This window comes from Coffea arabica, chromosome 9c, assembly GCF_036785885.1.
Source record: "Coffea arabica cultivar ET-39 chromosome 9c, Coffea Arabica ET-39 HiFi, whole genome shotgun sequence".
NCBI classification, from domain to species: Eukaryota; Viridiplantae; Streptophyta; class Magnoliopsida; order Gentianales; family Rubiaceae; genus Coffea; species Coffea arabica.
The window spans coordinates 12,326,004-12,470,182 of NC_092326.1; the positions used below are offsets into that span (position 1 = coordinate 12,326,004).

The window sequence follows — 144,179 nt, forward strand, 5'->3', positions numbered from 1 at the left end:
ATTGGGCCTTTCGAGTGATCTCTTTTAATTTTGAGCACTCTTATTGTACAATTCAAATCACCAATATAGTGTACGTAAAGATTTTAGAAAGTATGCACTTGTGAATTTTCAGGCTAGAGGTTGAAAAAATTCCAATTTAGTCTTATTTCTTAAAATTTATCATGAAATCTCCAATAAGCAAAATTAAAGAATGAAATGTACATGAATATACACAAAACAATAATTGTCCAAAACTCTATTGCTGAAAAAAAATTAAAACAAAATTTCTTGTTCAATTATAATACAAATGAGAAGAGAAAAACTTCTAAAGAGCTCCACATATACACTTTTTGTCTCCTTTTCTTTTGGGACAAAAATATATTAACAAATCAAACAAACAAAATTTTCCTTTGCTTTGAAAAACAATTATGAAGTCTCTTAAAGGCTTTAGCCTAGAGTTTCCAAATAGATCCTTCATGTTTTCATTGTAAGGCCTGCCCAAGAATCAAGTAATACTTTCCAAACTTTATCGGATCAAAATTGTTATCAGATATAGAAAAATATTCTCACCTTATTGAAATATTTTTATGAATGCAGGGGGATGGGGAAAAATAAAAGAAAAAATACCCTAAATTAGTAAGTAAGACTATAAAATCGGTATGCATGTCCTATGGAAAAACCCTTTTATGCCAAGAATAGGCCTAGCATGAAAATGCAATCCTCTAGGGTAGGCACTATACAATACCTGATGAATCCGATCAACTGATTGAGTGAAAAATGATTTGAAAAATTTGGCCAATTGGAGTGAGAAGAGACATTCGTCCTAAAATGAGGACGAAATCCGAATGGATTGCCTGCTTTGATCAACACATAAAATAATGTGTAAAAGAGATTGCAATGTCTCGATTAATTTATTCAGTGCACCTTAGACTTAAACCCTAAAAAGGAAAAAAACGGATCAAATGGATAGGATGAAATTCATGATTTATTCAAAATCGACCGAATTGCACTAAAAATAGGTAGACTGGTCAATTGAAATGAACGAAATTTAATTTATTCAAAATTGACCGAATCACCCTAAAAAAGGGTAAATTGGTCAAACGAAATTGATGATTTATTCAAAATTGACTTAAATAGTCCTAAAAGTGAAGAAATAGGAAAAAATAGATTGGATGAATTTGATGAATCAAATGGTCCAATGAAATTGATGGTTTATTCCAAAAATTGATTGAATTGTCTACCCATTGGTAATTTTCAAAAATGCATTGCGATGCATTAGTCTATGAGCCTCCTAAAATCAAGATTTGGTCTCAATATATTTATCGTCTCAACAATGAGGAATTATTTGTGAATTACTTCGAGTTAATGTCCTTTACGCAAGGGATGTTTACCAATTATGTTAAAATGGCCAAAAGATGACTGTTAGATGCTCATATTCTAAAGATCGCTCTATGAAAATGATCAGATCCTACCTTACCTCGTGCACTAGCCCTTCGGACAGTACAGGAAATATAAACGTGCAAGTCTCTTTCGATTAAGTATCCGAGACACAAGGTGGTTTATTCCTAACGTGAGATCCCCTAAATGGCATTCCCTCTAGGGTTTATGCATGATGCCAATTTATCAAAGCGACTAAATATGCAGTACACCAATGAAACGTGTCCTAAAGGAACCCCTTTTTGTATGCCGGGGTGAGACTAAAATGAAATGTATTCATGCTGTAAATGCGAAGCAATGAATTTAAACGTGTCACATCGAATAGGGTAGGCTCCTAGAGAGTACCATGCCAAGACTCTTATTTTCTAGGGTTTAAGAATGCAATGGAGACAAAAAATAAGAAAAGTTAGTTCAATCAGATAAATACACATAACACCTTTGTAGCGAAACAATACAAAGAGATAAAGCAATAAAAGGAATAGAGGGGTTGGATCCCTCCCCTCGTGAATAGTGTCCCTAGTAGGGTAAGGCAGACTCTACCCCAGGTAAACTACCATGGATGCATGAGGTATTGGCTCACTAATGCATCTAGACTCGACAGGTTTTAGGTCCCTGAGCCTTCAAACTTGGAAACCAAGGGTCATCAATCCCAAGGTTTTTTGTCGGTGGCTCGAGCAATTCCCCAGACACTGCTACGCACACGTCATGTCACGGCTACATGTCTGAATGAATCTATCAAAAATCCTGAACTTTCGACTAAAAGCTAAAGGCTATTAACCCACAGCTTAAAGCGGAAGATTGAGTGACCCCTCGGATCATGCTACGCACACGTCGTGTCGCGATCACACGTCCAAGTGGGTCGCCTAATCCTAATAGGGTGGAGTGGCGTGACAAGCCACTAAAAGAAAAATAAAGGAGGGATAAATAATAAAGCGTATGCACGTATGCTAGTGCTCGTTTAGAGAGGAGGGATCGAGAACCAACGTGAGGCTCTAGGGTAATTCCCCCATACCCAAATGCAATGCAAAGCGCGGGAACACATAAATAAACCATCCATCCATCACATTAATCATACGCAAATGGGTAAGGGAGTGAGTTGATACGCGCGAAATGCAAAAATCGTAAAAAGGAAAAATGTAACCCTAAACATCCAAATGCGATATATGAAAAGATTAAAAGAAGAAAAAGGTTGACTAAATCAAATTTGCTCGGACTCTCTAAGTCCCCAGTGGAGTCGCCAACTGTCGCGCCCCATTTTTTAATAAGAAAAATAAAAGAAGAGTTTAGAAAAATGGCTTTTGATTCAATTTTTTTATTGAAAAATGAATGTTTGATTTAAAAAGAAAATGAAAAACATGGGTCTAAATGGGACTTGAAAATGCAACGATTTGATCCAAAATATAGTTTAAAAAGGGTTTTTTGAATGAAAAATGGAGTCGCCACTTGGTATAGAGTTAAGGTGTATCAAGTCACCTAAAAAATGAATTTTTAAAGAAAAAAAGTAGAAAACCCTTTTTAAACAACTCCAAGTCTACGAAAATCAGAGAAAAAGATTCGGGAGTCACATTTGAAGAAAGGGAAGGTAAGGATAAGAATCCAAGACACCCTTTCAACCTAGCCAAGGCTAGTTGCGCAATTTAGTCAAAGATTTTCTTATTTTAACCTAAAGATTTATCACATTTGGATGTACCATATGAATGCAAACCCTAGACCTAAGAGGGTATCGGGGTCAAAATTTCTCTTCAAAACTCAATTTGTGCCAATCACATTAATTGTGATGCCCAATGTGGACTCTTTGGAGAGGTCACGAATAATGCAAAAATATAAGACTCTAAGAAAAGAAAAGGAAAATAAAATAATTATACAAATATAAGAGACCTAAAGGAATGCATCATGTCGGGTGCAAGGAACTCATGTTCGTGACTCAATTTTCCCTTTAACAGAGGGAATACGAGCGTGCTAAGGCTAGAAAGCCAAACTCGTCCATATCTCATACTCAAGGGGTGTTTTCCTATCTAATCAAGCAAATGCACTACCCTAATTCTATTTCTTAAATGAAATGCAAGTCTAATGTTATGTTTCCATACAAAGGGGCAAGGAATATATATATAAGAGAAAATATGGGGAAGTGATATACATATATAAGGAAAGTGTCATGCAACATGGTAAAAAAGGCCCTAGAAAGTAAAGATATGCATGAGATGAAGTGATTTTATCACACAATCATGATCTAACGCGTAGAAAGATTTCTAAGGGTCTAGCATTGGACTAGCCATTTACTAACGCTCATTCACAAGCATTGGATTTGTGAGAGCTCGAGGGGAAGACCATGACTAGCATTGGACTAGCCACGGTAACGTGCATTCCATCCACATAATCGGGTATAATACTAAAAGCAAATAGACATGCAAAACACATAGTTTCACCTAGCACGTAGCACATAAGCATGCTTATCTAGATGTAAGGCCCTAGGAAAGCGAGTAACACATAACACATAGGCATGCATAAGCACATAGCAAAATGAAGCAAATAAACCCCTAATTATTACACTTGGGAGGCCCTACTACAATCTAAGGGGGGAAGAAATAAATAAAATAATACCCTAACTATTACAACATTGCCATTCAAGTGCCTTTCAAATGATCAAAATTGAACTAAAAATGAATATACAAAACTAAAGTCAATAAAACGAATAAATAAATAAATAACAGAAATAATGAAAGGAAAACATTCAAGAGACATGCAATTAAACACGTAAAGTCACATAGGGCATGTAGGGTCAAATAGAGTATGAATAAAGGATAGGGTGTACCTCCCTTGAATTGGCACCCTAGTGAAGCGAATTTACTTATTTACCCTCCAAAAACAAAGAAAGGGTCAAGGCATCACTTTAGTTAACAAATAATCACAAAAGATAAACATGATATTGAATCAATTGAATCATGTACATAACCCACATTTAAGAAGTTAAAAGAAGAAGGGACTTAATTGCAAAAATTAACAAAGTTTTAGGGGCCAAAATTAACGAGAAATGAAGTTTAGGGGTCTATTTGCAATTAAGTTAAGGATCCAATTGAAAGAAATTAAAAGTTTTTCGGGCCATAGTATCATTAAATAGAAATTAAGGGGTTAAAGGCAACTTTTCTTTTTGATTTGCATGCAAACTACGTAAAAGAAACTTTCCTTAATAGCATTTCGCATGCAATTTCTTTCTACAACTTCATTTCGGATCACTTGAATGCAATCTCCTTTCCATCCCAGAACAACTAATCTCAACCAAACATCAAAGCCTTATTCCAAGTAACAAAACACAAAATTTTAACATCCCAAACAAGCAACAGAATGCAATCACAGAAATGCAAACCTCTTAGCAGCTTATGGAACCAGCATAATGAAAACAGCAGGTGAGCAAAATAATAACAAACAGCAACATTTTCTTTGTACACTTGGAGAAATGGACACTAATATGATGAAGCAATTACAAACCAAATGGCAAGCTTCAATGCTAACAAATGCAAATGAGTGTGGAGCTTTTCAATTGCTCTGTAACAGCTTTATAAGCTGCGGATTTCATGAGCTGCAAACCGTGATGCAGCAAAAATGAAAAATGGTCCCAACTAACATGGAACTCGCGATTTCATGCAGCAAAAGAGAATAAAGCCCTTAATAGACTTAAGACACTTAGGAAGTCACTAGTAGAATGCAAACAAGGAAAAGAAGAAGGACCGCAATGTGGACATGCAAGTAATCAAAGGAGCAATGGGGGAAATACATCAGCCAATGGAAATGCAAACTAGCAAATTTTTGTTGTCTTTAATTGTCTTCAAGAAACGTAGTTCCACGGCAAACCATATCAGTAATTCTGCCCATCAAATACATACTAAATCATTATCTAATGCAACAAACAGCAAGAACCGACTCCAAAAATCCTTGTTTCTTTTCCTCTCTCCAAACACAAGCTAGCCAGAATCCACCTCACACGTATATAGAAAGATGCACAAAATCTCATTTTTTTTATTCAAGACTTTGTTTAGGCATTTTATCAAACACTAAATGGGCATGGAAATTTCAGCAATTCCCTACTCAAATGAGGTCTCGGTTGGCGCAAAATTATTCAATCAACAAGAGATTTCGGTCCAATTCAGCATATAAGGCACATTCAATCCAACATTGTGAGCAATCAACATAATTGCACGGCAGACATGCTTTGAGATTTTCCAATGTTTATACTAAAATGGTACTGAAATTCAAAGCGGGAAGACAGCTTACAATGCTTTCTTTGTGAAATTCGCAGGTGGCAATGGCGAGTTGCGGTGGCGGTGGTAAATTTCGGTAGCAGCAGCGGTGACAGCAACTCCTTGCCGATTAGACGATGCTTGGTCTTTCCTTTGCTCTGAAACTTTTCGCAGCCTTGCTCCTCCGCTCTTCTCCACCGCTGCGGCTTCCTCCCTGAACAGGTTCCCCATCTGGGCTAGTGACATCGACGGCCTTGGTATGGCCATCACCACTTTGCTCCGCCTCAAACCCGACGGCTTCCCTCTTGCTTGTCCGCTGTCTCCTTTCCTTATCCTCTGTTTTGTTCAGCCCCCCAAACCTCTCCCCGTCGATTGTTCTTTTTCTTTCTTCCCCAGTTCACCGAAACCCTCCGTTTCTTTTTGCTTTCTTTTCTTTTGTTGCTTTTGTTGCCGATCGAAACCCTAGCCGCCATAGCTCCCCTCTATTTTCTTCCTCTATTTTTTTTCTTCTTCCCCTTTTCCCTAGCCCTCTCTTCCAGATTTTTCCTTTTTTTTGTTCCGCCCTCATCTTTCTCTTCTGTTTCTGTTTTTCTCTTTCTCAGCCGCCCAGCCCCTCAGACGACTTTGGTCTTTTTTCCCGTTTCCCCCTAGCCGGCCCTCAACTCTGTCCGAAAACCTAGCCGCCCAAAACCTCTCCGCCTCCAACCCTCGGCTCCTCCTCTTTTGTTATTTCTTTTTCCATTAAATATTGGCCTCCAAGTGTCTAACACCTAATCCTTAGGTGCTTAGTTGGCCAATGCATAAAAGGGACACTTGTCCTAATACATGCCTCCCCACTTGTCATTTTTTACTTTTTCTTTTTTCTTCTTTTTTCTGAAATTTAGTATGAAGACAAAATAAATAATAAAATAAAATAGAACAAAATAAAATAAAATAAAAACCCTAAAACTGAAACAAATAAAGCTAAAATTAATTAAACAAATAAAATAAAAAAAACAAAAATTTGGTGTCTACAGAGTGATCAAGTGTACCTTCGCCTCCATCAAAGTCAACAATGCAATTAGACAATCAAATCATCGATTTTAAGTATAACAAAGCCACATAGTAACAATCAAGTGAGTAGTACACTCACCAAGCAAGCAAAGATAATTTTCACACTTGTTCACCTGACGAGCGTCTCGGACCACCGTCACGCCCTAAAGCATTCAAATAAGTACAATGAGACTCAATTACAAGTCATGAATCAAAGCTACAAGTCATTAATGCAAACCAAGGAAACTTGCAAATAAAATAAGAAACACTTGGCACTAAGGGTTTAAGTAACCCTAAGGTCTCTTGTTATCCTTAAAACAACCCAAGCCCAATCTCACACAAGAACTTCCAATTGGACGGCATTTCCCCTTAATGTTCTAAGTTCCAACTTACACACCTTCACCCTTACTTTGCAAATACAATCACCAAAATCATTTCAAGTTTTAAACCTCTCAATACACCTTGTTAGAGTCATAAAACCCTATAATCAAAGCCAATACAAGTGCTATATAAAATCCCTAGAAAAGCCCCAAATTCAAACCCTAATTCTGAAATTTTCCATCAAATGCGGAAATTTTCCACAAACAACCACAATCTACGCACTATCGGTTCATTCTAGACCATTCCAAGCTATCATCCATGGCCCAATACTATTAAACATATTAAAACAGGAAAATCATGAATAAATATAAAAATTCACCAAACTCTACCAAAAGTCATGAAATAACTTCTAAAACCACCTCTTTAACTCACAAAAGCCACTAATTTAACATCATCAAGAACAAAAGAGAGGTTCCTCAGCTACTCACCTTGTAACTCAAGAGAAGGAACAACTAAGCACCACTTTCTTCCAAACCACTTCCAATAATAACCTCACAAACACTAAACTAAGGGTTTTTATGGAGAAATTGGAAGTTTAAACGATTGATTTGCTAGATTGAGCAAGATTGGAGCAAGAAATTTTGAGAGCTTTTCCTTTCTTTCTTCCTTATGAGGGCCGGCCAAGAGCTTGCAAATTTGGGTAATTTTTGGGTCAATTTTTGTTTTAATTGATAAAGTAGTGAATAGTGGTCAAAGGTAAGAATTACTCTCCAAGTGACACTTGTCACCACCATTAATGCATGGCTATCCTCTTGTCCCTCTCACACCAATCCATCTAGTCACCTCTCATTATCTCTTAACACCTGCCAAATTAAACCCAGTATATGAAACTTAACCTAATTGGCCAAATTTTACCAAACTTCCGGCATTAGTGGGTCCCACGCCCGGTATCCACTTCTAAAATCTCATGAACTAACTTATACTAGAAAAATGATTTAAAAACCCTATTTACTCATAAAAATGATTTAGAAACTTTTTCCCTAATAAAGAAATTACAGAAAACATGCGATTAAATAAAATAAAGGGTAAAAAATAAAAAAGCCCCCTGTGGTAAACCTAATACACAGAAAAGTCCCCCATGGTTTCAAAATATACAACACGACCCCTCATACTTTGAACTAAATTGTAAAGGTGACGGAATCCGTTAAACTTAACGGAAATAGACAAAATGGCCAAAATGCCCTGATATAATTAAGCAAAAGACAGCTCAAAAAAATCATTTGTTTCATTCTCTAAATAGAGAGAATTGAGGGTTAAGGGGTAGAATAGGTATATTTGATAAAAATTAGGTAAAAAATTTTTTTTTAGGTTCCAATAAGTCATTTCCGTTAAATTTAACGGATTCCGCCACCTTTACAATTTAGTTCAAAGCATGAGGTGTCGTGTTGTATATTTTGAACCATAGGGCGCTTTTCTGTGTATTAGGCTTTACCACAAGGGGTTTTTTTATTTTTTACCCTAAAATAAAACCCTAGAAAATAAAAAAATTTACGGGTTCTCACAACGTCGATGACACTTTCATTGTCAATGTATACCATTTTCACCATGTAGTTGCATATGATGACCTCTATCATGATGGCCTCGTGGTTATTAGAGGCCAGGGGTACTGCATCTTCCGGCCCATAGATGATCTCCTCATACATTTTCAATCATTTGCTCGAGCTCTCTCCACTGGGAGGAGGATGATTGTGCCGCCGAGCAGCATGACTATCTTCTCCAACTGGTCCTCCTGCAATGGTATTAATCACCTCGGCCAAATTCTGACCTTCCAGCTCGGGAGTTCGGCCACGAGGCCGCTAAGGTCGGTCACGGGAGTAGCCCAGGCGCTCTTGTTTGTGCCTCCCCTGCCTCTGGTTCAGTTTGTTCGTCACGTATGAATTGTCCGAGGTGGCCTCGTATAATCAACTTTTCAGTGTCTTTCTTGAGGTAACGGCAATCCTCCGTATCGTGTCCCACATCACGATGATACGCACAGTACAAACCCTGGTCCCGCCTGCTTTTGTCCCCAGCCAAGGGTCGGAGAGGCTGGGAGAGCCCTTCTTGTTCCATCACAGCGAGAACCTGGGCTCGAGACACTGTGAAGGAAGTTCAGGGCTTATCTCCTCCCATGGGCCGACTCCTAGGCAAGCGGTCGTAGGCATTCTTTCGTCCCTGGCCGTGCTGCGTGTCTCCCTGGTCGGTATTCCTTCTGCGTTTATCGCCCCTCAGCCTTTCCTGCACGCTCTTCAGGCGATTGGCCTCCTCAGCATTGGCTTTCTCGTGAGCTCGGTCCAGCATCTCCTAAACTGACTTGAGAGGTCTCTTCGCGAGCTCGGTATATAGCTTCTGCTTACGCAGCCCGTTGATGAAGGTGGTCATGACCACCTTGTCATCCCGATCACGAATCTGGAGGGATTCGTTGTTGAAACGTACCATGTACTCGCGTAGTGACTCCTCGGGCCTTTGCCGGATGGTCATCAGGTGGGCAGTGCTTTTGGAGAAGGCTCGTGACGAAACAAACTGTGCTGAGAACAGTCGCGCGAGCTGGGTGAAGGACCGGATTGATCTCGAGGGAAGTCCTTAGAACCATTGACGCGCCTTTCCCTCCAGGAACATTGGAAAGGTCTTGCATCTGATCGCATCCGCGATCGTTTGCAGGCATATTTACGTCATGAATGCGAACAGGTGATCCTCCGGATCCGTAGTTGCATCGTAAGATTTCATACTCGGTATTTTGAACTTCGCAGGCAATGAGTAGTCCTCAATATCGGGCACGAAGAGGGAAGCAATGTTCCCAATGTACCTATTTGCCTCAGGGTCCAACAGTAGGTCTAGCTCGTCCTGTATCTGGTGATGCTCTTTCCGTGGGGAGAGCTCTCCCCTTGAGAACTTTCGAAAAGGCTCCGGGTGCTTAGTTCGGGAGTACTTGGGGGAAGACTCCACAACCTCAATCTGTTCATGCATGAGCTCCCTACGCGCCCGCTTCTGCCGGGAATTAGGACTCCCTGTTCGGGATTCTGACAGCCCAACCCCTTCCACCCCTTGGACCTTAGGCTCCTAGTCATGATGACCTCCCGTCTGCCCTTTGAGATAGTTCATGATTGCCTCGAAGGTAGGTAGGTTTTTCGCCACTGTCTGAACCAGCTGCTCAGGAAGGATTTGTGAGAGCCCCGTCCTCTCATCTCTAGGAGTCGAACCCTGAGGGGGCTTTTGGGGGCCCCTTCGTTCAGTCCCTTTGGATCCGGCAGCGTTCCTCTGAGACCTAGTCCTTGGCATGATTCACAAGAGAAGAATTACGTGATTCCCATAGACGGCACCAATTGATGCGACTGCCTAAGACGCGATCCGAATTGAGCTACTGCGAGCCGAGTTGGCTGAGAACGATCGAGCTGAGGAGAGAAAACGAGCGGGCTATCCTACAAAGAAAAGCGACGGTGGGGCTGAAGTCCCCGGAGTAGCTCCGACGATCAAGTCAGTAGAGTTTATGAGTAGGGTAACAGTATAGAGTACTGTAGATGGCGTACCTTATGTCATCGTGTGGTGCTATATTTATAGGTTCGTGGATAGTAGTTTTCATATAGGAGTCGGAGTCCCCTACAGTTCGGAGTCTCTCTAGGGTTTCGTATGATAACCCCGAAAGGCTCGATGGCCGCGGCACATGAGGCCCACCACATGGAGAGGCGTCGGCCCCAGCTGAGCTGGCCTTCCCTTTTCCTGAGCTGGCGTGTCCAAGCTATCGGATCCCTACTGCCGAGCTCGTACGTGGCACAGCCGAGCTAACGCGTGTCACCCGTGTATTGGCCCCACTATAGCTTTCATCCCCATTTCATCACTCAGATTATGAGCAATTTGACTGCGAGTTGGTTCTCATTGTTGATCAATGGGAAGCCGTATGGGTTTTCCAAGCGTCTAAAGGTCTCAAACAAGGTGACCCGCTCTCCCCTTTCTTGTTTATTTTAGTTTCGGAGGGGCTTAGTAGAGTTCTCAATTGTCTGGTCCTGGATGGATCGATAACTGGTTATGGGTTGCCGTGAGGATGTTTGGGCGTCTCTTATTTGAGTTTTGTGGACGACATGGTCATATTTACCAGGGCGAAAAGGAAGTTTCTTAGGGGTTTGATCGATTTTCTGGCTCTATATGAGCAGGGCTCAGGACGAAAAGTGAATTTGATGAAAAGCTACTTTGTCCTCTCCATAAGGTGCCCGCAAGCTAGGTCACAGTGTGTCTCCACCATTACAGGCATGCATCGTAAAGGTCTCCCGATCAACTACTTGGGTTGTAAGTGTGAGAACCCGTAAAATTTTTCTTAATTTATACCATTTAATTCTATTTCTTTTCATGCATTTTCCTTATTTTATTTTACTACATTAATTTTTTGGACACTTTATAAATGAATATAGTTTTTCCAACCATTTTTCTAGTATAAGTTAGTTCGGGTTAAATTTGAAGTGCGTTATGGACGTGGGACCCGCTAGTGCGATAAAATTTTGGTGATTAAGTGATTTTTGTGCTAAGTATTATTATTTTACAAGGTGCTAGGAGACAATTGAAAGTTAGCTAGATAAATTACCATTGGTAGACAAAAGGATAAGCTTAAAACCCTAAAAGGAGCCAAGTGTCACTATGCTATTAGAAGTTGGAATTTTGACCAAGATTGGTAACTTTACTAAAATCAGATTTTTGACCAAAAGTCATTCATTTTCTTGTCTCCTTTGGCCAAAATTAGTGAGAGAGAAACCAAGAGAGTTCTTCATCTTCCACTTCAATTGCTTGCCCAAATCTTGAGTTTCAACCGATTAATTTGCAAACTACTCCATAAAACTTACTTTCCAAGTAGTTTCCAAGGTGTTTGTGGAGTTATTTTTGGAGGACAAAACTTAAGCTACCATCTTTCATAGGGAGATAAGGTATTTTGTCAAGAACCTCTTCTTTACTTCAATTAATTCCTAGTTAGTGGTTTAAAGTTGTAGTTTTGGTAGTTTATGAGCATATTTCATGGTTGGAAGTAGTATTATGGAAATTCCGGGTTAGGGTTTTGAATGACCCTGTTCTGTTCGGTTTTATTTGAGCATGTTAGAGGCCGAATCAAGCTTAGGTTAAAACATTAAAGTTGTACCCAATGGTGTTAACTAGCTGCCTGTAAAGTTTTAGCTCAATCGGAGCAATGTAGCATATGAAAAGACCAAAATACCCCTGCTTCCCTGTTTCTGTTCGAAACTGATAATCAGCTTATGTAATTGGTTAGTTTGACCAGGAATATTATCGAATTGGTTGATGATGTCTTCTTAAGAATTATAGCCTTGTATCTTATATTTCAAATGGCTTTGGAATTACCTGAATTGGAGTTGTGTGTGCTGAGATATGAGTGAATAAAGCAGGACTGCTAGTTGATTTCCTCAGTGAATTTTGAACTGGAAAATCTGGAATTATTTTGGTAAATTTGACCTAGTTAGGGTGAGAACTGGACTAAGTGGTCTTCATCAAAATTGTAGCCCTCTGTCTTAGCTTCAAAACGGTATAAATTACATCACAATCCGATAAGCGTAGCTTCAGATGTGTCCGTTACGTAAAACCCGTCAAATCTATCTTTTGTTAAACTTCATTTCCGCACATGTTGTTAGCTTGATTTTTGTACTTATATGATGTTGAGCCTATGGAATGGCTATTGAAATGAGATGATATTGTGTGTGACTTTGGGATTGATTGAGGAAAACAATGAAACCATAAATGGCTGGAAAAATAGGTAAATACAAAGGGCGTGCTGCCCAAATTTTCGCTCGAGGGCTAAGTTTCTATTTGAATTTGTATATTTTCGTTTGGCAAATACTATGACCGTTTTCCATCTTAAAACATGATCCTTCTTCAATTGGAAACTCCAAATGTTTACTTACGCTTACCAAATAAAAAGGAGTGGTTTAGGGTTTTCTTGGGTATTTTGTCCTCCCTTTTTCATGGATTTCATTAAGACATTTAGTCTATAATATCTACTTAGATATGAGATGATTTTGAACCATATAAACGATCCCGAAAATAGTATTTCTTAACCTACCTAGCTGGATTCCGACTTGCCTTTGGTTCAACTGTTTCCATTGGAAAATTTTATAACCTTTTGAGTTGGGTTTTACGTTTGGACTATGAAACCCTAGTTATTTTTGTCCACGGGTCCAAATGTCCTCGTTTCACTTTAAAGTCTTTTTATACGTTCCACTCATCATTTGTCGAGTTTCTTTGATTTCACCTAATTGGTTGCGCTAGATGAGCTGTAATATTCTTTCTCGTTTAATCTTAGGTTTTCTCGGTGACTGAGGATAATATCCGGAAGGATATTTTGCACGTTGTTTTGCCTACATATGTGAGTGTTCCTTATTTGTTATATTCTCCTTGATTTCATGACTTGTTGTTGTTGTTTGAAAATGTGTTAAGTATTTTCAACGATTTCCAAAACAAATTTTCTAGACGAGCGTGTACTTTATCGCGCTCGACCTAAATGAAATGTGAAATTTTAAATGATTTAATGATTAATACATTAGTTGTGCATGATGTAAGCCTTTTGGCTGAATTGGGCCCTGCCCTTCGTTACTGATCGACTCGAGCCAGAAGCGGACTCGGTCGGGCGATATGGTGACCCTGGGTGTGAACGTTGGTATACTCGAGTATTACCTTGTAGGTTGGTGGAGCCTGGCCAACGTCCAGGAGGGGGTGAATGAAATGAACAAACGAATGAACGAGGGGTTTTACTTACAAAATTTCATTTTCAAACGATCGGAGGAATAAAGGGAAAGGTCAGGAGAACGAAGGAACGAACGAACAAATGGCTCCTTGTGAGCCCGTATCCTTTTAATGTATGTGTTAATATCGCTTTCCATGGTAAATGTCTCTTGAATTATTGATGCTTTATGTTTAATGTATTGGATTGATTATTTGATTATGTGTTCGGAACCTCACTGAGCTTTTAGCTCATCCCTTTAGTTTTGTTTTCCTTAACAAGGGAAGGCACGCAAGGATGAGAGATTGGTATAGACTAGCTTGGTCTAGCTCTTTGTTTTTGGTAATGGTTCTCGCCTTAGTGCTTGGCACGGGCTGGTTGTAGGGTGAATTGAGAACCTTTGTATATTCGATGGTTGTATTTCCCTTTGAGATAGCAATGTATATAAGTTTCGCTTAAGTTTTGGATTTTGTTATGCTATTCCTATGGATGTATTCCGGATTTGATTGAAGTTAACGACTGAGTCCCGGTGAGAGCTGGGCAGGCGGTCCGCCGAACCCTTTGGTTCGCCTTAGGGGGAGGTGGGGCTGTCACAGTAAGCTATTCAGGGGAAGGACAAAAGCAGTATATTTTCAACCGCTTGTGGATAAGATTAACAAGCGTCTCGCAGGGTGGCAGGGTAGGCTTTTGCCCATTGGCGGAAGAATGTTACTGATTAAACATGTTCTAGCTACCATCCCGTTAAATACCATGGCTGCTCTTGACCCTGCGAAACAGGTTTTGAACAAGTTGAAGAAACTAATGTCTAGATTTTTTTTGGGTGCTTCGGACAAGATACGTAAGCGGCACTAGTTTTCATGGGATAAACTGTGCTGCTCAGTGGAAGAAAATGGCCTTGGGTTTCGAAGACTTGAGGATGTTTGCTTGGCCTTTGATTGTAAACTTTGGTTGAGATTTCGGTCTCAATCTTCCCTCTAGGCTGAGTTTATAGCCTCTAAATACATCAATGGCACCGACCATGCCTCTCTTGTGAGCAGTTAGCAGGTGGACTCTTGAATATGGAAGAGAATGTTGCGTGCAAGACCAATAGTGGGGGATAACTCCCATATGTTGGTTCGTGATGGTTTGTTGTCATTCTGGTTTGAGAATTGGCTTGACGATGGCCCTCTTGTTGTTTCCTCATCGCCCATCCCTTCACCTGATGCTCGCATTTCAGATCTTTTCCATAATGGTGCTTGCCAAATCAAGACACTATTGCCGTTTATCTCTGCGGCCCAAGAGACTAATATAAGATGGCTTTCCCTATGCACTGGCATGAAGGACAAGCTAGAATGGACTCACAGTGGCATCGGGAGGCTTCTTAATATCATCTGCTTATAATCTCATTCGGCATAAGAAACTGATAATGAGTTCATGGTGTTTCATTTGGAGCTCTCACAACCCGCCAAGAATATTGATCTTCATGTGGCGGCTTTTGAATTCTGCGATACCATTGTCTGACGTCCTTCAAAGGTTAGGTTTCATTTGCCCTCAAAATGCTCTTTTTGTGCAAGCTAATGATCTCTGGTCATTCTTTGGACATCTACTGGACATTCCGACATTCTGAGCACACAAAGCGACAGGTCTTTCTTCTACCACTTCTGCGATGGGCTATCTGCTGCGTGTCTTGCCATCTATCATTTGTTGGGAAATTTGGAAAGCTAGAAAGCTCCAGTTTTATGAGGGAGTAGTTGTCTCGACTGTTATGCTCCGTCGTCGTGTCATCACTGAAGTACAAGCAATATGCTTGCTTGGACTTTGGCATATAAGAAGGACTCCGATGCTAAGCTCCTTACCATAGGCTTGGTTCCTTTTCTCACACCAAGGAGACACTGGTTGGTCAAGACCCTTACTTGGTAGGTGCCACCATTTCCTTTTACTAAGTTGAACGTAGACAGGTCCTCGCTTGGGAGCACTCAGGTGGAGGGGATGTGCTACGAGACAACTCAAGTCATGTAATTACAGCTTTTTCCATATATTGTGGTCAGTGCACTAACCTAGAGGCTGAAGCGTAGCTCTTTTGGAAGGGCTTACTGTGTGCATTTCGCTTGGTCAATCCCATGTTTTAGTGGAGATGGATTCCAAGGTGCTACTAGAGGTGATTCAAAGGAGGGCCAAGTGTCCATGGCGGATTGATAGTGTTGTCCGCCAAATCTGGTCTGCCTCCCATTTTGGACAATTCCTTTTCTCCCATGGTTACAGAGAAGTCAACTTAGCTGCGGATGCTCTTGCTTGGATCACCAGTACCAGCCACGTCTCTACTTCCTACCGTTCCAACAACCTGCCATGCCTTGTTTAAGGGATAGTAAATCTCGATAGGGTTCTTTTTCCTTATCTGCGTGTTTTTGAGCTTTGTACTCCTCAAGCTTTCCAAGTTTAATAAAATTTTATTATTAAAAGAAAAAAAGAGTGCCAATATATTTTTCTCATAAAAAGTGGAAAACAGTGACGCTTTCATTTTACATTTCATATTTTTCTAAATGCAGTAATTTTTTTATGTTTCAGTAAATCTCGGTGGCAGGACAATTCTCCTTCAAACACACCTTGTAGAAATATTGGTATATGAGTTGCAAAAAAGGCAATTGCACTACATTGGCATGTCATTGAACTATTTTTTGTGTGCTTCGTGCAAAGAAAAAAAAACAGCTCAACCACGATGCTATATTAAATTACATCTAGTACTTTATACTTTAATGAGGAGGGGCTCAAGGCTGCTCAAACTTCTAGTGCTCAAGTCATGCAAATACCCAGTGGTCCAATTACAAGAGCGCGTGCTAGGAGAATTCAAGAATCACTTCAAGCTCTTGTTTGCACGATTCAAGAACGAGTTGGTGATGACTTGAGGTCCATTGAAGGGTTACATAATGGAGAAACTACTCTATACACTTTCCTTCAAACGGAAGACCCAAGTGAAGACTAGTCCACAGAGTTCTAGATTGCTAAGTGCTAGATTGCTAATTAGGGTTTTCGTTACCATTATTAGTTGTTTGTTAGCATTAATAATTTCGGTCAATTTCCATTTCACTTTGGCCGAATTTTAGAGTCTTAATTTAGCCAATTAGTTGTTAGATATTTTACCCTTAATGAAGGGCAAGGTCGTCCATTGGACATTCTAGGGTTTGAGTCATGTAAGGCTATATATAGCCTAGGTTTTCATTCATTAAGGTCAATTCAGATTTTATAAAATATTCGTGAGTTTATTCACTCTCTCTTGCTTCAAGAGAATTTCCTTTGAATACTTGAGAATTAATCTCAAGTTGTTCATCGAACTTATCAATCAAGTAGTCTCCTTGGTTGTGGCATTCTTCTAAATATACTTTGGTTCACTAAACTGGCTAGTCTTGGGTTAAGGATTCTCCTTAGTTCAAGGCTTGTGATTATAGCAGGGTCAAAGTTCCGCAAATCCACTCAACTTGGTGTTCGTCTAGATCCGTCTCACATCAGTTGGTATCCAGAGCTAGTCGACGACATCAAGTATATCCCGTTGAGTTGTTCGTAAGCTTTCTAGTAAATTTTATCTTGCAAAACTGGTCGTGTTTATCTTGGTGTCAAGTCCGATTGTTATTACAAAAAAAAAATTTTCTCTCCGCCTTTGTTTGTTCTTGTTGCGTCGTTCTTTGATTTCTTTTGCTTCGCATACACTTCATGCATTACCTGGTTGTGTGATTCTGACTTGAAGCCTGCTTTCAAGTGTAACCGAGCTGTGTTTGAATATTAAAAAAACAAAACAAAACAATTTCTGCGACGGCTAGGGTTTCACTTGCAACTAGGGTTTTCCTTGGGCGCAAGTTTCGTGTCAAATTTGTTCCAGCTTTTAGTTGTTACCCAAGTTGTTTTCATTAATCTCCTAAACTGATTTTTGTGGTTAAACTTGTTTGGGGGTTGGAATCTTGAGGAGGGACTGCAATAATCTAGGGTTCTTGAGTTTCTTGAACTAATCTTGAAGTCTCGAATTTTTTATAGTTATTGGGGGATTGAAGGAGAACTTTGGTTTAACATTACATTCTAGAATTTTACCCACAAACAGCCGAGTAATTGTGTGTTCTTAGAGTCAAAAAAAAAGAAAAAAAAGGAACAAAGAAAGAGGAATTGCGCGGGTGACAAGAAAGAAAAGGAAATTGTGTTCTTTATTGCCAAGACCTGAATTGCTACACTTTGTTTCTTGAATTTAAGCCGCAAAAACAGAAATCTAAGGCAAAGGAAGGGTTTAAAAATTCTGACCAACTTCTTCTTGAAAATCTTCAGCGCCTTGAGTCTTGATTATTTGTGTCACCTTTTGAGTTTTTTGATCATCTTGATTCTTGAAGACCTGTACCTCTCTTCGCACAAATAGCTTCTTGTACGCTCTTGCATCCATACAGGGCCTCCTTGGTTTAGGAATAAAATTCTGGGGAGTTTCTTGGGCAAGCCGCTTGGGAAGTTCTTGTGTAACATCGCTTACATTACCTTGTGACGCCATTGTCTAGGACCAACAGTCCAATCTGTCCGCGTGTGGTGCGAAGGGGAGGGGCCGAATTACTTGTTCTTTGAGGACGGAGTAAGGAATAAAATTGGGGGCAAGGACAGGGTAGTATAGCCGAGTTTTATGTAGGGTTTGTTAGAAGCAGAATTCTGGAATTTTTAGATAACAGTTTCGGTTGGACTAGGAAGCTACCAAAATCTGTTTTGCACTTGGGTGACCAGCCGACTTTAGGAAAGGAATAAGGAGAAGGAGATCTGGAACATTTTTTGGAAATAACCCTGATCTGGTTAGCCGACTTTAAGGAATTTTCCAAATAAATCCAACACCTAACTTGATTCCCAAAAAATCAATTAGGAAATTAATTAAAACACTTGGGAAACTCCCTCATTGTGCGTGGACAATTTTTTTTGCCTCGTTCCACTCCTTGTCAAAATTCATTACTTGAGTTTTCCGTTTCTACTTTTGTTCCTTGTTCTTTTGATACAATTGGGAGCTATTTGATTCAAGTTTGATTGGATTTCCTTGAGAAATTTCTGATTTCTTCAAAGGGAACAACCAAGTGGCTTGAGGAGTGAAGTGGTAAGAGCATTAGAGTGACATAACACTTGAGTGAAAACACCAGAGGAGTGAAACACTTAAGGGAGCAAGTGAGACATTTTCTACTAACAATTTGTCAAGTTTTGCAGGTTTCACCATGTCTCAGGAAAATGAACTTACCATTGCTCAGCTATCACTTAAAATGGATGCTATGTGGAAGGAAATGCAGAGGAGACTGGACCAAAGACTGGAAACGATCCATGAGTAGATTGATCACCTAAGTTCATCTAGGAAATCTAAGGGAAAATCCGCCCTGGAGGAATCTAGTGACTCCAATGCCGATTCGGACCGTGAGATCTACCGGCAAGGGAGACCGAAGAGAAACACAAGAGCAATTGGTGATGCAATCAAAGGGATTAAGATGAAGATACCTCCGTTCCAAGGCAAATCAGATCCGGATACATACCTTGAATGGGAGAGTCAAGTGGAACTAGTATTCGACTGTAATGACTACACCGATGCACAAAAATTGAGACTTGCGTAGTCGAATTCACCGACTATGCCATAGTTTGGTGGGAACAAGTGGTTACAAGCAGGAGAAGGTGTGGTGAACTTCCTATAACCACTTGGACTGAGCTCAAGAGGCTTATGAAGAGGCAATTTGTACCAAGTCACTACCATAGAGACTTGTACCAAAAACTCCAAACCTTGACTCAAGGTCAACGCTCAGTTGAGGACTACTACAAGGACATGGAAATCTCCATGTTGAGAGCTGATATTCAAGAAGATAGAGAGGCTACAATGGCAAGGTTTCTCAATGGTCTGAGGGTTGAAATAGCCGACCAACTGGAGCTTCAATACTATGTGGAGATAGAAGATATGGTGGAAAAGGCTATCAAGATTGAGCAAAGGCTCAAGAGGAGGGGTGCAACCAGAAATTATAACCCTCCTCCACAAACATTTACTCGACCATTCCAGCTTAGAAGGGAAGAGCGAGGTTCGAATGCTTGGAACACTACAAGGCCGAAGCACGATCAAGGACCAAGCTCGCGGCCGCCTTTTGCAAAAACCGACTCCAAGGTTGTGCCAAAGTCGACGATTGAACCTTCAAAACCTAGGAATCGTGACACCAAATGTTGGAGGTGTCAAGGAATTGGACATATTGCAAGCCAATGTCCAAATCCAAGGACCATGCTTGTCCTACCAAATGGGGACATTGTCACCGATGATGAAGAGGAGGATTACAACGACATGCCTCCCTTGGTTGAAGAGGAAGATGAGATAGAGGAAGTTCCAACTCAAGACAAAGTTGGATTGGTAGCAAGAAGGGCACTAGCTACTCAAGCTAGTAAAGATGAGCTTCAACGTGACAACATCTTTTACACTAGGTGCCATGTGACCAACAAGGTATGCAGCTTGGTGATCGATCCCGGAAGTTGCACTAATGTTGCTAGTGCATTGATGGTGGAGAAACTAAACTTGCCAACTAGTGACCACCCCCGTCCCTACAAGCTTCAGTGGTTAAACAACAGTGGGGAGGTACGTGTGCACAAATAAGTTTTGGTTACTTTTCGCATTGGTAGGTATGAAGATGATGTTATGTGCGATGTAGTACCAATGCAAGCTGCACATATACTCTTAGGGCGTCCTTGGCAATTTGACAAAAGAATCACCTTTGATGGTTTCTTGAATAAATACTCTTTCATGCATAATTGTAAAAAGATTACACTTGCACCTCTTACACCTCAACAAGTGCATGAGGATCAAGTTAGTCTACAAAAAGAGTATGATTCACATGTTACCACCAAGAAGGACAAAGCTAAGAAATTGGTATTGACCGACCCTTCTTCAAGCAAGTTGGATCATTCTCATTCGGCCTTAGAGCCCACACAGGAAAGAAAATCCGGCATGCTTGCCAAGGTGAAGGACGTGAGACAGGCCTTGCATTCTAATCAGGTTTTATTTATTTTATTTTGCAAGGGTTCCTTATTCACTAATGCTCCTGATGCTTCTTTGCCTAGTATTATTACTAACCTTTTACAGGAGTACCAAGACGTCTTTCTTGAGGATATACCTACTGGTTTGCCTCCATTAAGAGGAATTGAACATCAAATTGATTTCATTCCTGGATCTTCCCTTCCAAACAAGGCACCATATAGGACCAATCCTGAGGAAACCAAGGAGCAACAACGACAAGTGGAGGAGTTGCTTAGTAAGGGTTGGATTCAAGAGAGTCTAAGCCCTTGTGCTGTACCAGTTCTACTTGTTCCAAAGAAAGATGGTGGGTGGAGAATGTGCACTGATTGTAGGGCAATTAATGCCATCACGGTAAAGTACCGCCATCCTATACCTCGTTTGGATGACATGCTTGATGAATTACATGGTGCTATCATTTTTACTAAGATTGATTTGAAAAGTGGTTACCATCAAATACGCATGAAGGAAGGAGATGAATGGAAAACTGCATTTAAAACAAAACATGGACTTTTTGAGTGGTTGGTCATGCCTTTTGGGCTAACCAATGCGCCAAGTACTTTTATGAGACTCATGAACCATGTTTTACGCTCCTTCATTGGTAAATTTGTGGTTGTCTACTTTGATGACATTTTGATCTATAGTAAGACTCTAGATGAGCATGTTGTGCATTTACAAATGGTCCTCGATGCACTTCGCAAGGCAAGCCTCTACGCTAACCTTAAGAAGTGTACATTTTGCACAAACCAATTGGTTTTCCTAGGCTATGTTGTTAGTGAGCAGGGAATTCATGTTGATCAAGAAAAGGTGAAGGCTATTAATGAATGGCCAACCCCTACCAATGTAAGTGAGGTGAGAAGTTTTCATGGCTTGGCAAGCTTCTATAGGCGTTTTGTCAAGGATTTTAGCACAATTGCTGCACCACTTACATCAATTATCAAGAAAGATGTGCAATTTCATTGGGGAGAGGAACAAGCTAAATCTTTCCAATTATTTAAACACAAGCTCACACATGCACCTGTTCTTAGTTTACCTAATTTTGACAAAGCTTTTGAAGTAGAGTGTGATGCTTCTGGTATAGGTATTGGAGCTGTTCTACTCCAAGAGGGTCGCCCGGTTGCCTACTTTAGCGAGAAGTTGAATGGAGCTGCTCTCAACTACTCCACCTATGATAAGGAACTAATGGCCTTGGTATGGGCTCTCCAAACATGGCAACATTACCTACGCCCTCGTGAGTTTGTCTTGCACACCGACCATGAGTCGCTCAAGCATATCAAATCCCAAGACAAGTTGAGTAAGCGACATGCACGATGGATTACATTCATTGACAGTTTTACCTTTGTGATCAAATACAAGGCAGGTAAGACGAATGTAGTGGCTGATGCACTCTCGAGAAGGCATACCCTTATCACTACATTAGATGCTAAGTTGCTTGGGTTTGAATTCCTTAAAGAATTTTATGCAACTGACTCAGATTTTGGTGAGATTTTTAACTCTTTGCCACGACACTCTCGTGAGCATTATTTCATCTCTCAGGGGTTCTTATACTACAAAGACAAGCTTTGCATTCCCAAGAGCTCCATGCGCACGCTCCTAGTAAGGGAAGCTCATGGAGGTGGTTTAATGGGGCATTTTGGCATTGCCAAGACCTTGATGATTCTCCAAGAGCATTTCTTCTGGCCCCGCATGAGGAGTGACGTGGAAAGGCACATTGAAAGGTGTGTGACTTGTCACCAAGCTAAATCAAAGGTACACCCTTATGGTCTCTATACACCTTTGCCTATTCCACATGCACCATGGGTTGATCTGTCGATGAATTTTGTGCTTGGTCTACCTAGGACTAGAAAAGGACATGATTCAATCTATGTGGTAGTTGACCGCTTCTCCAAAATGGCTCATTTTATTCCTTGTCTTAAAACAGATGATGCTAAGCATGTTGCAGATTTATTCTTTCGTGAGATAGTTAGATTACATGGCATGCCACGCACTATTGTTTCAGATAGGGACGCCAAATTCCTTAGCTATTTTTGAAAAACTTTGTGGTGTAAACTAGGTACTAAATTGCTATTTTCTACTTCTAATCACCCACAAACTGATGGTCAAACCGAAGTGGTTAATAGGACTTTATCTACCCTATTACGCGCAATTATTAAAAAGAACATTAAATTTTGGGAAGACTGCTTACCACATGTGGAATTTGCATACAATCGCACTGTTCATTCTACTACCCATTATTCGCCGTTTGAAATTGTGTATGGCTTTAACCCTCTCACACCTTTGGATTTAACTCCTTTACCTGTTCATGAGAGAGTTAACTTGGATGGTAAGAATAAAGCTGCATATGTACGTGAGTTACACACTAAGGTGAGAGCCAACATCGAGAAGCGTACACTTCAATACATCCAAAGTGCCAACAGGGGGCGCCGCCAGATGGTCTTTGAGCCTGGCGATTGGGTATGGATACACATGCGCAAAGAGAGGTTCCCAGTCCAACGGCGTAGTAAGCTACTTCCACGGGGAGATGGTCCATTCCAAGTCTTTGAGTGTATAAATGACAATGCCTACAAACTTGAACTTCCAGGTGAGTATGGGGTACATGCTACTTTTAATGTATCTGATTTGAGTCCTTTTCATGCAGACGATGAGTTTGATTTGAGGACAAATCGCTTTCAAGAGGAGGGGACTAATGAGGAGGGGCTCAAGACTGCTCAAACTTCTAGTGCTCAAGTCATGCAAATACCCAGTGGTCCAATTACAAGAGCGCGTGCTAGGAGAATTCAAGAATCACTTCAAGCTCTTGTTTGCACGATTCAAGAACGAGTTGGTGATGACTTGAGGTCCATTGAAGGGTTACATAATGGAGAAACTACTCTATACACTTTCCTTCAAATGGAAGACCCAAGTGAAGACTAGTCCACAGAGTTCTAGATTGCTAAGTGCTAGATTGCTAATTAGGGTTTTCGTTACCATTATTAGTTGTTTGTTAGCATTAATAATTTCGGTCAATTTCCATTTCACTTTGGCCGAATTTTAGAGTCTTAATTTAGCCAATTAGTTGTTAGATATTTTACCCTTAATGAAGGGCAAGGTCGTCCATTGGACATTCTAGGGTTTGAGTCATGTAAGGCTATATATAGCCTAGGTTTTCATTCATTAAGGTCAATTCAGATTTTATAAAATATTCGTGAGTTTATTCACTCTCTCTTGCTTCAAGAGAATTTCCTTTGAATACTTGAGAATTAATCTCAAGTTGTTCATCGAACTTATCAATCAAGTAGTCTCCTTGGTTGTGGCATTCTTCTAAATATACTTTGGTTCACTAAACTGGCTAGTCTTGGGTTAAGGATTCTCCTTAGTTCGTGGCTTGTGATTTTAGCAGGGTCAAAGTTCCGCAAATCCACTCAACTTGGTGTTCGTTTAGATCCGTCTCACATTATACTTTTTCCTATATTAGTCATGTATCACTCTTCTAATGCTTTTGTTCATTGCCATGTTTATGCTTATTCAGGTGTCAATGCGATGTTGATTTGATTGATGAAAGTGGAGCAATAACAGTTCGAGTGTTTGGTGATCTTGCTGAAAAAATTCTTACTTTTGATGCTTTAAAAGCAATGAAGCATTACAATCAGGTTTTTTCCAACTCTAAAAAGTGGTCTCAATTTGCATAGCTTGACATCCATATGTAGGTTTTCATAACAATACAAACTAAGTACTCTGGCCAAACATGTTTATTTTCATCCTTCAAGAATGAATGTTGACATGTGAGGAAGCGCTGAGCTTCCCCAGACCGAGCTAACCTGCTGAGCTCGGTGTGCTGATGAGCAGAGCGTGTCCAAACCCTGCAAAACAAACAAGAAAATAACTCTGGGGTGACTAGCAGGGGAGCCCCGAGGTTGTCCCCGGGGGCACTCCGACGGTCAAGTTAGACTTCCTCTGTATGGAATTCACGGGAAGTAAAACAGTCGGGAGCAATTTTCTAATAATGAGCGTACCTTGTGCCGTTGGTGTGCGTTATCATTTATACCTACTCGAGAGTCCGACCTCCGTACATTTCGGGATCTGCCTGAAATAGTGTCAATCCCGCGTTGAGAGGGATTCTCCCCACCCTCTGCGGGATTGTTCTCTGGAAGCCTTTGAAACCCTAGCGGCGGTGTGCCCCAGGGCAGTTCTCATGGGCCTGGGGTCCAAGCTCGGCTCTAGTCTTCCTGGGCTGCCACGTGCCTAGGCTTGGGACGGGCCTCTGCACTAGCCCCCTAGATTAGGTAGGACCTCCAAACAGACCTAATCTACGTCCCCTGCTACATGGGAGACCGGTGTCGCCCTGCTCTGCCATGGTCACCTCCGGTACAGTGCTAGCTCCTGAAAAGCTGCGCTCGCGTCCTTTCAACTGTCGCGTCTCTTTGGTTCCCGTATTGCTTTTAAATGCGTTCACATGGGGGTGGTTCAATTTCAAGCAGCCGTTTTTCCCCCATTTTACTCCCTATAAATAAGGGTTACCAGATTTCTTCCGACTCTATTTGCCATTTTCCTTACTTCGCGTATTTTCTTACTCCTGAAAATTCCAGCGGCAAGACTTTCGGCCCGCAGTGCCTAGATTCCGGCGGTTCCTTCATCTTTTCCCATTCCATTTACCAGTAAGTTCTTTTCCTTCCTCCTTCGCTCTCTTTTTCCCCTTGGCACCCTTTGCTTTTTATGTCGGATCAATCCGGCGTCACTTCCACAGTATCTCGGGTCCCTGTCCATCGTAGAACCCTTAAGATCCTTATCTCCTCTTTGTCTTCATTTTCATCTTCCCCTCCTCCTCTTTCTTCTTCATCTTCATCTTCATCTTCGCCTCCTCCTCTTTCCTCTTTTTCTACTTCTAATCCTAACTTCCACATCCCTAACCTGCTCGAGCCCATAATCATTATGAGCTCTCCATCTGCCCATTCTCCTCCTGCCCATATCCTGGAGGAGGTGGCCGACCTCGATGCTCTCCTCGACCAGCAGGCCATCTCCGTTCCTTCCCCCAAGTCCCTGCATGACTCCCCTGGCGGAGCCCAGGGAGGGGTAGGTGAGGATAGGGATTCCTTCGAGGGGATCCCTGCTCCTGAGCAGGGGGATGATCCTGAATTCGACTACGGTCAACCTGACCAGCAAGAGGTCACCCACTCGCCCGAGGAGGTCACCGAACTGGTCAGGTCTTTTCCATTCCTCTGACTTTCGAACCGAGGGCTGCCAGTCCCAACGACCGAGCCAGCCGACCTCCCTCCGGCTTCGTAGCCATCTATATGGAACAGCTGGTCGCGGGGCTCTGACTCCCCATTCCTCCAACCTTAGCCGAGATCCTGAGCTATTGGGGGTTCAGAATCACCCAGGTCCATCCCAACTCTATCAGGATCATCATTGGATTCCTGATCTACTGCCAAATCTGCTCCATCCCTTGTTCTCTTTCTCTCTTCCGAGCCTCTTACACCCTTAAGCTCTCCCTTCGTGGGTGATACTACTTCTCCCGCCGAACTACTAATAAAGTCCGGAGTGGGAAGGGTACCCAAAATCTTTTCTTTGGGGTCCCTTCTTCCATAAAGAACTGGAAGGGGGGTTTCTTTTTTGTTAAATCTGCATATTTTCCTCATAATATATGGAAGGTCGGGGAGATCAACTCCGACCCCTATCCGGGGGACTTGGACTTCGAAACCCTCAGCCAGTTGGGTGAGCTCTGCGGTGAAGCTCTACGCGGCCAGGTTCTCTACCGAGAAGATATCTGCGGCCAAACTGATGGGGACGTTGTCCGGGTCCCCTGGAGGAGTGGTGCCCTTCCCCATCAACTATGACACCTATAATGCCGCCTCTGTGCTCCCGTTGTCCGTTGCCTTCTTTTTTTTTCACTAACTTGTTTTTACTAATCTGGTGGTGTTTGCTGCAGTGAGAAGGCTTTCCAAGCTTTTGGGCACGCCCTCCGACATGGCATCCCCCACTCCGCAGCCAGAGGCTGCCAAGAAGGCCTCTGAGGCATCTCTGACTCCTGGGGGCAGTTCGGCTCCCCAGAAGGAAGCATCCCACTCTTCGTCCCCCACCAAGTAGGTCGCCAGCAAGAAGAAAGCGACCAGGCAGAAGAGGGGCCGAGAGGATGAGCCCTCCCAGTCTGAGAAGAGGCTCGCGCCAACTCCAACACAACCCCCTCTCCTGCTAACGTCGGGGGGCGCCCCCCAGGCAGGTCCAATCCACCTGGGGGTTGGCTCCGCGGAGGAGCACACACGGGAGACGCCACCCCCCAGCCTGTGGCATTTTCACCATGTGGCCCCCGTGAAGCCAGGTCCGGCCCCTTCCATGCATGACCCCCAGCGCTTCTACTCGTCGTGGGGACTCTCCATCAACGACCGAGCACAGTTTCTTGAGGTGGCTCGCGAGTTGGTAGCGGGCTCGATCCTCCCGTGTGACAAGAGATGGATGGAGCTGGCCAGTCTGTTCGAGCTCCAGGATATGTACTACACCGCCCAAGCCTAAGTAAGCTCCCTACCCCTTAGGCCACTTGTGTCTCTGCTTTCCGGTTAAATCCTGTAGTACGCTAATTTCCCTTTCCATTCCTCAAGCCAATGCCGCTGGGACTGCCCTGGCGACCCACTTCTCCGAATTGTCTCCCGACTTGGGGAAATTACAGAAAAAGAATCGGGAGACTGAGCAGAGGCTTGCCCACACCCTTAAGGAGACAGACTCCCTAAAGGCCAAGTTGGGCAAAATCGAGAAGGAGCTGGAAACGGCTCAAGTCCAGCTCGCCTCCACCAGGTCAGAGTTGGACCAAGAGAGGGGGGCGTGGAGAAGTTGAGGGCGAACCACGCCATTGAGCTATCCGGCACCGTCAGCCGGGAGCGTGGGAAGGCTGTTCGGGAGCTCAACTCCTTCGAACAGTTTGCCGAAGACGTCGCCCTCCTCAACCAACCCATCTTTCAGGTCGGCTTCACGCGAGCCTTGGACCAGGTGAAGGGATTCAGCCTTCCTGGCTTCGATTTGGTCGCATTCAAGGACTACAATCCTGCCGCCGAGGAGAAGGTAGACTATCTCTTCGACGGGTATTCCAAAGGACATGCTCTAAAGGATCTGGTGGGCAGGAGCGACGTGGGAGCCGAGCTCGCGAAGATTCCCTTGGAAGAGGGTGAGGCTCCCGGCAGGGCTTCCGGGAAGAAACCAGTGGCTTAGGGGTTAGAGGCCAAGCTGTGCTTTTCTTCTCTTTTTTTAATTTGTTTTTAATAGCTCGGTAGGCTTTGCAGTAGGTAGGTTTCGAGTGTACATATGAAATGGTATTGAATGAAACTATCTAATTTTGGCTTCCAATTTTCGCTTGCCCCAAACTCTAACAATCGAAGCGGCATGCCGACCTCTTGGGTCAAACATCAAATTGATCCACCAAAGCGGCGTGCCGACCTCTCGGGTTGAGCATCTATCAAGCTTTAAGCTAACAACCAAATTGTCAAGGACAACAAACCTGGGCACTATCAAACTAAATTACCAAACCGAATTCTAACAGCCGAAACGGTGTGTCGACCTCCTGGGCCGAACATCAGACCTTAAAGCTTTAAGCTATGCCGACCTCCTGGGTCGAACGTCCAACTCTCAAACTTTAAAGGCATTTCATCCATTCATTGCCCCCGTTTGTCATAGTGTAGAATTAACAAGCAAATAGCGTGATAGTTCAAGGTAAACGGCATTGATGAACTTTGTAGTGAAGGTTCGAAGTTGAACAGTTATTTAGTTTGACCCGAAAGTGGATTCCGAAGAACAGACAGTAAGATATATTGGGCCAATCTAACCTATGAACAATCGCAAGTTCGAAAAGTGCCAAGTGCGGGGTACCTCTACTCCATCTAATTTCGCAAGCTTACAGTACCCAACTCAGCTCGTCTCCAGGACTTTGTACGGCCCCTCCCAGTTCGGATCGAGTTTGTTGGAACTATGAGCTCGGCTGACTGAGTTCTTTCTTAATACGAGGTCTCCCGGCTGGTACTGCGTATTCCTCACTTTCGCGTTATGATAGCGGGCAAGTTGACTTTTGTACTTAGCCATCCGTATCGCCGTTTCCTTGCATTTGACTTCCAGCATGTCCAAGTTACACCTCAATTTTTCTTCATTGGTTGCCGCAACGAAGTTCTGTGTCCGAGGCGATGGGAAGCCGATTTCTGTTGGTACCACCGCTTCTGCCCCATAAGTCAGGGAGAAAGGGGTTTCATGTGTGGCTGTCCTCGGCGTAGTCCGGTAAGCCCAGAGGACACTAGGAAATTCCTCTAACCAATTAGACTGGGCCAGTTCCAACCTAGTTTTCAGTCCCTGTAGAACGGTTCGATTAACGTTCTCCACTTGGCCGTTGGCCTGGGGATGACCGACCGAAGTGAAGTATTGGCTGATCCCGAGCTCCACGCACCAGCTCCTGAAGGGGTTTTCAGCGAACTATCGCCCATTGTCAGATATCAAGACGTGCGGAATCCTGAAGCGGCAAACTATGTTTTTCCAGAAAAATTTCGGAACTACTTTTCCGGAGATAGTGGCCAGAGGTTCCGCTTCCATCCACTTTGTGAAGTAGTCGATGGCCACCACGAGGTGTTCGTATCTCCCGGGAATTCGGAGAAAAGGCCCCAGAAGGTCTATTCCCCACTGGGCAAAAGGCCAAGGACTGTGGATGGGGACCATCTCCTAAGTTGGCTGGTGACATAGCGGGGCGTGCACCTGACAAACTCGGCATTACTGAACTAGCGCCGCGGCATCCCGAAACACTGAGGGCCAATAGTGGCCTAGGAGCAGGCACTTTTTGGCTAACACCGGAGATCCTACATGCGCCGCGCATAAGCCTTCATGAATCTCTCGGAGGACATAATCACCTTCCTCGGGAGTTACGCACTTTAGGCAGGGAGACAAATACGATCTCCTGTAGAGGGTCCCCACAGAATAGGCATACTTGGTAACTCTGAGTTAAAGTCGGCAGGTCTCGGTTTTGTCCTCGGGGAGAACTCCCGAGCTGAGGAAGTCCGCGAGGGGAGTCATTCATGAGGTCGGGCTGTCTATAGCCAAGACTTGGGCCTGGTCGATGCTTTTTTGCTTGACTACCTCCACCAAAACCTCCTTGTTCAGGTGAGCAAACGAGGAGGACGACAATTTTGACAGAGCGTCCGCGCGCTTGTTCTGTGATCTCGGCATCTACTTGATTTCAAAAACATCAAACAGGGTTATCGCCTCTCGTACCTTAGCCAAGTATTTTTTCATGATGTCCTCCTTGGCCTCGTACTCCCCGCGAACTTAGTGGACTACGAGCTGGGAGTCACTCTGGATTTTGATCGCAGTTGAACCCATCTGGTGGGCTATCCGCAATCCGGTCAATAGGGTCTCGTACTCCGCCTCATTGTTAGACACCGGGAAGTCAAATTTGAGGGCGTAGGTCAGTTCTTCCCCGGTGGACGAAGTGAGCAGCAGGCCAGCTCCGCTCCCTTCCTTGCTCGAGGCCCCGTCCACAAACAGCACCCACGGCTCTTCTGGCCGTACCTCCTCAGGCAAAGAGCTTGACTCGGCCACGAACAAACTGGCCGCTTTAGCAAGGAAGTCCGCCAGGGCCTGAGCTTTGATAGCGGTGCGAGGCTGATGGCCGATGTCATACTCGGCCAGTTCGACGGCCCATTTGGTCATCCTGTCCGAGACCTCAGGTTTTGTGAGTATCTGTTGTAAGGGCTGATCAGTCATGACAACAATGCTGTGGGTCTGGAAGTAAGGTCGGAGTTTCCGGGCGGCGTGCACCAGGGCAAAAACCAATTTTTCTGCCGGTGTGTACCGCGTTTTCGGCCCTTGTAAAGCACGGCTGACATAATATATTAGTCTCTGATCCCCCTTGTTTTCTCGCACCAAAATCGCGCTAACAGCCTCATTGCAAGCGGACAAGTATAGGAACAGGGCTTCTCCCTGCTCCGGAGAGGTCAAAATGGACAGCTCAACCAGGTATGCTTTTAGGTCGGTGAAGGCTTTCTGGCATTTCTCAGTCCATTGAAAGTTTTTAGGCGCTTTCAGGATTCGAAAGAATGGTAGCCCCTTCACCGCGGAACGCGAGAGGAATCTATTCAGGGCGGCCATCCTTCCCGTGAGCCGCTGGACCTCCCTTATATTCCTCGGATGGGCCATATCCATGATGGCCTGGAGCTTAACCGGGTTGGCCCGGATTCTCTCTCGGGAGACCAAGAAACCTAGGAACCTTCCAGACATAACCCTGAAGGTGCATTTCTTCGGGTTCAGCCGTATCCGACTCTCTCACAGGATGTTCAAGATTTCCCTCAGGTCGGGAATGAGCTACCGGTCAGTTTAGCTCTTGACGAGCATATCGTCCACGTAGACCTCCATACTCCTGCCGATCTGATTTTGGAACAATTTGTTGACTAGGCGCTGGTAGGTAGCTCTAGCGTTTTTTAGCCCAAACGGCATTGTTCGGTAGCAGTAAGTCCCCTCCTTAGTGATGAAGGAAGTCTTTTTCCGATCTTTTTCAGCCATCTTTATCTGGTGGTATCTCTTGAAAGCATCCAGGAAACACAAAACGTTAAAACCCACAGTAGAATCTACTAACCTGTCAATTCTCGGCAAGGGAAAGCAGTCCTTTAGGCAGGCTTTTATTGAGGTCTGTGAAGTCCGCGCACATCCTCCAAGATTGGTCCTCCTTCTTCACCAAGACCGGGTTGGATAGCCAGGTCGGGTAATATACCTCCAGGATGATCTTGGATTCCAGCAGCTTGCCAACCTCCTTCTTGATCACCTCATTCCTCTCTGGAGCAAAACTCCTCTTCTTCTGCTTCACCGGCTTAAAGCGGGGATCTACGTTGAGGTGATGGACGGCTAGGTCGGTCGGAATCCCGAGCATGTCCTCAACCGTCCACGCGAAGACCCGGGAATACTCCCTTAGTAGGGTCTTCAAACCTTCCTTCTCCTCGGAAGGTAGCGACGCACCGATGCGGAGGACCCGGTCGGGTCTGTCCTCTCTCAAAGGGAACTCCTCGATCCCGTCCTGAGCGCCCAACTGTCTGGCCTTCTCCCCCGGGATGTAGGGCTCCAAGCTGATTGTCTGAGCGACCACCTTCTCTTGCCCCCGGAGCATGTCCAAGTAGCAAGTTCGGGCCACTTCTGGGTCTCCATGTACCTCGGCTATTCCTCCCAGGGTGGAGAATTTGACGTTGAGGTGGAGCGAAGAAGGAATAGCTTGGAGGGCGTTCAAGGCGGGCCGACCTATGAACATATTGTACGGGGATTGTTGTTTGACCACCACGAAATTGACGGAAATGGTCCAGCATTTGGGCGCCTGCCCTACCGTAACCATCAGGGTGATCATCCCCTCCGGGTTGATGGGTGGCCCGGTGAAACCCACTAGAGTTGTCCAAGTCGGGGTCAACTGTCCATCTTCCAAGCCGATCTCCTTGAACACCCGGTAGAACAGGATGTCCACCGCACTCCCTTGGTCGACGTACACTTTTTTCACCCGATAGTTATTGGTTACAACGTCTATCACAATGGCCTCATGGTTCCCTGACTTCAGGGGCACCGCATCCTTCGGGCCGAAGGTAATCTCTTCATCCACGCGCAGACGCTTCAGGGAATCATGCCCTCGGGGGGAGGCCGTGTGTTCTTCCGAATCGCATTGTTGTCCCCTCCGTGGGACCCCCGGCGATGGTGTTGATCACCCCTGCCAAGTTCTGGGTGTCCTGGTCGGGGGAGCAGCCCCGAGGAATGTCACGCCGCTCAGGGTGGTCGCAACGCTGGCCCTCGCCCCCGTCTCTGCGGTAGGTACGTCCTGACTCCTGGCCTGGTCGGTCTTGCCGTACAAATCGTCCCAAGAAGCCGTACTGGATCAGATCCTCGATCTCCTTCCGCAGGGACCAGCACCCCTCCGTGTCATGCCCGACGTCACGGTGGAAGGCACAATACCGGTCCTGGTTTCTCTTGTTCCGGGGTGTCCCTATCTTAGGCGGCCGTTCCCCTAGGCCCTCCGCCTCCATGACGGCCAGGATTTGGGTTTTGGGCCGAGTCAGGGGGTGTACCCTTTTTCCGGAAGCGGCGGTTGAGAGGGGGCTTTCTCCTTTAAGAGTCGGTCAAAAACGTTCTTCTTGGTCGGGCCATCCTTGTTTTCAGGGTGGCTTCCTCGTTCTCTCCGATCTTCGAGCTCCCGATCCGACTCCCTCTTCAGGCGTGCCGCCTCCTCTGCATTAGCGGCTGCGTGCGCTCTAGTCAAAAGCTCCTCCAGGTCTCTGGGAGGCTTCTCGGCCAGCTTGCAGAAGAGCTTCTTTGCCCTAAACCCGTTCATGAAGGTGGCCATCACCACCTTTTCATCCTTATCCCTGATCTGCAGGCTTTCCGTGTTGAAGTGGGCCATGAAATTTCTCAGTGACTCGTCCGGCTTCTGCCTGATTGCCATCAAGTGAGCTGTATTCTTTGAATAAGTCTTCGAAGAGATGAACTGGGCGACAAACTGCCTGGCCAGTTTGGGGAAACTTCGGATGGACCCCGGTGCCAGACCCTGGAATCAGAGCCGAGCCCTCCCCTTCAGAAACATGGGAAAGGTCTTGCAACGGATTTCATCCGCGGCTGTTTGCAGACGCATGTGCATTAGGAAGACCGAGAGGTGGTCTTCCGAATCGGTGGAAGCGTCATACAGCTAAATGTTTGGGATCTTGAATCTCTGGGGTAGTAGGTAGTCCTCTATCTCTCGGGTGAAGGGCGAGGCTATGTAATTGTCCTCGTACAATTGGGGCCGCAAGATCTGCTCGAGTTCACCTCGGACAGGCTTCCACTGGGGAAGGTTGCGTGGCCGACTCTTGACAGATCGGTCGGGGGAGCGTTCAACCTCATTCCGCGCGGGCTTCCACTGGGAAGGATTTCTCGGTCGGCTCCCAGCGGACCGGTCGCGGGAATACCTCTCGCTATCTTCGACCACCAAGACCCGTGGCCGAGGGGGAGTCCGTGGCCCTTTTCTTCTGGGGGGCTAATCCCGTGACTCATCCTCCGAGGGAATGAGGGGGGATTCCTTCTTCTTCTCCTTCTCTTTCGCCTTGGAGGTTTGTGCGCCCCAGCTTCACCCCCCTCCTTCGCTTGTCGGATCATATCTTCCAACATGGGGAGGTTCTCCGTCATGAATTGGAGGATCTGCTGTCTTCGTTCCCCCGAAAGTGCTGAGCCCCCAGCGTCCCGAACCGCCTCGGTCCCCCTTCGCCGGGACCCCTCGCCGGCTCCGGGATCGGTGTTCTCTAAGATTCGCTTGGAACGCGTTTTCACCATCAACACAACTACACTTACCTTTCTTTCCCATAGACGGTACCAACTGAGGAAGCGCTGAGCTTATCCGGACCGAGCTGACCTGCTGAGCTCGGTGTGCTGATGAGAAGAGCGTGTCCAAACCCTGCAAAACAAACAAGAAAAGGACTCTAGGGTGACTAGCAAGGGAGCCCCGAGGTTGTCCCCGGGGGCACTCCGACGGTCAAGTTAGACTTCCTCTGTGTGGAATTCACGAGAAGTAAAACAGTCGGGAGCAATTTTCCAATAGTGAGCGTATCTTGTACCGTTGGTGTGCGTTACCATTTATACCTACTCGAGAGTCCAACTTCCGTACATTTCGGGATCTGCCCAAAATACTGTCAATCCTGCGCTGAGGGGGATTCTCCCTGCCCTTTGCGGGATTGTTCTCTGGAGTCCTTCGGAGCCCTAGCGGCGGTGTGCCCTTGGGCGGTTCTCGTGGGCTTGGGGTCCAAGCCCGACTCTGGCCTTCCTGGACTGCCACGTGCCTAGGCTCGGGACGGGGCCTCTGCAACCTGCCTTTCGAGATGGTCTATGAATAGCTCAAATCAAAACTGTTTGTCGTCTATGTCAAAGCTGTACAAAATCAATTAGTTGATGCCAGGCAACACTATACAACCATTGTGAAGTCTCACAAAAACTCTAGAAAAATTGTCAAACAAGCAGAATCTTGACTCTATCTGAATTCCTCAGCAGCTCCAATTTGTCCAGCTATTTACAGGTATAAATATACATACAAATTGCAATAACCATTTTAAATCTTTTCTTTACAGTATACGGCAACATGTTTGCGTAATAATTTTGTTCATTAGTTAAAAGCCACAAAACCTAAACTAGCACACTACAAAGTCTTTCTTCTGTTACAGTTGAACAAGGTTCTTCATTGAAATTTCGAGCTTGCCTAGCTGACAGATCTGATCAATTTGAGAAAATTGAACAAAGCAATCCCGATTCTACTCTCACTACTCCTGCTAAGAAGGCACGATTCAAATGGAGTTGTTTTAGCTTATGCATGTAATTATATTAGCTTATGCATTCGGATCCGGGCCTCTCCATTTGAGGCTATGTCTAGTTCCATCCAATTATTTAAACTAGCATAATTTTGGTATAAACCAAAATTATATCAATTTACATCAAAATTCTATTAATTTACATGACTGAATGGAACTGAAATTGGAAAGTCCCCGTTTCCTATGCATTCACGGGTCTAAATTGCGTTTTCAGTGCTGTTAGGAAGTTTATATTCTTAAAAGCTTGGGTAATGTGGCCAGTGTAAGAATTAAAATGTCACCATTTTGTTAATCAGTATGTTATTTTTCCACTTATTTTGTTTTCCATAAAAATAATAATATGTTGAAAGAAAAGATTTGTCCACGCTTTAAATACTGATTTTTTTTGGATAAGAAAAATGTAACTTTTATTAAGAGATTTGCTGGAAGTCATCCAGCACCTTGTACCTTGTTTGATAAAATCAGGAGCTGAATTATATAGAATTTCAACTAAATTGCTAGCCTTAGCGTATGATGCCAAGGCATGTACAACTTTGTTTGATGACCTAAGAATCTAATTTATAGAGATATATTTAAAATGAGCCAAAGTAGCTTGGATATCATCAACAATAGGGCCTATACTAGCAAGATCATCCTCACGACTGAGAAAAAAGCCAGATAACCGAAGACGCCTCATCTTCAATGGAAAATTTTGGGATCATCAAATTTTTTGCAAATGCAACAATTTCCCGAGCTGCCATAACTTCGGTTACTTCAGCTCTAACAACAGCAGTGAATTGTTTTGCAAGAGCTGCCATAAATTCACCTTTGTAATCACGAACCACCAGGCCAATACTATAAACTCCTTTTCTGCTTTGAAATTCCCACGTCAAAATTGATTTTGTGTTGGCCCTTAGCAGGAGGAATACTTCTTTTTAATCATTTATACATACCACTACATAACAACATAACCACCATGTGGTGGTGGGATTTGGTCACACAATTCTAAACTACCGAATCCAATTGTCATTCACGGATCAGTTGCGAAATGATGTTCGTAATTCAAATCCCACAATATATTAAATTCACATACGTTTTAAGAAATCCTATTCATGCATATCTAAACATAACTGGTCATTCTGTCACCCAAAAAAAAGAACACTTAACTGGGTGCAATTCAATACAACTGCGCATACAGATTAGAAAAAACCCTTATGTATGGTGCAACGTGTAATTATCATGCTATCGGATTATAATTCTTTAATATACATTATCCCTTTCTTTGCTTGATCAGAAAGATAAATGAGCATAGGAGCCACTATTTTTCAGATTAAGGACCACTGTGCCAGAATTTTGAGGAGCTTTCATGGAGGACCACCGTTCTTAGGGACCACGACATCTTGTAATTAGTCCGTGGACGGACACTGATCACGAAAACTTCTTCTTTCTCTCGTTTCTCTTTTTCATTTTTATCGTGATAGTGGTGACTCTTGAAAGCTGAACGTGTGTGTTAGAAATTTCGGGAGAAGTCGTAGCACAAAGTTATTATTGGCTTCTCAAATCACAAGAATCTAGTCAGTCTTTTAAGTTGAAAAGTTTTGTCATAGGCGCCACCCAAGAAGCTTCATAGCTACAGGGACATAACTAGAAATTTTTGTTTAAATACATATGCATATAAATTTCCGAATCAACATAAAATTTTTTGAAAACTTTTGGGGAAGCAAATAGTATAAATACATAAAAGTTTGGCGGCAACCCTGCATACCTAGACAGTGCATTCGGGTTCAAAGCTAATCCTTTAATTTGAACCCTATTACTCCTTTTTGCTAACCCCACTTGAAATAAAAGTTTTGAAAATCAATATCCTACCTTAAATCATTTTGAGAGTCATAGAATCAAATATAAGATTGTTGAATCGTAAGATTTCACTAAAAAAAATGCAAAAAATTAACAATCTATTTGTTCGTAAGCTTATTGTTCATGATAGCATATGCAAACACATGTATAAACCGTAAAGTTAGCTAAAAAATGGAAAGTACTTCAACTAAAATGTATAATTTCTAGCATTTTATATTAATAAACAAAAGTTGAAGTAACAGTACAATTTATTTTATTTTTTGGCTAAATATTTGAAAACCAAATATCAATTATCTAAACTTACGATTTGAATTCCAAATTATTAAGACGTCTCTTAGTTTTTGAATTCTAGTGATTAAATTATAATTTTTAAACTCTAGGATTTACTCGGATTGAAAGCAAAATTATAAATTTAATTATTAACAGCAAGATCGGGAGTTTAACAGCTATACTTGAAATACTGTAATCTGTGGTGTCTCCATCGTACTAGAATGAGATTCAAATAGCTGCGGAAATTTCACCTACAAATACACATCTCATTAATCATAATTGTTAAGCGTCCCGTTCAATTGCTCCTCGTTCTTTTTCAAATTTCTGTAGAAACACCTTACAACTGACAAGTCCCTTAACTATCAATGGAAAAACTATAATCGTCCAAGTGTTTTACAAGCTTCATTACCTATTAATTGCCGCTGAAGTTCTTTTTTATACTTCTTTTTCCTTCAATGTAGTGGTCAAATGGCAGAGCCACATTGTGTTGAGGGCGAGCAATTGCCCCCCTCAACTTTGCAAAATTGAAAGAATAACCTTTAAAATTTTAAGAATTCTTATGATTTCATTATAATTGTACCCCCTCAATTTTTGAAAATACCCTTTCCCTTTACATTACCCTCCTATATTATGAGAGACAAAAGGATGTAATTATAACAGAAATGTAAACTAAGGAGATACTTTTTTGCTAAAATGTGAGGGATAATTTGCTCATTTTAATACCCTTTACCCTTTTGTCTTGTAAGGTTTGTTTCATTTTAAAAGTGAGAGACAAAATAATTTTTTTGCCAACATGCAGGTGACAAAACAGGCCATTTTTCCTTTCAAAAATTTCCAAAATCTCTAACAAATACGGGGTGGAAATATGTAAAATATCAAATAAAGAAATAGAATAATGATATGCTTGAAAAGAAACTCATAATTAGAGATAATCAAACGTTTGTAACATTCCTATTTTTGTTTGACAAAATGAAGGAAGTGGAAATTGACTTTCCTGCGTTTTTATGGATAGGCATCGAGGGGAAAATCAATAGATTGGGTGGTATAGCAAGAGGAAATGTAAGTGAGAAATTCCGGCCAATTGGAGACCTCTCACGTACACTAAAAAAAAGGAAGAAGAAGAAGGAGCATAGAGGCATATTAAGAGACCTTTCTCAAATTCAGAAAATGAAGTTGATTATAATTTTATTATGCTTTACTTAATGGGTATCTTATAAGTAATTGTTAAGACAAGTTTTTAGTTTCAAATATATATATATATATATATATATATATATATATATATATATGTATATGTGTATGTATATACAGATCCTCAAAACAGCTTGCAAAGGATCGAGCACAACGAACAAAGGATTTTGATTCTTTCTGTGACCAATTTAGTCCATCCAGTTACCATACAATATATATACTATCATTGTTAGATGCATGACATATGTGTAAAAATTGGATTTCAAATTCAAATTTTGTATAATTGTCTTTCATCCAAAGTTGACAATGTATACACTATTATTATAGAAAAATTAATCCTATATACATATACTTATGTATATATCTAAAAAAAAATTGAAACCAACACCTTAGTAATTGTTGTAATGTAGTGCTTATATGTGAATTAAAAAGATGGTTAAAATATTAAAATTTAATTATGAAAAAAAATTTATGATGCAAACAAAGAAAATTTTGCAAGAAAAGAAGGTATCAAAACAATATTAGGCAAAGTCGAGGCCCCAGGGTAAGGGGGTGTCAATTTTCAATATTACATGAAATGAAGTAATAGTATAGTTAAAATCAATAGATTTTTTTTGTTAAACATATATTCTCATTTTTAAGTTTAATAGATTTTGAAGTTCATATTGTTCTTAAATTGAGAAGTGAAAATCATTCTTTGTATTTGAATTTGGAAACTTTGAAAGAATTTATTCTTAAAACAACTTCCATAATTAATTTTAAAGATATTCAAATTTCTTGTAGGTAATAATTATGAATTTTTACTTATTTGGGGGTAATAATTATGAATTTTAAATTTTGGTAGGACAAAGAAGGAGCAATTTTCAGAATTTTAAAATTTACTAAACTTAAAGTTGATTTTCTCAAATTTAAGTAGGGGCAATTTTCCCTACTCAAATACATGTGACGTCCCATATTAATAAGCTTCTGCAATAACTTATAAAAGCCATTTCATTAAGGGGGAGGTTAGGTTGTGTGCTAAGGTAAGAAAGATTGTAAATAAGAGATTTTGGATTCAAATTCTCTCACCTATTTAAAAAAAAAAAACTATTTCATTATTAATAATCTATAGCTAATCTTTTTCCTAGGTCTGCTTCGTCGCTTTTGCATGGGACGTCTCATTTTTTGCTCCAAGCAAAAAACTATTAACAGTTAGATGGAGTCGACCATATCCTCCATTCACTCTTCTTTAACGAAGTATATGCCCTTCCAAACTATTAACGAAGTTCGATAAAGAAGTATAGAACAGATTATGGTCGGTCGGCATGGGAACTTCCCCTCAGTTCAAGCTAAGAAATGAGTGGAGAGGGCATTTGCCTGAATTACCATCCAAACCTATCATAAACACAAAGCCATGTGTGATGCATGTGCTAGTCTCATTTTCTGCTGTAAGCAATGTACTTTCATTAGTATCATTCTCCACCTATCTCCCGAACATCCCCCAACCCACCTTCTATTCGATTCCTTGGAATTGGAATATTAGTTTAATGGATGAAAGTTTTAATGGTTCAAATTAGGATATGGTTTTTATTTTGTTACGACTTTTATTCTTTGACATCGCTTCAATACTTAATCACATGATTATTATTTTTTTTTGTAACTACATATAATTATATACGACTTACTAAATTGAGTAGTAGATAAAGACGTAGAATAAATTATCGTTAAATTATTTTGAAAACTCTCCATTTGGCCACTACATTTTTATTTGGCCAGAAGAATCAACCAATACAAACTTACATCTTTTATCAGTCAACTAATAATGACTAAGATTTTTTCGTCCAAAAATGTAAGAAAGGATGAAAAGAAACTTTTAGGACAAAAATTACGTATAAAACTTTTGCAAAGTACGTTGACTTGTCTGTAGACACCGGTTGACATGTTTGACCAGCAAGTGCAATTTAGATTAGAACATGATGATCTAGATAATGTCGTAGACAATCGGGTCATGTCTTCGCTTATAACGCGGCTATCTACTGTAGAAAAGGAGGTTCCGGAGCCAGCAAGACGGGCCAGCAAAAGATATTCGAGGATTCCTACAAGACGGGCCAGCAAGGACGAATCGTGATTATGGCCGTAGTTTTGTAATTTTGAGACAGAAAAATGGGTTATTTTCATTTTGCATCCCTCAACTATATCTCAATTTTTAATTTTAACTATAAACTTTAAATTGAGACACTTTAATCGCTAAATAATATCTTGATTCCACTTTGATTCCTAAACTTTAAATTGGAATAATTTAGTCCCTAAACTATACCATGAGTTTGAATTTGGTCCCAAAACTCCTTTATTCCCTCTAACTTTGAGATTTTTTGGTTTGTTGTTTTTATCAATTTTGCTGCTCCCTTGACTAGTATTTTGTTGGTTTTGAGAATTCCATGAACTATTTTCCTTATGTGAGATAGTTTTTTATAGCAAGGGACAAAAGTGTCCCGATTTCTAGTTTATAGACCAAAGAAAGAATTGAACTATAGTTTAGGGATGAAAAATGAAATTAACCCAAGGAAAAACAATGAAGATGGCGGTTTACGAAAGCAAACAAAATATTCCTTTCAAACTAAGGGTCACCTGTAACAAACAAGAATCACCAAACCTTTAGGTTAAGGTACTATTGATAAAACAAATATATAAAATATGAAGTTTAAAATTTGAATCTATTAAGTTATTTAATTATTAAATATTGAAATCTTTAGCATTTGGATATATTTTATATTAAATAACAAGTGAACAGATTATCACTTACTTTTAAGAGTATATTTTCGGTTGAATAATTTAGAGTCACTTAATTTATTAAGATGTTCAATATTTAGTTATCAAACACGTGAATATATTAAAATTTGAACTCATTAAATTTAAATATTGAATTTGACTATCAAATAAGCTTTAGACTTTACAGTTTAATAAAGTAAAATCATGTATAAAACAATAACAATGAAGTATGAAATTAACATCTAAAATAAATTAATAAACTCGCCCCATCTATTCATTACTGAACACGCATGAACACACGCATTATTTAGAGTCTTCCCTTCCAAAGCAGGAATCATGACAAGCGGATTAGATTCTTTAAGCCTATCTTGTGGTGTCTCTTATCCTGGGTTTGGCTTTTCTTCAAAACCTAGCTCCACGTATCTATTATTCGATAGAAATTTAAAGTTTCTTATAACAAAATGAAAATTACTTAAAAATAATTTGTGCTACAAAATTAGATGTACATTTTTTTATTTAGAATTTTCTTTTTGAATTTGTTTCTAGACTTATAATAAGGTAGGGCACTTTTACCTACTCCTTCTCACAAATTCAATGACTATCCACAACCTCACGCATAATTCATTTTTTTTTTACTTAATTCAATAAACTCATGTTTTTATACTTTTTGCATGATAATTGTCACTAAAAATTTAATTTCTTATACAATTTTTTTAGTACTAAACATCATCAAATTAAAAGTCCACATTGGAAAAAAATAGATAAATTTTTTATATACTGTCAATGTATAATTTTCTTTACACTAACAAGTTTAGATCATGTAACATAACACAAATTTAAATTTGAAATTCAGATTATGCACATGTGACATACATTTATAGTTGTTTGTGTAAAATAGTCACATACTATTATTATATAAAAAGTTAATCCAAAAAAATAACCATTAATATTTTGAAACATTATAGCAAAGATAAAAAAGAAAGAAGAAACATTTCTTGTACAAAAGATATGTGACAATCCTACCGCCCCTAAGGCGTACCAAAGGGGTTAGCGGACTACCTGCCCATCTCTTGCTAGGACTAACGAGGCAGTTAAATACAATCTAAAACATTCCAAAAGATAAAAGCGAGCTCAAATGAATCAAAAATCATGAAACGGAAAACGAAAATCGGAGTCGCACATGAACAGTGCCGGCCACGTCACAATCTGGCCGGAATCTGGCCGGATTGGAGGCAGTGAGCAACTGCCTGGATTCCAAAATTTCCCCTGTCAATCCGGCCGGCAATCCGGCCAAGAACTGGCTGGATTTGCGGCCTCATTCTCCTACAGTAATTCCCGCCAAATTTTTTTTTCTTTTGTCGTTCAAAAATCGAACCTGTCCGAAATCCAAGCATTCACCACAAATCATATAAACTTTGAAATTAAACATTTACAATCCAAATTAACACATGAACATGACCAACCATGTTTATATAGGTAAAGTTGCAAATTTACAACTCAAAAGAGATGTTGGATCAAAATACACTTAAAGTTTCCGACTACCGAGGAGCTATATAAAAGAATATTAAACTAGCTCAACTCGGCTTCCCAAAATTACCGTCTCCCCAAAAGTTATTCATATCCCTGTAAGGAAAACAAAGACAATAGAGTGAGCTTTCGTCCAATGAGGTACCATTCCCCAAATAACGAAGTTTATGTAAGCACAAAGCCACTCAATCCAAATTCATTCAATAAATGAGTTAACTAACACCACATTTCAATAAAGATTTGTAAAAGGATACGAACGGCTCTCAAGAGCCCTTTTCCTTACTTGCCATACTTGATCTCACCTCATTGACTCTCCGTCAATGTACAAAGAGTAACTAATATTGTAAACTCCACTTTTCTCCAATTTCCGTCCACCTCACATACCCCTACCGGGCTTGAACTCCAATCAATTCCGAAATGGTAATACTCGAGTATATCGAAATCAAGAGTCTCATACTCTAGGATTCCACATAAACAATCTGATGTGAAACCTCGATCTAGACAACCAAAACACCATGGCTTAGGCAGCGGAAATTTGACCCAACTAATCCCTAGAAGTCACGAACAATTTTGATATTATCTCAACCCGTAACTACTCGAATTAACGAACTAAATTGGAGGTAGTAGAACGCCACAATCAAGGAGATACTCGATTGATAAGTTCGGGTGAATAACTTGAGAAGATTCTCAAGTATTCAAAGGCAACTCTCTTGCCAAAGAGAAAGTGAAAACTCACTAATTATATTTAATAGCCAAAAACTGGTCCCAAACAAAGAGGAAGTGGGGCTATTTATAGCCCTTACAAGCATTAACCCTAATCCAAAAGTTGACCAAACTACCCTACATACTTAAGAAAGATTTTGGGCCTTACTTACTAACAAATGGGCCGCAATTAAACTATCTTAATTACCTAGACTTTTTAAAACGAGAAATAACCAAAATCAACGAGGAAAATCAAATAATCCTACTAAACTCAAGCATTCGTGCAATCAACTAGTCTTCACTTGAATCTTCCAATTCCCCATGTGCTTGAATGGGCCTTGGTCTTTATATTCTCATCATTCCCCTCCTCTTAAAAGCAATTTTCCCACAAGTTGAAGCACGAATGGTGACAAGACGAGTTACATGCCTTCGACTCAATCTTGTTATGATGGCTACAGATGGCATCCAATGCAAAGTCCATGTGCTAAGTTGGAAAATAACCCTCGTCGAACCTTGACTCTCACAAACCATCTTCAATGTATGCTCAACTTTATTGTTTGTGGTCATGAGGTAAGGGTCCTCAAAGTGGTATGAAGTGTATCCCGTGAAATCGAACTCCGGCTCGAACACACTTGCAAGGCACCAAGGCGGATTTGGTGATGTTGGAGTTGCATGTGGACTAAGAGCAAGACGAAAATCATAATGGTCATTGAGGTACTTGTTCTTTAAACGAACCCTTGGTATACAACCATCCCTAAAATATGGAGTGTTCACTTCAAGATGAGATCGAATCAACTCCCCTTTGGTGTGGACTGATTTGAGTTGACATTGTTCCATGAATGGATACCAAGGGGGTTTAACTCTTGGAGTACCAACTCCATGGAGGCTTGCAACGTCTACAATTGATTTTGGAATGGAACACACCAAGATCAGCTCAACTTGCCTTTGCTTGATCTGTATAAAAGAAGAAACACTAAACAAAGCAAAGGTAAGTTTGTTAAGAAAATAATAGGCCTTCACCGGGTTGCTCAAGATCAGCCCACTTTCTCTTCTTTCTTCCTTTTTACCACCCATCTCATTAGATTTTTCCATCTCTTTTTCTAGTTCAACAGCTGACCCTTTTATCTCATTACTTTCAACTTCCTCGGGTTTTACCTCTGCAGGCACAATTCCCTCATCTAACTTTTTCTCCATTCTATAACGCTCAAGCTCACTTTTCATGCATGCTAGATCAATACAAAGTTGGTCATAAGTAAGTGATACAAGTACAAAACGACGACTATTAAATAAGAAAGAATACTTATTAGTATGTCCATGAATTTTAACTTCTCGCCTCGACATCCATGCTTTGCCCAACAACACATGTGTCACTTGAATTGGAACTACATCACACAACACCTCATCCACATATTTGCCGATTTGAATAGGTACAAGTGTGTGCTTAGTAACCCAAATATCCCCATGAGTGCTCGTCAACTTGTACGGTTGAAGATGATCAATGGTTGGAAGATTTAATTTCTCAACCATGATAGCACTTGCAAGATTGACTTCACAACTACCATCAATGGCCAAGCTACAAATTTTATCTTTGACACCGCAACGAGTATAAAACCAACCAAGCAACTGAGATTTGACGAGGTCCAATTGCTCATCTACACCACGTAATGCCACTTCTTTGACTCCCTTAGGATCAGGAAGACAATGTTGTGGGCTAGCTTTTATGCGTCTTATACTCGCCATGACGTATGAGGGAACCTGCAAAAAGTTAGCAACGAAACCGAAGATATTGCCTTTCACACTCCCTTACGTGTATCCACTCGCACTCGTGTATATGGATGTCACTCTAATGGACTTACCAAATACCTTTACCTGTTGGGTTAGGTAGTTGAGAAATGCTGCTCAAGTCCAACAACCGTTACCAACCTTTCACAAGTGTAATCACAAGAATGTAGGAGAAAATGTAGGAAAGTGTTCCTAGAATCTAGGAAGAATATAGGAGAGTTTCCTAAAGTGGATGAGAGAATATAGGAAAGATCCTAAAAATGGATGAGAGAATTTTAGGAGAGTTTCCTAAAAAATGGATGAGAGAATTTAGGAAAGTTTCCAAAAAAAATGGATGAGAAAGTTTAGGAAAATTTCCTAAAAAATGGATGAGAGAATATAGGAAAGCTTTAAAAAAAAAATGGATGAGAGAGTTTAGAAAAGTTTCCTAAAAAGGTAGGAGAGAGAGTGTCCAAGTGAGTACAAAGAGTTATCCAAGTGCTTTACTTAATTTCCTAATTAATTTTGGAAACAAGTTAGTTTTTGGAAACCCTTTGAAAACCCTTTTCCTCTTGAACAACTTTTGGTAATTTTCTTGAAACAACTTTTGGTAACCTTCTTGAAACAACCTTTGGTAATCTTCTTGAAACAACTTTTGGTAACTTCCAAATTCTACTTCAAGAAAGATTGCACAAATCAGATTTGGTTCCCTATTCAAAACAATTCGGTTGCCACTTTCTTTCCTTTCTTTTTTTTTTTTTTGCCAACCAATTCCTCTTTTTTTTCTTCTTTTTTTTGTCTTTTTTTTTTTGCTACAACTATCAACCACGACACAAAACAAGGAAGTCCACAAATAATAACAACCAAGAACTCCAAGATCTTTCAAGAACGTTCATGGAAGTTGTCAGGAACTTTAGAAATTTCAAGATTGTGATCAAGAATTCAAGAAGTTTAAGATTATTGTAAGTTCTCTTCAAGATTCACAAAATTCCAACAAGTTTTGCCAAAATTCAGATTTGAAAACCAAGTAAACAAGTTGGATAACACAAACAACAAGGCTGGACAGATTTGTATTCGGGATGAACAGTAACTATGAACAGTGTCGGTGAACAGTAACGGTGAACAGTAATAAAATTTTTTTTTTTGTTCTAAACAAACGAACAGATTGGGATAAATATATATGACTCGAAATAAACGAAAACAAAAAAAAAAGATATAACCTGGTGGTTGTCAACTAGCTCTGGTACCAACTGATGTAAAACTTCGATCTAGACAACCAAAACACCATGGCTCAGGCAGCGGAAATTTGACCTAACTAATCCCTAGAAGTCACGAACAATTTTGATATTATCTCAACCCGTAACTACTCGAATTAACGAACCAAATTGGAGGTAGTAGAACGCCACAATCAAGGAGATACTCGATTGATAAGTTCGGGTGAATAACTTGAGAAGATTCTCAAGTATTCAAAGGCAACTCTCTTGCCAAAGAAAAAGTGAAAACTCACTAATTGTATTTAATAGCCAAAAACTGGTCCCAAACAAAGAGGAAGTGGGGCTATTTATAGCCCTTACAAGCATTAACCCTAATCCAAAAGTTGACCAAACTACCCTACATACTTAAGAAAGATTTTGGGCCTTACTTACTAACAAATGGGCCGCAATTAAACTATCTTAATTACCTAAACTTTTTAAAACGAGAAATAACCAAAATCAACGAGGAAAATCAAATAATCCTACTAAACTCAAGCATTCGTGCAATCAACTAGTTTTCACTTGAATCTTCCAATTCCCCATGTGCTTGAATGGGCCTTGGTCATTATATTCTCATCACAATCCCCGTAGTTTGTCAATTTTCTCGACCAAACCCTTGCTGACTCGATTCAATTGACCACCAATGGGTTTGACCTCAGTGTTAGCAGTAAAGGTCATTGGATACACGTCCAAACGACACCAGTTCAAGTATATTCAAGTGACATTCAATTGATAAGGTAAACAGTTACATAAGAAATAAAGTGCGAGAGTGATAAAGTCCACTCTCGTCTCAATTAATCTCAACAGTATACGCAAGCATTTAAGTCATAGATTTCAAGTATGACAAAGCCATGAAGTAACAATTATGTGAGTAGTACACTCACCAATCAAACAAAGAGAGTTATCACAAATTTCTGTCCAACGAGCACCTTGCGTCACCGGCACGCCCTAAAACATTCAATAAACATAATGAGACTCGATTACGAGTCATAAATCCAAACCACACATTACTAATGTAAAACCATAATACCTTGAAAATAATATAAGGTATACTTGGTGCTAAAGGTTTAGACAACCCTAAAGTCACTAATTAACCCTTAAAGCAACCCAATTCCAAGAAATTGTATGAACCTAAATTTTGGACAACATTTCCCCTTATAATTTCAAATTTCCATCCTACAATCAATCACTTATATTACCCCAACACAATCACAATTACAATTGCAAGTCGTAGGCCATTCCATACACCTTATTAGGGCTACAATACCTTTTAAACAAAGCCAATTCAAGAGTTCCACAATAACCCAAGAAAAGCCCCAATTCAAAACCCTAAATCTAAAATTTTTCGTACAAAATGGAAATTTTCCACAAATAGCTACAATTAACACACCAAAACTTCATTCTAGACTATACTAAACCATCATCCATGGCCAACCAATATTAAACACATAAAATCAGAAAAATCATGAATAAAAATAGAAATTCATCAATTTCTACCAAAAGTCATGAACTCTTACACAAAACCATCTCTTTGCCTAACACAAGTCACTAATTTAATATTATCAAGAGCACAGGAAAGATTCCTTAGCCACTTACCTTGCAAACTCAAGAAAAGAAGCAACTTAGCACTTCCTCTTTCCAAACCACTCCACCAACTACCTCAATACTATTTAGCAAAGGGTTTTTAGGGAGAAATTTGAAGTTTTAACGGTTAGGTTGTGAGATTGAGCAAGATTGAGAAGAAGAAAGTTGGAGGTTTTCCTTTCTTTTTCTCCCTAAGAGAGTCGGCCAAGAGAGAGATGTATGATGATGAATTTTGGGTTAATTTTTTGATTATTTGGTAAAGGTAAGTAAAATTGTGAAAGTCCAACCTTTAATCACAAAGTGACACTTGTCACCTTTTTAGTTCAAAACTATCCTTTTGTCTCTCCAACATTAATCCATTTGGTAACCTCTAATTATCACCTAACACCTAGTGATTTACTCATTGTATACAAAATTTAACCTAATTGGCCGAATTTTAGCATACTTACCGCACTAACGGGTCCCACGTCCAATATACACTCCTAAAATCTTATGAACCAACTTATACTAGAAAAATGATTTAAAAACTATATTTACTCATAAAAATTATCTAGAAAATTTTTCTAATAAATAAAATAGAGAAAAGGCGTGCAATTAAATAAAATAAAGCCTAAAAAATAAGAAAATTTTCGGGTTCTCACACTCTCTCCCCCTTAAAAGAATTTCGTTCTCGAAATTTCTCACCTTGATTCAAAAACAATTCAAGGTATTTCTTTTGCATTTCTTCTTCTACCTCCAGGTAGTCTCTTCTATCCTATGATTTCTCCACAAGATCTTCACCAAAGGAATTCGTTTGTTTCTCAGCTCCTTAACCTTTCGATCAAGTAACTTTATAGGTTTCTCTTCGTAGGTGAGTGACTCATCTATTTCAATTTCCTCCAGTTGTAAGATGTGAGACGGGTCAGAATAATACTTCTTAAGCATCGAGACGTGGAAGACGTCATGAATTCAGAATAGACTTGATGGTAGTTCAAGTCGATACGCTACTTTACCAACTCTCTGAAAAATCTTGAAAGGTCCGATGAACCTCAGTTGCAGTTTCTTTCCTCTACCCGCCGTGACGCTCCGTAACGGTGTGACCTTAAAAAACACCTGGTCCCCAACTTCAAACTCCAGATCTTTTTTTCGATTGTCCGTGTAGTTCTTTTGTCGGCTTTGAGTTGTTTGGAGTTTTTGCCGTATCAACTTGACTTTTTCTCGTGCATCCTCCATCTATAGAATAGTTGTTGGATCTAACACCTTCCTCTCACCGGTTTCATCCCAATAGATCGGTGACCAGCGCTTCCTCCCATAAAGCGCTTCGTATGAAGCCATTTGAATTGACAAATGGTAACTGTTATTGTAAGCAAACTTTACTAAGGTCATATGTTAACCCCAGTTACTCCCAAAATCCAGAATACAGGTCCTTAACATATCCTCGAGAGTTTAAATTGTTCGCTCTGACTGCCCATCCGTCTGGGGATGATAAGTGGTACTTAGGTTGAGTTTAGTCTCCAAAATTTCTTGAAATTTCTGTCAAAATCGAGATACGAAGCGGGGATCTCTATCCGAAACGATACTCACAGGAACTCCATGTAGTCTTATGATTTCGTCCATGTACACCTGAGTCAATTTATCCATGGAATACTTCATGCTTATCGGCAAGAAATGGGCCGATTTGGTTAATCGATCGACGATTACCCAAACAACATCATGTTCCCGTTGCGTTCGCGACAAACCCGATACAAAATCCATTGTAATGTTTTTCCACTTCCATTCGGGTATCTCGAGAGATTGTAACAAGCCAGATGGTTTTTTATGTTCCGCCTTAACTTGTTGGCAGATGAGACATTTTTATACGTATTGAGCAATTTCCTTCTTCATGTTGTCCCACCAATAGGTTCCTTTTAGGCCCTGGTACATCTTGCTACTACCCGGATGGATCGTATATTTGGACTGATGAGTTTCCTCTAAGATCTCCTTCTTTAACATTTCATCTTTGGGCACCACCACTCGGTTTCGGTATTTCAAAACTTCTTCGGGACTAAAGTTGAAATTGGCCAATTCCCCTTTTTTCACTTTCTCTCCCCACTTCCGTACCATAGCATCTTCATTCTGAGCTTTTTTAATTCGCTCCAGTAGTGTGGATGTGACTTTAATATTACCGAAGATCACCTTATGACTCCAAGTCTGGGTTTCCACTCACAAATCGATTCTAACAAATTCCACTCCTTAATCATTAATCTCGCTACTCAAGCCTTCCGACTTAAGACATCCGCCACCACGTTAGCTTTCCCCGGATAATAGTTGATAGTGCAGTCGTAGTCCTCCAGAAATTCCATCCACCGTCGCTGCCTCATGTTTAATTCCTTCTGTGAGAAGATGTATCTAAGACTCTTATGGTCTGAATAAATCTCGATAGTTACCCCGTATAGATAGTGTCTCCACTTTTTCAGAGCGAAAACAACTGTAGCTAAGTCCAGGTCGTGGGTTGGGTAGTTCTGCACATGAGGTTTCAACTTCCTATAGGCAAAAAATATCACATTCTGGTTTTGCATCAACACACACCCCAGACCTTCTCGCGACGCGCCGGTATAAATAGTAAAGCCGTCTACTCCGTTGGGCAAAGTTAGAATCGATGCCATGGTTAATCTTTTCTTTATCTTTCGAAAACTCGCTTCACACCTAGCATCCCACATGAAAAGACCATGTTTCTTCGTCAGGTCGGTTAAAGGACCAGCCAGTTTGGAAAAGTTTTTAAGGAAACGCCTATAATACCCAGCCAACCTTAGAAAACTACAGTTTTTCATGAGATTTTCTGGCTTTTTTCCAATCAGTCACAGCCTCTACTTTCGCTGGATCAATCGAGATGCCCTCTTGGAAAATTATGTGCCCTAAGAAAGAAATTTTTTCCAACCAAAACTCGCACTTACTAAACTTGGCGTACAACTGATGCTCTCTTAGGGTTTGCAAAACGATTCTTAGGTGCTGCTCATGCTCCTCACGCGTCTTGGAGTAAACCAGGATGGCATCAATAAATACAACTACAAATCGATCCAAATAGAGCTTAAAAATCCTATGCATCAGATCCATGAAGGCAGCAGGGGCATTGGTCAGTCCAAAGGGCATGACCGCAAATTCATAGTGCCCATATGTCGAATTGAAAGTAGTTTTTGAGATATCCTCCTTCCTAATCAGTAATTGGTAATACCCCTGGCGAAAATTTAGTTTCGAAAAAGCCACTGCTCCTTGCAATTAATCGAACAACTCATCAATATGGGGCAGTGGATACTTATTTTTAACTGTTATATTATTCAGCTCTCGGTAGTCTATACACATCCGCAAACTCCTATCCATTTTCTTTACAAACAATACAGGAGCTCCCCAAGGAGACCCACTCTCTCTAATGAACCTCCACTCCAAAAGGTCTTGTAACTACAATTTCAACTCCTTAAACTCAGCAGATGCCATTTGGTATGGGGTTTTAGAGATAGGTGACATCCCCGATAACAAATCAATTTTAAACTCTATCCCTCTCTCTGGAGGTAAAGTTACTAACTCATTAGGAAATACATTTGGATATTCCTTCACTATGTGCACATCCTCTACCTTCAATTTATCGGTGGGGTATTGATTAGAAAGGCTAAGAACCCTTGCGCCCCTCTACTTAGTAGTTTTCTAACCCGAATGCCCGAGATCAAGGCAGATGAGGCCAACCTACCCCTAATATCTAACCTCAAAGTAGTCTCTCCAGGAATGCGGAATTCTACCATCTTCTTCTTACAATCAAGTTAGGCATTATACCTGGTTAACCAGTCCATGTCCAAGATTACATCATATCCCTTAATAGACAGGTTTATTAAATCCCCTAACAATTTCCTCTCTCCTACCCAAATTTCGCAATCCTTATAAACCATAATAGTGATTAGACGATGATCCCCCGTGGGGGTACTGACTTCTATGTCATAAGATAAACTATCAGGTTTTATATCAATACCACACATGAAATTAGGGTTAACAAAGGAATGGGTGGCATCGGAATCTACTAAACCTTTGCAAATCGGTGAAATATAGGGATCGTACCTTCTACAACCTCGGAAGAGTCAGGGACCTGCTGTGGCTCGAGTGAGTATACTTGAGCCGATACCTTGGGTCTAGTCTCGTCCACCTTAACTGGTCTAGAATTGGTCCTCGGCGGTTGTTGGCTCCTCTTTCCATCTTATTTTAGAACTGGGCAAGTGGCAAGTTGGTAGTCGGCACTCCCACAGCGTAAACATTTCCCTTCCTTCCTCCAGCAATTGTCCTCCGTATGGTTTGGCTTCCCATAATGCCCATAGGGACCGCGAGATGCTGAAACTGAGCCCTCCCGAAAATTTCCTCTTTGGTCTCGCCCAGTTTGGCCACCTCTTGACTGAACCCCTCTCGATAATCCCGGTTGCCTTCCATCCCCGGTTCCCCGTCCAAACTTGGGAGGGGTACCCTTATCCCCCTGCCCTGAGCTATTACTAGAAAATCCTCGCTTTTTAGCTTAAAAGTTCCTCACTTGAAGCCTAGCGCTTTCCACCTATTGAGCCTTCTCCACGGCCTCACTAAAAGCATTAATTTGGGTCACAGTGAGATCCTTCTGAATTTTCACGTCCAAGCCCTGAACAAAGCGCCTTATCCTTCGTTGTTCAGCCATGATTAGTTCAGGGGCAAATTTGGATAGGTGAGTTGTGAGGCTCCAGTCCGTTTGTAAGTTGATATTAGGGTTATTCATTATTTTGTACGGTCAAATTAAGGTTTTAGGGCTAAGGAGAAACCCTAATCTCGGCTAAGATTGAAAATCCTAACTTTGCTGATGAGTAAACCCTAGTTTAGGTATTACTATTTGTAGGTTCGAGCTATAATTTATATTCAGTGTTCTAGTGTGTGTTTTGGTATAAGTAAATATAGGATTCGTTTTAGTTTGCAAATGTGTAGCAAGTTTGGAATGGTTAGCAAATCTTAGATTAGTAAACCTTTAGTGTTATAATTTATCAAAAAGCTTAAGTTGGGTTTAAAAACCCTAATTTTGCCAATATTATATAAGTTGTTGTTTAATTGTTTTATTTATGGAGAAAGTATGTTTAAGTATAAGTGATTAAAATGGAAAAGTGATTAGTGAAATAATTAAGTGTGATTATGTGTTTTAAACTAGATTAAGCTAGAACCTATGGAGTAAATTGAAAGATTATCAAATGTTTGAGGAAAAATGTATAAGAAAGAGAAAGTTGGAGTGCAAGGGTTAAAAGTGCAATTGAGGAACTTTTATATGATTGGTTAAGCTTAACAAATATCTTTTCTTGTCTTTGACTATTTAACACCTTAGGAATATGAAGTAATCACAAGACAAACAAGACAAACTTGGAGAGCAAGAGAGAGAGAGAGAGGAGCCGAGATTTAGAGAGTGAAAGAGAAGAGAAAATTCTTCAAAAATCTTTAAATTTTAGCTTTCATCTTGCCTTTGGATCTTGTGGGAACAACTTAAGAGCTTGATTGTCAAAGATTGATCATCTACCTAACTCACTTGAAGGTATGCTATCTTCTTTAAAAGATAAATGTTGGGGTTTTAATCTCTAAGCTATGGAAATGATGTAGTATGTTATGATTATGGATTTATATGGTGGATTTGATGTTTATATTGAAGTTTCATGGTTAATTTTAGTGTTGTTTTGCTGTTGGAAATTCGATCAAGAAGAAAAAATTAGGGTTTCTTGCTTTAATGCTTTCCTTAGTTGCTTTGATTGAGAAATTGATTTGTAGTGGTTGTGTTTGATAATTTGCCTCACTTGATTGGTTGGTTGCAAAAATCTGATTTGGGTTAAGAAACCCTAGACTCCATTAGGTTAGTTTAGTTTAGCCTATGGCTATTGAGTTAGGGTTTGTGTAGTTGGATGTTAGAACAAGTTCTATGGTGCAAGTAAAATTAGATTAAGGATTATGGTTAGTATTTGGTGATTTTGGGCTAACTTGTGAAGGAATTTCGGACCACTCCTAGACCGATATAAGTATGGTTGTTGGGGATCAAATTGGTTAGAAAATTTGCATAAGAATCATAAGAACGGACCATACGGTTGTGGCGCGCAAAACCGGCAAATCTGGGAAACTAGGGCAGTTCAGGATCTGAACTTTGGCTTTGTTTTTCTTGATGTTACTTACGGATTCAGAAGTTCCTCAAAACATGAAAGTTGTAGCCTTGTAAGTCCTGAATATGCCTGTAAATTTTCAGGTCAATCGCATTAGCGTATCCGGAGTTATAGATGAAATACTCAAGTCTGTTTTGAACATCAGATTTTGTGCGTTTTTAGTTTAGCTTCTGACCGTGACTTTTTCGATTTTGATCCCGTACGATCTGGGTGTTAACTCCTTCATAAGAAATATAGATCTTAGTTTTGGCTTCGAAATGGTATAAAGTGCGTTGAAATCCGAGTTCCGTAGCTCCTGTTATGACAAAAACAAGATCGATCGTCAGAACTGCCTTGAATCTGGACAGTTCTGACGGGTACTTTGACACTCAAATTTCGTTCTGTTCTGAGTGGATTCAGGTCTTGGCCAAAACATTAAAGTTTTAACCTTATGTCTCAGCTTTCTAATGCCTTTGAAATTTCCTGATTTGGATTTGTGAGCTGGGAGTTATAGTCCAGCAAACATACCCTGTCCGTTACTCTAGAGTGCGAATTCCTGGAACGGTTTTCTGCACTTTCGACCCATCTCTGTTCAGATCCGGAGTTAGGTGTCTTCATGAAAGTTATAGACTTTTCTCTTAGCTTCACAATGGTATCTCATGTACCTTGATCCGACACTCATAGCTTCGATTAGGTTCAAAACAGTTTTGACAGCAAAATGGCTAGGCCGCCATTTCCGTTTCCGTATGCCGTTTCTGCACTCGTATGTGCCGATTTTGCCGTTTTGCTTGTTTTAGATATATTAGTAGCCGTTTATGATATTATGTGATACAATCTTCTATTTCAGACGGTGGTGAGCTAGGTGGAGCCGGTGGGGCCTACTAGCTACTCTTCGCGGCACAAATTTCAAATTTTTACTCTTTTGTTTGTTGTGTAAGTATTCAGGCCGCTCTTACGTGTTAGTTACTTATGTGTTTCGATATGTATGAAAAGGGTACTTAGGCGAGGGTGTAATTTATCGCACTCGACCTAAACCCTAATTTGCGTACATATTTGTACATGACATATGTATATGAATCATTTTGGAACTAAACCCCTTGAGCTTGTGGCTCGGGGTGACTTTTGAATAAATTTTGTGAAGTTTGTGAGTTTGGGGCCCGATCTCATGATCTAAATGGGCTATTCGAGCCGGTTAGGGCTTGGTCGAAGTCAGTCCAACCTGATTGAGGTCACCAAGTTTGTGAATTCGGTTCACCGAGTATGTGGACCAAGTTTGTGACCCGAGCTTGTGAACCAAGCTCAATTTCGTTCGCTCGAGCAAGTTTGTGAGGTGTCTGGCCAGAGAGGGTGATAAGGTGTACAGTGGGGAGAACAAGTGGAGTTCTACGGACCATTAATTGTGGTCGACGGAGTGTCGGCAGGAGATCATACATGGCACATGAATTGGCTTTGGAGCCACCTGTATCTTTATTATGTGATGTTACTTTTCTGCTTTTGCTTTACTCTTACTGTGTAACTGTTGTTACGTGAAATTTACGCTTTTGCCCATGTTTACTTACTAAGCATATAGCTTACCCCTTTCCTTTTGTTTTCCTTAGCAGGGGCCGACGCGGGGACTTTTGGCACATACACTAGTATAGTTAGCTTTGCTTGTAATAGTTGGACAATTTGGATGTTTGTTTTTGTTGTGGTGGTTTGTATAAGGACCTTCCTTAGGGTCTACATTTTGGTTTTGGTTGTAATTATAAGGATGTAATAGTGTGAGCAGGTACTTTTGGAGAATGTAATTATAACTCTTTTGGGATTGTATATAGTACTCTTTTGGATTTTCTGACTTTTATTGTTTTAAGTTTTGAGTTCTGGCGCGAGCTAGGCAGACGGCCCGCCGATACCCTTGGGTTCGCCCTTGGGAGAAGTGGGGTCGTCACACGAGTGAATTGACTTTCATACTCAGTTACGGTCTAAGCCCCCTGGCGAAGCCGATAAACTCGTCTTCTTTTCTTTCCTGAATCAAATGAGGGAAAAACTTAGCGTTGAATTCCCTCATGAAATTTACCCATGTCCTTGGCGTTTGCTCCCGTTCCTACTTAGTATGACGTTCCACCAAGAACGGACCGCCCCTTCCAGTTGAGAGACAGCAAAAGTCACCTGCCTCTCTTCCATATAATATAAAGCAGCAAAGATGTCCACCATCTTTTCCAACCATCTCTCGGCCTTATCAGGATCTAGCCCGCCGATAAACTTGGGTGGGAAAACTTCTGAAACCTTTCGAGAGCTCTATCCTCGCTCTTCACGTGGTTGCCAGGATTAGCATTTACAGGTTGAGGTTGAGGGTTTTGACCCTGGTGCTCCACTACATGAGCTAGCAGGTCAATCATTCGTTGGATGGCTGCAGCTACTTGAGCGTTAGGGTCGATTCTAAGTTCAGGATTGGGTTCAGGCATGGTTTCTCGACTACCCTCTGCAGTTGTGGGTTGCCTACCACCACACCCACGATCCCGACTACTATGTGTCCCTTCCATGAAATTTAGTCGATCGAGGGTAAAACGTAAATATAACATTAAAGATAACAATAAACGTAAGTAAGGAGCTAAAAGATATTCACAATCAAAACATATATACATACTACACAATGGTGTCAAACAAGTCACACATTAACAGTCAGTCGAATACACAGAAGGAAATTCCGTGAGACAACAAAGTCATCAAAAGGCATATATGCAAAGCTAGTCCAAACATACAAAACAGCTAGCCAAAGTTCTTTCCCGGATCCACTATCCCCTATCCTTTCTATGTACGATAGTTAAAATCATCCAAAATAGTAGCGTAGGAGTAAAGGCTTAGTCCGCCGTAGGACTAGTTGACCCACCAGACAGGGCGGGTTCACCTCCAACCTCGCCTCCTATGCAAGAAGCCTTATCGCTCTCCTCCCCAAGCAAATCATCACAAATGTTCAAAATCGATTCAGCTCTAACCCTCGCTTTCCTGGCCCTCTTAACCATGGGCTCATGCGCTTCTCCAAGTTGTGCACAGAGGTCATCTATCCTATCTTGGCCTTCAATCACATCGTACTCAAGCTCCTTAATTCGTTCAGCTTGTCTCTTATTAACTTCCCTTAGTTGGTTCATTTCGGCTTCAAGTCTAGCATTGTCATTCGCTAACTCCTTCCTTTCCTCTACCACGGCCAAAACGACTGTATTAGGATAGGCATAGGTATGGCGGCACTCGCAACGCCGATGGCGGTTAGCCGGACTCCCATGTACAGTGGCCCCTCTTGGCGGGATCTGATACTTAATCATCGGGAGTACTTCTCGGGACTACTCACCAACTGGACTATCACTAGGGCCACTATGTCCGTCCATCCTACACAAAAGTGTAGATAAATTTAAGTACTCTTAAGGGAAATAATCAAATATAATCCTCAAGTCGAAAATTTCTAACATGCCCAGGTTAATTCAAACCTAAGCTCTGATACCACATGTGACAGCCCCACCGCCCCCTAAGGCGTACCAAAGGGGAAGCGAACTGCCTGCCCACCTCTCGCCAGGACTAACGAGGCAATTCAATAAATCTAAAATGTTTCAAAAGATAAAAGCGCGCTCAAACGAATCAAAAATCATGAAACGGAAAACGAAAATCGGAGCCGCACATGAACAGTGCCGGCCACGTCACAATCCCGTTGGAATCTGGCCAGATTTCCAGTCGGATTCTTGGCCGGATTAGAGGCAGTGAGCAACTGCCCGGATTCCAAAAATTCCCTTGTCAATCCGGCCTGCAATCCGGCCAAGAACTGGCCGGATTTGCGGCCGGATTCTCCTGCAGAAATTCCGGTTAATTTTTTTTTTCTTTTGTCGTTCAAAAATCGAACCTGTCCGAAACCCAAGCATTCACCACAAATCATATAAACCTTGAAATTAAACATTTACAATCCAAATTAACACATAAACATGACCAATCACATTTATACAGGTAAAGTTGCAAATTTACAACTCAAAAGAGATGTTGGATCAAAATACACTTAAAGTTTCCGACTACCGAGGAGATATACAAAAGAATATTAAACTAGCTCAACTCGGCTTCCCAAAATCACCGTCTCCCCAAAAGTTATTCATATCCCTGTAAGGAAAACAAAGACAATAGAGTGAGTTTTCGCCCAATGAGGTAACATTCCCCAAATAACGAAGTTCATATAAGCACAAAGCCATTCAATCCAAATTCATTCAATAAATGAGTTAACTAACACCACATTTCAATAAAGATTTGTAAAAGGATACGGACGGGTCTCAAGAGCACTTTTCCTTGCTTGCCATACTTGACCTCACCTCATTGACTCTCTGTCAATGTATAAAGAGTAACTAATACCGTAGACTCCACTTTTCTCCAATTTCCGTCCACCTCACATACCCCTACTGGGCTCGAACTCCAATCAATTCCGAAATGGTAATACTCGAGTATACCAAAATCAAAAGTCTCATACTCTAGGATTCCACATAAACAGTCCCCATGGCTTGTCAATTTCCTCGACCAAGCCCTTGCTAGCTGGATTCAATTGACCACCAATGGGTTTGAGCTCAGTGTTAACAGTAAAGGTCGTTGGATACACGTCCAAACGACACTAGTTCAAGTATATTCAAGTGACATTCAATTGATACGGTAAACAGTCACATAAGACATAGAGTGCGAGAGTGATAAAATACACCCTCATCTCAATCAATCTCAACAGTATACGCAAGCATTCAAGTCACAGATTTCAAATATAACAAAGCCATGAAATAACAATTATGTGAGTAGTACACTCACCAATCAAACAAAGAGAGTTATCACAAATTTCTATCCAACGAGCGCCTTGCGTCACCGGCACGCCCTAAAATATTCAATAAACATAATGAGACTCGATTACGAGTCATAAATCCAAACCACACATCACTAATGTAAAGCTGTAATAACTTGAAAGTAATATAACGTATACTTGGTGCTAAAGGTTTAGACAACCCTAAGGTTACTAATTAACTGTTAAAGCAACCCAATTCCAAGAAATCGTATGAACCTAAATTTTGGACAGCATTTCCCCTTATAATTTCAAATTTCCTTCCTACAATCATCACTTATATTACCCCAATACAACCACAATTACAATTGCAAGTCGTAGGCCATTCCATACACCTTGTTAGGGCTACAATACCCTTTAAACAAAGCCAATTCAAGAGTTTCACAATAACCCTAGAAAAGCCCCAATTCAAAACCCTAAATCTGAAATTTTCCATACAAAATGGAAATTTTCCACAAATAGCTACAATTAACACACCAAAGCTTCATTCTAGACTATACTAAGCCATCATCCATGGCCAACCAATATTAAACACATAAAATCAGAAAAATCATGAATAAAAATAAAAATTTATCAATCTCTACCAAAAGTCATGAACTCTTACACAAAACCATCTCTTTGCCTAACACAAGTCACTAATTTAACATTATCAAGAGCACAGGAAAGATTCCATAGCCACTTACCTTGCAAACTCAAGAAAAGAAGCAACTTAGCACCTCCTCTTTCCAAACCACTCCACCAACTACCTCAATACTACTTAGCAAAGGGTTTTTATGGTTGAATTTGAGGTTTTAACGGTTAGGTTGTGAGATTGAGCAAGATTGAGAAGAAGAAAGTTGGAGGTTTTCCTTTCTTTTGCTCCCTAAGAGAGTCGGCCAAGAGAGAGATGTACGATGATGAATTTTGGGTTAATTTTTTGATTAGTTGGTAAAGGTAAGTAGGATGATCAAAGTCCAACCTTTAATCACAAAGTGACACTTGTCACCTTTTTGGTTCAAAGCTATCCTTTTGTCCCTCCAACATTAATCCATTTGGTAACCTCTAATTATCGCCTAACACCTAGTGATTTGCTCCCTGTATACAAAACTTAACCTAATTGATCGAATTTTAGCGCACTTACCGCACTAGTGGGTCCTACATCCAATATACACTCCTAAAATCTCATGAACCAACTTATACTAGAAAAATGATTTAAAAACTATATTTACTCATAAAAATTATCTAGAAAATTTTTCTAATAAAGAAAATAGAGAAAAGGCATGCAATTAAATAAAATAAAGCCTAGAAAATAAGAAAATTTTCGGGTTCTCACAAGATCCATTACAGCCGTCCCCCCTTGTCCATCCCAACACATTTTTTGGTTTTCCTCGATGCACTTGCCATCATGATTTTTTTAGAGGATAAATTTCAAATATGGTAGATATTTCCTACAATTATTAAAAGAAATGTGATGATGAAAAGATGACATTCATGTACGACCTATACAAAGAAATTTTTACCATTATCTTTTGAGAAAGTAATTGCCTCAGAATTAAAGAATTATTTTAGATTAGATAGGAACTACTGATAGTAAAGAAAAAAACAAAAACTAGTGATAGTATCAATTGTAAAACTCAAAAAAGTAGAAGACCAGATTTCTAACTCAAGAGTGTGCCCTTGTTTGATTTAGTTAAGGTAATTTTTAAAGTGATGTTGGAAAATCATATTTAAATAGATCAATATTTTATGCACTTTTATATTAGCAACTTTGGATGCATGCCATATGTGCATGATTTGAATTTCAAATTTAAATTTATGTTATGTGGTATGATCTAAACTTGTTAGTGTCAAAAAAATTATACGCTAACAGTGTATAAAGAAGTTATTCTATATAGATTATATCTTTGTTCCAAATATGGAATCCAAACTCAAAAGAACTTTAAAAAAATGCATAGATTAGAGAAGCATTTAATTGATTTGCAATAAACAAGATAACGATAAAAAGATTTTAGGAAACATTTTTTCCTTTTTTTTTAAAAAAAAAAGAAGCTATAGTAAGTTAATATGATCCACTATATATATTTGTTTATTATTAATTTAAAATTGTATATAATTCTCAAATGAGAAAATTGAAAAGAAGATTTGGCTTGGGAATTTACTGAACATGGATATGATTTCTAAATGTATATCTTAATAATAGGACTGTGAGAGAGGGAGGAAGGATGGATTGGATAGTTCAGAGAGGAAAGTATAAATAAGAGTTTCTAAGTTTGAACCCTCCCATTTACACTATAAAATAAATTTAAAAAATCTTAATAATATGACCAGTTAAATGTGTGCTTCCTAATTGAGTACAAATGGACTTTCCAACTAAAAAAAAAAAAAAAAAAGCACAAATGGACTTTAGTTTTCTAGCATGTTTGGTAGTATGTGGATCAGGCCTTTGCTGTTGCCAATGGTAATAGGGTAAAGTGCAGACAGTAACTCAAGGAATGTGAATACTATTATAACAAATGTAGATACTAACACAACAATACGTAAAGGCGCAATAAATTTTTGGACATGAATTTTAATGACAAAGAAAATTATTTTATTTTATTGTTATCTTAGTACTAGTTAATTTGCACCTCGCCCGAGGCGTGAGGTTGCCCAGATATGATAATTGGTATGTTTTCAAAAAGATCATGATAAATTGAAAACACAGTATTACTGCAGTTGAACAATCAAAGTTAAAAATAAATGGTGATTATCTAGGCTAATAGTAAACTGTTATATTTACATACATAAGAATCTTTCTACATATGCTTTCACACTAATACTTTATGATTCAACAATATTAATCATTGTAGTTCTTCATGATATTTGTTATTAGCGTTGAGCTAATACATGAAAAATTACACAAAGAGAGTGAGGAAATTTTTATAAGGGAAAAAAAATCGATACAAAGCAGGCTTAAAAATCGAAATTTTTATATGCAAAAAAGACAAAAATATGAAATCATAATTCATCTTCTTTTGAATATTCAGTTTAACAATCAATGGGAAAATAAAGAAAATTCAAAAAATAAATCATAAAAGTCTGTGATAGTGGAGCAGGTTCTATTTGAGAAGTGACATTGGTAACAACGTTGTAGATAGCAATCGGTCATCACTTACTGTCAGTGTTTGGGTTGCACCCCCATTTTTTTTTTCCTTCTGTTATTGTATGGAAAAGACCATTCAGACCATAAGATTTCAAAGTGTGGGATCGGAAAATCCATGTGGCAAAAGCATATGAGAAGCACCACATAATTTGCTGACATGGTGAGAGTAATTCAACTCTAGCAAAGCCCACCAATTCCCACCAAAAAGTATGAAATGACTAAAAAGGACACCTACTAAAGGTATCAATAGGGGACCAATTCTACTGTTCCTAAGCCCATTTGCATTTTTATTCTCTTAGGATGTTAGTGTCTGCATTAGTGTCCACGTCTATTATAGCAGTGTCTACACTAAACTCTACTGTCACCGCTGTTATAACAGCAAATGCCTCGGCTTCGTTTTTTTTTTTTTTTTTTTCCGGAAACGATAATGAATTATATTAACTTGTGTAAAAATTTACACCTAATGAGCAAAGGCTCAAGCTGCACTATACAAGTGTCTTCGACACTGAGGATTTAACCATTCCTCATCAAAAAATATGCTTAGCGCATAAAAACTGAGGTTAGCTAAGCTATTCGTCACTTCCCCCCTAGCTAAAACAAATGAGCATTCCACAAACATTGAGCTTAAATCGTAGATGTCCTCAATATGAGAATGAAGTCGAATGTCCGTAGCCCTTTTGGTTTCTATCATCTTCAAAAGCTGTCGCTGTGTGATTGCTACTTGAATTCTCCTCCATTGCTGCTCCCTTGCCTTTATCATTGCTAGCTTGATGGCCACTGCAGTATCCATGAGAATGTTCCCTGTGCTATATTCCTTTACTGCCCATGTAGCTAGCACTTGATCATTTCCCCTCACTGCCACTATGCCTATTCCCATCTGACTTGCTTTTCTCTGAGTGTCAAAAGCTAGGCAAATGGTTATAGGACTTTCAGTACTTGTGGTTACTGCCTGCTGCACTACAGCTTCTGTTGTTTTTGGAATGCTCATCTGGTCCTTGCTGTGTTGGATTCTCTGCATTTCCAGCCACTCTTCTTGAGCTTGATGTATGATTTTACTTGCTGGTCTTCTATTTTTCTGAAACACAAAGTCATTTCTAGCTTTCCAAATTTGCCACAAAATGTTTACAGTGAGTGCAATGTGTTCCAGCCCTTCAGGTCGATTCCTAGCCTCTGTTAAAGCATTCCACCATCTTTTAAAGTTCCCTTGTTGGTCATCAATACCATCCCATTTCAATGGTGCTATTTGCCATGCTTCTTCTGCCATCCTGCAACGAAATAGTAGGTGTTCTACAGTTTCCACAGCTTCACCACAATTCTCACATATTGGTGATCCTTTCTTGGTTCTGCTAAACACCACTTCATTAACAGGTAATGCCTTATTCAGGCATTTCCAGATAAAAATCTTCAGCTTGTGTTTCACTTTAAGCTTCCACAAGTGTTTCCACAGGTGTTGGTCCTCTAGGCTGGTTTCTCCTCTTGTAAGCATTTTCTGCTGTTGTTCTTCACCCTTCTTGTTTAGTTCCTTGTAAGCTGAGGCCACTGTATATTGGCCATTACGACTATGTAACCAGAAATGCCCATCCTCCCTGTTAGCCAAGCTAATTGGTATCCTGAGTATCATTTTGGCCTCCTCTTCCTTGAATAGTTTGAAAACCAAGGCTCTTTTCCATCTGAAGTTTTGAATCAAGTCTGCCACGTTATGCAAATTACAGTTTCGAGGCCTCGTTGAAGCAGGCCTTCCATGGGGGATCTCTGGTACCCAGTTGTCATCCCAAATTTTTGTACTCCTTCCATTTCCTATTTTCCTTATTAGCCCTCTTTGCACATCCTCCCTGACTGCCATGATGCTTTGCCAAATCCATGAAGAATTGTGTTGTACCTGGCAGTTGAATATTGTGGATTTAGGGAAGTACTTTGTTTTCAGGACATTGCTAACTAAAGAATTGGGCCTTGTTATCAGCCTCCAGATTTGTTTCCCTAATAAAGCCTTGTTAAAGTTCAGCAAATCCTTAAAACCTAAACCCCCCTTCTTTCTGTCCAGTGTGATTCTTTGCCAGGAGCACCAATGCATTTTCCTCTTCCCTTGTTCCTCTCCCCACCAATAATTGGCCATCAGGCTACTTAGTTCCCTGCATAGACGGACAGGTAGTTTGAAGCACGACATGGCATATGTAGGCATAGCCATAGTGACCGCCTTGAGGAGAACTTCTTTCCCAGCCGTACTCAAGAGTTTGTTTTTCCAGTGTTGCATCTTTTTCTCACATTTTTCCTTGATAAAGCTGAAAACCTGTCGCTTGGATCTTGTAATAACCATGGGTAATCCTAGATATTTTCCTTGATGTACCCTCTGGATATTGCCAAGATGCCTACACACTTCTCTTTGTTGTTGCTGAGAGATGTTCTTGCTGAAAAACACTGAAGATTTGTCTAAGTTTAGCATCTGGCCAGAACCTCTTTCATACTGTTTCAAGATATTCATCAGCGTTAATGCTTCCTCAGGGTCTGCTTTGCTGAAAATGATAGCATCATCAGCAAAGAAGAGATGAGTGATTGCTGGTCCGCCTCTGCAAATTTTCATTCCTGTGATCTTTCTTTCTCGTGTTGCTTTTTGAATCAAGTTAGTAAGGCCTTCAGAACAAATCAAAAAAAGGTATGGGGATAAAGGATCTCCCTGTCTGATACCTCTCTCTGGTCTCACATATTCTCTTACCTCACCATTCACGTTAAAAGAATAGGTAACTGTTTTGATGCAACTCATAATCCAAGTGGTCCATTTGTCACAAAAACCCATTCTATGCATGATTTCCTCCAGAAAATTCCACTCAACCCTGTCATAAGCTTTAGACATATCTAACTTCAAAGCAAAAAAACCATTGTTTCCTTTCCTTTTGTTTTTTAAGTAGTGCAAACATTCATGAGAAATGATAACATTGTCTAAAATCTGCCTACCAGGAACAAAGGCAGCCTGGTTCTTACTAATGCAAGCATCCAGCACCTCTTTGAGTCTATTTGCAAGAATTTTTTAAATGATTTTATACACTACTTTGCAAAGACTAATAGGTCGAAAATGTTGGAGATTGGTGGGGTTGTCAATTTTAGGAATAAGAGAAATAACCGTGTGGTTAAAGGCTTTAGACATATGACCAGAATGGAAGAAACTTTGAATGGCTCTAATGATGTCGTATTTTATAATGTACCAAAATTTTTGGAAAAAGAAGGGGCTCATACCATCACTGCCAGGGCCTGTGTTTGGATCCATAGAGAACACTGCTTTTTTTATTTCCCCCTCCTGCACTTTCCTAGTTATCTTGGCATTCATTTGTTGAGAGATTGATTGTGGTATACCCTCCAAAATCTCATCTAGACAATCTACCTCTGCACCACTGAATAATTGTTGGTAATATCTTGCTATTTCTGCCCCCAAATCCTCTTCACTCACGGCCCAAGAGCCATCATCTCGCTGTATGTTTTGCATTCTGTTTTTTTTCCTTCTCCCTCGAACATTAGCATGAAAAAATTGGGTGTTTTTGTCCCCATGTTTGAGCCATTTACATCTTGCCTTTTGACTCCAATACAATTCTTCCTCCATGTATGCTTGCTTCAATTGACCTTTAAGCTCTTTCTTCTTCATTTTTCCATTGATCCCCCCATCCCTTTGCACCTCCTCGAGCTGCTTTTTGATGCTTGAGATTTTCAGCTTAGCATTATCCTGAAAATTACTCCTCCATCTGAGTAATTATACTCTGCAATTAGCTATCTTCTTTGTAACCTTAAACATTCTTGAGCCTTCTTGTTCCTCATTCCATGCCTTCTGAATCACTTGATGTATTTCCTGCTGTTGTAACCATCTTTTATCAAAAAAGAACCTCTTTTTCCTTCTCTGAGTGCTTGGGTTGGAGTCAATCAGCAACATACTGTGGTCAGACCCCAAGTTTTCTACATGTGTGCATTTAGCCCTTTGAAAAATTTGAGACCAACTTTGGCTACCCAAGGATCTGTCCAGCCTTTGTCTCACTTCTCCTTCATTCTCCCAATTATTACTCCATGTCCATGGATGTCCTTCAAAGCCTATGTCAATCAGGTCATTTTCTGATATGAATTTTCTGAAGTCAGTGAAAGACCAATCCTCTCTTAGTGTTCCACCCCATTTCTCCTCATTTGTCAAAATGTCGTTGAAGTCTCCTGCTATAACCTATCTGTCCCCCCAAAGTCTTTTTCTTTCACCTATTACTTTCCACTGTTGTTTCCTCATTTGGTCCCAACAACTGGCATAGATGCCAATGAACCACCAGTCTGTTTGTGTTTCTGTATCTTGAATCTGCACTTCAATTGTAAAAGAGGTGTGCTGAATCATCTTTATCTTAATATCTTCATGCCATAGTAATGCCATCCCTCCAGACCTTTTCATTGCTTCTACTACATAGCATCCTTCAAAATGCAGCCTCCTTTTAACTTGCTCCATATATTGAGCTTTATTTTTAGTTTCACATAAAAAGATTAAGTTGGGGGAGAGGAGGTTGTTAGCCTCCTTCAACTGGGGAATTGTCAAGGGGCTCCCTGCACCTTGGCAATTCCACACCAGAACCTTCATATTGCCTTTAGAGGCCAGATTTGGCTGGCCTCTGCCCCCACTTCCATCGCTGCCTCCCTTATCCTTACCTCTGTCAGCTTAGTTTTCTTGCTAGAAAGTTCATCCTCATCAGCATCAGCCATTTCTTCATCCTTTAAATTGAATTTCCTTTTCCCAATTTGTCCTGCATTGCCCGGCTGTCCCTTCCCTTCTTTCAGTGTTTGTCTTTTGTTCACCGGTGTCTTAATGACCTTGTTCATCCTCATTGTTTTCCTCAGTGATGCCACCGTGATCATGTCAGCTAGATTTTCATCAACCTGCATGTTCTCTTCTGCCTGTTTATGTTCCCCTCCTTCCCCAGTTTCCTTACTTTCCTTGCTGATCAGTAATTCTGGGGTGTTCATAAGACTTTTAGGCACTTCCTTATCAATATTGTGTAAAGGTCGATCCTTTTCTAGACAGGCCTGTTGATGTGACACAAGGCTTGTTTGTAATCCCACGTTCCTCTCTGATTCCTTTTGATTGTTCAAGTTGGGTTTGTCCTGTGATGGTTTATTCATCCCTAACCCCCTGAAGGTCAGTCTCCCTTGTTACTTTCTCACCGCCCACCTGCAAAGTTGAGATGTCTTTGTGTATCCTATTGTCTTGGCCAGACACATTTAAGTGTTCCTCATTCTGGTTGACCTCCTTTCTCCCAACAGGTCTGGGAATTAGTTCCCCATTTTTGAAAGTCCAATGTGTCCTATCATCTGAGTAGTTTTTCTGAGGCTGTGTTTTTGGTGGTGAACTCCTTCCACTCCCCGCTCTCAACCAAGGACCATATTGGTTATGCAACTGGCCTCTCCCCTCTATCACTTCTATTTTGCAGGTCCTCTCACTGTGTCCAATTCTCCCACAGCTATAACAGAAATCTGGACAGCGCTCGTACTTAAAGCTAATCCACCTTGGAGCTCCATTCAGTTGAATCATCGCACCCCTCATTAGCGGCTGTGAAATATCTGTCTTCACCATAATTTTAATATGCCTGCCTTCCTTTCCTCCCGCTTGAGGAATTATGACTTCCTTAACCTCACCAACCATGGCTCCTATCTTCTTCCCTGTTTCCTTTGACATCCAATGTATAGGCAAGTTCCACACTTGGATCCATAGAGGGGCAAAGTTAAAAGCTGTATAGTCCTCCTCTATCCCTGCAAACCAACTGCTTAGAACCAAAATCTGATTATCAATAATCCAAGGTCCTCCGTCCAGTACCCTTAATCTTTCATCCTCTCTCGGTAAAATGAACTGAAACAGATTTGGCCCCAACTCCAGAGCCTTCATTTCCTTTGGATATCCCCACGCAGCAGTCACAAAGTTCTTTACTCCCACAAAATTGACAACTTTTTCTCCATGTATTTTCCCCACTAGACTAGATTGGCACTCCATTATCCCATTATCAGCATCCCCCAAATCTAGAGCAGTGCCTCCCATTTCTTTGTTTGAAAGTGCAAATTTCTGCAAGATTTCTGCCAATTCCTCTGCCATTGTCTACTAGAGATTTATCGGGTATACCACGCTTATCTCTCACTGCTTACACTTAGCTAACACAGAGCAAAGAAGGGAAAACCCCACGGCAAGACAACAAAACCAGCAAAAGCTATAAAAGACAGGTAAAAGAGAAGAGGTACCCTACTGCAGCTAAAGAACTAGTCAAAAACCAAATGCATCTACTTAAAACTTAAGGCCAGGAAACAAGGGTTCTTCTTTTCTTTTTTTTTTTTTTTCCCAAAATTACCTGTCACCAGCTTATGACTGAGGGCCGGAAACCTCCTGGAGAAGAAGGGTTGCCTCCTACTGCTGTGGTTTGCTCGCACTCTCTTTTCCTTTTTTTTTTTTTACTCCGTATTACCACTAAGGACACCGAAGAAACGAACCCAGAAAAGAGTTGCTGTTCGTTCAGAAAAGCCTAACCTTTAATGTGTTTACACATCTGTGCATAAGTGATCTTAAATGCTCACTCAAAGTCAGACAGATAAAATGACGGAAGGAATTGGAGCCTGTGAAATTTGGAAGGTTTGGAAGGTTTGAACACTCATGCAAGAGAGACTCACGATTCCCAAGAGAGAGAAAAAGGCCTCTCACTTTAGGAGAATGGAGGTTCCCTAATGCCTCGGCTTCGTAGTTGGTACCATTATGAACCTAGATCCACTATACATACTACATTAAGTTAACATGTCGAAAGCCTTATTAAATTAATGACAAGAGAAAAACACATGGACTAAATGGCTGTGATTGGGATTAGGGGTGGGTAAAATTATCTGCTAATTCGAAAACCTATCATATCCGATCCGATCTGATCCGAAAATTAGGATATCCGATTTTTATTATTTGATCGGGTCAAAAGATGTTCAGATACCCTTTAAGATGTGTGGCAGGTTAGGATCACATAATTAAAAACCCGCGGATACCCGATCTGCCATGCATATATATATATATATATATATTTATTTTATTTTTATTTTTATACACACACTATAAAATAATAAGAACTAAATAAGTAATTTTATTGAACAAATTGAACTAAATATGGGATTAGGGGTGGGCAAAATTATCTGCTAACCCGAAAATCTATCATATCCGATCCGATCTGATCCGAAAATTAGGATATCCGATTTTTATTATTTGATCGGGTCAAAAGAGGTTCGGATACCCTTTAAGATGTGTGGCAGGTTAGGATCACATAATTAAAAACCCGCGGATACCCGATCTGCCATGCATATATATATATATATATATATATATATATATATATATATATTTTTTTTAATTTTTATACACACACTATAAAATAATAAGAACTAAATAAGTAATTTTATTGAACAAATTGTATTACAAATATGAGAGACTATAGTTTATTTACAAGATTCATTTGTAGAGGCCATGATCTTATATTTTATAGAAAAATGTTTAATTAATGTGGAACATATATATTAAAAATTGTGCTACTTATTTCAGACTTTTATTGATTTCGAATTCTTTTAATTTTTTTCCTTTATCTTATATTTTCTTCATATGTTTGTTTCTTGGTGGGAAACCTTTTTTTAGAAAAAAAATTTATTAAATCTTAGATGAATGTGTAAAATATAAAATTAAATTGATATAAATTATTTTTTTTAAAATTAAATGATAAATGGAGCGGGGCAGGGGCGGGTACCCGTTGATCCGACCCTATATCAGCGGGTACCCTATTATAGGGTACCCGTTGATATAAAGGCGGGTAAGGGTCAGAAAATGGCTGACTCGCAAGGTGCAGGTTGGATCAGCCAAATGGAGAATGGGGCGGATACCCGACCTGCGCCCATCTCCAATTGGGACTCCCATAGAAAGAGCAACCAAATGGTAAAAGACTCTGCAAATGTGAACTAGAACAAAATTGACTTTCTAATTTGTCCATATATATAGAGACAGTGACCAAGAGAGGTATTGAGAAAAAAAGGGCTGTATGGATACATGGAGGGGATACATTTTCACTCTTATGGTTGTGATTGCATTGGATAAACAAACACCATCTCATCTTAAGAAGAGATTTAGAGATCATATACATTACCTGCAGCTTTTTATGCATTCCTTCCGAAGAAGATTTTGCATTTGTCATTCTTCCTCTAGAGGATGCACTATGGGTCCACGTGGCCTCCACAGAAATGCTATCAGCTCATCCTACTAAAATTTCCTGGTCCATTTCTAGATTCTGAAAAGAAAGCCACTTAAAACTTTTGCTAAAATCTGTCCTGTAAATGTATATAAGAGATGATTCAAATCCTTACATTTATTGATGATGGAGCTCCCACCATCACCATTACTGCCAACAATCCCCACACCTAAAACGAGTACAACAATTCGAGTTCCCTTTGCCTATATTTCTCTATTTCTTTGCATCTTAGCAGCTTCCCTCTTCGTCTGCATTTCAGAGAAATACATGTCTGCCACTTCAAGTGCCGTCCCATGTTGGCTTTTAATTTCCAACCATAACTCGTCCTTTTTCCATTGGTTATCGAGTTTTGTTGTTAAACAAAATCCAAAAATTCATGCATACTTCACTATTTCCCTTTACCCCTTTTGTCAGTTTTCTCCTTTGTAGAACCGTAATCACTCCAACTAGTTGCATAATCTTTCCAAATACGTTCAAAGCCATATCACAGGAAGCATATTAAAGCTAAAGTATTGAAAAGTAGCCGGTTCCCGTGTGCGACCTGCCAACTACTTCACTATAAATAGACTCTGATAAAGGGCATAGTCTGGGCAAGTTTGACAGAACCAACCTTAAGTTTTTAACTCTTAAGGGGGATTCAAACTCATCAAAATGTCGTTTTCCTATGCTAAAAACTTCCTTAAACGGTTTTGTGTTGATGACTACCTACTGAATGCAAAAACTGACAGTTGTTTCTTCTCTACCGATCTACTCCCATCTCTTGGAGTCCGAATCAACCAAGCAACCAAACTACGAAAACGCATAATTTCACCATTCAATCCTCGTTATAGGTGATGACTCTTGGTCCGGATGTAGTACTACTCAAAGGCAACTACATGGTAAACTAGCCACTAATCCTCATATGTATGTTTATTTATTTATTCTCATTTCAGGGCTTGGGAAATGTTTCTGGTTATCCTGGTTATTTACTCGGCCTGGATATCGCCCTTTGAGTTCGCATTCCTGACTTACAAGCAAGATGCATTGTCCATTTTTGACAACATTGTCAACACCTTCTTTGCCATTGACATCTTTCTCACATTCTTCGTAGCATACCTTGATAGCGAATCTTATCTGCTTGTTGATAATCCCAAAGCAATAGCCGTCAGGTAACACCACAAGGCTTGCTCTAACAGTACTCGTTTACAAGATATCTCAGTAGTCACTAACTTGCTCTCTGCAGTCATTTAATCTGCTATCACATGTTCCGTGGATGTATTACAGGTATATATCCACCTGGTTCATTTTTGATGTCTGCTCCACCGTGCCATTTCAATCCATTAGCCTCCTTTTCACACATCATAGCGGCGGTCTTGGGTTTAAAGTTCTCAGCATGCTCAGACTTTGGCGTCTCCGAAGAGTCAGCTCACTTTTTGCCAGGTCCATGTTCACATATGTCCTAACTGACCCATTCCCTTTAATAAAAATCTGCCAAAACAAACAAAATTCTAAATAGCTAGTTTCTTTTGTGACAGACTAGAGAAGGACATTCGATTCAGCTACTTCTGGACACGATGCACAAAACTCATCTCAGTAAGCCAACTGATATGTCCATACATTTGAACCATATAGTAAATTTCAAGTTCCAATATTGGCAGTAGATCAAATATTAGGTCTTACTTTCTTGTTTTAAACACCGCCTTCGTTCACCCATCCTAACTTCCATTATTCGATCCTCTCCTTTATAGATGCAGAATTCTGATATATCTGTGGGATGTTTTCACTGCTAATATACTTGGTGTCTCTCAGGTAACATTATTTGCAGTGCATTGTGCTGGATGCTTTTACTATATGATTGCAGCTAGATATCCGGATCCCAAAGGAACTTGGATAGGTTCAGTGTACCCAAATTTCAAAGAACTAAGCCTCTGGGATAGATATGTGACTGCAATATATTGGTCTATTGTGACACTAACTACAACTGGTTATGGGGACTTCCATGCCGAGAACCCACGAGAGATGCTGTTTGATATCTTTTATATGCTATTCAACTTGGGATTGACTTCTTACATCATAGGAAACATGACGAATCTTGTAGTTCACTGGACCAGCCGTACCAGGAACTTCGTATGTTCTCTCTCCTTCTCTCTTTAAGTTTAATGTTCACCAGACAAGAGAAAGGAATACTCTCCACACATTATGTAGATTTTAGAGAAACCTAGAAGACTTGTTCACGTCTTTGGATTTATGGTGAATTCTCTATTGAAAACTACTATGACAAGATAGAAAATACGCGCACGAGCACACGAGCAAATAAAGCTCTCTTGGTAAGTGCGAAATGAAGAACACTTGCAAGTTGCAACTATAGAATAGGACTCCTTTAAAAGATCATAAATTTCTAGTCACCACACAGATGCTGCCCACCTACACAGGCAACATGCGCACACACCCACACACACACACACACTCGCTCTCTCTCTCCCTCCCTTTACACAGAGATGATACAGTTAGAAACGTTGAATGCAATCTTAATCAGTCTTGATTTCTATGCTGTAGAGGGATACAGTTAGAGCAGCTTCAGAGTTTGCAAAAAGAAATCAGTTACCCCCGCGTATACAAGATCAAATGTTAGCCCACGTATGCCTTAAGTTCAAAACAGAGGGCCTAAAACAACAAGAAACCTTGAATGGCCTCCCCAAAGCCATCCGTTCAAGCATTGCTCACAACTTATTTTTCCCCATCGTCCAAAGTGTGTACCTTTTCCGAGGCGTTTCATATGATTTCATCTTCCAATTGGTATTGTACCTTTCACTGTTTTCATTTATTTCATTTTTCCCTTCTTAAGCAGAAGATTTAGTTCACCATTAACGATTGACCTTATGTAAATAAATCATCTATGCGTGGAAAAGGAAGCTTCTTTACTTTAGGGGTTATCAAATTTGGTAACAATAGAATGTATTCTGCTGTTGGAAGGTTCCTGAAATGGAAGCAGAATACTTTCCTCCCAAGGAAGATGTTATACTGCAGAATGAGACCCCAACAGATCTGTTCATATTAGTTTCTGGTGCAGTGGTAAGTAGTCTTGTAACCATCTTTGGCATGTTTTAGGTATTCACCAGTTTATGGTTTTATGTATATTCCTAATATGCGAAATTCATGGTTGCAGGATTTGATAGCCAAAGTTGATGGCCATGATCAGGTAAATTGATTTCCAGCAGCATATTCATCCTTAAAATTTTGCAGAAAAAAGAGTCTAACCTAGCATCCCTTGTACATGAAGGTTCTTGGAAAGGCTGTCACAGGGGAAATCTTTGGAGAAATAGCTGTTTTGTGTGGAAGACCCCAGCCCTTCACTGTTAGAACCACTGAAGTTTCTCAACTACTACGACTCAACAGGACTGCATTGATGAATATGCTTCAAGCAAATGCAGAAGATAAACATGTAACATTGGACAATCTTTTTCAGGTGATGTTGCAGATGCATTTAAATATATGTTAGCCCCCGCATCCTGCAAGATCAAACCTAATATCATAGCATTCACGAATTTACCAACAGAAACTCAAAGGTTCCGGAAGCTTAGGCTACACTGAGCAGCAAACTGATGGTCTGCTACACAGTGATTGGCTTCATGGAGGACCAAAAGGAGCAACTCAGGTGCATGCTGGCCATGAAAATAGTCTGCATGCCAATTTAGAGACATTGAATATGGTGGATTGCAATATTCGTAGTTCAGAAGCTATGAAGGAGAAACAACTAGGATATTGTTGTGATAGCAGTAAATATGGTGAGAATATGGAGTTAACGGATGATGATGGCCAAACTGCAACCATTAAAGCTGTTCGCGAGGGTCACCTTGAAATGGTTAAAATTTTGCTAGAAAGAGAGATATGTGTCAACAAACAAGATGCAACAGCACTGACACCGACTGCTCTAGCAGAACAAGAAGCAAACAAAAGAATATACGGCCTTTCCTCCAGTAACAAAAACAGAGAAAAACCAGATGAGCACAAGATTGAGCTTCTTGTACCTGAAAAGGCAAAAATAACAGGGATAGGTCCATTTAAACCAACAAAAATTAACTGTCCCAAACTTTTCCACAGAAATCCAATAGATATTAGCTCAAGTAATATTAAATGTCTGAGTCATAGTGATATTACAGAATTCACCAGGAAGAGAGTCACCCTTTATATGAAGATTCAACAACATAACACAGGGCAGAAGCTGTTAGGGAAGCTAATACTCCTACCGGATTCAGTGGAAGAACTGCTCAGGATAGCAGGTAAGCTTTTTACCTTAAAATGGGATTGAATTAAACCTGAAATGTGAAATAAAAAGACTCATAAATGCAATTAACACAAAATAAGCTAAATACAAAGTGTTACTTTTTGTATACACTTTACTGGGGGATGTGGTTTTGTCCCACTGATAGCTAAATAGTAGACTTTGCAAAGTAAAAGAGTAAAAGAATGTCATTTGATATTCAAGCACTGACGAATTGCAGGTGACAAATTTGGAGGTCAGAACTTCACAAAAGTTCAAAATGCAGAAGATGCAGAAATAGAAGACGTAAATGCCATCCGGGATGGTGACCATTTGTTTTTCAGCTCCTAGCAATTAAAAAAGCATAGAGCCTGATGACCTAACAATCATGAAGCTGAAGTGTAATGTAAATAAAGAGGATTTCCAATCTCAGCAACTGTAGATTAACGTCATCTTACAAAATTGTTAACTATGGGCCTGACTGTATATAAACTCTGGTCAAGTCATATGATCATTACTTCTCAGTTACAGGAAAAAATGGTCTACTTGATTGTGTAATTTGATACACTGAGGTATAAAATCTTGCAAAATTGAAATTGATCCAGAAAGCCATACATATATAACGGTGCAGAAGTAGCTACACCTGAGCTATTGAAGAAATTAGTTGTATGTCCTATGTCTCGGTATCATAGCCAAATTCATCTGCTTTTAGATGCAGAGAGAATTCCTCATGAGCTGAGTCTGAGCACCAAAGAATGACTTGTGGGTCTTACAGTCATTATGCTTCTTGTAGAATCATTGCTTTACAAGATTGCCAAGGATTGGAAATGGATGAGCTTCAGTATTAAATACAAACTCATCCAAAGGAAGAACACTTTCGTCTCCAAACAACAAATACAAGTACTTCAGTGTTTCACCCAAGAAAAAAGTCTCCATCTTGTCTCTTCTTTGTGGAGGTATTGTTGTGACATCATCCAAAGATGTATAACCACCAGTATCAACCTTTGTATGCTTTTCAAAGGCCTCAAAAATCTGCCAACCCCACTCGCGATATCTGCAGAAGCAACCAAAATGGTGCAGCAAATGTTCATAGCCACTATTAATAGTTATGTTAAAAAAGAGAAGAAAGTAGTAAAATTAGTTGAACAACTTACTTGGGATCTTCTGTAATGCGATACAAGATGAACAATGATTCAACTGTTTCAGGACGCAAAAGATTGTGCCTGTCAGCTGGTTTTATGATAATGTCATGCACATATTCGGAACTCTTGTTTCCACCATCAGGACCACTTTCAGAATTTCCCTGGTTATAAAATATCCAACAAAATTCTGTTAATTTTGGTTGGCAGCAAAACAAATGTAGCAGTGTTGACAAACAATTAATAGCCTGCTTGTTAGCAGTATGATGGAAAAATTGCAGTTTATGAAGATTGAGGTTGTAGAAGCCCTTTCAATTGTAAACAAGGACCAAAGAAATAAATGCATGATATTATACAATCACAACCCCATATCAACTGCATGAAATGAAAAACACTACCATTGAACTTGAAGACAGGAATAAATCTTTTTATGCAGAAATAGTAGCAAAGTTATTGCAGCAAGTTCTCTCCTTGCTGCATTCAATTTCTCTGGCATTCCCTTTATACAAGATCTAGGTATGAGGATATTGATCTTCTACGTAACGGCTTAGCAGTAAAGCTACAGAACCTACAACTCCCAAAGATCAAAATTGTTTTTTGGTTGTCCCCTTTGGCTTCTCGTTTCAAGCTAAATGTTGGAGTAACAAGGGGGAATCCAGGACTAGCTGCAGTAGAGAAGCAATTAAAGATGACAAAGGCAGGCTAGTTGCAGCCTTTTCAAGTTTTTACGCCCATCAAACAAACATGCATGCTGAAGCAGTTGCATTAAAAGAGGGGATTCAGTTATGTGTACCAAGTCTGTTTATGATTGAAGTTGAAATTGATTCACAAGTCTTATACAAATCATGACTGGTTCATGCAACGTGCCTTGGAGACTAGACGAAATTAAATGCCATATCAAAAGGGAGATAACACCACACAGATTCAGCTTCAAACATATTTCTAGAGAAGGCATCAACTTGCAGATTTTTTTGGCAAATTTAGGACATGATTCACAATCTGATGAAGTCTACAGAGTAACACAACTTCAATAACAGAATTCACTAGATGAATCCTTAGATTGGATAGAATACACTGTGGTTATCTTGATTTGCTTGCTGATGCACTCAGTTTTGTCTACTAAAACAAGCCTAACCCCCACCTATTCTTGGTTTTTTTCTCAAAAAAAAAAAGACAAAGACCATCGCTTGAAGGGCACAGAAAGAATTATAATCAGAATCCAACTTTCAGTAACTGTGATCATGCTAACAGTATGACAAAACGGAAACTAGATCCAGGACTCTTACAGTTATCTGGACTGTCTAAGAAGAGAATACCTATCAGAAAATATGCACATATTCTGTTATATGTGTGTGTGTGTAATAGGGCGACAATAGGATAGCACATATTTTTAAATAGACAATAAAATCCTAGAGGAACAAAACACTAAGGATTTTTATCTACAGCAGGACACATCAGCAACCTGAATATTTAAAAATTCTATCCAAGCTCACTGAGACATGAGATGAGGAGTGAGAATCACTTTGTATTGAACAAAAGCAAAAGTTTATCAAGCAACACGTTCCTTTAATTTATCTTTCTTTCGAACTATAGAAAAATCAGCAAAAAAGTGTCTGTATTTAAACCAATCTATTTTGATAGTTGCTGATATCTGACAATTTCTGTCTAGAATTCTTTCTTGTCTGCAGCTAACATTTTAAAATAGCATAATTTGAGTAAATTTGAACAATTATGATGTACCTCTGTATTGAAGTAAACAATTTCTGAAGCAAGACCAGTAGAAGTTACTGAATACATTTCCACACATGTCTTAGTCAAGTCTTCTGCAAGCTTCAAATTCTCTAGGTCTTCAAAAGTGAGGATGCTTTCTTTAACAGCCTTGTCTTTGGTTAGGCCTTTAGTTGCACCAAGTGCAAGGGCACCAGGCAGGAAACATACCTAAACAAGCAGCATGGATATGCCAAATCATTTAGGGACACTGATTCTACAGAGATAAGACTCATTATCTCTTATTCTTTCTCCTCTATACATATATCATAACCTGGAGATTGCCAATGTCAATGATATAAAAAGCCAAATAATGAATGAAATTATCAGAAACTTCAAATTTCAAGTTAATGACAAAGTAGTAGCCATTTCAAGATAAGCTTCTGCTTCACTTTTCTCCTACCATATATGTTTAGTTGAGTTGAATTGAAGAACAATGAGAATATCACTTACCAGGTGATCCATTTTTGGACTAAAAGAACCTTGAGATCCATAAGGCAATTCTCCTACAAAGACCAATCCATTAGGGACAGATTGCCGAACAAGACGGTGCCTGACACCCTTCATCGCTTCCTCATACATGTCAAACAAGTATGTTGAATTTCTCCCTCTCTGCTGAAGCCAGACTTTGATGAGGTACTCATAATAGCTGTCACCTCGAGATCCAAGTCTGATGTTCTCTCCATTGAATTCACCTGAATGAGGGCTGCAGCAAGGAGATGTAGACGCTTAAAAATTCCCAAGACAAATCAAAAGGTAAAAGGATTGCAAAAAAGAATTTTCTGGCTGTAATTTCAACTCCTCTCTTTTCCTCCATCCATCCATTGACACACATATACACATAATGAACATCCCAGGGTGAACCCTACTATAGGCTGTAAAAGATCTAGGAGCTTTTTTTATATTATATTTTTCTGGTGTTAGAGGAGGGAAGGTAGGGCGCTTTTTACACCAGAAGCATGTGAGTAACAAATGACAGGAAAATAATGAACAAGAGCGAAGGCAAAAAACGAAGAAAGTAAGAGGCATAAAAATTAATGTAGCAAGTACAGGAACCAAATAGTAGAAAATTCAAGCCGTTTTGTAGGATCGCATTCTCAGGAATCAAAGCAAACTAAAATATGATGTCTTAAGGTAGGAAGGCTCAATCACAACATTGGAATAAAGATTCCACATACCTCAACTACATCCCAAAAGGGTTTCCTCCAACCAAACCAGTTATGAACATCCAACCTAAAACTTGAAGTACACGTGGTACAAACTGAAGCAGCACAAGCTGTTGGCAGGTCAACATGTTTATAGAACTGATTCTTAGGCTTAGAATGTTTTGAAAATCAGAATATTAAAGGCAAAAATTGCAGGAACAAGATCTTAATTAAAATCAGAAAAAAAAGTGTTATTTAGAAAAAAATTGCTCAAAACAAGAGATCTAGAATGACGGAATAGGAAACTCTAGCAATCTTTCCTAAGAAGATACCAAGTTTGCAAGAACTTTATTAATGTCAGAAATCTCTGTCTTCTCTTTGTGAGAAGTACAATAGTACAAGTTTCTAAAGCGAAACCAGCAATAGAAACAACACTCTTTTCCTAATGTTACCAAATCAGAAGAGTATCCTTATTTGACTCCTTGACTAATTACTAAACTATTAAAAACCAAAATAGTGAATTACCCCAAACAGAAAATTCCGACAAAGATCCAAATTACCATACTTTACCTAAATGCTAAAACCAAAAAATCTATGTAATCATTATGAAAAAATAAACGACTAATAGTATAAACTCTGTAAAGACTCTCTAAGACTCAAACTGACAATATAAAGACTCAAACCAAATTCCAGAAAATGCAATTTGTCTTTGAAAGCAATATTTTGGAAATCCTTGGTTTTGGATTAACTTAACTAAACCAAACGATACTGCTGCATAATCCAGAAACCCTTTCAGAATGACATCCTTCTTGTTCTTAAATACGTAACATATAAAAGCTCTATATCTCTAAGAGCAACAACAATTTAGCCTGTCTAAACCCGAGATCAGCATCAATATATGATGTACAAATATGAACAATTTACCCTATAAGACTAGATAGAACAGCACAGAGACACACTCACAGGTCCAAAGGTAGAAAATAATGATATTTGAGTCCTAATTTGGAAGTAATTAAAAAAAAATGATAGCCAATGATAGACACTAGAGCAATGATTAAGTTGTGGTCGTACTAAATAAAATCAACACAAGATCAATGTCTACCAGTTGGTAGTTGGACCAAACACACTACTATCAAATTAGTCGCAAGAAAAGCAAGAAACTTCCTTAATGTATATAATATTGAAAGTTCACGAGTGCAGTTGTGGTGGGACTAGATGTGGGGATACTTAAAGGAGTGTTAAAACAATAAGGTGAAACAAAGTATAAAACAATTCTGGACACGTATGGTAGGTAGGGACAAATATGACATCTTGGTTGGAACAGACTTCTAATGATTTCTTATTGATATAGTCACCTAGGTTAGTCATTACAGTCTACTATCCTCAACCAACTTTCAATTTTAGTAGTTCAATGTGGCTGCAATCAACAAGGTTTATGCCTCTGTTGCACAACATAGAAACTTGTTCCAACTTGATGTAAACTTTTCAGTTTATGAGCTGCAAAGTGAAATAGAGGTGGCATTGACAAACTGAAGGCGCAAAGGTGACTGTATATTCACGCATGTCATAAGATGAAACCTTTAATGCTTATATGACTTTACCATGTTAATGATTTTGTACTCAAATGTCTTCAAACCATGTGCCATCCCTAATAAGACAGATTTACTTCTTTTATGTGCTCCAGGTAATCCTTTTTAAGTCTGCTTTATCGTCTTGCTACGCCAAATTATGGGGTATGATTTGAAGCAAATAAGCCACAGTTGGTGACAAGAGTTAGTTAATGTTGGCAGATGACACACTGCATCAGCAAACTAGTTTAGAATGGGTTATTGTTTCTTAATCATTCTTAATGTAGGTAATTTAGACAAAATAAAATTTGGATAATCGAACTAGAAGTTATAAACCTAAAAAATTAAAGTCCTACCAGGTTTTATGTACTTTGAAGTTTAAGTGCACAGTGTTTGTTATGCACAAGACATTCAATACACTCCAAAGATCACAAGTACCAATTTTAAACTCCATTTATCTCCGGTTATTAGCTCAAAATTTGTCGTACAAAGGTTTCTTAAGTTTATACCTTCTTAGTTGAGTGCTGTAAGTGTGATTGTAACTCAAACCTGCCTAGAAATAGCACTGCAATCAAGAAAAGAAATCCTGATACAATCTCAAGACTGGCATGATCATGATGAAAGAGAATTTTAAAGGTCCTTGCCATTGCAACTGCAGGAAGAAGACTGAACTTGGTCAGGTCATTGTGAAGAAATATGAGGAGCACAAGGTCTTTAGTGGTGGACTAGGCATCTGGGACTTCGGCCACTAATGAATTCTCTCTGTGAGGTTCACTTTGTTATTGATTTTTTTTTTTTGAATTAATATAAATTTAATTTTTTTAAACAGCTGTAGTTGATTGAGTAAGGTCCTGTTGTCATGCACAAACAGTTCATGGTTCTCTGTTTCTATCTTTTAGTCGAAAAATTTGTATACGGCTAGTAACTCTAGCTTCCTTTCAACAAAACAAAATTTTACAGATATGTCTGGTCTAATGGAATCAAATTAGGACCTTTAGACATTATTCAAAGTTTGCCTTCAGGATTCTCCGTTTTATGAAAGATTTCACAATTCAACAACATAAATAAATAAATCAATATCTAAATAGATATCACCATCATGTTCAGGACACTTGCTGGACATTCAGACTGCCTTCTTCTCTTTCCTTAACAACTATGATCATCCTCCCTCTCATTTTCCCCCAACCCTTTAACACCTGATTCCACTGCAGAATTTCTAATGGAAACTTAGGCTTAAAGCTCTTAACCAAATCCAGACTATTTCTCAAATTTTAAGCCACCAATAAAATGCCTAGCCTCCTCAAGTCCATCACATAATCAGTTTGATTCCTTAGTTGATTTTTAAGACCGTAGTTTTATAATATTAATTAGTATTCTTTTAAATTAATTTATTGGAGAGTAAAGATTCCAATAAGCCAGTTCTGGAGTGTTAGACTGCCATAGATCTACATATTGACTTTTACTGTAATTACTCGGCTTTTTGGTGTATAATGAAACTACTTCTTTGTGTTAATCCCATATAACTTCAGGTTTGCACCATATTCTTAGTTATTACCCCATTCAAGTTTTCTCTTGGTACTCAAAACTAGATTTTGATCATGATGCAAAGTAGTCCACACTTGCCACTACAACCTGCATCAGATTGAGAATCTTAGATTAAGCATCTAAACACAGATTATGGAGATAAGCATGTAATTTGCTTGGATGAAAATGTTCTTGGCAGCAAACAAATTTAAGGCCAGCATCATAGCATATGACTAGGCAGACAAATATTTAAAAGAGGAAAAAAAGTCATGATATGCAAGAGGATTCTGGCTATCTAGAGACACAACCTCCAAGCAAGTGGCGCACAAAAGGAGAAATAGAGAAGCAAATAGCAGGAAAATGGCAAGCTCAAAAGTATTAATGTATGGAAGCGCAACATGAAAACAAAGAAAAAATTGAATAAAGAAAAAAGTATTTAACTTATTAGTTCCTGCTATCTGCTCGAGTTCATAAATCTACTAAGTAACCAGACAGATAATGTGGTTGTAGTAAATGACAAAGCCCATATCAGGCCAAAGAACAGGTTTAGACATGATGGTGCAACAACGATGTCCACACCACAACATGGTCTTTACAAAGTAATCCTCCACAGGTACCATCTTAATATATACCAGCGAAAGGCCCACAGCAAATGATTAATATTCCTTCCATATTTGTTTAACCAAAGTACTGAGATGAGGATTCAACTCGAAAGAAGCCACCGATTCCTACGTTTTTCATTTAGTTTGAAGCCATGTAGACATAGCTATCTATAGATAGATACATTAGAAGTCTAATGCTAGTGCCATTTCTCCATCAAGAAATTACATCACTGAAGTATAGAATCCTTTGATAATCATCATCTTTACTCGACCAGTAGAGAGAAGAAGAAGGGAGGAATGGCATTCCTCTATTTATCCTTTAGCTTAATACAACAGGAACAGAACCAAAAAAAAATATGAACAGAACCAAGAATAGCTCAGCAATCACTTTCTCTTCACATTGTTATTTTCATTGGCTTTCAGTTCTAATCCATCACTCTACTTTGATTTAGATGTTAATCTTTTAAGTGTACAATCAATGAATACTCAACTAGCATAATGTTAAAGTCAACTTTTCTGAAGACAAGCAATTGTCTTACATGCGTCCAAAAACGGAGCATTATATCATATTTCTTCTGTTTTTCAACCCAGGAAAATTCTCACAACATCAGCAAACATCAATAAGCCTACCTAAATTCTTAGCACTAATACTGAAAAACCAATTGCTGCACTAGTACTGAGAAACCAATTTGCCCAAAAGAAATTACTTAAAGACCAAAAGCATATTTATCAAAGAATTTAACACTGTTGGCAGAAGAAAAAGAGGACCTTTTTTCGAAGAAGTCAATAATGAAACTAATTACAAAGAAAGTAGTATTTTGGCCCATACCTTATGTATATCGGAACCAGTCCCTCCACCTTCGACAGGGTCTTCAGATGTTCAAAAACCTTCATTGATTCTAAGCCATACTTTGGGTTCCCAGTCAGATAACTAAGATAATTAAATTCCAGCTGCAAAGTTGAAACTTCTGCAGTACTGCTCATGCCATCAGGAGCAGGGTGTGCAGAGTGCTCACGTAGAACCACATCACTGAATGGAATATCAGAGGGACTTGATGTAAATGCAACCAGCAGGCGATCAGCCAAATCCCTAGCATTGTCTAGATAGACAACTGGTTTGGGCCCTTTGTGCAACGAACTTCCCCCTTGCCCCCCGCTCAAATGATAAGCACTCAAAAGGCCGCCTAAAATACGAATAGTGGTTTCAAACAAATTCACTTGACCTTTTCCGCTGATCCTCTCAGAAAGATGTTTTTCGATCCATGAACCTGCATCAACAATTACTTCTTCAACTCCCATTATCATGGCTGTGTCTAAAGCATCCACCACTGTTGCTCCTAGACCTCCTAATCCATCAACCCCCCTACGGCTTAGAGGCATAAGTTCATCATAACCCATAGCATAAGTTTTGTATCCAGACCATGCATGTAAAAATGCCTCCTTGACCTTTTGTTGCCTAGCCATCCAAATACTTTTTGTATTTAATTTCTCAAGAGTACGATTAGGTACACTCTTACTACTCATTTCATCTGGTGATAATCTAGGAGGAAGCCTTGGTGGTTTTCTCCAAAATCTTCGTAAACTGCTTAGTTCCTCAGTCCCTATGTTGTTTGATTTAGCATTGCTGGAAACAGAAACTGAAGTACTGGTATGTGTGATCATTAGATATGTTAATCCACCAATTAGTAATAGCACAAGGAACTTTCCAGTACTACATTTGGTACACTCCCGCTTCACATTACTTGTAAGCGATGACTGAATAAAGGTCTGCGACAAAAACACGAGTGTGAGCAAAATCTTGAGTTTCCTTGATAATGGATCATAGTTTGAAACTTTTTAGCCAGTAAATCCTGAAATGTTTGGCGCGTATGGCAACATATTACACTTGATAATAGATCACTGTCAAAAGATATAGGCCCAAAAAATATTATCGCAAAAATAAAAAGAACACAAAAAGTGAAAAAACCAATCCAAGAAACGAAAATTTTCAACATGCCCCAGCAGATCATAGTAAGATTAAACGGAATTCAGATAGTACATCAGTGAGCAATCAAAACAGAACAAAAGAAACAAGAAATTGTATTTTTTTTTTTCTGGGATGGAAGTAAGAATAGAAACCTTGAGAAGGGATCGATGGCGGAATTTGGCGTTATCATAACCCACATCTTTCATCGAATACGGCAACGTTTTAGACATGTTCCCTGATTCCTGATCCAGTTCAGACTCAACCCTTCCAGCTCCGAAGTCCTATCTACATCAATGGCCGAGTGGGAAACAGAGGGCAGCCAGAGACGAAAAAATTTGAGTAAAATACAACGTATCAGTGGCCGACCGGGAAAGGCAGGCAGGCAAAGAGGAAGGGCCGAGGATTGACCGAGCTTTTCTGTCGTGGGATGATGCTTGTCCGAATTCTGACTTTGAGATCGTCCCTAGTTGGACCTTTCCGATTCTTTTTCACTTTAGTTGTTACACACAGCAGCATGTATATGAATATATAAGATGTGAATTGAATTCTACAAATAGTCTTTTATTAATGGCGAAACTATAACACACCCATGACGCAAGGACGCATTATGAACTATATAAAAGTGTACTATGACATTCAGGGTTTAGGAATTTCTCATCAAAAGCTATACTTTGAGTAAGTTTGCTCAATCTTTTACTTTGTCTATTCTGTTTAATATCTGGACAGTCAAATAAGTATTTCATAAATATTGAGCTAAATTCATGATGTCCTCTAGTTGTGTAGAGATTTTGATGTCACGTGAGGATGGTTTTCTGATTAGGCCTATGATTTGGTTGCAAGATGTGTGGATTTTAACACTCCTAGTTCCTTCACCTCACTCAAGGCCAATTTTATGGACTATAGATAGTCCAGAATCATAGAACTAATATTCCTTTCTCTTAGTTTACATGCTGCTTGCAACTAGTTCTAGTTGTTTTCAACAGAAATCTCAACCCCCATGTTATGACATTTCTTGTGTTGTTCTATTTTCCACACATGTTTTCAATGTATTGTCTTCTTTTGCATACCTTTGTTCTTGTTCAGAAGCTACTTCTATTTCTGAATACTCATTTGTGCCGGTGTGCGTTGGGTTTGTCTATATTCCTCCAATCATTCACTGCTTTTCATATTACTTCCATAGGGTGTCTCTCTGTCTATGAACTCCCAATCATTTTTAGCCTTCCATATCTGCCACAATATATTCACTGTCAAAATAATGTGTTCCATGCCATCCTTTCTTCTCCTTATTTCCAATAGTCTTGTCCACTAGCTCTTGAAGTTTTCTATGCATTCATATAATCCATTCCATTGAAGGGGGCATTTTCCATATATCTCCTACATTTCTACATTGAAAGAAGAGTTGTTCCAGTGTGTTAGCCTCCTCACCACAGTTCTCCTTTTCTCATCCTTCTAAACAAAGTTTCTCTAACTGGCAAGACTTGATTCAAGAATTTCCAAATGAACAGTTTCTGTTTCTATTTGATTTTCATTTTCCATAACTATTTCCATGCCCTTTCTTTCTCTCTTGCAAAGCTTGTCTCTCCCCCATCATTGACCCTTCTTTCTTGTTGTTTTTTGTCATTGGTCATTGCTTCATATGTTGATTTGACTGTATATTGCCCTGTGCTGCTGTGGCTCCAAAAGTAACTATCTGGTCTTTCTATGAGACTTATAGGTATTTTAAGGATTTTTTTTGCTTCTTTTGAGCCAAAAGTCCTGAAAATGAGTGTTGTGTTCCATCTAATATATGAGATCAATTCTTCTACTTTGTTAAGCTTGCAATCATGTAGTTTAGGTGAATTTAATTTTTCATCCCTGCAATCCTGTATCCATGCATCTTTCCAGATACTAGTGCTTCTCCCATTTCCAATTTTCTTTCTGACGCCCTTATTTACATCTTCTCTTGCTCCCATTAAGCTTTGCCACATCCAAGATGCATTATTCTTCACTTTGCAGTTCAATATTGAATCTTGGAGTAGTACTTTGCTTTCATGACTTTACTCACCAGCAAATTTGGACATGTTAGTAATCTCTATACCTATTTACCAAGCAATGCCTTATTGAATCGTTGAAGATCTCTGAATCCTAGTCCACCATTATCCTTTTTAGTTGTTAAAATTTTCTAGGTGCACCAGTGAATTTTCCTTTTCCATTCTCTTTCCCCCACCAAAAATTTGCCATCATTGCATTTATTTCTCTACACAGTTTTACTAGGAGCTTGAAACATGACATTACATACATTGGCATTGCCATAGTGATAGCTTTCAGGAGAATCTCTTTTCTCGCTTGACTTAGCATTTAAAAAGCATTTTATTCCTCTAACGGTTCATAGTTCTCTAGCATTTCTCTTTGATGAAGCCAAACACTTGTTCCTTAGTTCCTGTAATTACCATGGGCAATTCGAAGTCCTTCCCTTGTTTCATCATTTTGTATGTTTCCCAATCTTTGGCAAATTTCCTTTTGCTTTTCCTAGTCCATGTTCTTGCTTAAGATCACTGATGACTTGTCTAGATTTATCATTTGACCTAATCCTTGTTCATACATCTTTAGAATTCTCATTACTTCTTCTGCTTGGTTGGTCTCTACCTTGCAAAATTTAACGAGTCATCAGCAAAGAAAAGATGAGTGATTGAGGGTCCATTTCTGCCTATTTTCATTTGAGGTTAATTTGTTTGTTCCTCTATGCTTGAGCAAATAGGTTTGAGAAGCCTTCAGAAACTAGGAGGAATAAGTAAGGTGATAAGCTTTCAGGAACTAGGAGGAATAAGTAAGATGATAAGGTAAAACCTTGCCTGATCCCGTAGTAGGTATGACATATCCTATTGGTTTTTCATTTATGTTGAAAGTGTAAGTTGTTGAGATGCAAGCCATAATCCAGTTAATCCATTTATCACAAAAGCCCATCTTTGTCATAATTGCTTCCAAAAAGATCCATTCAACCCTGTCATAAATCTTTGACATATATAATTTCAAAGCCATAAAACCTCAAGATCCTTGCCTTTTGTTTTTTAGATAGTGCATGTACTCATGAGACAAAATAACATTATCCAAAATCTATGTTTCAGGCACAACGGCTGCCTGATTTTTGCTAATACAATTTTCTAAGACATTTTTGAGTCTGTTTGCGTGAATTTTAGAAATAATCTTGTAAAAAACATTGCAAAAGCTTATTGCCCTAAACTATTTGACCTGTATGGGGCTTTCTACCTTAGGGATCAAGGAAATAATGGTGTGATTCACAACTCTCCACATGATACCAAAATGAAAAAGTTTCTAATGGATTTGATGATTTTAAGTTTAACAATATGCCAAAATTTTTGAAAAAACATTGGTGTCATTCCATCAGGGCCAAGTGATTTATTTGGGTTCACGGCAAATAAGGCTTTGTTGGTTTCTTTTTCATCTACGGGCTTCATAAGGTTAGTGTTCACCTGGTTTGTGATAGTGTGTGGTATTCTTTCAAGAATTACATCGAAGTGATCCACTCCCATACTGCAAAAAAGATTTTTAAAGTACTTTTCCACCTCCTCACCTATTTCCTCTTTTGTGTTGGCCCATGATTTGTCCTTCCTTAGAATTCTCTGCATTTTATTTCTCCTTCTTCTACCATTTACACTAGAGCGGGAAAAGTGGATGTCCTTGTCACCCTCCTTCAACCATTGGATCCTTGATTTTTGGCTCCAAAAAAGTTCTTCCTTACTGTAAGCTTCTTTTAATTGAATCTTCAGCTCCTGTATCCAATCTTTTTTGTTTTGGCAATCAAACTTTGTGATTTCCTCCAACTGCTTTTCTGTTCTTTGTATCCTTTGCCTGGCATTTCCTTAGAAATTGCTTTTCCACTTCAAAATAGCCACTCTATAATTTGCAACTTTTCTAGTTACTTTGTCCATGTATGATCCATTTTGATTCTCTTCCCAAGCACTTCTAATGACTAGCTCAATTCCATCCTTTTTCAATCATCTTCAGTTAAACAAAAATCCTTTTTTTCCTCTTCTTACATTGGGGATTGGAGTCCAAAAAATCATACTATGATCTGAACCTAGATTCTCTATATGCTTGACTCTAGTTCTATCAAACATTTGGCTCCAACCACTATTTCCAAAAGCTCTATCCAACCTTTGTTTAATGTCCCACTTAGTTGACCAATGATTGCTTCAGGTCTTGGGATTACCTTCAAAGTCTAGGTCAATAAACGTATTCTTTTCTATGAAACCATTAAACTCACTGAAACTTCCTTCTTCCGTTCTTCTTCCACCCCATTTTCCTCATTTGAAGTGATATCATTAAAGTTCCCTGCAATCATCTATTTAGTACCCCATAGTTCCTTCCTCCTTTCAATAACTTTCCACTAGTTTCTTTTGGTTTGATCACCAGCGCTAGTATAAATGCCAATAAACCACCAATCCATGCATTTTCTTGGATCCAAAATGTGTACTTCCATGGTGAAAATATTTATTATTACCTCAATCACTTTGAAATCATTGTTCAACAAAACTATCATGCCCTTAGCTTTATTCATAGAATCAACTAGGGTTAAATACCAAAAACCCCCCTGTGGTTTGCCTAATGTTCACTTTACCTCCCTATGGTTTGGAAACCTACAATTTGACTCCTTGTCGTTTCAACTAAAGTGTATTTAACGGAATTTCTGTTAGATTTTTACTTTAGGTGAAACGACAGGGAGTTAAATTGTATATTTTTAAATCATAGGGAGGTAAAGTGTACATTTGACAAACCACAGGGTGGTTTTTGGTACTTAATGCAAAACCCTTATAGAGGGGCAATTTTGACATTTTCCTTTCAGACGTTAGTTTAGATGTTTTCCGTTAGACTTTTACTTTAGTTGAAACGACAGGGAGTCAAATTGTAGGTTTCCAAACCATAGGGAGGTAAAGTGAACATTAGGCAAACCACAGGGGGGTTTTTGGTATTTAACCCAATCAACTATAACATATTTCTCAAATCTCAGCTGTCTTTTTACTTTTTTCATAAAAGATTGCTTATTTTTAGTTGCACAGAGGCAAATCAAATTTGGGGAGAGGAGGTTTAACTGGGGAATTGTCAAAGGGTTCCCTGCACCTTGACAATTCCACACCAGTAACCTCATTTGTCCTTTGGAAACTAGAAAGGCTAGTCTCCATCCTTGTTCTTGCAATTGCATAGTTTTTTTAACTGTCTCCACTCTCACCTTTTATCTGTCATGTCTCCCACATCCATATCAACCATATCTTCATCCACTAAATGAAAACTTCCTTTTGCCTGAGTTTTCCAAGTTATTCACACTATTTTATTTTTCTCTCAATAGCTGTCTGTTGATGTTTGATGATTTCAGTTGATTTCGGGTCCTTCTTGTGGTTTTCTGATTACTCTTTACCACTTGGACCTCCAAATTCCTATCCACTTGCATTTCCTTCCCTTTCAGTGCCTTGCTTCTTTATTCCAAATTCCTTTCTGTACCTTGGTTCTTTTTTTTTTTTTTTTTTGTCAAACTATGTTTTTATTGAATCCAGGCAAATAAAAGCATACAACGCTCAATTAATCCATCTCCTACGAAAATTAGGAAACCCTAAGCGCTCCATAGCAATTTCTCCGCGGACATTAGAAGGCAATGCGCAATGACTATTAAAGACCCTCTCTTGCTCCAAATCTGCTCCCAGGTTAGCTAGGCAATCAGCGGGCTTGTTCGCCTCTCTATAGCAATGTGTGATCCCCCTGAAGTACTGCTTATAGCTGAGCAACTCGTCCACCTCCTGTTGTAATCTCCACAGGTAGCTTTGACTCCCTTGCAAAATCCGCACCAAGTCGAGCGAGTCAGACTCGACCTGCAAAAAGCATGGCCTTCAGCTCCGCATGTAAACTCGTCAAGGAACCAAAGAAGCATGAATAGCCAAAAATGAGCTTCCCTTCCCTATCTCGCATCACACCCCCACCACCACTAGCCCCCGGATTCCCTCTAGAACATCCATCTGAATTCAATTTGTACCCTGCCCTAGGAGCCACCCATTTCACCTGAAGAATAGAAACCCTCCATCTCATACCCACCAACGACAAGTGAAAAGCATCCTACGATCCAAGAGAAACTTCTATTTCCAGAAAGCGGCAATGAAATAGTTCACTCAGTTGTAGAAATACCTAATGCACCACTTCAGTATACACCGCCTTCCTCCCATCAAATACCCCTTGTTTCTTGCTTTCCACAGCTCCCAACAGACCAGCATAGGTAGCAACCGATAGACGAACTTGTGGTACTCATTGTGCCCCCGACACAACCACCATCTAAAGACCATATGCCTCAATGTAGGTGCCACAGTCAAATCCTCTGGACTGGCTCTTCCAAACTGCCTTTGCTAAATCCCCGATGCAATAGGTGTGATGGATCCCTTTCTCGCCCGGCCCAGGGCAATAGTGACACTTAGACGGTCCCTGAACCCCAAATCTTCATAGCATATCCATAAGAGGAAGACGCGACCGCAACAACCGGAGCATGAAGAAGGAAATCTTGAGTGGACATCCCTTCAGCCAAACCTGAGAAGTGACCCACGAGCAATTGGACGCCTACGCAACAATGGAGTAAGCCAAGACTACCGAGAACGCACCATCTGCCATTATAGTCCAGACCATCCTATCTGCTTCTCGAGAGGAAGGAGGAGGGACCTTTACCACCTGCCTCACCAGCTTCGGCTCTAAGACCTGATTAAGCAGCTGCACATTCCATTGGGCTTGAGAGACAAAGTTCGACACCACAGGCTTATGAAAAATATCTACGAGATGACACAATGCTCCCGTACCCATCCAATTGTCATGCCAGAAATCCATTGAGCCCTCCTCAATAATCCAGCTGATATGCTCCTCCACCAAATGTTGGACCAAACATAATCTCCGCCAAGTATAGGACTGTGAAGAGACCTCTTCTGCCAAACATGGATACATCCCCTTTACTATATTTTGCTGTTAGGAATTCTGCCCATAGCAATTTCCTCTGCCTAAAATTCCACCAAACCTTAATGGAAAATGCATCATATACCTTAGCAATGCTCCGAATTTTGACCCCACCTACTTCCGGAGGCCGGCACAGCTCTCCCCAGCTTATCCACTGAAACTTAGGGCCAACATCCGACGAACCCCACAAAATTCAGCCATCACCTTTTCGATAGAGGCAAAAACTCCCTTTGGTGGTGATGCCACTGCTAACAGATGGACTGGCACTGAAGAAAGCACGCTTCTTAACAATACCAGTTTGCCCCCAGACGAGAGAACCCGATGTTTCCATGATAAGATTCTAGATGTTACAGCACTGCAGATATCTGTAAAGTAAGCCAATCTTCTCCTTCCAATATATAAAGGACAGCCGAGGTATTTGATTGGAAGAGACTTGTACGAGAAGCCCATAACCATTCTGATCATTGCTCGGCGTTGTGGAGGCAACTTAGGGTGCACCAAAAAACAACTCTTCTGACAGTTAACCTGCTGCCTCGACAGTGAATAGTATCCATCGACTACTCTCTTGACCAACTGCACAGAAGCCTTAAGGCTGCTAGTGAAAATGACCACGTCGTCTACATAAGCCAAGTGCGTGACCACAGGGCATCCACTCAGGACTTTAAAGGGTCGGTAGCTTCGATGCTCCACCAAAGCATTCACAGAGCGAGAAAGTACCTCTGCCCCAATAACAAACAAGGCCGATGAAATTGGATCTCTCTGGCGCAATCCTTGGGTGGACTTAAAGAACCTATGCGACAAGCCATTCACAATGATGGAAAATTAAACATTAGAAATCAACCTCCATACCATATCAATCCAAGTCTCACTAAAACCAAAATGCCGCAGAACTTGTGTCAAAAACAAACATGATACCCTCTCGTAGGCCTTCATCATGTCCAGTTTGAGCATTACATTCCCTCCCCGGTTGGGTTTCTTAATATCGCTCAACAACTCTTCAGCTAATAGAAAATTATCCACCATCTGTCTCCCTGGCACGAAACCACTCTGCTGCAATGAGAGAATCCGAGGAAAAACCCTAGCGCCAGACGGGCGGATAAGATTTTAGAGATGGCCTTGTTGACAAAGTTGCATAAACTTATCGATTGGAATTGTGTAAAATCCTGTGGGCATTGAACCTTGGGAAGCAACACAATTGCAGTAGCGGTGACGCTTCTTAGCAACATCGCGCCACAAAAAAAGGTCACTATAGCCCTATGAACATCCACAGTGACCACCTCTCACGTAACCATGAAAAACTTCCCCGTGAAGCCATCTAGACCCACGGCACTGTCCCTATCCATTGAGAAGATGACCTCCCTCACTTCGTGTATTGATAGGACCTGCGTCAGCAAATTGTTGTCATGTTCAGTGATAACCCTAGGAATGACCTCTAACATGTCACTGGCAGTTCTTCCCACCTTTTTTGTAAACAACCCTTGAAAAAAAAAGATGGTCTCATTACAAATACTTGCTTCATCGTCTACCCACTCACCATTCGTCCTCCGAATCCTATGAATAATCGACTTTCGCCTCCTCTCTGTTACTACTGCATGAAAAAATGCTGTATTCCTGTCGCCATCCGTAAGCCATTTAACCCGAGCTTTCTGCCTCTAGAACTCTTCCTTAACCATCAAAGTATTGTGCAATCGAGCACGCGTCTCATGTAGATTCATCAACAACCCGTCTGATGGATGGTCATCATGGGTTATTTCAGCTTCTACCACCTTTTGCTCCGCTGTCCAAATCGCCAAGAATATGTCACCAAAAGAGCTTCCAGACCATTGTTGAAACGCCTGCTTCGCCCTACATAGCTTTTCCGCTAAAACCTTGAGAGACGACCCAGGGAAGGAAAAAGACCAATACTCTTTAATCAGATCCAGGAAATCAGGTTTTGTTGTCCACACATTCAAGAATCGGAATGGCATTGGCTTACTATCCAACCTCGTCACAGTAGACAACAGCAGGGGGGCATGATCAGATAGATCTCTCCCCAAATGTTGCACTATGAAAGCACTTTCCATCCTCATCGCTGCGGAGTTCAGCAAAAGTCTGTCTAAGCACTTCCAAACCCTAGCCAAACCTTGCCTATTATTACACCAAGTATATGTGAACCCCAAGAAGCTAGCATCCCTAACCTTTGCCAATGACATAAATTATGCTAACTCCACCCCATCGGCTTGCCTGAAAGGTAAGCTGTCCCTTTTTTCCTTTGCATTCAAAATGACATTAAATTCCCCACCAGAAACCAAGGCTTAACCACCGGCTTCTCGCGCAACAACTCTACCCATAGGCCTTCCTTCTCCTAGGCAGTGCAGTTCGCATGAACAAATGAAAAGCATATCTCCTCAGGCAATAATTGGGAACCAATGCCTAACGTGATGTGTTGATCGGATTCCCCTATCGTATGACAAGTAAACGCAGATTTGTACAATACCCAAATACTACTCGAGTGATTTGCAACAGCTAAATCCATTCCTACCTTCACCCGGACCGAATCCAGGTTTAATAGAGAAGTCTTAGGTTCACAAACTGCTACCAACAACATCGAATATAGTTTAACTAGCTTGCGGAGCCTTTTTAGATTAGGGGCTTGAGATATACCCCGAATATTCCAAAAAAGACACCTAATCATTAGATAAGGCTAAAAAAGAATTTTTACGACACAACTACTCTAGAGCATAAAGTATGATCAGACGGACTATGGACCCAAGTACATTTTTTCTTCAACTGGGGCAGCGCACTAACCCCATCTTGACCCGCCATGGACAATAATACGCTAGGCTCCAGGTTCAAAGCAGCAACAGATGAACTCTCACCATCCAGCGATACCATCTTAGCCTCTCCTCTTGATGACAAATTACCTACCCGTCCCTGCATCTCGCGAAACTCATCCTCTCCTGTTAAACCATCTACAAAACCAAAATGACTCTCTGCTGCTCGCTGTTCTGCTGATCCCTTGCACAAATCAGCCTGCCCATCAATCGCATGGCCATGCACTGGCGCGGAACCTACCTCGTGTTCATTAGGAGCAGCCACTACACCAACATCACTGACGTCTTGTGTCTGGTTCGACTCCTGCCTACCCAGCAACAACACGTCATTTAGAGGTGCCACAAGAGGTTGCTGCAAAACCATGGCTGTAACCACTGCTGTTGTCTCCGCCAGCGCTGCCGTAGCACCAACAGACTGGTGCATGGTCATCCTATCAACCACTACCAGCCCAACCTGTTCAAACTGCTGACCCATGTCTGAGCCATGCTTCGTTGCTTCTTCCCCAGCTACAGCTATATTTGTCGAGCTCGACACAGCCTTGTCGGCTTGGACCGCCACTCGCAACGTCTACTTGGGACTGACGTCCTCCTCAGCAGGCAGCCCAGTCACCTCCATATCTCCCCTTGCCTTGACAGCCCTCAGCTCTGGGTGCAATACATGGCAACCATCCTCCGTGTGCCCCTGCCTAAAGCAATGGCAGCAGTATGAGGGTAGGTTTTCTGGCACCAGCTCTTGCCAAACACCTTCATGCATTCCATTCCCAATCCACACCTTCGAAGGCCTTGGCTTCATCAAATCCACCTCAACACAGACCCGTGCAATGCTAGGTTTCTAGACAACCATGGTTGCAGCATTCACTAATAGTGGAACGCCTACCACCTCCGCAACCTGAAAACAACATTTTTCTATGGAAAAATGAAGTAGTAGCTTGGGCAGTTGGAACCACATAGGGACAATAGACAGCTCTCGATCAAACATGAAACGATGGAGTCCATTTAAAAACCCTCATTAGGTGCCCATGGACATACCAAATCCCCCTTGCTCATACTCTGTGGAAATCTGCGTCGGAGTTGAAATTTAGTAGCACATGTCATGCGTCCAGCAGGCCAACAGTTGCAGTGTTGTGCAAATCTAACTTGTGCAGAAACCTATGTATGTCCTCAAGTTTCGGTCGACCTTTAGAAAACTTGCCACTAGCGCTAGACGGTATGGAGCAGCAAGTTTCTCCAGAGCTTCTTGCGAGAACAGCAACGCTGGTTTCCCTTTGTGTATAGACGGAGTCGCTTGGATGGACAGCCACAGCGTGGCTGAGTTGTTGGAGAACAATGCAGCAAAGGACTTACGGAGAAAGGTTGGAGAGGGAGGAGCCTGTCCCCCAGCAGCAAGATGGAGGGCTTTCATGGCCGCGGACATAGAACAAACCCTAGTTGTGGCCACCAACCCTAGCAGGATTTGTGACGCCTCCACTTCTCCCGAGGGTAAATCCAAGGGTATCGGCAGGACGCCTGCCTAACTCTCGCCAGGACTTAATATGAGACGAATTCAACTTATGAAAAATCAATCAATATTAAAAGTCGAAAATATAAAGAAAGAGTCGCTTCCTTAAAAAATGTACAATTCTTACATCACAAGATACTAAAAGTACATCAACATTCCACAACATATACGACCTCCAAAAGTTGTTTAAACAATTACATTCAAAATTCTAATCATAAGTCCATCAAATTGGCTTTTCTATAATTCTTTCCATTTCATCTCCTGTTAAGAAAAACAAAGCTAATGGGATGAACTAATACTCAGTGAGCAAGAAAAGCATGCAAACACATAGTTCAAGTAGCAATAGCACTTATGCGAGAAATAAAGCTATAACATTCAAATAATTCACAATTTAAAATAAAACACACTCAATAAGGATACAGGAGCTCTCAGGAGTTAAGATTTCATTTGCTTTGCCAAGTCTCGATCATATACCTCTGCGTGATGACACTCCGTCAACCGGATAGATATATTTAGTCCGCAGAATACCGCTTTACTTCACGAATCCCATTCACCGTTACACCCCCTGTCTCGGGCCCGCTCATCATTTTAAAAGGTGATACTATTCAAATATGCCAAGCGAGATCTCTCAAATAGATCAAACTTTACGAATATCTCATGGTTCACCAAGCTTCTCGACAAAGTCCATGCCGGCTCGAGTCACAAGGTTAGCTAATGAGTTTGGATGTCCCTCAAATACGAATATAAGTCGATGAGACAATGCTCCAATTGATGATCACAAATATGATTCACAACCACATCACTTCACACAAGTTGAATATCAATTCACATAGCGAAATTCGATTATAATTTCATTTAAAAGAGAACGAGTGTGATAAAGTACACACTCATCTCGGCAATTCTAATTCACATGATTAACAAGAAGCAATTCACGTATTTCACAACAAATCATGCACTTGACACTCATCAAGTCAAAAAGTGAGTAAGTGAGCAAATAACCTTTTAGGCATATGCTCTGAGATTCTCTTGAAGATCCTCTTGAGCGCCTGAAGAAATAATAATTGACTATCACTCACAAATACTTACAAACTCCTTGCCAACAAGGAAGAATGCACACTTGTGCAATACTAAGATAATGTCATGAAAGAGAACTTTAAATCTCTTGAAAATCGAGGCTCAAAAGTGAGGATTTAAAGTCCCAAGAGAGACTTGGCTCTTCCATGAAATCGAGTTTAAAATGGTCTATTGATATCGAGAGAGAGTGACAAGTTCTCAATAACTCATTTTTTAAGAATTCGAAAAATTTTTGCTTTGCGCGACAATTTTTGAAAAATCAGATCTTGAGTTTGACATATCCAAAAATAGAAAACTTTATACTGTTGGAAACTAGGTTTGAAGTACTAAAAGTTCCTAGAAGACACTTTTTCATGGTTCCAAATAGAAAGTTTTCATTTTTCAGTTCAAAGTTTCAGTTCCAAGAAGACAGGTTTGAACCAGTCTTGGTTTTCTAGCAACCTTTGGAACTTCGGCATAATTCACAGAAAGTGAATCAGCCCTTCAAATTTGTAACACAACAAGAGTTCCAAAAAATGTTTCAATCACGACAAATGGATCTAAATTTGGAGTTTTGAGCGTCAAGATATAACAGTTTAAAGTCAGCTGAATCTTGCAAACTGATTGGTAAATTTCCAGATTTGAAGAGCAATCTTTGGGGCATCATTTGGATGTCGCAATGATATTGAAATTACACCAAATTTGGTACACTTAAACTACCATATGTTGAATACCTCTCTATCAAATTATAGGTAGAAACTCACGTGGGAAGGCAGTTAACGAAGCGATCAAAGTTTGTGAAATTTTCAAAGCAAATCTGCCAACTCATTCTTTCTTTCTTTCCAAAGGTTTTGTCCAATGAAGTCAACCCCAATTCACTCCATTTTTGAAACCAAGGTTACGGAAACATTTAATAAGCATTTGATGGTTAAATGACACTAAAATTTTTAAAATATAACCCTCCAAAACAGGTTTGACCGTTCAGTCAGCAAGAAAGGATAAAGCTTCCAGTTTCCTGCTTTGCTGCGTTTACAAAATCAAGCCATATCTAACTCTATACAAACTCAAATTGAGAATGGTTGGTGGCATTGGAAACTAGGTTCCAAAGGATACAATTTATCAGAATACATTATTTTGAAAATAGTTTTACAAATGGGACAAAATCAAGCCACAAAATGCAGCTTCCAGTTTCATTCTTATGAATAGTCAAAATAGAACAGCCAACTTTGTCGACTCACTGCAGTTCACTCAAAATGAAGCAATAGGATATTTTTGTACCATTGGAAAGCTACGAATGTCTAGTTTTGAATACCATAAATGGCACTCAATTTTGACTTTTGTACAGAGAGTTATGTTCAGATAAAGGAGCATTGTCCGAGACCTCTCTATACGTTTTCCAGATTTGATTCTTGCAAAAACTCAAGTTTTGTGCAACCAAATTAAGTGATTTTTGAAAGGCACTTTGTACACACAATATACAACATATATCCATCAATTTCACAGCCAACCAATTATCAAAATTTTGAAATAAAACTGAACAACATGGCCAGAATTTTCGGCCAACACACTAACCAAAATTTTTCAACTTTCTCTCCATTTTCTAACATAATCCTTTCATTCATTACACAAACAACATTAACCTAGCAACATATCCTCAAGGCAGCTACCTACAAGTCTCCTCAAGACCGCTAGCCTATAGATAAAATGAAGGTAAATGGTTTCCGCAAGTCCTCTAATGTATTTTCTTGCTTAGGGTTGTAAAGCCATGAAAATTAACCTTCATTCTTGAAGAAAATGGAAAGACTAGAAGAGTTAAAGGGTTACCTCTAACCCTAGATGAAAAATCATATTTTTCCACCACAAATCCTCCAAGAAGCTCCACAAGATGTTGTCTTTCTCCAAGCTAAAACTAATCTCCAAAGGTTTTGTGAGTTGGGTGAAGATTTTCAAGTGAAATGGGAGCAAAATTGGAGCAAGATGAAGAGAGCTTTCTTTCCTCCTTTTCTTTCTTTGGGTCGGCCGAACAAGGAGTGAGAGAGAGAGAGTGTTTTGAGTGATCAATCTTGCTTTGGAAGCTTGAAGAAAATGTGACCAAGAAACTTTATAAAAGTCAGTTTTGAATAGTGTTCAAATAGTGAGGTGCACTACCACTTTTCTCTCTTGTTTGTTTCACTTGTGCACTAGTCCTTGATGCGAGACGCGGAAGCTACTTCGGATCTAGAGGAACACGATGAAGATTTGATGGAGTTGAACGCGAACTTGGACCACTCAAGAACAGATTTAATGGTAGATGACACCACAATCAAGTGTGTGTGCTTGATTGATAAGTCAAGAACAGCCTAGGATCAACTCTAGGATGTTCAACTTAGCTTTCACAAGCTAAGGGAATTTGTCACAAGGAATGAACGAACTGCGGCTTAGCGAGACCCTTTACGGCTCAGCGAGAGTACTTAACTGCGGCTCAGCCCGCCGTTTGGAGCTTGAACACTTGCATATTCAATTGTAAGCAGCATTTTAGTAGTCGTGCAAGGATCTTCCAACTCAATTCCTTCAATGGCCAGTTTCTCTTGGGCTTGGATGGCATGGACCAAGGCTTGGAGGGACTCCTTGAATCTCTTAGCTCGTACTCGTGTCACTGGGCCTTGGGGCACCTTCACAGGGTCTACTTGAATACCATTGGTCTCGTGCTCAACCGCATCAATCCTCTAATGTAATTCCTTTAACACTATAATTACTCACTCTTACGAGTCTAGTATAAATTTCTCAAATCCCCACTTAGTCGTTCTGATGCGAAATACGCGAACTTTCGACTCCTGCGCGATAGAGCGAAATTTAAAAGCAATTCATGCAACGATAATATAATTAACTAATTCTAAGGTAAATAATTATAAAAATGACTATTTTAAGAATAAAAACATGAGTTCTCACATCCTCTCCCCCTTACAAGAATTTCGTCTACGAAATTCATATTTTGATTTGCAAATAGATTTGGATATTTTTCTCGAATTTCTTCTTCTACTTCCCAAGTTGCTTCCTTTAGTCCGTGGTTTCTCCATAGAATTTTCACCAATGGAATTCACTTATTCCTTAGTTCTTTCATCTTACGATCTAGAAGTTTTATCGGTTTCTTCTCATAGGTCAGTGCCTCATCAATCTCAATATTTTCTGGTTACAGTACACGAGACGGATCTGGATGATATTTCTTGAGTATCGATACGTGAAAAATATTATGGATCCGAGACAGACTTGGTCCTACAAATCTTGGTTGTAGCTTCTTTCTTTTTCCTGCCATTAAACTCGTTTTCAGAGGAGTGATCTTAAGGAAAACTTATTCTCCAACCGCAAATTCTAAATCCTTCCTTCGATTATCTGTATAAATCTTCTGACGACTCTGTGTGGTTTGAATCTTCTGGCGTATCAACTTCACCTTTTCGTACGCCTCCTTAATCCATAGTACTGTAGTGTGGTCTAAAACCTTTCTTTCACCTATTTCATCCCAATAAATCGGAAACCTACATTTTCGGCCATAAAGTGCTTCATACGGAGCCAATTGAATGGATGAATGGAAACTATCATTATAAGCAAACTCTACCAATGTCAAATACTTACTCCAATTCTCTCCAAAATCTAAAATACAGGTTCTCAACATGTCCTCAAGCGTTTGAATTGTCCTCTCTGATTGTCCATCAGTCTGGGGGTGGTAAGTAGCGCTAAAATTCAATTTAGTTCCTAGTATTTCTTAAATCTTCTACCAGAATCGCGAAACAAACCTAGGGTCTCGATAGGACACAATACTTACTGGTATACCATGTTGCCTTATAATTTCATCCAAATACAGTTTCATTAACTTTTCCAGTGAGTACTTCATACTAATCGGCAGAAAATGAACAGATTTGGTCAGTCTATCCACTATTACCCAAATGGCGTTGTGACCTCTTTGTGTCCTAGGTAATCCAGATACAAAATCCATGGTAATATTTTTCCACTTCCACTCGAGTATCTCTAAAGGTTGCAAAAGACCAGATGGTTTCTGATGCTTGGCTTTAACTTGCTAGCAAATTAAACAAGTTTGGACAAATTGAGCAATTTCCTTTTTCATGTTCTCCCACCAGTACAAATTCTTCGAGTCTTGGTACATTTTATTCCCTCCAGGATGTATTGTATATTTAGAACGGTACGCTTCTTCCAAGATTTCCTTCTTAAGTCCTTCGTCCTTTGGCACTACCATATGATTTCAAAATCTTAGTACACCATTCACTCCCAGATTAAAATTCGACTTGTCTCCTTTATTAACTTTCTCTAACCACTTTTGCACTGCAAAGTCCTTCTCCTGAGCTTCCTTGATATGTTCCAACAAAGTGGATTTCACGACAATATTCCCAAAAATCACTTTTCTCGATTCAAGTTGAGGATTCCAACAACTAACCTCTTCCAACAAGTGCAATTCTTTAATCATCAATCCTGCCACTTACACTTGATGACTTAAAGTATCGGCCACTACATTGACTTTCCTTGGGTGATAGTTTATCATGCAATCATAATTCTCCACAAATTCCACCCATCACGTTGTCTCAAATTTAGCTCTTTTTGGAAAAATAAGTACTTAAGACTCTTGTGGTCCGTAAAAACCTCAATTGTCACTCCATATAGGTAATGCTCGACTTCTTTAATGCAAACACTACAACCGCTAACTCCAAATCATGAGTTGGGTAGTTTCTTTCGTGCGCCTTTAATTTTCTAGAGACATACGCAATCACCTTATCATTCTGCATCAATACACACCCCAAGCCTTCTTTGGAAGCATCTATATATACTACAAAGCTATCCTTTTCATTAGGTAAAGTTAATACAGGTGCTCTCGTCAATTGTCTCTTTAACTCTTGAAAACTTTCTTCACACTTCGGGTTCCATATAAATTTTTCACTTTTCTTAGTTAACTCAGTCATGGGTCCAGCAATCTTAAAAAAATCTTTGATAAACCTCCGATAATACCCTGCTAACCCCATAAAACTTCGAACTTCAGTAGGATTTTCTGGTTGCTTCCACTTAGAAACCGCTTCAACTTTAGTTGGATCCACCTTAATTCCATGCTTGGAAATTATATGACCTAAGAAAGTTACTTCCTTCAACCAAAACTCATATTTGCTAAACTTAGCATACTGATGTTCCCTCAAAGTTTGTAAAACAACTCTCAAATGTTTCTCATGATCCTCCAAAATTTTAGAATACACCAGTATATCATCAATGAATACCACTACAAATTGGTCCAGATAAGGTTTAAAGATTCTGTGCTTTAAATCCATAAAAGTCACAGGTCCATTAGTCAATCCGAACGGCATTACTGCAAACTCGAAATGTCCGTACCTTGAGTTAAAGGCATTTTTAGGTATATTCTTTTCTAAAATACTCAGTTGATAATAACCCTGCCTAAGATCCAACTTTAAGAATACTACCGCCCCTTGCAATTGGTCAAATACCTCATCAATGTGGGGTAACGGGTACTTATTCTTAATAGTAACATTATTCAAGCCTCGGTAGTCTATACACAGCCTTACACTCCTATCTTTCTTGTTAACGAACAACACCGGGACTCTCCACGGTGAATCACTTTCCTTTATAAAGCCTTGCTCTAGAAGGTCCTGTAATTGCAACTTTAACTCTTTCAATTCAGTTGGAACCATTCTATAAGGCGTTTTAGAGATAGGTATTACCCTCGGAGTCACATCAATCTTAAAAGTTATCTCTCTTTCCGGAAGCAAAGACTCTAATTCTTTAGGAAAATCCGGATACTCCTTCACTACAGGCATATCTTCCAACTTCACCTTATCACTAGGAGTATTTATAAGGAAAGTCAAATATCCTTGAGCTGCCTTACTCAACATTTTCTAGTTCGAATTCCTGAAATAAGAGGGGATGAGGCTAATCTACCCCTTACATCTAATTTTAGGGTTGCCTCTCCTGGAATACACAACTCTACCATTTTCATCTTATAATTCAGCTGAGCATGGTAGCTAGCTAACCAATCCATTTCTAGGATGACATCATACCCCTTAATATTTAAGTCCATCAAATCGGTTAGTAACTTCTGTTCTCCAACCCATATCTTGCAATCTCTATACACCAAGTTAGTAAGTAAACTTTGTTCCCCAGTAGGTGTTCTAACCTCCAAATCATAAGGTAACTTAATTGGCTTCACATCTATTCCACTCATAAAGTTAGGGTTTACAAAAGAATGTGCCGCACCCGGATCAATTAAAACTTTAGCTAAATGATGGAAAATAGGGATCGTACCTTCAACCACCTCAGTAGCATTAGGAATCTGCTAATAATCCAATGCGTAAACCCTAGCAAGTATCTTTGGTCGACTCCCTCCAGCACTAGTCTGCTTAGAGGCTGACTTTTCAAGCCTTTGAGTACTACCTCCTTCTTTTGGTACGGTTGGGTATTTCGATATCTGATGCTCGGTACTGCCACAATACAAGCATTTCTCCAATTTCCTCGAACAATCATTCTCTGCATGGTTGGGCTTGCCACAGTAGCCACAACTAACTTGAGGAGTTACGGTCTAACCACTAGAAGGTATTTCTCTCACTTGACCTTGTCCACTACGACCTCCTCTTGATAAAGCTCCTCTTGGAGCTCCAGTGGTCCTTACTCCTCCCGTTCCCCTTCCCATCTAGGAAGGTAGGGCACTTTTACTGGTTTGTCTAGAAGAGTAACTAGGAATGTTCCTTTTTTTAGTATGGAAGTCCCTAACTTGTAGCCTTGCGCTTTCGACTCTTTGTGTTTTCTCCATGGCTTCAGTGAATGTAGAGATTTGAGCTGCTGTCAACCCCTCATGAATTTTCACATTAAATCCTTGCACAAAGCGCCTTATTCTTTTCCACTCATTAGTCACCAAATCTGGAGCGTACTTAGAAAGTGTGACGGCCCCACCTCCCCCTAAGGCGAACCAGAGGGTTCGGCGGGTCGCCTGCCCAACTCTCGGCGGGACTCAGTCGTTCACTACATTCCTCAAATAAATTACAATATAAATCTCAAATATACATCCAAGTCTCCAATAATTACATGTCATAAGCGAAGCGGAAACAATTCTCAACTATATATAAAATGATTCCAAATCCAAATTGTACAAAATATAGGCCATCCATTCACGTGAATAAGTACTACAAGTCCTTCCTTCGCCTTGAGCCCTGTGGAGGGGAATAAAATATTTTTGGGGTGAGCTAAAAGCTCAGCGAGTAACCAGAAAAATCAGTAATCAAATCGGTTTCACAATAGTTCATTTCAATGATGTCATATATCAATGATGTCATAAATCAAATGATATGTCCAGAAACAACTACAACATTTGCAAAACAGTAAATATGGAGTATCAATAATTCAAGAAACATTTACAATGGAAAGCGATAGTAACATTCATGAAAAAGATACGTTCGTTCTCCTGACATTTCCTCCTTCCTTCAAACTTTTGAAAAATGCATTTTCGTTTCTTTTATAAATAAATGCCTCGCTCATTTGGTCATTCATTTCATTCACCAGACTCCACCAACCTCCACCAACCTACAAAGGTAATATTCGAGTATACCAAACGTTCACCCAAGTCCCTAATCGCCCGACCGAGACCGTTTCTGGCTCGAGACGACCGGTAACAAGGGGCAATGGCCAGTTCAGCCCAAAAGGCTTACATCATGCGCAACTAGCATTTCAATAATTAAATCCTTGAAAATTGCACAGTTATTTAGGTCGAGTGTGATAAAGTACACACTCGCCTAAAAGCTCGTTTTGGAAATCATTCAAAACATTAACACGTTATCAATCAATAATACAAGTCATGAAGTCAAGAAAATATAGCAAATAAGGAACACTCATATGCAAGCACGCATGATATGCAAGAAAACAGTTCAAAAGTAATTTTGGAAACAGTTTAAAGGTAAATAATGCAGGAAACGGTTCATAAATAACTTCAGAAATAGTTTGAGATCACTCACCTCCATGGTTCAGAATCATCCATCATATAACATTGCCTTGCTCAAATCCAAGTCTTAGATCACAAACTCAATGCAAACAAGTCCTTTAAAAGTTCGGACAGCACTTCCCCTAAATTTGCATACTTTTCCAGCCATCAGGGCTTCATTATTTCCTCAGCCAGTCCCAAAGGTACACACACAACAACAAGTTTATCCAATAGTCATTCAGCAAGCTCCAAGTAGTACAAAGACAAGTCAAGCTAGGAAAAAGTCTGGAAAGGAAAGTTAAGCTCAAAACCAGAAAAATAGGTTTTGACGTCATTTTGCGGTAATGGTACCAAAGGCACTACAATTATCGGATGAAGGTGCAAGACCCACTGTTTCGAAGCTAAGAGATAGGGCTACAATATTACAGAAGGTCACTCAACCCAGTTTCGAGTGTAACCAGGTAAAAAACACAAGAAACTACACCAGAATCACAAAAACAGCTTCACAGAACGCATTCTAGCGGAAACATCATAACTCAGGCTCTCCAAGTCCAAATCCAGAAATTCCAAAACCAAATGATAGCTAAGAAACAGGGATAAATTTCATCAGAAGGCCTCAACAACTAATTCGGAAGCAATCCTGACCAAAACAACCAATTACAGGCGCAATTCTTACATTCGGGTAAAACCAGAACAGCAATAGTAATTTCGACTTTTCTCAAGCTATGCTACTCCGATTGACCTGAAATTTTGTAGGCACCTCTAAAATGTCATTCCCTACAACTTTCATGTTTTAAGTCAAGGCCAATTCGGCCTCTAACTAGGAGCTAAAAATTCAGACAGAATGCTCCCTCAAGAACCCTAATTTCTGAAATTTCTTCCAAAACAGAAATTGATTGCAATTGACCACTTTTTCCACCTCATAGAGTCCTTCAACATCAATTTCAATCATCATATATCACCACACAACCATGCTTATATTAAAACAGAAAAATCCCCAAAAATAATAAAACTTCATCACTTCAACCACAAATCAAGAAATAATCCATAATATTGCATCTCATACCACCACCAATCATGAATTGAACATCATTAGAGGAAGGAGAGGGGTCCTTCACAACTCACCTTAGCAATAGAGGAGAGAGAACAACTAGGCACCTTAACCTTCCAAATAACTCCACCAAACAACTCACAAACACTAATAGAAGAAGTTTTATGGAACAAATGCAAGATTAAACGGTTGATTTGAGAGATTGAGCAAGATTGGAGACCAAAATTGTGGAGAGTTTTCTTCCTTTCTTTGAGCAAGAAAGTCGGCCAAGAGAGCTTGAAATAAGAGCTTATTTTGGTCAATTTTTTATATTTATTTGGTAAAGGTAAAGGTAAAGTCAAATGGTCAAAGTCAAGAGTAAATTAGATGGTGACACTTGTCACCTTTAGGTTTAAAACTTATCTTTTTGTCTCTCCAATACAAATATCTTAACACCTTGTAAAATAATATCACTTAATACAAAATTCTAACAAGTTGTCAAAAATATAATGCATTTACCGTACTTGCGGGTCCCACGTTCAAAACGCACTTCAAAATTAACGTGGACTAACTTGGATCAAGAAAATGATTTGGAAACTATATTTCCTTATAGAAATGTATAAAACATTAATATATTGAAGAAAACAAACTTAGAGACAAGAAAACAAAATAATGTCGAGAAAATATATAAAAATTTTCGGTTTCTCATACTCCTAGTTTTCGGGGCGTCACAGAAAGTTTAGTGAACTTCCCCTCATACTCGGCCACGCTAGAGGTTCCTTGTCTCAACTTTATGAATTCGTCCTCCCGCTTCTCTTGGATTAAAGGCGGAAAACACTTCTCATTGAACTCCCTCGTGAAGTTTTTCCAGGTCCAAGAGGTCTGCGCTCTTCCCCACTTTCCCCTTATCACGTCCCACCAAGCATGTGCATGCCCTCAAATTGAAAGACAGCAAAGTTTACTCGCCTCTCTTCGGTATAGTCTAAGGCGGCGAAAATATTAGTCATTCATTGCAACCAGTTCTTCGCTTACTCGGGATCAGATCCCCCAATGAACTTAGGCGGAGCGAATTTCAAAAACCTTTCCAAGGCTCTATCCTCCCCTTTATCCTGGGCCCCGGGTTGGTTAATTGGCCCTGAACCCTGTCGCTCTGCAAATCATTCGAGGATATCGGTTATCCGATTAATGGCAGTAGCCACTTGTTTACCCTCTACATTTTCTTGTCCTTGGGTCGGTCCAGTTGCCGATCTTTGATCATCTCCTTGAGGTTGGGTTTGCCTAGTCCCACGCCATCGACCTCTACCACTCTTTCGTCCGTCCATAATCTTAGTTATGCCTAATGCAAGAAATTAAATTATTATGCGAGAAAATACTTAAAATAAGAGCCAACATGAAAATATTGGAAATAAAAATAACTAACATATATTAACACTTTAAGGTTCATATAATTAGTAAGTCATGGGGCATTTACAAAAATATAGCACACAGGTGCCACAAAAGTACTTTTAGTCATGCACGATAAAAATGGGTTTAGGTGCCTCAAAAGTAGGCCACACAGTTAAGCAAAATACAATGGCTTTTGAACTAGCACCACCCCAACTAATCCTAACTACAAAAGTCAAAAGATTTATCACTCCTAGTCTAATCCGCAGCAGGACTATCAGGCGGGACCTCCTCCTCTAGGTCCTCCTTCGGATCCTCCGCGAAAGGCTCCTCCTCGGGAGTGCCCTCAGGAACCGGGCTCTTGACTATCTCCACCACCTCATCTATCAGCATAGTGGTGTTAGCCAATATCCCAGCAGCCCGATCCTTAACCTCCTCGACTACCCTAACCAGTCGAGCTCTAGTCCTCTGTAGCTCATCATGAGTGCCCTTAGCCCTAGCTAGCTCATCCACTACCATCCTCTCTAACTCTACAATCTTAGCATCCTGAGCATTCACTATAATGCTCAGCTCCTTGACCTCCTGGAGTAAAGTTTTGTTGGTATTCACCAACTGACGACGCTCATCGTCAATGTACAGTACCAAGTCATTAGGGTAAGTGTGTGTCGCCCTACAGGAACAACAGGGAAACCTAGAAGAAGGAGAGAATCGAATGCGAGTCCCTTCACCAAGTGCTCTATAGTAAATAGGCCTAAGAGGCTCCACATGGCCATTAGCGAGTCCGTTACCATTAGCAGCATGTCCTCCATTACCATTCTCCATCCCTACAAAACAACCACAATTTCCGGGTTAGAAACTTAAAGTCACTAACTCGCTCAAACATTACTTAAGGTATAATTGAGTTATCTCATTCCTATTCTCGTGGTTAAAGTCTCTAATATATCTTTCAAATGGATCTCTAAACCTAGTGCTTTAATACCAACTGTGATGCCCCCACTTCTTCTTAGGGCGAACCCAAGGGTATCGGTGGGACGCCTGCCTAACTCTCGCCAGGACTCACTACGAGACGAATTCAACTTATGAAAAATCAATCAATACTAAAGTCGAAAATATAAAGAAAGGGTCGCTTCCTTAATAAATATACAATTGTTATATCACAAGATACCAAAAGTCATCAACATTCCACAAAATATACAACCTCCAAAAGTTGTCTAAACAATTACATTCAAAATTCTAATCAAAAGTCCATCAAGTTGGCTTCCCCATAATTATTTTCATTTCAACTCCTGTTAAAGAAAACAAAACTAATGGGATGAGCTAACACTCAATGAGGTCAAAAAAAGCATGCAACCACATAATTCAAGTAGCAATAGCACTTATACGAGAAATAAAGCTATAACATTCAAGAAATTGACAATTTAAAATAAAACACACTCAATAAGGATACAGGAGCTCTCAGGAGCTAGATTCCACTTGTTTTGCCGAGTCTCGATCATATACCTCCGCATGATGACACTCCGTTAACCGGGTAGGTATATTTAGTCAGTAGAACACCGCTTCACTTCATGAATCCACATCACTTCACACAAGTCGAATATCAATTCACATAGCAAAATTCGATCATAATTTTATTTAAAAGAGAACGAGTGTGATAAAGTACACATTCGTCTTGGCAATTCTAATTCACATGATCAACAAGAAGCAATTCACATATTTCACAACAAATCATGCACTTGACACTCACCAAGTCAAAAAGTGAGTAAGTGAGCAAATAACCTTTTAGGCATATGCTCTGAGATTCTCTTGAAGATCCTCTTGAGCGCCTGAAGAAATAATAATTGACTATCACTCACAAATACTTACAAACTCCTTGCCAACAAGGAAGAATGCACACTTGTGCAATACTAAGACAATGTCATGATAGAGAAGTTTAAATCTCTCGAAAATCAAGGTTCAATGTGAGGATTTAAAGTCCCAAGAAAGACTTGGCTCTTCCATGAAATCGAGTTTAAAACGGTCTATCGATATCGAGAGAGAGTGACAAGTTCTCAAAAACTCATTTCTTAAGAATTCGGAAAATTTTTGTTTTGCGCGACAATCTTTAAAAATCAAATCTTGAGTTTGGCATATCCAAAAATGGAAAACTTTATACCATCAAAAACTAGGTTCAAAGTACTAAAAGTTCCTAGAAGACATTTTTTCATGGTTCCAAACAGAAAGTATTCATTTTTCAGCTCAAAATTTCAGTTCCAAAAAGACAGGTTTGAACCAGTCTTGGTTTTGCAGCAATCTTTGGAACTTCGGCATAATTCACAGAAAGTGAATCAGCCCTTGAAATTTGTAACACAATAAGAGTTCCAAACAAGGTTTCAAACATGACAAATGAAACTAAATTTGGAGTTTTGAGCATTAAGATATAACAGTTTAAAGTCAGCTGAATCTTGCAAACTGATCAGTAAATTTCCAGATTTGAAGAGCAATCTCTGGGGCATCATTTGGATACCGAAATGATATTGAAATTATACCAAATTTGGTACACTTAAACTTCAATATGTGGAATACATCTCTATCAAATTATAGGTAAAAAATTATGTGGGAAGGCAGTTAACAAAGCGACCAAAGTTTGTGAAATTTTCAAAGCAAATCTGCCAACTCACTCTTTCTTTCTTTCCAAAGGTTTTGTCCAATGAAATCAACCCCAATTCACTCCATTTTTGAAACCAAGGTTCCAGAAACATTTAATAAGCATTTGATGGTTAAATGACACTAAAATTTTTAAAATATAACCCTCCAAAACATGTTTGACCATTCGGTCAGCAAGAAAGGATAAAGCTTCCAGTTTCCAGCTTTGCTGCGTTTTCAAAATCAAGCCATATCTAACTCTATACAAACTCAAATTGAGAATGGTTGGTGGCATTGGAAACTAGGTTCCAAAGGTTACAATTTATCAGAAGACATTATTTTGAAAATATTTTCACAAATGGGACAAAATCAAGCCACAAAACGCAGCTTTCAGTTTCATTCGTATGAATAGTCAAAACAGAACAGCCAACTTTGCCGACTCACTGCAGTTCACTCAAAATGAACCAGCAGGAGATTTTTATACCATTGGAAAGTTATGAATGTCTAGTTTTGAATGCCACAAATGGTACTCAATTTTGACTTTTGTACAGAGAGTTATGTTCGGATAAAGGAGCACTGTCCGAGACCTTTGCTATACGTTTTCCAGATTTGATTCTTACCAAAATTCAAGTTTTATGCAACCAAATGAAATGATTTTTGAAAAGCACTTTATACACACAATATACAACATATATGCATCAATTTCACAGCCAACCAAGAATCAAAATTTTGAAATAAAAACTGAACAACATGACTAGAATTTTCGGCCAGCACACTAACCAAAATTTTTCAACTTTCTCTCCATTTTCTAACCGTAATCCTTTCATTCATCACACAAACAACATTAACCAAATAACATATCCTCAACGAAGCTACCTACAAGCCTCCTCAAGACCTATTTTCTTGCTTAGGGTTGTAAAGCCATGAAAATTAACCTTCATTCTTGAAGATAACGGAAAGACTAGAAGAGTTAAAGGGTTACCTCTAACCCTAGATGAAAAATCAGATTTTTCCACCACTAATCCTCCAAGAAGCTCCACAACATGTTGTCTTTCTCTAAGCTAGAACTAATCTCCAAAGGTTTTGTGAGTTGGATGAAGATTTTCAAGTGAAATGGAAGCAAAATTGGAGCAAGATGAAGAGAGCTTTCTTCCTTCCTTTTCTTTCTTTGGGTCGGCCGAACAAGGAGTGAGAGAGAGAGTGTTTTGAGTGATCAATCTTGCTTTGGAAGTTTGAAGAAAAAGTGACCAAGAAACTTTAGAAAAGTCAGCTTTGAATAGTGTTCAAATAGTGAGGTGCACTCACTACAAGAAAATCGGCCCTTTATGACAACAAAAAGTCATCACTAAAAGCCAAAAAGTCGTCATTATATGATATAGTGACGACTTTTTTCATTGTCACATGGTTGTCACAGATTCTATGTCACAAATGGGTCCATGTGACAACCGTTTGAAAGTCGTCACAGAATCTTGTTATTTAATGACAAGGACAAAGTCTATGACAACTTTTCTTGTCACTATTTCACCTATGTTTTTGTTATAGATGTTGCAAAAGTCATCACAAATTTGAAGTCTACAGTGATGACCGTAGCTTGTCACAATCAGTCCTATTATTCAGTGACAGAAATGGTCATTACTTAGTGAAATTGCATGTTAATGACAACCTTCAAAGGTTGTCACTCAACTTTGTCTTGAAGAGTTGAAATTGACCACTATGAATATAGCATTGCCATAGCATTTCTAACAAATTATAGTAGAACATTCAATTTGATCAAAGACAAAATCAACGTAGAATGAAGCCACAAATTCATATATATGGCCATAAACATCTGTAAATTCATCAAAACAAAAGTGAACCACAAATGTTGGGTCCCAGATGTGAAGACCCGAAAAATTTCTTATTTTATCGAATATTAATGGTTTAATTAAGTATTTATCCACCTGTTTTCCCCAAATAATTTATTACGACCATTTTAAATCCATTCGTATGGAATAATGTCTTCATTATGTTTTTAAAATGTCCTGTTAACAACTTCGATTTTCAGAAGAATTGGTTAGGCGAGAAATAGTGAACACGAGTGTTTCGAGGTGATATTATATTCGAAAGTATGATTATCCTGGGAAATTAAGAACGGACAATAGCAGATTAAGAAAAGTTAATCGAGAATTAAAGGTGAATAAGTTCTAAGTGAGCATATACTACTCACGCGTGGATAGTTTTCCAAAAGATGTATGGATACAATTATTGGAGATTTGAGGAGTTAATACTCGACTCATGTGAGGACTCGTAAAAACTATTATTTTATTTAAACCTAAATTTATGGCTTAATAAATTATTTAATTGGATTTTTGCCACGAGAAATATTTTCTAGACTTATTAGACCTAAATACATGATAATATAACTTCGTTATATTTTAAAAGTGACTCGTTTCAAAAATTAATTTCTTGGAGTGCGTTTAGTAAAAATAGTGAATAGTGCTTGGAGATTTTACCGCGTAGAAACACAATAAGTTTGGAATATTGGAAACTTGTACTGTGGTCATAAAATAGGTAATCTTATGAATAAAAACTCACGTGATAGTTAATAGTGCAATCGTTATAAGAATTTCTCGGAAGTTTCGCGTTATAGCGTTAAATTTGACGGTACGCGTTTTCATACGCGCGACTTCAATTGAGGGACTTTAGACCCTTATTTCGGGACAATTAAGAGTGGATAATATTTACATGAATATATATGCCTTGGAGGTTTAGTGCACTAGTGAACCAAACGCGCGAGAAAATCGAGCCGTAATCGCACCAAACGGCCCCTAATGAGAGTTGACTTTTGGGTGAATTACCACCACTTATTTCACCTTCTCTTGGAAGCTAAAGGAAATCAGATTTCCCTCCACCTTCTCTCTCCTCATTGCCGACCAAACTCCCTCCTCTCTCTAACTCATTTGCAACAAAATTTCTGCTCACTAATCTCACTCAAAACCACCCCAAATCATCTCCAAATTTAACCAAAGTTGCACCACACCTAGCTTGACACTTGAGGATCATTTTGAACTGCAAACAAGGGCTGGAAATCACGGTTTTTCTGGTGCATTAGAGGGCCGAAATTTCTGCTTGAACATCAACCCAAAGTAAGTGATGATCCACTCTTGAAAACTTGAAGTTTGGAAGCTATCCTACCTTGTTAAGTTCATGCATGCATTTGGTTAGCTTGTGTATGGTGTAAAAATGTGATTGTGGGCTCTTGGAATTCCCACACTTGGGTTGTTGTTGCTGATGTGATGATTGATGGTGATTATATTGTTGGTTTAGTGATTATAATGATGCATTAGTGGTGGGTAATTAGTAGAAACTTCATTGGGTGTAAGAAGCAAAAACTTCCGATTTTGCCCCTGCCATGTTCGGCCATTTCCAGGCCAATTTTTAATGGTTTAATGGCTTGAATTAGATGTTTATAGGATGTATTAGATGTGTGAAAAGTTTCATTGAAAAATAATAAGGTTTGGTTGGGCAAATGAATTTTTTTTGGGAAACTAGCAAATCTGGAAACTGTTCCCGTATGGCTCAGACCAGCTGTGGTATTTTGGCTATAACTCTGTCCTCGGATGTCGAAATCATGTTCCGTTGGTGGCGTTGGAAACTAGACATTCCTGGATTTAATTTGGTATATAATACACGTTCTGATTCTTTGTGAGTGAGCCGGACCAAACGTTTTAAGATCACTGTCCTGTTTCTCGGAACTGCTGGAATGGTCTGTAGAGGCAGCAACTTGAGGCTCAATTTCGAGCTGGTTGCTTGCCAAATTTTGGAACGATTTCTTCTGTGAACTTTTAGTCCTATGAATGTATTTTCCAACGCCATAAACCACGCTCAATTCCAAGCTAAATTGACTGAGTTGTGACCAAAATAAGAGGACTGCCCTGTTTTGGAAAAACGTATTATTTGGACTGGTTTCGGACAAAAACCCGTGAGTAATCTTATTAATTGAAATTTTGATGCTAAACCATTACCAAAGGTATCATGGTTGTATCTTAGACCTTTATTTCACAAATGAACCATGGTTGGATAGCTTTCTGGGTTAAACGATTTGAATTTGGAAAATGAAAGTCAAAAGGCAGATTGCCTTAGGAATTTTCCGGAACTTTGGGTGATTAGTTCACCACCTTCCCGAGGGTATTTTTCCCTGAAATTTGACAGAGAGATACCTTCCATATAGTATCGAAATACTGCCAATTTTGGTATCAATCCAAGTTCGTTTCGATACCTAATTAAATTTCTAGTGTTGGAGGTTCAAATCTGGAAATTCTTCTCCAGTCTTGAATTTGCCTAACTTTGAGCTACCGTATCTCGGTACTCGAAACTCCGATTCTTGATCCGCTTGTTTTGTTATAAACTTCACTTGCAACACTACTTGAGTGACAAATTTCTGAGGCTGGTTTGCAACGTGCGAATCGTGCCGAATTTTCAAAGTTGGCCAAAATCCAACTTCATTCTGCCTTATGAACCAATTCTGTACCTTCAAGCTCATTATTGAGCACTTTCCACTTCGATTCATGAAAAAGTGTCTTCTAGGAACTTATAGTACTTTCTAAGAGGTTTCCAACGGTATAAAGTTTTCCAATTCTCGACTTGTACCGAGTGAGTTACGATTTTTCAAAGATTCATAACAAAACTGAATTTTTCAAATTTCAAGGCAAAGGAGTTTTCCAAAAACTCTTAATTTTCTTAGTAATATTCAAACGTTTTGCCCTCGATTTTCATGATAAAAACTCAATTAATATTGTACTTAATAAAACGCAAGTTGAACCTCGATTTACGAGTAATTGAGGTTCATTTTTGTGAAATATTCCTTAGATTGTACTAATGTACAACCTTACTTGATAATTAAGATACTTGAGTAATTATCCACTATTAACTGCCAGGCACACAAGGAGACCTTCAAGAGGATCTCACCGTGGACACTTGAACTCCAGCGAATAATCTTTATTAAATTGCTCGGTGAGTGTCAAGTGTGTGAATCTTTGATACTTGCTTAATTGTGGTAATTATTAGAGATTTTAAAAATAAGGGCGGGTGTGTACTTTATCGCATCCGTTCTGATTTCAAATGAATGAATGAAATGTATTGAATGAATGAATGAAATGCAATGCTATGTAATGGTTACATATGTCGTTGGAGTGAACCTCCTCGACTTTCAAATGAATGGGGGACGCCCAAACTCATAGGCCGACCTTGAACTCGAGCCGGCAATGGGCTTGGTCGGGAACTTGGGCGAGCCATGAGATTATAAGCTCGACCTAATAAGAGGTCTTGCTTGGCATACTCGTTGAGTATCGCCCAATAATGGACATTGTGGGCCCTTGGGGTGTACGGTGGACGGAGGGAAGTAAGTGGTGATCTACGGAAATGGAAATACCGACCCGGTTGACAGGAGGGTCAATGCGGGAAGGTATACGAATGACAACGGCAGAGCGAGTGGAACTTAGCTCCTGAGAGCTACTATATCCTTGAATTGTTTCTGATTATTTTCCTGCTCAAATGGTACTTTATTGAAATATCACGGTTTTAGTTAATAAAATTTGGGATTGCTATTTGAACAAAGTGCTTGCATGTGTGTTCTTGGCCTCACGAGCGTTTTGCTCACCCTGTAGAATTGTTTTCCTTAACAGGACTGGAAATGGAGTTAACGCGGAGAAATCTCCTTTTGGATATATTGTGTTTTAGGGTTTCAAGTGTATTTTGGCTCGACCCCTTTATGATTGTACTTTTGGAAGTTTAATGTATCATTCGGATATATGGGGTGTATATTTTGGAATTTAAGTTGTATTATGAACGCACGACGTGTGGGTGGCAAGCTGATAGGTACCTTGTGATGTGACCCTGAGAACTGTATGGATATTGTTAAGCATGAACGTTTCCGCACTATATGTATTTGCACTAATTTGATTATGGTATCTAGTATCGCTTTAACCTTGAACGTTTATTGCTTGAGTCCTGGCGAGAGCTAGGCAGGCGTTCCGCGGATACCCTTTGGTGCGCCTTAGGGAGAAGTGGAGGCGTCACAGTTGGTATCAGAGCTTAGGCTTTAGATCTCTGTAGTGTATCTTAGGCTTAAATGTTTAGGATGCCGGACTGTGGAATTTGATTGAAAGTTAAGTGACTGCTTGTGAAAATGAAAAATTAGAACCTAAGTTCGAATTAGTGGATGACAAGGAGTCTTGATATGGTGTGATACATGTGGGATAGTATGAAGTGATCAAATCTTGTTTATTTCGTGTATCTGGACCTACCTAAGCTTTTACTCTTAAGTGTAAACTACAGAAGGTAATGGTGATATTAAATTGTCTCGGGGGCGCCTTCCGGTGGTCCACTATCGAGAGAGTGAACTAAAAGAGCATTGGAGAAATGGTCCGATTTACTGGACTAGGACTTCATGTGAATTCCAAAGGACTTGCCCGAGCCCAAATAGTGGGGTGTTACTAGTGGTCGATTATTTGAAGTGGCTATCCGAAGAAAATGGAGTGATTCGAAGGGATGATCGAGAACTGAGGACAATTGCGGATGCCTAGACTACTAGAATTCCTGAAATTGAAGTTGAAGTACTTCTGGAGCGAGGGAGACAAAGGCTCTTAGTGAGAAGCTTTAAAAGCTAAGAACCGACTTGTTAGGTTAGTGTCGAAATTAAAGACAGAATGGATGAGTCGGTGGCTAGGTGTGTTACCTTGGTTGCATGAGTGGGGAATGACAAGATATTCGATAAGGGACATGAGATCTAAAACTCCTAGTGCTGGAAATGAAACTGATCCTATGGAGGTAGTGAAGACTTTTGGGTGCTGCCAATCACTAATTTAGTGATTTAAACTATTTTAATAGTTTGCCAAAGATAGACAGGGTGACGCTCGCTTAAAGGCCGTTGTATTTTGTGTCTTGTTTCAATATGTTTTCTACCTTTTGAGGCAATTAAACATTTCTCATGACATGTTTAACCTTACTACTTTATGATTTTAAAATCCATGATTGGGGTTATACGTATTTACGATTATCTCAGCGTTTTCCCTTTTATTCTCATATTTGTTTAGCATGATCAAGTTTCGCTTTCAAACTTCGTTTGGGTGCGTTCATTTCATGCCATGTTTATATGACTGTTAAAGTTATGAGTGGCCAAATAAGCAAAAAGGGATTGAGGGCGAGGGGGTTAGACCACTCCAAGCTCCAGGGGATAATTAGGGAACGATTGCTGGATTGAACCGAAACCCTAGAAATAAAGGAGAACACTTACATAGCTCCTACTATTGGCCATACGACTGATATGCTAGAACAGTTGGTTGAGTACCAAAGCTCCGGACCAATAAGCCAACCTAAGGGCCAGGAGAGGTGTGAAAATGAAATGATTCTTGGAGGTCGTCTATCTAGGTTTCACAGGGGACCTAACCTTGAAACAGTAAGATTGATTTGAAAAGATACATAAGGCACTAATGGGACTGCGAGATTTTGATCTCTTTTCGAACAAACTTCATAGACAAATATCGAAGATTGAAGTAAGACACGAAAAACTTTATATCAAGGAATAGAGTCCCCGTATCTGGTTGTAATTGGAATTAATGGTAGTAATTTTATGGAGACTTAAGAACTCACCCATGTTCGGCAGAGAATAACTAAGATTTATATTTCGGGGTGACCTATAAACAAAAGAATGAAAGAGTAATCTGGCTCGAACTTCCATTATGCATGGCTACTCTTTTGATCCTTCGATTTGCCTGACAGGTTAGCATTTGACTTAAGCCAACTGGTAAGATGACAACTTTGGAAGAAATGCGTAAGGAATTGAACCTTCTTCGAAACGAGGTAGAATTTCAAAGGAAATTAGTTGACTACTGGGAAGAACGGTGGAAACAAGAATATACAGAGAAAATTGAATTACTACGCCAAAATGTAGGATTAGAGAAGAAATGCAAAGAAAAGCCTCGAACTGGCCAAGCCGCCACTTCTCATGCACATTGTGGATACTGCGGCAAGGTTAACCACGTTGAGACCGAGTGCTGGATGAAGCAAGGAAAGTGTCTGGGGTGCGGTAGTACCAAGCATAGGATTTCAGATTCCCTAAAACTTTTAAAAAGAGGAAGTACTCAATAGCCAACTAGGTCCACCGCAAAGCGATCAAGTGCCAGATGGGAGTAATTAGTACTAATGGCTATGAACGGGGTCCTAGTAGTGAAGGTTTCACAGATTGAGATGGTTTGACTTCACTCGAGGAATAGATGTTGTAGTTTTACCCTAGATTAGGCTAGCACCTTTGGAGGTTGTGATCTTTTGAAAAGAGAAAAAGTCTTTTGTTGTTTTGTATCCTGGCAACTTGACATGTTTTGCTACAATCCTGTCGTTTCTCCTTTCCTTTTTGAGAGGAGTTCATAAACCTCTTCCAACTAGATGTAATTATTATGATCTTTATGACTCATGAAAACTTACTTCGCTTTTAATTGTTTTTATGACCTACACGTATGTTTAAATCCTGTTCCACGCCCTTAGAATTATAATAAGACACGAAAGGTATTGGATGTGATCGAGATTTTTCTTGAGAATATAGACCACCTGAGGTCTTGATAGTGACTAGGGATCGGGATCGAAGTGAGGACTTAGTGTTGAAATGGAATTCAATGATTGAAATGCCAATTTGAGATATTAAAATCGGTGGATGTGAGTTAGTGAAAGGAAATAATTAATGGATTCAATGTGCATAACGATTAAGGACTAGATATCGTATTTGGAATGAAGGCTAGAAGCTATGTATTGATAGATTATGGAGTCTGGAGCGATGTGACCATTAAGAGCAACCACCATTTTTCTTACATGGATAAGAATTCAATAATTTGTAAGGAGCCATGATCCTATTTAAGTTGGATTTAAAGAAGAGATATTACCCATTTGGGAACCCTAGGAACTAATGTGGTTAATACCACTTTCAAATTAAGACATGGACACTCTAAAATTTTCGGTACACCCTTCGAGTTGACAGATGCACTAGAAATATTTATGGACCCAAGGTATCGGAGTTAAACCGTATTTGGACAAATCAGTGGAGGCATTTATTGATGATATATCGATATACTCTAGTGTTGAGAAGGTCATGAAAGACACTTGATGGTAATTTTACGAACCTCGAGAGAACGCCAACTTTTGTTAAGTTCAATAACTGTGAGTTCGATTGGAAGAAATAATCTTTCTACGTTATACAGTATCTAAGGAAGGAATTATTATTGACTCAGCTAAAATGAAAGATTGTATAAGAGGAAACGACCAGAAAAGCATATTGAAATTTGGAATTCTCGGAGTTAGTCGAATACTACCTTTGGTTTATCAAGGATTTTTGTAAGAGTGCAAGACTTGGCAAACCATTTGAGGTTCTAAATATAAGGAAAAATCTTGAGATGAAGAATGTTAATTGGTGTATAGGTGTAGGGGGTAATCTTGTGCTTTTTACAGATGACTCAAAGGATGGTTTAGAAGGTATATTAATAAAACATGAAAAGGTGTTTGTATATGCCTCTAGGAAGTTAAAATATTACGAGATGAAGTAGCCAACTCCTGATTGGGAGTAAATAACTACAATATTTGCTTTAAAGAAGTTAAGATATTGCCTATATGAGGTAGACATGAGGCCGATTAAGTTGCTCTATGACTCGGAAGTTGAAACGCCTAAAAAAAAAAAAAGGGTTTGATTGCTAGTCGAAAGAATGGAATCTGTCATGCATAAGTTGGAAGAACGTAAGTTGGTGATCGATCTGATAGGCTTAACCATGAGGGGAATGATATTTCCTCGGGTGTGAATTTCGAGGACGAAATTCTGTTAAGGAGGGGAGGATGTGAAGACCCGAAAAATTTCTTATTTTATCGAATATTAATGGTTTAATTAAGTATTTATCCACCTGTTTTCCCCAAATAATTTATTACGACCATTTTAAATCCATTCGTATGGAATAATGTCTTCATTATGTTTTTAAAATGTCCTGTTAACAACTTCAATTTTCGGAAGAATTGGTTAGGCGAGAAATAGTGAACACGAGTGTTTCGAGGTGATATTATATTCGAAAGTATGATTATCCTGGGAAATTAAGAACGGACAATAGCAGATTAAGAAAAGTTAATCGAGAATTAAAGGTGAATAAGTTCTAAGTGAGCATATACTACTCACGCGTGGATAGTTTTCCAAAAGATGTATGGATACAATTATTGGAGATTTGAGGAGTTAATACTCGACTCATGTGAGGACTCGTAAAAACTATTATTTTATTTAAACCTAAATTTATGGCTTAATAAATTATTTAATTGGATTTTTGCCACGAGAAATATTTTCTAGACTTATTAGACCTAAATACATGATAATATAACTTCGTTATATTTTAAAAGTGACTCGTTTCAAAAATTAATTTCTTGGAGTGCGTTTAGTAAAAATAGTGAATAGTGCTTGGAGATTTTACCGCGTAGAAACACAATAAGTTTGGAATATTGGAAACTTGTACTGTGGTCATAAAATAGGTAATCTTATGAATAAAAACTCACGTGATAGTTAATAGTGCAATCGTTATAAGAATTTCTCGGAAGTTTCGCATTATAGCGTTAAATTTGACGGTATGCGTTTTCATACGCGCGACTTCAATTGAGGGACTTTAGACCCTTATTTCGGGACAATTAAGAGTGGATAATATTTACATGAATATATATGCCTTGGAGGTTTAGTGCACTAGTGAACCAAACGCGCGAGAAAATCGAGCCGTAATCGCACCAAACGGCCCCTAATGAGAGTTGACTTTTGGGTGAATTACCACCACTTATTTCACCTTCTCTTGGAAGCTAAAGGAAATCAGATTTCCCTCCACCTTCTCTCTCCTCATTGCCGACCAAACTCCCTCCTCTCTCTAACTCATTTGCAACAAAATTTCTGCTCACTAATCTCACTCAAAACCACCCCAAATCATCTCCAAATTTAACCAAAGTTGCACCACACCTAGCTTGACACTTGAGGATCATTTTGAACTGCAAACAAGGGCTGGAAATCACGGTTTTTCTGGTGCATTAGAGGGCCGAAATTTCTGCTTGAACATCAACCCAAAGTAAGTGATGATCCACTCTTGAAAACTTGAAGTTTGGAAGCTATCCTACCTTGTTAAGTTCATGCATGCATTTGGTTAGCTTGTGTATGGTGTAAAAATGTGATTGTGGGCTCTTGGAATTCCCACACTTGGGTTGTTGTTGCTGATGTGATGATTGATGGTGATTATATTGTTGGTTTAGTGATTATAATGATGCATTAGTGGTGGGTAATTAGTAGAAACTTCATTGGGTGTAAGAAGCAAAAACTTCCGATTTTGCCCCTGCCATGTTCGGCCATTTCCAGGCCAATTTTTAATGGTTTAATGGCTTGAATTAGATGTTTATAGGATGTATTAGATGTGTGAAAAGTTTCATTGAAAAATAATAAGGTTTGGTTGGGCAAATGAATTTTTTTTGGGAAACTAGCAAATCTGGAAACTGTTCCCGTATGGCTCAGACCAGCTGTGGTATTTTGGCTATAACTCTGTCCTCGGATGTCGAAATCATGTGCCGTTGGTGGCGTTGGAAACTAGACATTCCTGGCTTTAATTTGGTATATAATACACGTTCTGATTCTTTGTGAGTGAGCCGGACCAAACGTTTTAAGATCACTGTCCTGTTTCTCGGAACTGCTGGAATGGTCTGTAGAGGCAGCAACTTGAGGCTCAATTTCGAGCTGGTTGCTTGCCAAATTTTGGAACGATTTCTTCTGTGAACTTTTAGTCCTATGAATGTATTTTCCAACGCCATAAACCACGCTCAATTCCAAGCTAAATTGACTGAGTTGTGACCAAAATAAGAGGACTGCCCTGTTTTGGAAAAACGTATTATTTGGACTGGTTTCGGACAAAAACCCGTGAGTAATCTTATTAATTGAAATTTTGATGCTAAACCATTACCAAAGGTATCATGGTTGTATCTTAGACCTTTATTTCACAAATGAACCATGGTTGGATAGCTTTCTGGGTTAAACGATTTGAATTTGGAAAATGAAAGTCAAAAGGCAGATTGCCTTAGGAATTTTCCGGAACTTTGGGTGATTAGTTCACCACCTTCCCGAGGGTATTTTTCCCTGAAATTTGACAGAGAGATACCTTCCATATAGTATCGAAATAATGCCAATTTTGGTATCAATCCAAGTTCGTTTCGATACCTAATTAAATTTCTAGTGTTGGAGGTTCAAATCTGGAAATTCTTCTCCAGTCTTGAATTTGCCTAACTTTGAGCTACCGTATCTTGGTACTCGAAACTCCGATTCTTGATCCGCTTGTTTTGTTATAAACTTCACTTGCAACACTACTTGAGTGACAAATTTCAGAGGCTGGTTTGCAACGTGCGAATCGTGCCGAATTTTCAAAGTTGGCCAAAATCCAACTTCATTCTGCCTTGTGAACCAATTCTGTACCTTCAAGCTCATTATTGAGAACTTTCCACTTCGATTCATGAAAAAGTGTCTTCTAGGAACTTATAGTACTTTCTAAGAGGTTTCCAACGGTATAAATTTTTCCAATTCTCGACTTGTACCGAGTGAGTTACGATTTTTCAAAGATTCATAACAAAACTGAATTTTTCAAATTTCAAGGCGAAGGAGTTTTCCAAAAACTCTTAATTCTCTTAGTAATATTCAAACGTTTTGCCCTCGATTTTCATGATAAAAACTCAATTAATATTGTACTTAATAAAACGCAAGTTGAACCTCGATTTACGAGTAATTGAGGTTCATTTTTGTGAAATATTCCTTAGATTGTACTAATGTACAACCTTACTTGATAATTGAGATACTTGAGTAATTATCCACTATTAACTGCCAGGCACACAAGGAGACCTTCAAGAGGATCTCACCGTGGACACTTGAACTCCAGCGAATAATCTTTATTAAATTGCTCGGTGAGTGTCAAGTGTGTGAATCTTTGATACTTGCTTAATTGTGGTAATTATTAGAGATTTTAAAAATAAGGGCGGGTGTGTACTTTATCGCATCCGTTCTGATTTCAAATAAATGAATGAAATGTATTGAATGAATGAATGAAATGCAATGCTATGTAATGGTTACATATGTCGTTGGAGTGAACCTCCTCGACTTTCAAATGAATGGGGGACGCCCAAACTCATAGGCCGACCTTGAACTCGAGCCGGCAATGGGCTTGGTCGGGAACTTGGGCGAGCCATGAGATTATAAGCTCGACCTAATAAGAGGTCTTGCTTGGCATACTCGTTGAGTATCGCCCAATAATGGACATTGTGGGCCCTTGGGGTGTACGGTGGACGGAGGGAAGTAAGTGGTGAACTACGAAAATGGAAATACCGACCCGGTTGACAGGAGGGTCAATGCGGGAAGGTATACGAATGACAACGGCAGAGCGAGTGGAACTTAGCTCCTGAGAGCTACTATATCCTTGAATTGTTTCTGATTATTTTCCTGCTCAAATGGTACTTTATTGAAATATCACGGTTTTAGTTAACAAAATTTGGGATTGCTATTTGAACAAAGTGCTTGCATGTGTGTTTTTGGCCTCACGAGCGTTTTGCTCACCTTGTAGATTTGTTTTCCTTAACAGGACTGGAAATGGAGTTAACGCGGAGAAATCTCCTTTTGGATATATTGTGTTTTAGGGTTTCAAGTGTATTTTGGCTCGACCCCTTTATGATTGTACTTTTGGAAGTTTAATGTATCATTCGGATATATGGGGTGTATATTTTGGAATTTAAGTTGTATTATGAACGCACGACGTGCGGGTGGCAAGCTGATAGGTACCTTGTGATGTGACCCTGAGAACTGTATGGATATTGTTAAGCATGAACGTTTCCGCACTATATGTATTTGCACTAATTTGATTGTGGTATCTAGTATCGCTTTAAGCTTGAACGTTTATTGCTTGAGTCCTGGCGAGAGCTAGGCAGGCGTTCCGCGGATACCCTTTGGTGCGCCTTAGGGAGAAGTGGGGGCGTCACACCAAAACCCACATAATAAGTTCAAGCAGTAATGACCAATACATATCCTTCCAAAAAAAAGAGTACTAGATTTCTAAACTAAAGCATAGACCATAGCACCAATGTCAGAATCCAACCGTCTCTATCATCATATCCAACAGCCTCCTCATGATCAATATCAAGTTAGACTGCATTGAAAATAAACTATTAAATGCATTAGAGTAGACTTTAGTAAGAAAATATGCTATTACAACCTTATACTACTGAATTTGAATCAATAGTCATACGAAACAAGACTCCAACTACTGGGAATTTGATAAGAAATAAAAGAATCAGTCAAAATAGAGTTTTAGCCAAAATAAATGCAAAGAATTTATCTCCTCACCTTTTCAATAGTCTGTCATTTGTGCAAGTCTTTCATTGGGCAATAAACTCCTCGTACAACCACCTAGTTTCAAGTTGCTGCTCTTGCAAGTTCTTAATTTGCTCCTTTTAGGCATTGAATTCTTCTGCAATTTGCGTAGCTCATTCCTTTGCCGCATCTAGCCTTCTTCGATGCTCTTCAATTTCACTCCTCAAGCAGTCAAGCTCAATTGCTTGCCACTTGGTTGTGCTGCGGCCACGAAGCTGTCTAGGTATGAGATAATAATTAGTACCTTCTTTAAAGAGATAAGTTAGATATGAAACAATAAAAAAAAAGAGGTGAATCTGTAAAGATATAAGTGCAATTTCTACTAATAAACAAGGAGCTTACATGTGAAGTTTTAATCTTCAGTTGTAGTTGATCATGCAAGTGCTGCCAAAAAAAATAAATTGAGATTCCATGAGCCTGATTTCTATAAATTTGTAAAATTAGCAAGAATTTTTTTCTACAAGCAGTATATTCTTTCCTAATGCACATAAGTAGCCATACGGGTTATCAAAAGCATACGTAAAATGAGCAAAAGTTAAAACATAAATAAGAGAAATAATAATTTATGTAATTCTTAATTAGAAACCTATTCATATAATTGTTGTCTTATAATTTACACTATCTTAAAACAATTTACACTGTCCTATAATTGCTCATCACAATACATGTTCAGTTCCAATACTAGAAAATGACAATCGTAGTGGAGATAAAGTGGAGAATAAATTGATTGATCTCAATGCTAGACCTCAATAGATACATGGACAAGCTTCAAGTAATCAGGTGTTCATATAAAAGAGGACAATCTGGAATTCTCTTTGTTTTTTCCAGATTATATGTTGAACGCATATTTTTGCTAACTTAGACAATCATCCATGAATTTTATTTTGAAGGAACAAGGAATGGAAATGTTAAGTAGTAGCAGCCATGAATTTGTTAGTGTTGTTCCAGTTGCATCTTTTAAAAGTGACTGACAAGTGATTCAGACACGAGTTGTTGGAAGAGTGTTATCTGATTTGGTTTGAGTTTCCATTGATTCTTTAGCTTTTGGCCATTGTACCAAGAATGCTTTGTGGTGCACAGTTTACATCCAGGAAGAAAGTAGATTGTTCGAGTAGACGGGACAACCAATTAATCATAGTTCCAATTTTGAAGCGTGTATTAGATTTTCTCAAAAAAAGCTGAATGTATCAGGCATTGATGCTAACTCTTCCTCTAGATACAGATATGCAATAATTTTCATAGTACTCCTGATAATTCTAGTTGTAATCTCATGACAATAATGAAGTGGATAATGATGCCTGTATCAGATATGTCATCATTTTCCCAAAGATCAAAATCCTGTGTAGGAAACGGAGATGAATGTAATGAGAAGAAAGTTAACCAATTTACCCTTGCACCCTCGAAGACTAAAAGAGATGGCAGAAAGGACAAGAGGAAGCAGGAGATACACAAAGAATAGGGCACCACCAGCACCTAGAATTGTAATAGGGTCAGCTGATAAGATGGTTTCCACAGCAGATGAGGCTATAGGCTTGGCATCTTCAATCACTTTGGTAGTTTTTTGTGCTACATCAGAAACTGTCTGCAATACAAAGAAAGTCATCCACTTTTCTGAGTCCATGCTGTAAAAACAAAAGCTCAAAACAATGGAACTTTACTGGAGATCATTATCTAAGAACCAAGGAATGGTTATTAATTTATCCAAAACAATTACTTGAACTATGTTGCAGCAAACGAGAGTACAAATATGCTAGAGAACCTAGGTAAGTGATTCTAAAACCAATTGTAGGATCAAATGTATTAATTGAAAAGAAAAAAAACAAAATGTTAACTAAAATCGCAATAGAAAGGCAACTTAAGATTTGTTTCAGAGTCTAAGAAGGAAATTAATGGACATTCACGTTGCCTACTTGTATACTGAAATAAATGGACAAAGTACTTTGAATGTTCTCCTAGTGTACTGTAATTGTGTGAGAACCCGTATTGCCCTAATATTTTTCCTAGGGTTTATTTCCCCCTTAATTGCATGTTTTCTGCATTTTCTGGCTTAGAAATATTTTCTTAGTGGATTTTATGAGCAATTATGGTTTTAAGATGATTTTTCTAGTATTGGAGAATTTTTAGAAAATTAAGAGTAAATAGTGGACGTGGGACCCACTAGTGCGAAAAGTTCGGAAAATTCGGCCAATAAGATTAAGTTTCGGATACTGTGTAAAATTTATCGGGTGTTAAGAGATAAGTAGAATGTGTGAAGTGATTGATGTGAGAGGGAAAAAGAAAGATAAGAATGCATTAATGAGTGTGACAAGTGTCACAATATGATTGGTTGGACTTTAAGAAACACTATTCACTTTCTTGACTTTTTTGACCAAAGGATTAAATATCAAAAAAATGCACAAAAATCACCATTTTCTTACCTCTTATGGCCGGCCCTCTCCTTGCAAAGAAGAAAGGAATTTTTCCAACTTTCAAGCTTCCATAAGCTTCAATCTTCCATAAACAAAAGCTTAGACTAGATTTCACTCCATAAAATCCTATCTTCTAGTGCTAGTAAGGGTTAGTGAAGTTGTTTTGAAGAGCTAAGGTGTCCAACATCTTCCTCTCTCTTGTTACTTGGTAAGTGATGCTTGAACACCCTACTACATCTAATGTTGCTTATTTTGTGCTTAATGGTGGCATGAGTGATGGAATATGGGATTTAATTCTTGATTTGAAGTGAATTGGTGAAGTTTTCCATTTTATGATGAATTTTCTGGTTTAATATGAATGAGATGTTGTGGCCTTGTATGATGAATGGTAATGGTTTAAAATGACTCTAGTAGGTGTGAATTGTGGTTAAATGCAATCAATTTTGGATTTGGATGAAAAATGGAAAGTTAGGGTTCATAAAATCCCAATTCTGTCCGGTTTTGGATCATAGGGTTAGAGGCCGAATTGGACTTTACTCAAAACATGAAAGTTGTAGGTATTGATGTGGTTAAGGTGCCTGTAAAATTTCAGGGCATTTAGATTAGTGTAGAATGAGTTATGACGAAATTACTGTAGCTGTTCTGCTTTGGCCAGAATGCGAAAACTGAGTTTGTATTTGGCTATTTTGGCTGGAATTGGTTTGGATTTTGAAGTTGGTGTCTTCTGATGAAATGTAGCTGGATGTCTTAGCTGACATATGCCTTTGGAATTTCGGCATTTGGACCTATATAGACTGAGTTATAGTAATTACAGTTTTGTGTGATTTGCAAACCTGTTTTGGTCATTCTGGTTTAGTATTTGGCATTTTTGACCTAGTTAAGCTAGGAACTGGATTGAGTGACCTTCTACATTGTTGTAGCCCTGTTTCATAGCTTCGAAACGGTGGGTCTTACACCCCCATCCGATAACCGTAGTGAAATTGGTGCCACTACCGCATTATGAGGTCAAATACGGTTCCTTTGTTAAGGCTTAAGCTAAAGCCCTTTCCTAATTTCTGGTTGCCTATGATGCTTATATATGTTTGCAAAACCCTATTGGGGTTGTGATTGGCATTGTTTTGTGACTCGCTATCGAGTCTCATTGCATTTGTTTACGTGTTCTAGGGCGTGACGGTGGTTCACGACATTCTCCTGACGGAAGTGCATGAAATAGCACTTAATTGATTGGTGAGTATACTACTCACTTAAATGTTATTATGTGGCTTTGCTAAATGTATATGTGATGCCTTGAAGGCTTACTTGGATATTGGAATTGATTAAGGTGAGGGTGTACTTGACCGCCCTCACCCCTTTTGATAGTATCACTGATTGTCCACTGTTTCACTGTCTTACTGAACTTGATATATGAGTTATTGCATTCCATTTTATGGAAACTGATTTGGTGTTGTTTGGACGATGTCCAACGACCTTACTGTATTACTGAGCTCAACCCCGTTTGGTAGTCAATTGGATCGAGCCGGCGAGGGCTTGGTCGTGAAGATTGAATTGCCACGGGGACTGTACTGGGGAACCTTGTGGTATTGAGACCCTTGGTTCCGGTATACTCGAGTATTACCCAAAATGACTGAATGGAGTGCGGGCCCGGTTGGGGTATGTTGGGTGGAAGGAATGGAAGTAAAGTGAGGTCTACGGTTTGGTACTCTTAACATTGACGGAGGGTCAATGAGGTTGGATCAAGATTGCAAGCGTGGAAATGGGCTCTTGAGAGCCGACCGTATCCTTTCACTGATTTGCTTTACTTCGAAATTGCATACTTGAATTAAATGGTTATGCTTATGTGATCTTAACTGTTACTGTGGTAGTTGCTCACTGGGCTTTAGCTCATCCCGTTCCATTTGTTTTCCTTACAGGGATATAATTACTTTTGGGACTGATTTGGATAGTCGATTGCCAAGTTGAGCTAGTGTAAATGGCTTTTGTTTAGCTTGTTGAATGAAACCCTATTGTGTATTGGGTTCATTTTCTTTGATTGGTAAACCGAGTATGTACTCCCATGATGAATGGTTTTGGCATGCCGTTTTGGCTTGTAAATGTTGAATTGATGTATATATATATGTTTGGATGAATTTCGGAGTGACACGACTTTCAAAAGGAAAAAGAAAAAAATTGGCGAGGATGAACAGTGTCGAATCCGGCCAGATTCCGGCCGGATTCTTACGTGTCTGCTACTGTTCATTTCGGCTTCAATTTTCGTTTTTTTTTTAATTTTGTGATTTGGACTTGTTTGCGCGCAATGGTATGTACCGGAACGTAATAGATCGACGTGAACTGATCCGTAGTCCTGGCGAGAGCTGGGCAGGCAGTCCGCTAACCCCTTTGGTTCGCCTTTGGGGAAAGTGGGGCTGTTACAAATTGACACTCATTTACTATCTTTGTTTGACATGGAACCTAGAACTAGAAAGAACACTAACTAAAACAAATCCTTATCTCAACCACAAGCAATTTCTAGCCATGTACATTATCTCTTTCTGTGTCATCCAATTCTAAATACAGAAAACTAAGCATAAAGAAATGTCATGGTCCATTGCAAGATATTGAATATTCCCTCTATCCCACTGCCTTGATCCATTCATTTCCTTAAACTGAAGATCAAAAAAGAATACTTTAGTCCAAGTCAGCAAGCAAAAATGGTTCAAAATACAGTTGACTTTCCTTTTTCCCCCATTGTACCTTTTTCTGTCACCATATGAATTCAGTTAAAGTAACAATCAACCTCTGTGAAGTAATAATATGCACCTCAATAAGCTCAAATAGTGATACTAATTGTAGAATTTCAAGTGGAAAGATGACTAAACCTTAGCTGCAGTTATCATAGGCTTTGTGTCAATGCCAAAGCTCTGAATTGCCTCTTGAGCTTTCTTAGATGCCTTTGAAATTGCATGGGAAGCAAGCTTCAGAGCTTGGTCTCCTACCTACTTTAAAATAAGCAATGCAGCATCAATCCCAGGCTTCACAACTTCAACCGCAACACCAATCACTTTCCCAGCGACATCAAATATACTCGAACCCACATCTTGAACTTGATCAATCGTTCACTCCACTTGAAAATTTCAGCAAAAAACATCTAAATTTTCATGAAATCTACAGTCCCTTGCTTCAGTCCCTTGTGAAGCAACAATCTTTCTTAATTTTACCAAAAAATAAAATCAAGACTGAAGTGTTCACCTCTTAAAAAAAAACTCAGATTTCAGATTTTATGAAAAGCTAAAATGGACCAACTCATTCATTTTGCTTAGCTATAACAAATAGCACTTCCAAAGAGACCTGATGAATTTGACCAAATTTGGCTAGAACTCAAATCAAGGTTCACAACATTCTAGCCAAAAATCACTAACAAAGAATTAATTCATGAAAATCTAAAAAATTTATAAGAATATAACAGAAGGGATTCAAAACTTGTCGATGCTTAAATTAGAGAATTACAAGACTGAACGTAAAATCTAAATCTAATGAAACAGAGAAGGTGCAACTAGCCATACCCACAAAAATACATACCATGCATTGCAAAATCGGACACATAATGTTGAAATTACCTCAAACTATACCTTCAATCCCTAACTTCTCATTTTTCCCAAGCTTCAAGCTCTAAACTCTAGCTTTCACCCAAGCCACCAAGCCCTAGTTTCTGAACCACCAAGCCAGTGTAATAGCCCTAGTTTCATTTTATGGTGTTATCAATTATGTATGACTTATAGTCTAACAAACTGTGACAGCCCCACCTCCCCTTAAGGCGAACCAAAGGGTTCGGCGGACCGCCTGCCCAACTCTCGCCGGGACTCACTACAGTTTTCAAATAAAAAACGTCACTCACATCTAATAATATAGGGTACAACCTCAAGAATAAACGAAATAACATTTTTCAAACTTAGAACGAAATAAGATACATTACAAATCTCAAGTAAGGGTATCATTCCCCGAATAAGACAAAAGTCCTCAGTTCTCAAATAATTACAGCTACAATATCAGTCCCAAATATTATATCAAATACTTATCAAGCAAATCAAATTCAAATTATATATGAGATATCCCTTTAGGCACTAATAACTCAATATAAGCGCTTCCTTTGGCCTCGAGCCTTGTGGGGAGAAAATTATTTTTGGGGGTCACTAATTAAGCCTCAGAACTTCCACTTCCAAACCTGTTAAGGAAAACAAATTTGGGGTGAACTAACGCTCAATGAGGCCAAGGGAAAAAAACATGCAAGCATGTGAGCAAAGATACAATATAAAGCAATAACTTGAGTAACAAGTAACTGTGAACCATTAAGCAAGTAGGGAATTTAATCACAATAAAAGGATACGGGAGCTCTCAGGAGCTAATTCACGCGTGATCCAAGCTCAGGTAGTTGACCCTCTGTCAACTTTCACAGTTATCCATGTAGAACTCTACTTACTACCTCCAGCCACCATGACACCCTCTTGGATCCGTAACCAAACAAGCATGTAGGTGGAATCACTTAACAAGTATATCTAGCAAGACCTCTTATTTGGATCAAGCTATAACACTTCCCAAGGTTCACCAAGTTTCTCGACCAATCCCTTGCCGACTCGAGTTACAAGGCTAGCCAATGGGTTGGGGCGTCCCCCCATTCACTTTTAGGTCGATGAGACAAAGCTCCAATCGACAAGATTTGGTCATAGCATTGAGACGGGATGAGCGCGGTACCTCCTACCCTAAAAGGGCATGATACATTCTGCCGCTCAATGCTCATGAAAAACACTTTAATTTGCATTCACATGTAACACATATCACTTATCAAGCAAGCAATTTCATGAAAGAGAGGACAAGGGCGATAAAGTACACCCTAACCTCATTAACTAGCAAGTACCAGAAACATTTCATTTAAACACTTCACATGCACTTGATACTCACCAAAAGTCGTGAGAGAGAGAAAAAAAAAGAATCGGCTAAATGAGTTCTTCGGAGTTCTCGTATTCACCTGAGACATGTATAATCACGATCATTCACGTGCATATTCAAGGCCAAGCAAAAATATCAAGTCATTTTCATGTTTATTGTAAAAATCAGGAAACTGGAGGTTTATGGCAGAAACCTTTAGAAAATCGTAACTTAATATTTACAAGTCCAAAATCTGCATGGTTGACACCGTTAGAAACCTAATTGAAAGGGCTAAAACTTTGTAGAAGACACCTTGATGAGATTCTATACGGATTTTGCCCAGTTTTTCCGTCAATAGACTGCTACAGTAAAATGCAGGGCTGGGAAAATTCTGTTTTTCCAGCGAATTTGGAAAAATCACCAAAAATCATAGAAAATGAGTTAGCCACTGAAATATACATGGATTATAGCCTTATGTGTCTAGTTTCAAACCAAGCAAACAGGACTCGATTTGGAGTGGTATACACCATAAGATAACCTTTTTCTCGAAACTGGCCTGATGTTCCAGAAAGCAAATTTCCATTTTTCACTTTAACAAGTTCACTCCTTTCTTTTCCTTTGAAGAGCTAATCGGTTTAATCAACCCAAATACACTTAAAATCCATTATTTTGGCAAAACTTTAACTCAAATAAAAGCTCCAAAAATCTGAAATTTTGTCCCAAAAATTTCGGCCAACATGAAAGATTCAAAACAGAAATTGTTCCTCTTACTATACTTAAACACACACAAGTTCATCCATCCAAATTAAGGAATACCTTGCAATAATTAACAAGTCAAACATGTAATAAAACAAGATTTATCACATATATACATCCAATCACATATCACACATCCAATATCGAAATATTGAGACCTAGATCGAGTGTGCCAAGGTACACCCCCGCCTAAGTCTCATTTAATCACATTTAATCACATAAGGCAGCTAATACAATAAATCCCAATTGCTCAAATCAAACACATGTCCTTAGGTGAGCGCGATAAAGTACACACACACCTTATAAAGAGAATACAATTCACAAATCCATTTAGCAAACCCTTTTAGTAACGGCAAATACATTTAAATAAACAAAGGGGCACATTTAACTAAAATACTTGAGGAAAGATTTTAACAAATAAGGAACACTCACCAATCACCGCTCATGATCCCCATTCACCACAATTGATTATTGTCCAAATCAAATTCCTAAAACACAAAGTTCAATATCACATATCACTGTCACCTTTTAGCAATTTAAGCACAACTCGAGCTACACTTATCGGATTGAAACAAACAATATACTGTTTCGAAGCTAAGACATAGTTCTACAATTCTCATGAAGAGATCTCAACTCAGTTCCCACCCTAACCTAGCCAAATTTATCCAAACAGTCCCCAGATTTTCCAGTTCGAAGCTCACCGTGAAATTCAACTAGCAGTCCTGATCCATTCAATCATATCTCAGCACACACAACTCCGATTCGGGTAATTCTAAAACCATTTGAAATCTAAGATACAAGGATACAATTCTTAAGAAGGCATCAAAAACTAATTCATTCATCTTCCCAGCCAAACGAAGCAGTTACGGAGGCAGATTATCATGTCTGACAAAAACAGGGCAGCAGGGGTAAAATAGTCATTTCACAAGGTACCCTGTTCCGATTGAGCTGAAAATATACAGGCATAATCTACACTCAATTCTATACAACTTCCATGTTTTTTTCTAAGGCTAATTCAGCCTCCATTATACCCGAATATTCAAGCCAATTTCAGACAAGAAATCTGGAACAGTAATCAAAACTGCCAAATTCATTCAATCAATTTCAACCCATGAATTTCCAGCTATGAAATCAGTTCCTAGTTTAGTAACTCCAACTTCTAGTTACTACTACAAGCTATACCATAAAAATTGAGAGCTAGGAAGTCAGGTTACCTTTCAATCTTCAAGAAACAAAGCTGTACAGAGATGATGAAGACAGCCAACAGTCAATCGTTCCTTCTCCTTGCTTTCACACATAATTGGAGGGATAAATGGTCGATTGAATTCCTAGATTTCCTCTTACTTTTCTCCCTTATCCTCTCTATTTTCTCTCGCTCTCTCACGGCTCTCTCTCTCTCTCTCTCTCTCTCTCTCTCGCTCTCTCTCTCTCTCTCTCTCCCCTTTTTCTTGTCCAGCTTGCCCGACTTCCCCTTCCCTCTCTTTCTTTTATGTTGTTTACTTTGCTTAACTAGGAAGGCTCTCACCTGGCTCTCCTCCTCTTTCTCTCTTGTTGTTTTTGGTCTTGTCTTGGTTAATATAACTTGGTCAAAGTGCCAAGTTAAATCCAAGTTTTGCTTTTGTTTCTTGGTCAATTTTGTCAAGCTTCAACTTCCAACCACAATTAAATCGAAAATTAAATTTTTGGGCCCTCACACAAACCTAACAACCAAATTAGTTGATCGAACAATCAAAATAGTTTGCAAATACATGTATGAATTGCTAAATCTATTTGGTATAAGTACCAGTTCATAAATGATAATTGTGGCTACTATAATTAATAACAACCTTTTGATCAAGCAAATGTTAGGATTAGACTTAATTTCGTATTCAGTTTTATTGTTAAATTCTACCATTGACTGTCTCTATTTTTAGATTATCATAATTATTAATTTTCCACCATGTTATCATCAAGATAAATAGGGAACGTATGATTTTTTTATATTTATAACAAATTATTACCTAAATTTGGAAAAATTATAAAATATGTATACATAGTTTATTAAGATACCTTATGTATTTTGCTAATAAAAAAAGGGCTAAATTGCAACACCATAGGGTGCCATAGTAGAATTAATAAAATTCATGTATTACATATGGGGATACATTGCAAAAGTTAGAGTGCAATAGTTGATTTAATGAAATTGGCGAATTACATATGTGGCTAAATTGCAAAAGTTAGGGTGTAATAGTAGAATTAAAGAAATTGGTGTACTACATATGGGGCTAAATTGCAAAAGTTAAGGTGTCATAATAGAATTAATGAAATTTTTTTTAATGAATCCATGATATTTTTTAACTTCATAACAATTTATTCGTTAAGTTTGGAGAAATTAAAAAATAGGTATACATTTTTATTACAATACCTTCCTCATTTTGGCAATGATAAACACAGCCTAAAGTGTAAAGCATCGAGTGTCATAATAGAACTAATGAAATCAATTTATCACATACGAGACTAAATTGCAAAAGATAAGGTGTCGTGGTAGAGTAATGAGATTTGTTTACCATATACGAGGCTAAAATGTAAAATTTAGGGTGTCATAACATAATTAAGAAAATTTATTTACAACATATGGGCCATACTAAAAAAATTAGGGTGGCATGAGGGGCTAAAATGCAACAGTTAGGGTGTCGTAATAGAATTAATAAAATTTAATTACAACATATCCATATTGAAAATATTAGGGTGGCATATGGGGCTAAAATGTAACAATTTGGGTGTCATAATAGAATTAACAACATTTATTTAGAACATATGGGCCATATTAAAAAAATTAGGGTGGCATATGGGGCTAAAATATAAAGGTTAGGGTGTCATAGTAGAATTTAAAAAATTTATTTACAACATATGGGCCGTATTGAAAAAATTAGGGTGGCATAGTAGAATTAAAGAAAGTGAGTAAGGAACAAGCACTTTAGTTAGTGACGAGTAATTGTTGTCACTAATTCTGAACCAGCAACCCTATTGTGACGACATAATAAGTTGTCACTATAGTGCATTTCAGTGACAACTCTTTCCCAAGTCATCACAAAGCGAACCTAAATTGCAAAAGATTGGGTGTCATGAGATTAGTTACCACATACAAGGTTCAAATGTAAAAATTGGGGTATCATAGTAGAATTAATAAAATTTATTTACAACATATGAGCCATATTAAAAAAATTAGGGTGGCATAGTAGAATTAGTGAAAGTGAATTAGGAGCAAACACTTTGGACAATGGTGACTAGTTGTTGTCACAAATTCTTAACAGGTAACCATTTTGTGACGACATTTTAAATTGTCATTGTAGGACCTATTTCAGTGACAATCTATTTTCCGGTCGTCACAATGGTGATATCCTGCCACACTGGATAGTTGTGCGCCATCCATATTGTGACGACTTATTCTGTATTATCACTGTTGACGAGTGTGCCCACGATAAACTATGACAACATCAAACGTCATCACTGAATTTTCTCAATTGTGACAAGTTTCTATGTTGTCAATGAGAATGTTGTCACAAAAGGCCAAATTTCTTGTAGTGACTACCACTTTTCTCTCTTGTTTGTTTTACTTATGCACTAATCCTCCACTGTAATTCCTTTAACACTGTAATTACTCACTCTTACGAGTCTAGTATAAATTTCTCAAATCCCCACTTAGTCGTTCTGACGTGAAATATGCGAACTTTCGACTTGCTCGCGATAAAGCGAAATTTAAAAGCAATTCATGCAACAATAATATAATTAACTAACCCTAGGGTAAATAATTATAAAAATAACTATTTTAAGAATAAAAACATGAGTCCTCATAGGATTGATAGGTTCTTGGGCTTTAGTTTGAGTTTGCGTCCAAACACTGCTTCATGTATTTTGTTCCTCTTTTCCTCTTTGGTCAGGTCTGCACATGTTGGCCTCTTATTTGTTTTTCCTTTGTCCATCATGACATTTTCTCCATGTTTGTTTGAGGCTTTTCCTAGAACTTTGGTTTTTGTATCATTTTTGCTAGTTTGCCCTACCTTCATCAATTCCTTTGCACTTTATTTTTGAATCAATTTCCCATCTTTGAAGCCGCACCTTTGTTTGTTTGGAGAAACGTGTACAATAACCTATTCTCTCAATTCTTTCTAGAGTGATCCTTTACCATTGCCTACTTTAAGCCATGGACCAAATTGGCTTCCAGTTGACCCTTTTCCACTAGCTGTACACGGGGGAGGGATGCCAGCCCCAAGTTTTATTGCAAACAAAACTTACAAAATGGTAGAGGGATCAACCTCCCCAAATTTAAAAAATTTATTTACAACATATGGGCCGTATTGAAAAAATTAGGGTGGCATAGTAGAATTAAAGAAAGTGAGTAAGGAACAAGCACTTTAGTTAGTGACGAGTAATTGTTGTCACTAATTCTGAACCAGCAACCCTATTGTGACGACATAATAAGTTGTCACTATAGTGCATTTCAGTGACAACTCTTTCCCAAGTCATCACAAAGCGAACCTAAATTGCAAAAGATTGGGTGTCATGAGATTAGTTACCACATACAAGGTTCAAATGTAAAAATTGGGGTATCATAGTAGAATTAATAAAATTTATTTACAACATATGAGCCATATTAAAAAAATTAGGGTGGCATAGTAGAATTAGTGAAAGTGAATTAGGAGCAAACACTTTGGACAATGGTGACTAGTTGTTGTCACAAATTCTTAACAGGTAACCATTTTGTGACGACATTTTAAATTGTCATTGTAGGACCTATTTCAGTGACAATCTATTTTCCGGTCGTCACAATGGTGATATCCTGCCACACTGGATAGTTGTGCGCCATCCATATTGTGACGACTTATTCTGTATTATCACTGTTGACGAGTGTGCCCACGATAAACTATGACAACATCAAACGTCATCACTGAATTTTCTCAATTGTGACAAGTTTCTATGTTGTCAATGAGAATGTTGTCACAAAAGGCCAAATTTCTTGTAGTGACTACCACTTTTCTCTCTTGTTTGTTTTACTTATGCACTAATCCTCCACTGTAATTCCTTTAACACTGTAATTACTCACTCTTACGAGTCTAGTATAAATTTCTCAAATCCCCACTTAGTCGTTCTGACGTGAAATATGCGAACTTTCGACTTGCTCGCGATAAAGCGAAATTTAAAAGCAATTCATGCAACAATAATATAATTAACTAACCCTAGGGTAAATAATTATAAAAATAACTATTTTAAGAATAAAAACATGAGTCCTCATAGGATTGATAGGTTCTTGGGCTTTAGTTTGAGTTTGCGTCCAAACACTGCTTCATGTATTTTGTTCCTCTTTTCCTCTTTGGTCAGGTCTGCACATGTTGGCCTCTTATTTGTTTTTCCTTTGTCCATCATGACATTTTCTCCATGTTTGTTTGAGGCTTTTCCTAGAACTTTGGTTTTTGTATCATTTTTGCTAGTTTGCCCTACCTTCATCAATTCCTTTGCACTTTATTTTTGAATCAATTTCCCATCTTTGAAGCCGCACCTTTGTTTGTTTGGAGAAACGTGTACAATAACCTATTCTCTCAATTCTTTCTAGAGTGATCCTTTACCATTGCCTACTTTAAGCCATGGACCAAATTGGCTTCCAGTTGACCCTTTTCCACTAGCTGTACACGGGGGAGGGATGCCAGCCCCAAGTTTTATTGCAAACAAAACTTACAAAATGGTAGAGGGATCAACCTCCCCAAATTTAAAAAATTTATTTACAACATATGGGCCGTATTGAAAAAATTAGGGTGGCATAGTAGAATTAAAGAAAGTGAGTAAGGAACAAGCACTTTAGTTAGTGACGAGTAATTGTTGTCACTAATTCTGAACCAGCAACCCTATTGTGACGACATAATAAGTTGTCACTATAGTGCATTTCAGTGACAACTCTTTCCCAAGTCATCACAAAGCGAACCTAAATTGCAAAAGATTGGGTGTCATGAGATTAGTTACCACATACAAGGTTCAAATGTAAAAATTGGGGTATCATAGTAGAATTAATAAAATTTATTTACAACATATGAGCCATATTAAAAAAATTAGGGTGGCATAGTAGAATTAGTGAAAGTGAATTAGGAGCAAACACTTTGGACAATGGTGACTAGTTGTTGTCACAAATTCTTAACAGGTAACCATTTTGTGACGACATTTTAAATTGTCATTGTAGGACCTATTTCAGTGACAATCTATTTTCCGGTCGTCACAATGGTGATATCCTGCCACACTGGATAGTTGTGCGCCATCCATATTGTGACGACTTATTCTGTATTATCACTGTTGACGAGTGTGCCCACGATAAACTATGACAACATCAAACGTCATCACTGAATTTTCTCAATTGTGACAAGTTTCTATGTTGTCAATGAGAATGTTGTCACAAAAGGCCAAATTTCTTGTAGTGACTACCACTTTTCTCTCTTGTTTGTTTTACTTATGCACTAATCCTCCACTGTAATTCCTTTAACACTGTAATTACTCACTCTTACGAGTCTAGTATAAATTTCTCAAATCCCCACTTAGTCGTTCTGACGTGAAATATGCGAACTTTCGACTTGCTCGCGATAAAGCGAAATTTAAAAGCAATTCATGCAACAATAATATAATTAACTAACCCTAGGGTAAATAATTATAAAAATAACTATTTTAAGAATAAAAACATGAGTCCTCATAGGATTGATAGGTTCTTGGGCTTTAGTTTGAGTTTGCGTCCAAACACTGCTTCATGTATTTTGTTCCTCTTTTCCTCTTTGGTCAGGTCTGCACATGTTGGCCTCTTATTTGTTTTTCCTTTGTCCATCATGACATTTTCTCCATGTTTGTTTGAGGCTTTTCCTAGAACTTTGGTTTTTGTATCATTTTTGCTAGTTTGCCCTACCTTCATCAATTCCTTTGCACTTTATTTTTGAATCAATTTCCCATCTTTGAAGCCGCACCTTTGTTTGTTTGGAGAAACGTGTACAATAACCTATTCTCTCAATTCTTTCTAGAGTGATCCTTTACCATTGCCTACTTTAAGCCATGGACCAAATTGGCTTCCAGTTGACCCTTTTCCACTAGCTGTACACGGGGGAGGGATGCCAGCCCCAAGTTTTATTGCAAACAAAACTTACAAAATGGTAGAGGGATCAACCTCCCCAAATTTAAGTCTACACTTAGTGCACAACCTATCCCTCCTCATTTAACCATCGAACACCCGGCACCCCACGTGAGTCAAGAATAAGAGAAGCCCAAACGATCGCCGGCAGTTGTTGAACATGAACATAAACCCGTACACTTACTGCCCCAATAGCTGCTAACCTATCTGCATGTGAGTTGCCTCACAGAAAATATGTGAGATAGAGGCCGAAAAGCCCTCCAGAAGACCTCTAACTTTCCTCAAAATATTACATAATGGCCACTTAGCAATTACCCTAGAGACAACCAACTGCACCAAGGCCTTGGAATCCACCTCTACCAACGAAAGATGAAACCCCCTTTGTAAACACAACTGCAGACCAAACAGTAATGCCATACTTTCTGCCTCCAACACATCCTGTTCTCCAAATTCTTTGTAAAAAGCAAAAATCAATTTCCCCTAACAATCACGCAACAGTCCACCACCCGTGGCCCTACCATGATTCACCCTGGCATCCGAGTTGAATTTAAGCAAACCAAATAGCGGTTTCTCCCAGGCAATCACACAAGGGGTCCTCCTCCGAGGAGGGGCTTTGATCAATCGTAGCAAATCACAATCTACATCCCCCGTGAAGTGCGACCGACGAAACTTATTTGCCCTCCCAAGCTGTTCCAAAAAATAATCCACTTCGCGGATTATCTTTTCGACCTCCCATCGTATGCCTTGATAACGCTCTTGGTTCCTTGCTAACCAAAGAAACCAGCACACTACAATTGGCATGAATGCTTGAATATGGTTTTTCGAAGAGGAAGATGAAGTCAGGTACCAAGAGACAAAAACCGACGCCATACTCGAGCAATTACGCAACTGAAATCCAAAGCAGCAAGACACTCTCCGCCATACTTCCGAAGCTACCGGTCCAGTTAAAAACACATGCAAAAGAGCCTCCTCCTCCAGGTAGCAACACCCGCATCTAGAGGGAAAAGACAAACCCCGAGAATGCAACGTCACATCCAAAGGGAGGAAATTACGCACCAATCTTCGAGCAAAAAAAGACATTTTTGCTGGCAAAATCAAAGGCCATAGTAAGGAGTCGACCAAGGATTGATGCCTCCTTTGCCGAAGCACCTCCCATGCCAACTTAATCGAGAAACAACCCGTCGGCGAAGGCAACCAAACCATCCTTTCTTTCTGAGATAAATCGAGGGGTATGTCTTTGATCGCATGGATGACAAAACCTGGAACCCACTGGGCAAGACGCATTTCATCCCATCCATCCCTAGTAATAAACTCCGAGACAAGAAAATGTTGCCTCTCAGAACGACCCACGACACTCTCTAATGGCTCATGAAGAACCCATCTATCCTTCCAAAAATCCACAAGGTCTTCCCCTAAACACCACCTAATGTTCTGCTCAACCATTAGACGTATCGCCTCAAGACGTCTCCAAATAGCTGTAGACTGCACTGCCGACGCTTCCGATGGATGAATACCTTTGATGTATTTGGCATGCATGAACTCTGCCCAAATGGAATCTCCAAGCCTAAGCCGCCACCATAATTTAGCCGCAAAAGCCCTTGCCATGTCCTTAAATGACCGAAAACCTAGACCCCCTTCGTCAATGGGAAAGCACAACTTGTCCCAGGAAGACCAATGGATGCGCCTCTCGCCCTTATGATCCCAAAGAAAGGAATTACAAATCTTGCCCAAACGTGTGAGCACAGCCTTTGGAGGATTCAACACCTGAAGTAAGTACATAGGCAACAAAGCTAGGACATGCCGTGCTAAGACTAGCTTACCCCCAAATGAGAGCAACTTAGTACTCCAGTGTCCTAGGTGGGCCCGCATTTTAGAAACAATACCATCAAACAAGGCACCCCGCCGCCGGCCTTTATATATAGGAGCACCTAAATAAGTGAATGGGAAAAGTTGCCTGTGAAAGCCCAGAACCTTAGTCACCAACTGCTCCTGCCCCGAAGTAGCCCCTGAAGGCAAGAAGAAGGAACTCTTGTTGACATTTACCCTTTGTCTTGAAGCTTCCTGATACTCCGATAGAAAAGCCTTGATTGCGTTCAGGCACTCCTCTGAGCATCTTGTAAAGATAAGCATGTCATCCGCAAAAGCCAGGTAGGGCACCGGAGTCCCTGCCGAAACAAAATACCTGCCCGACTGACTATCAAGAAGGTGGTGCAGCCCACAACCTAAAAATTCGGCAACTAACACAAAAGGGCCAGGAGAAACCGGGTCACCCTGCCGAACACCCCTTGAAGATTTAAAAAATCCAGCAACCTCACCATTCACCAACACTGAAAACCAATTATTAGACACCAGTCGAAAGAAAATGTCTACCACCTGTTCCGTAAAACGAAAATTTTGAAGCATAAACAAAAGAAACGGCCACTCGACCCTGTCATACACCTTTTCCATATCCAACTTTAACATGAGGTTTGGGTGTCTCAAACGCCTATCTAAATCTACCACCAGCTCCTGCGTGAGAAGGATGTTATCCGTTATCCCCCGTCCTGGTACAAAGCCAGTCTACCACGGTGACACTAAGGTAGGAAGAACCCTACCCAACCGATCAGAGACGATCTTAGAAATAATTTTAGAACAGACGTTGCAAAGACTAATTGGCCGAAAGTCCTTCCATTGCATGGCGCCCGCAATCTTAGGCAGTAAAATAATAGAAGTGATGGTAAAACTCCTGGGCAATCGCATACCCTGGAAAAAAGCCTGTACCGCCTCCAATAAATCGGACTTGATAATATCCCAACAAACCTGGTAAAATCCTGCCCCAAACCCATCTGGTCCAGGAGCACTGTCTGCCTCCAACGCAAAAACGACCTCCTTTAATTCTGCCATGTCAGGTAAAGCAGATAACATGTCATTGTCCGCCCAGACAGCTGAGGGACCGTAAAAGGAAGCCCCGGAGAGTGCCACCCATGTTGTTCAGATGCAAACAAAGATGAAAAGAACTCCACCGCTGACCGCCTTATGTCTTGTATATCCTCTAACCATGTTCCTGATTGGTCTTTAATGCGGGCCACAAAATTAAAATTCGGCGCTGACGGCATCGAGAATGGAAATATGCCGAATTAGCATCCCTAACCTGCAACCATTTGATGCCCACCTTCTGTCTCCAATACTCACATTCAGACGCCAAGCTCCTTACATAAACCGCCTTTGCCTCCTCCAACGCTGCTCTGGAAGCTGTATCCCTCCCTTTGTCAAATTGCTCCTCCCATTGTTTCATAATAGCCTCGGCCTCCCTCACTTTGTTAAAAATATTTCCAAAGACCTAGACGTTCCATAATTGCAGATTCAAACTCAAACTAAAGCCCGAGAACCTATCAATCCTGTGAGGCCCGAGAACTCCCTCCGTCTTGGCCCTGATTTTTGCTATAAATGTGGAAAAATAGGTCATAGTGAACCTATCCCAATGAGAAAGATAGGGATAGGATCCTAAAAGGAGGTCCATGGATTATAGACAATTATATCTTGGTATTAAGACAATGGTTTGAAGGATTTGAGGAAGAGGATGCAGAATTCAACATTGCCCCACTATGGATTCCGGTGTGGAACCTTCCTATACACTGGATATCTAAGGAGGTGGAAAAAATGAATTCTACTAATAGTCAAGCACTTGCAATTTATTAGCTCCCCCTTACAAAGTGAAAAAATGGGTAAAAATTTAATGCGTATGCAAGATGTTCTATTTGTAGCTGTGATAAGCATTGTGCAATAAATGAGCTAATGTATATATATATATATATAATGGGAAAATGGCATTTGGTGACCATGTGGTACCTAATCTTTGATGTTTTGAGTAATTTAGTCCCTTATCTATTATCACATATATTTTAGTTGCTTATCTTTATAGAAAAAAATGTCAATCTAGGACCTCTAATGAAAAATTGAAAAGTTCTAATAGGGTTAATCACATGCACGGCATATGCAATATTAAAAGTAACTTTTGGTCTATTATTTTCGGGGTCATGTCTAATTTTGTCATTTAAATGTCATCACATATTATTTGGGATGTACATGTGCTTTTATTTTTCCTATTCTTTTATTCAAATGTAAACTTGTACAAAACCCACTCCATTAGGGTTTTTCAATTCCCATTTAAAGTCCTACATTGACTTTATTTTGTGAAAATGAGAGTTTAAATTGCTGAAAGGACAAAATCGGACATGACCTTGAAAATAATGGATCAAAATGGTCCTTTTTAATGCTTCACACGCCGTGCACATCACTAATTCTATTAGAAATTTTTAATTTTTCATTTGAGGTTCTAGATTGGTTTTTCTATAAAGACAAGAGACTAAAATGATTGTGATAATAGATAAGGGACTAAATTGACCAAAATCTCAAAGGTGAGGGAAAATGGTCATTTCCCTAAATGTCTAAAACCTATGCCTTGTGTTAACCAATCATTCATAATGACATTATAGCTTAGAATAGAGTGATGAGAGGGAGTGGGGAAAAGATATTAACAAAAGGTAAAAGAAGAGAGAGAAGAAATAAAATATAAAAATGAGAAAAAAATTAACATAGCAAAGTAAATTGTCAATATAATTCATTAGGGAACAAAGTGAAATTATAGTCATAGTTCTTAGGGTAAACCTTAAATTAAAATATTTTGTATGGTCGAAAGTGAGAATAATTTTTGAAATTTGGACATTATTTAACAGTTGAACATGACTTTGATTGATAAAGGGGAGCAAAGTGCCTAAAAGATAATTGTTACTATGCAAATTAATATCGAGACTAAAAGTTAGAAGGGTTTACTGCAATTGGCCTTTTTCTTTTGTGGTAAAATATATTATTTATTACCTTTTTCTAAGTGTTATTATTTCATGGTGTTTGGTACCTTGAACTTGAGAAGAAATATATTTTTACGTCATTACAAAAGTAAAGGCTTTCCTTGTTGAGTGAAAAGTTTTGAACTAAGGAGTGAATGTTCTACTTTGTTTTTTCCATCTTTGGATCTA

General features: G+C 39.4%; 4 protein-coding genes and 1 long non-coding RNA gene across 6 annotated transcripts; 3 read left to right on the forward strand and 2 right to left on the reverse strand.

Annotated features, from left to right (window-relative positions):
* Window positions 1–19,435: 19,435 nt before the first annotated feature.
* LOC140014119 (uncharacterized) lies at window positions 19,436–24,429 on the forward strand. The gene is made up of 5 exons (XM_072064519.1): window positions 19,436–20,326; window positions 20,768–21,362; window positions 21,525–21,604; window positions 22,031–22,479; window positions 24,270–24,429. The coding sequence occupies exons 1-5, from the start codon at window positions 19,436–19,438 to the stop codon at window positions 24,427–24,429; spliced, it is 2,175 nt and encodes a 724-aa protein (XP_071920620.1).
* A 38,044-nt stretch (window positions 24,430–62,473) lies between these two features.
* On the reverse strand, window positions 62,474–66,589 carry LOC113708329 (uncharacterized). The gene is made up of 3 exons (XM_027230791.2): window positions 66,230–66,589; window positions 65,227–65,707; window positions 62,474–64,626 (listed from the first exon to the last, which is right to left on the reverse strand). Exons 1-3 carry the CDS (start codon window positions 66,587–66,589, stop codon window positions 62,474–62,476), a joined length of 2,994 nt encoding a protein of 997 aa, XP_027086592.2.
* A 4,061-nt stretch (window positions 66,590–70,650) lies between these two features.
* LOC113707769 (potassium channel KAT1) lies at window positions 70,651–75,096 on the forward strand. 2 transcript variants are annotated; one of them, XM_027230090.2, is made up of 11 exons: window positions 70,651–71,086; window positions 71,189–71,404; window positions 71,520–71,675; window positions 71,771–71,828; window positions 72,045–72,362; window positions 72,792–73,031; window positions 73,209–73,307; window positions 73,402–73,434; window positions 73,516–73,701; window positions 73,792–74,515; window positions 74,738–75,096. In XM_027230090.2, the coding sequence occupies exons 1-11, from the start codon at window positions 70,908–70,910 to the stop codon at window positions 74,845–74,847; spliced, it is 2,319 nt and encodes a 772-aa protein (XP_027085891.1). In that variant the 5' UTR covers window positions 70,651–70,907; the 3' UTR covers window positions 74,848–75,096. The 2 variants fall into 2 exon arrangements, with proteins under 2 accessions (XP_027085891.1, XP_071920491.1); XM_072064390.1 differs by having other exon boundaries at window positions 70,949–71,134; window positions 71,347–71,404.
* On the reverse strand, window positions 75,022–85,026 carry LOC113707770 (mannosyl-oligosaccharide 1,2-alpha-mannosidase MNS3-like). The gene is made up of 6 exons (XM_027230092.2): window positions 84,360–85,026; window positions 83,071–84,008; window positions 77,856–78,108; window positions 77,376–77,573; window positions 75,651–75,799; window positions 75,022–75,550 (listed from the first exon to the last, which is right to left on the reverse strand). The coding sequence occupies exons 1-6, from the start codon at window positions 84,435–84,437 to the stop codon at window positions 75,292–75,294; spliced, it is 1,875 nt and encodes a 624-aa protein (XP_027085893.1). The 5' UTR covers window positions 84,438–85,026; the 3' UTR covers window positions 75,022–75,291.
* Window positions 85,027–122,432: 37,406 nt separating this feature from the next.
* On the forward strand, window positions 122,433–123,466 carry LOC140014452 (uncharacterized). Its single transcript, XR_011821215.1, has 2 exons — window positions 122,433–122,510; window positions 123,182–123,466. It is a non-coding gene; the product is annotated as an uncharacterized lncRNA (long non-coding RNA).
* The last annotated feature ends 20,713 nt before the right edge of the window (window positions 123,467–144,179 follow it).

Excerpts from the sequence above, each read along its gene's own strand:
- LOC113707769 (XM_027230090.2), top strand. The coding sequence starts at position 70,908 with ATGTCGTTTTCCTATGCTAAAAACTTCCTTAAACGGTTTTGTGTTGAT. Across the intron at positions 71,405-71,519 it reads CCCAAAGCAATAGCCGTCAG|GTATATATCCACCTGGTTCA; the intron begins GTAACACCACAA and ends GATGTATTACAG. Across the intron at positions 72,363-72,791 it reads CCAGCCGTACCAGGAACTTC|AGGGATACAGTTAGAGCAGC; the intron begins GTATGTTCTCTC and ends TCTATGCTGTAG.
- LOC113707770 (XM_027230092.2), bottom strand. The coding sequence starts at position 84,437 with ATGTCTAAAACGTTGCCGTATTCGATGAAAGATGTGGGTTATGATAAC. Across the intron at positions 78,109-83,070 it reads CTGGTTCCGATATACATAAG|CCCTCATTCAGGTGAATTCA; the intron begins GTATGGGCCAAA and ends TCCTTGCTGCAG. Across the intron at positions 75,800-77,375 it reads TTGTTTACTTCAATACAGAG|GGAAATTCTGAAAGTGGTCC; the intron begins GTACATCATAAT and ends TTTTATAACCAG.
- LOC140014119 (XM_072064519.1), top strand. The coding sequence starts at position 19,436 with ATGAAGAGGCAATTTGTACCAAGTCACTACCATAGAGACTTGTACCAA. Across the intron at positions 21,363-21,524 it reads TGTTTTACGCTCCTTCATTG|GCTATGTTGTTAGTGAGCAG; the intron begins GTAAATTTGTGG and ends TGGTTTTCCTAG. Across the intron at positions 22,480-24,269 it reads GTGGAAAGGCACATTGAAAG|GTGTCAATGCGATGTTGATT; the intron begins GTGTGTGACTTG and ends ATGCTTATTCAG.
- LOC113708329 (XM_027230791.2), bottom strand. The coding sequence starts at position 66,589 with ATGAAGGTTCTGGTGTGGAATTGCCAAGGTGCAGGGAGCCCCTTGACA. Across the intron at positions 65,708-66,229 it reads TGAGGAAACAACAGTGGAAA|GATAATGCTAAGCTGAAAAT; the intron begins GTAATAGGTGAA and ends AGTAATTTTCAG. Across the intron at positions 64,627-65,226 it reads CACAGGCCCTGGCAGTGATG|GCCTTACTAACTTGATTCAA; the intron begins GTATGAGCCCCT and ends TTTGTTCTGAAG.